Here is a 144,179-nt window from a genome sequence, read left to right as displayed (position 1 = left end):
ACTACGGCTTGTACAACAGGGCAATTTATAATCTGGATTTTATGGTAAACATCTAACACTGAAGTATCCTACTGATGTTTTATTCCATACATACGGTGCATTCATAAAGCATTCAGACCACCTGTACATTTTCCACTTTTCTTTTGTTGCAGCCTGATGTTACTGTCATTTAAGTTCATTTTTTCCCTCATTAATCTGCACTCTACCCAATCATGACAAAGTGAAAACAAAATTTTAGGAATTTGATGAAAATTGAATAAATTTAAAAAAGTGTAATAACACAGTGACATACTGTAAGTATTCAGGACCTTTGCAAAAACATTTAAATTAAGCTCAGGTGCCTCCCATTTCTCTTGATCGTTGCTGAGATGTTTCTACACCTTGATTTTATTCCACCTGTGATAGATTAAGTTGATTGGACATGGGTTAGAAAGGCACACACCTCTCTTTAGAACCTCACAGCTGACAATACATATCAGAGCAAAAACCAAGCCATGAGGTCAAAGGAAGGTTCATAAGAGCACAGTGGCCTCCATGATTCTCAAATAGAGGATTCCTGGCACTGCCAGAACTCTTTCTAGAGCTGGTCATCCAGCCAAACAGAGCAATCGGGGGGGGGGGCCTCAGTAAGAGAGGTGACCAAGACACTAACAGTCACTGACTGAGCTCCAGAGATCCTGTGTGGAGATGGGACAAAGTTCCAGTTCCACTGATCTGAGGTTAGTGCCAGAGTGGCTGACGGAAGCCTCTCCTCAGTGCAAAACATATATCTGTTTGTTTGTTTGTTTGTTTGTTTTTAATGGCAAAAAAAAAAAATCTGTTTTCACTTTGTCATTATGGGGTGCTGAGTGTAGATAAATGGGATAAATTGATTATAGAAAATAAATTGTAGCTTCAGGCTGCAACAAAACAAACATGAAAAAATGATGAGGATCTCAATAACTTATACATGCACTGTATATTTTAACTTTTAAAAGTAATAATCTGCAAGTAGCAAGCAATGCAGTACAAAGATTTAAGTCTTGCCCCTGACATAGCACATAGCTTCTAGTTTAAAATTATGTGATGGCCACTCATCAGTCAAGGGTGCAGGAAGTTGTTCATCCATCTATCAAGGCCATATTTTTTAACGCCATATCTCAAGAAAGCTTAATGGATTTCCTTCAAATTTGCACAAATGTGCACCCTGACTCAAGGATGAACAGATTCAATTCTGGGCTCATGGTCAAAGTTCAATGTCACTGGGTGTCATGTTCATAGGAATGTGCAAAGGAATATTGCTGCCGCTAACAGTGGTTCAGATTTTTCTAATTGTAAACTAAACCAAACCTCCATAACCCCAGAGAATCAAGAACCACTGACATCATCTCTCTCTAACTCTGGGAATAGATACGGGTCATAAAGAAATCATTCTTGTAAGATTGTACTCACATATGTTTTAATAGCTTGAACTATTCAAAAAATCCATCTCTGGTGGTGCCTACAAACCCAGGTTTACAAATGGCTCAGTTACTCAGATTTGTGCCTGTTTTTAAGTGGCTTAAAGAACAGATGTTTAATTTTTTGACAAGATAATTTTGCTTGTTACAAACGCAGGAACAAAAAGCACAAGTTTTAAACATCACTTTAATGTCAGACATTTTTCAAATTCTTAAAAGATTATTGAGGGCCTCAAATGTATGTATCAGTGCCAATGACATTAAAGCTTAGTTTAGCTATTCTCAAACAGCAAAGCTCAGACACCCTCAAAGTGTCTTTAACAGTGACAAGAGCTCAAAGAAAAGGCATTGCTATCTCCATTAGCTTCCTCAGGTGCACATTTAGAAGTAGGACTGAGTTTCAGATAGTATTGATCCTTGTCAAACCAACAAATTGCCAGGCTCAAACATAGGATCTATTTCACAGCTGTTGTCTCTAAAAGCTGGCTCAGTCGATAACAGTTTAGTGGTTCCAAGATAGTCATTAGAGGGTGAAAACAGTCAGAACATCATGTGATGAAGCGATGGTACAATGAACTCATCGAGTTGATTATTATTGTTGAAAAAAACCACAAGCTTACAAATTCTATATCAGAACATTCAATTTTGCCTTGCCTTTTTAAGTATTTAAGTTTACTTTTATCATTTAATAATAATTTTGTGTCAGTGTTCCTGGATTAGACAGAAAAATAACAAGTCTCAAAAGAAATTGTTCAAACTTGTACAAATCTGGGCCAAAAACATGAAAGTGAAGGCGTGTTGTTCCCACAGCAGCTTTTAAGTAGGCTACCCTGATTTTTCTTGCAGCATCTGTTCTGGTTGTTTTTCAGATGAATTACTTATCAATTCCCAAAAAGCCAAAGTGAGACTTCCTGGCACATCACTGAAACAGCACATTACAAAATGAGTGCAGCGATGCCAGTTCAGGGAGTTTGAAAAAAGAGTCAACCCAAACCATTCTGACACAAAATGCATAATCCCCAGACTGATGAAATTCCTTTGATCTTTAGCTTTAATATCTCTTAGATCTCAGTTATGCAGTAGTAGTAGGACATTTCTTTTTAGTGGCACTGATTCATAGAGTGATTCTTTTAAAGCCATCAGGAATAACTTTTCTGAGTCTGTGACAGCCTCAGACTGTGCAATCCTCGTCTGTTATTTCATTTTATACAGTCTGCTAGTTTAAAACAAATCTATTTCCCAAAAGTTTGTAATAAAACAAACTATACCCACAACTATTTTTTTTCATTCCAGATAATTTTTGTGGCATCCAACTTCAGGACCCATTTCCTCATCATTTTACAGCAGCCTGAGCAGGGAGAGCTTCACCTGGGAGACGGATAGCTGGAGGCTGTAATCTAGTCAGAAGGAGGAAATGACTCTTTTTATAGACATGCTCAGGGCTGATTTCATTGCATGTATTTCCTTATGTATTGCTCTTGTCATTCCTCTGCAACCCATGGTTCATATTTTGAATTTATGTTTTGTTTTTTAGAATTGGTTGTGTACACTAATATAGCAAATTTAAACAATCATATTTCAACCAGTATTCAATTAACTTTTGTCTGAATCTTGAAATAAGCACATTATGACAGCTCAAAATCCACTGAGGGTAAGATGTAGATTTTGAATCTAAAAATCTGAACATGAGGAAATTTGTAAATATGACTCGGAATCAGTGTTAATTTTGGCAGTGATTTTTAATTTTAGTCTTGGTTTTAGTCTTGAAATGAAATGCATTTTAGTTTAAGTCAAATTTTAGTCATTTCTATCCTTTACAGATTTAGTCTAGTTTTAGTTGATGAAAACTCAACACATTTCGTTCTAGTTTTAGTCCATAAAAAGTCCTCACATTTTAGTCTTTAATTTTAGTCCAAGCATTTATTCTCTTGCCTAAATCTGGTATCAAATCATGGTAGTGTGTTCTATACACTCTGTCAAACCTAGGGTCCCTGCTTTCTACAGCTGAGAGTCAGAATAGCTACAGCTGCATTGTTTTTTGACAGATTTACCCACAGTGGAGAAATATCATGGATTTTCAATGTCCGACGAAAACTACATAACATCATTGTCTAGTTTTAGTTATCTGGACAAAAACTAAATTTAGTTTTAGTCAGTTTTAGTCATCACAGATCTATTTTTGTTAGTTTTAGTCTAGTTTTTGTCATGGAAAAAAAGGCTTTCGGCGAATAGTTTTAGTCAATGAAATTAACACTGCTTGGAATAAGCATTTAACTGGAAACCCATTTTGTACATACAGGCTGAATTCATCACGAGAGGTACAAAATAAGCACTTGCAAAACTGTGTCTGAAGCTTCTTCAGATATGTCTCTGGTTTTTGACATGCATTCATCCAGCTATGGTAGCTGATTTAAGCCAAAAAAGCACAAAGAATTCTGCAGTTAGGTTGGGTCTAGACCACTTTATATTCTCATCACAAACAAACTGCACAAGAGTCACAAGAGTCTGAACTGAACCGTGTTCAGACTGCCCTTTTCAAGTTGTCTCAATATGGTTCAATGGTCCACACCATTGACAACTTTCACACCTACTTTCCCCTTCTACAAGATGATTTTGTGAGGGGTCAGGCTGCAGATTGTAGATCTGAGATGCCTCCAGTCCTCTTACAGACCATTACTGTGATACACTGCTTCTGTCATAACGTGCTGTTAAAAACATTTCAGACTTTTTTCCCTTTTTTTAAATTCAACATTATTTATGAGTCTGGCTGTTACAGACACAACTAAATTTCATAAATAAAACAGAAGTCTAATCTGGGATCAAATAACAATTTTAAAAGTAGTTATTCAAACAGTGGCTTGCTTTAGCTGTTAGCTTATGCTAAAGCTAAGATGCTAAGCTAGCTTTACTGTCATCATTACTACACAAGCCATTGTAGCTATGTTAGCTTTAGCAATTTGATCTTTAGCAAACATAGCTAAAGCTAATATGACTATATTTGCTACACAGGCAATGTGAGTAGCTATGCCAGTTAATGTAGCTTTGTTAGCCTTAGTCTGAGATCTGCAAATGTAGCCAGACTGTCCTGGACAGGCCCAGACAAAAATCTTAAGACTAAAGCAGTTAGCATAACTAAAGCTGATGTAACTATGTTAGCTACACTGCTAATGTAAGACAAGATGTCTGTGTAGGTTCTTATTCATTCAGGTTATTGCTATCTAATTTTTTGTCAGAAGAATGATGAAGAATTGGATAGTTATGTTGCCCACCTGTCTACCTTGGTAGCTAGAAGGGCAACTGGATTTTTCCTGATCTCTCAAAGTGTGGTGATGTGCTGTGGCAAGACACACGTTGAGCTGATGTTATCTTCTCAGAAGGAAGGTTTATTCTTCATATATCTCATGACATACTTCAGGTATCAATAACAGACTGTCAACCAATGGCCTTCAATATCAGTCCTCTTTTACAAAACATGGCCATAACATGAATTAGGAAAATAAAGCTCTTTTAACATTAAATTCAACAAGACAAAACCTGAAAACGTGAAATGTCATTTTAATATAAACTGTATTATTGTTCTTTCATTCTGTTGTTTTATCATTTGCACAAAGTAATTGCATTTATTCATTAAACAAACACATTTATCTGTACCTTTTTTAACAACAGGCTCATAAGAAAAAGGTGCAAGGCTTCTTTAAAAGCACTTTCACTCACTCAAGCTTTCCGTAGCTTTATTCACAAAATCACTACATAGAGATATTTCTGGTCATGGCCTTAAACCATAAAAACGTGTCTGCTACAAACACTGACCAGAAAATAACCATGCATAAGAAAATCTTCTTAAAAGTCTAAGTGAATTAAGTTTAACAGAAAGTTCTGTAGTTTCTACAGTAGTGTATTGCATTCACTTGAAAATAAAAAATCCTCCATAACTATCTTATAAAAACAGGAAATTCAAAAATAAACAAATTCCTGTTTTTATGAGATAGTATCTCGTAACTCTCTGCATTAACATAGCTACATAGCTTACAAAGCCCCAGTTGGGCTAAAGCTAACAAAGCAACATTAGTTACATTATCGTATTCTTGTTGTTAAAGATGATATTGCTACTTAAGTTGCCGACATAGCTAAATGTAGTTTATTTTCTTTAGCGACTTGCCTAAGCTCACATTGCTAAAGCTAACATTGCTAAAATGGCTTGCTTAGTAATGATGACTACACAGCTAGTGAAGCTATATTAGTTTTAGCTAAAAATGAAGCTAAAGCGAATCACTGTTTGAGTAGTAACTACTTCAAAAACAGTTATTTAATCCCAGATTAGACTGGATCCCTGATTAGATTGCAATGTGGCTATTTCATGAATGTAACTGCCAGACTTTTGTTTATGAAGAAGAAGAAATAACAATAGAAACATTTTTTAAATATGTCTAAAATGCTGTAGGGGCAAATTACGTCACTGTTCTGACAGGGGAGGCGCCTCACAGTAGTGGCCTGTAAGAGGGGGCGTCTGAGACCTGCAGCCAAACTACTCTTGGTATGTTGATATGTTTATACAATATTGAGTGTGAAATTACCATCACATGAACCGCCAGTGAACCCTGACACCAGATTAAGCTGAAAAATGGAGTGATTTAGGACCATGAGGCGCACACTGCTGAGTCCCTGTAGAGGAGCGCATGGACGGGAGAGGAGTATATTGTTGGAGCGTCGTCTCCTCGCGCTGATCCCGGTGATGCTGCCGCTCAAGTGTTGCATGCTGGAGATCCCGGACACTTGTGAGGGAGCTCTGGCCTGGTAGGATGAAGACTCCATGTGTGCTAGAAAACGAGTTGAAATGAAGATGAAGATCAGAGTGGTAAGAAACCTGCTGAAAACATGAGTGTTGTGTTCCTCAGTGTGAGTGAGGTTTGCAGTGTTTTCTGAAGTAACAGGCTGTGTCATTATGTAGTCTGCCATGACCTAGTTGCACTTTTGTGTATTTGATTTTCATATTTTATTTGAGCTTTAGCTGATTTAGGCTATTCCAGTCAGGCGATGACTTACAGGTGTCAGAAGATAATTTTTCTGTAGCAGTGGGAAATAATCATGGAACATGTTTGAATTTATCAGCCTTGTACTATTTTTATGCTTCCACATTTTCCACATTTTGCCCTGGTAATGTTGAGCACAGTTGAATGGCACAGCTGACATTTTATTTGCAGTCTTCCATGAGGACAGAGCAGCTGCTCTTTCTGCAAAAAAACCCAACCTATAAATGTGACATTTAATTAGCAGGGATTTCTTTAACCAGAACTGTGCCTTATTTTGTGTGCTCCTTTGTTTTTGTTATGCTTCTCTGAACTTGTGCTTCTCACTTGTCTTTCCAGTGCCAAGGCGTTAGTGGCATCATCATAATCACCATGGTTACCAGTTTTATGTTGGTGTATAACAGCAGCTCTGGGGACAGATTAGCATCCTCGTCAGCACTGCCGTTGTCGTCCCAGCGTTCAGATGGACCTCCTCCATCCAGACGGCCACAGAGCCCCCCGATATCAACACTGGAGGGATACACAGGTGTCATGGATCATAAGGTAAATGTGCACCATCTGTGCTTCCACAGACAATCTGTCTCTCTCAGAAGAGTAAGTTTTTGATAATTCAGTGCACACATCCAGCCTTTTGGTTGTTAAATTCAAGTGAGATTTTTTTTTCCTGTAAGATTCTGGACTCTTCTTCATCCTTTAGATACCTGCACATCTTTTTAAAACATTTGTAAGAAAACTGCAGGAAAAAAATCAAAGTAGCATCAAAAAATCTGGCTCTGTGTGCTGGTTTTCACAGCATTTGACACAATAAATGTCCTGAAACATGGCCGTGTTACATCTCAAATGTGAAAGGAAACCTTGCAGTTTTGTACATATAGAACGACACCTAATCAGTATTCTGCTCTCATCCTGGCAATGCAGTGAAACTAGCATGTAAATGTAGAGTCCAGGTGTGCACTTAAAATGGATTTTTGAAGCTTCAGGTGCTGTCCTAGTTTCATAAAAATCTAAAATATCCTTCTCTGCACGTTTTATCCGTGTCCTAAGCCATCCTCTCAGCTGAATATAATGTCCAAGTGTCTAACATTGACAGCAAATTCCCCTTACATGGTCACTGAGACTACAACTAAAAAACAAATCACACTTTTATATCCCTAAAATTTCAAATATCAAACTTAAAAGCAGGAATTGCAGCGAGGGTATCCTTTCTATCTCCCCTCTGTTTATCCCATTTCATGATTCACAATTAATGCGTATACTATGAAATATTTAGGGACAAAAGCACTTAAAACTAGACGCATTCCTTCTAGAAAAGCTACTTAAAATGTCATTGCTGTAATCTTGTGGTCTAATAAGCTCCACACTTGATGTGTTTTTAATAGCTGAGGCATTTTATTCAGACCTGTCAGAGTGTTAGAAGCAGCTCATTCAGATACAAAGATCATCAAGACGGTGTCATGTCTTTTCTCAGTGAGGGAGCAGAGTCGGTTGTTTCCCAGGATGCACTGGGCAGGAGGGGATTTGAAGTGAAAAAAAATAGCTGTTACAGTCAGCATGCAGTGATTAATGATCAGTGACATAAGAGTGTAAGTCTGGTGAGAGGTTTGATCCAGCTATGGCATTCTTGATTTGTTTCAGTTTCTTGACGTGCCAGGTTTTTAAGTTTAGGCCTCCTTGGAGATGTTGTAACATCACATCGCTTTCAAGTAAATGAAAAAGAAACATTGATCTACGGGGAAATGAAAGACGACTGCTTTGAATCTGTTTTTTTTTTTTTTTTTTTTTTTTTAGCCACCTAAATATTCACTCTTCTTTCCTGGCCGGCCACCTCTTCCTGGCTGACGGCTGATTCGTGATGTATCCACACTGCGAAATCTTCAAACTGCTTAGTGTCAAACCCCCCTCCTTCTCTCACAGGGGGCTGCTGCTGCTCCAACACCCTCACACAGAGCCGAGGGAATGACTAACCAGAGGAAACCTGCTGTTGGATCAGGCGGAGTTGGTGGATGTGTCTGTTACTGCTCCCTTTAGGGTCATATGAGGTCTGCTGCTGCTGCTGCTGCTGCTGCTGGAGGGAATTTTTGCTCTTTCATAGACATATGCAGGACATCCCACACAAATGCCTAGACACAATTTAAAGTTTAATGCTCCCATCAGGAATGTGAGGGGCGCTCAGTTTAATGTGTCAGCTTGACCCTGTTTTATGGCTCACATTAGCTTATGTGCATATCTTGTTTGCAAATACTGACGCTGAGGTGGGTGGTGGTTTGTGGCTGGTTAAACTCATAAATGTCTCACCCATGAGGTCTCAATACAGCCACCATTAGGCATTTAGCCCTTAGACCTTATTGGTAATTTTAAGGCCGGGCATCTGAGTTATCCTTCAGTCTTTTAGTGCTGCGTAGAACAGCAAAAATGTTGAAATCATAGACTAAAATATAAGCCATGAATGGATTCTCATGATGTCACTTTTATTTCTGAAAGGGGGGTTAAGGTCAGAGCTTTGTGCAGGCCAGTCAAGTTCTTCCACAGTAAACTCGTTAAACCATGTCCTCATAGTCCTTGCTTTGTGCGTGGGGCACAGTCATATTGGAATAGAAAAAGGCCTTCCCCAAACTGTTGCCACAAAGTTGGAAGCATAGCATTGCCCAAAATATCTTTATATACTGAAGCGTTAAGATTGCTGTTCACTGGAGTTAAGGGGCCTAGCCCAAACCCTGTAAAACAGCTCATTACCATTATCCCTCTTCTGCCAAACTTCACAGTTGGCACAGTGCAGTCAGGCAGGTAATGTTCTCCAAGCATCTGCCAAATCCAAACTCTCCTATCTAACTGCCAAACAGACAAGCATGATATCATCACTCCACAAAACATGTTTCCACTGTTCCACTGGCCAGTGCTGGTGTGCTTTATAACACTCCTTTAAAAGCTTGGCATTGGACTTGGCGATGTGAGGATTGCATGCAGCTGCTTGGCCATGGAAACCAGTTCTATGAAGCACCCGTCGCACAGTTTGTGTGCTTACATTAATTTTGGTGACTTTTATGCACCATGCACCTTCAGCAGTCTTTGACCCCACTTTTATGTGGTGTTCTACGTGGCTGAATAGCTGTTGTTCCTTAACGCTTCCACTTTCTAATAATGTCACATACGGTTGACTGTCGAATATCACACATCATGAAATTTCATGAACATCTTGTTGTAAAGTGGCATTCATCATAGTACCACGCCTGAGGTCACTGAGCTCCTCAGAACGATCCATTTAGTATAACAAATGTTTGCAAATGGAGACTGCATGGCTAGGTGCTTGATTTTATACACCTGTGGCAACTGTCTGAATGCAACACCTGAATTCAATAATTAACAGGTGTGGCCAAATACTTTTGTCTATATTATGCCGATATGAAAAGCCAGTGAGTTTTATTATGTTGATAAGTTATAGAGGCTGAAATTGTTTTTCATACCAGACTGTACAATATTTGTTTCAGCTTTTGAGATTGTCATCGGCCTGCATTGTTTTCTCTTACTTTTTCGAGCCTGCCTTATAAGGAAACTTTAGGATCTGTAGTTTTTTTCCACTTCTCCATTGGCTTCAGTTTCCACTGTTAGAGATTGTTTCTTGGTTGAAATCCCTAACATTTCAAACTCAAAGATCAGGCTTCTTATGCACAGTTGTACTCATAATTATTCATACCCTTGTTAATTTTTGTGATTTTTTATTTTTGTGAATAAAGGAATGCATTTTGTCAAGTTTGTTTATGAGTTATATGTGACCAACAAGTGAAAGAATAACAACAATACACAATTCAAGAAATTCTTCATTTCAGGGGTATTTTATTAATGATTAAAAAAATGCCATGTTCAAAATTATTCATACCCTAGGTTTACTGAGTCCCATGTCTTTCATTAATAGTCAATAGCATAGCCTTTTTTTTATGACTGCTTCAAGACAATTCTTTCGCATGTCCACAAGCTTCCTGCACGTCTCCTGTGGGATGCTGCCCACTCGTCCTTGGCAAAAGCCTTGAGCTGGGTCAGGTTGGTCAGTTTCCTAGCCATCACTCTGGTCTTAAGGTCTCGCCACAAGTTCTTGATCGGATTGAGGTCAGGACTCTGACTTGGCCATTCTAGGACGTTGACATCATTGTCCTTGAAGCATTGCTTTTCTACCTTGACGGTATGTTTTCGATCATTGTCCTGCTGGTACTTCTAGTTGGGGCTGTGCTGGAGTTTCTCGGCGGATTCCTTCACATTTTCATTGAGGATCCTGATGTATCCTCCTTTCTCGTAATTCCTTGGACCTTGACAAGGTTCCCTGTGTCAATGGAAGAGAAGCATCCCTATAGCATGATGTTCTCACCACCATGCTTGATGGTGGGCACAGTGTTCTTTGGCGGGTATGCTTCTCCTTTCTTCTTCCAGATGTATTTAGCATCCATATGGCCAAATAACTGCAACTTTGTCTCGTCAGACCACAGGATGGTTGACCAAAAGCTGGGATCTTTCTTCAGATTACCTCTAGCAAAGGCCAGGTGAGCCTCCAGATGTTTTTTCCTGAGCAGCAGCGTCTTCCGAGGCCTGGGTCCATGGAGACCACCTCTGTGTAAGACCCGCTCAATGGTGGACCGTGACACCTTCAACCATGCCTGGTCAAGCGTTTCCATTAGGGCCTTGGTAATGGTCCGGGGATTGTTGTTGAGCTCTCTGCAGATTTTCAAACAAATTTGGGGGAACACCTTAAAATTCCTGCCAAGCCCACTTAGGTTTTTAACAGTGTTGAACCTCTTGTACTAGTTGATGATGCTCTGGATGGTCGCTACAGGGACTTCATACTGCTTTGTAGATAGATAGATAGATAGATATTGTCATTGTATTGTAAAAATGCAATGAAATTACATTTGGTAGTCTCCTGTGTAGCAGTAAACACAGTCGTCCAAGTGGTGGTTAGCAATCCGCAGCCTTACGTCATCCATCCTGCTGGCAAGGGCATCTGGGAAAAGATGCTCAGTACGACAGGTTTGTGTGGGGCCACTCTTAGCCTAGCCTGCAGCCTGGCTTGTTTCGCCTTCTCACACAATGCCACCTCTGCCTCCTCCCCACCGGCTGTAGGTGTTGTTGTGCTCCATGTCCTCCTCCTGTCAGTCTCCGAGCGTCCCGTTCTCCAGATAATCTCCTTCGGGAAAGATATAAACTTTGTGGGCACACTGTCATTTCTGGTGTAAGTGTAGGGCTTTGTTTTGCTGCTAGTGATGGAGTGCCGGACCGCTGTGTTCATACGCGCCGCTACCTCAGTAGGTAGCATTCAGTGGTCTCCTGTTGATCAGGCAGTGTTCTGTGGCAGTTACTGGCAGGTGTTGTTAGCTTTTAAGCTAGCCAGTTGTAGTTGAGACTGACGTCTTCTTTTCACCTTTTTGTTTTTTTTTTTTAATTTCCCATTCTTTCTTTCAAAGGTGTCCTGGACCATCCATCTTCTTTGTTTTCACAGGTTTCAACATATGTTGTCAACGTAATTGTGACAAAAAATACTACAAGTCCAAGATAGAACTTGAGCGCATCTTTCCTGCTGCCAACTGGTCTGGTTGCCCGGCAACAAACATGGTAATGGTCTTGTAACCCTTTCTTACACTGTGGGCATTCACAATACGTTGACGTAGGTCCTCACTGAGCTCCTTCTTATGTTGGCCATGATGATTAGAAACTGAAAATGACCAGAACACATTTCCCCTTTTTTTATTCCTCTGGAAAGTTGCTATTTTTTGTCATTGTTTAACATTTGGTCAACAAAAAGGGTATTTATTCCACTGGAACATCTTGAAAAAATACAAACAATGGGCACTAGAACATTTGTTGAGATATTGTCAGGGGTATGAATAATTCTGAACATGAGCAAAAAAAGAACTTTTGGCCATAACTATTATTTTGCAAATGAAGTTTAGCAAACTCATGTGGATTTGTGCATAGCAACAAGTAGACAAAAGGTACACATGAAGTACCAACATAATACTTTTCACAAATGAAGAATCTAAAAAAGAATGTTTTTTCCATGGGGTATGAATAATTTTGAGGATGACTGTATAAAAAATTTAGAGCATGCTGGATATTTTGAGCAGCTGCTGTTCATTCGGTTTCTCTCTGTATGCCTCTTGAAATTTCTTCATGTTTCTGTGAGAAGTACTCCTCTAGTGTGTATTTCTCTTTTGGACAAGCCATAGTAATTAGAGCTACATTCTTTCAAAATCCACACACCCACATTGAGTCAGAACACCTCAACATACATCAGATCTATTCCTCTGCACTCTGTCTCATCTTCCGTCTCTGATGTTTTGCTGATTTAAGTGATGCTGACCTTTTGAAGAACCGTCAGTAGAATGATTCTACATTGGCCTTTATACATAAGGCATATGTGAGAGCATGCATGTGGATTGTGTACCTATGAAGATTTATGATATACCTGCTTATTATAGGCAATAACTTCCTGTGCTCTGATGGCTGCTTACGCAGTCAGCCTCTGAAAAATAGGCCTCATATAACACATGAAAATGAATTCTCATACATATGCCAGACATTTTCTAACAGACAATTGATTCTGCTTTATATTCCTGGGGGATGTACAGCATTTGATATTATTGACTTATCAGGATATGCCCCTCTTCTATTCAAAGAGGGTGAAATCCAGTGTAAGGTAGAAGCCTCGTTTTTTCTTGGCAGGTAAATAAACCATACTCATAGTATTTACCACAGATCGCATGAAATATTTCTTTCTGAACAGAAGTTACCTTGCCTATCAATGACTTTGCCATCATAGAAATGCTATCTCCACCTCACTTTTAATCATTGAAGTTACAGGCTGAGAGGTGAAGCTGAACTGGGCCTTAAGCTCCTTGGCAAACAGCTACAGCTTCCCAGCTGTCAGGAAATAACCAACCCCTTATTATACAAATGTATACAGAACTCTTTAGCTACTTTCACACTGCCTCTCTTTTCCGTGTCTGTTATGCCTTTGTTCCGCAATGCCGTTCTATATGAAAGCGTCTGTTTCGCAATGGAAGGTCGATCTCGTCCCACCTCTGATCTGGATCGAGAGGTAGTATCAGAGCCGTAACTGACTTTCCGCAACGAGAGTGAAAGGACGTCACAGCATTCTGCAACGGCGAGTGTGCGCTGCTGTCTCCATAAACAGGAGATTTAAAAACCAGCGCGGTTTAATCAAGCAGCATTTCATCTGAGAAAACAACAGGGGGATAAAACAAAAAGATAATGTGGATTAACTGGACAGACTGCGGGGTTAGAGAGCTGATCACACTCAGGAGAGGAGAGAGCAGACACATCTCTGCTCACAGCAGCGTCGGAAAAGTTCCATGATGTGTTCAAGTGAGCTCAATACTCGGAAGTTTCCGACCTCCAACATAAATATGTGCGCTGTGACGCTGCCTAAAGTTGGACCTCCAACTCAGAAACATGAAGGAAAAAGTCTTTTGGATCTAATCGATCAAAATGAATGTTCATGTTATTTTCCCCGTATTTCATTTAGAAAATACAAAGTTTTGAACAGCAGCAGCAACAGCAGCACTTAGCTTCACATTAGCACTGTTAGCTAAGCTAACCCGTTAGCACATTAGCTGCTTACTTCATTTTCCAACACTGCTATTTTCTCCCTGGTATTAACATGTGATTAGGACACATTCAGAGAAAAAATACATCTTTTAGGCTCTCCAGACCAATATTTGCAACGCATTTGTGTCTTTCTTATGACAAGATTATGATCAAGTACAATGTGCTGCTAACAAGACTAAGTCTTCTGCCCCTCTGCTCTTCATCTGGGCTTGACATGATGATAGAAAAAATAGAAAAACATGCTCGCCCTCATTCCCTGAAATTGAGAGCAGAGCAAGTTCAGGATCATGATTTGAATGTATGTCACACGGAGGAGCTTAATGAGGTGTCAACTGTCTGGAGGATGTCTGTATAATTAATTTGTGTCAAAGAAAAGAAAGCAATGCCAATCATTAAACCCCCACTACACAACGTAGTCCTTCTCTGCTCTCAGTCAAGCTATAATCTTTTTCTCTACATTTCAGAGTGTTAAACAAAGAGCTTACCCTGCAGATGGCTATGTTTGATGTTGAAGGATACAGTTGGGGATATTTAATGGTGGTAAACCATGCTGCAAATATCCCACCATTATGATGTTGCAGTTACATGAAATCACATTCATTAACCTGTTGGTGACAGCTTCTATCTTTAAAATCCTTGTATCCACAGATACCAATGGCAGAAGGGCCTTTTTCATTCTTCACTAATGACTCTCCTCTGACCCCTAAATATCTCAGCCTGGTGGAGGCTATTTTCTCTGGGCTTGTGCTCTCCACCGGTCTTAAACTGAAGGGAGCAGAGGGCAGAGGCTGCTGGATTGGAGGCACAGTGGACTCTCTGGAGCAATATTAAAAGCTGACTGATGGGGCTTGCTCTGAAACCAATTATGATGCTGGGTTCTCCTGGGAACTTTAGAAAGGATCATACTGGTCAGTGTGGAGTCAGTGTGTGGGCTGCAGTTGACTGAGACTGGAACCAGAGCATGTTGGTACTGACTACTGCTTCTGCTGCTACTCTGAAAGCTACAACGTTGTTTGTAGTTTTAAAAACATCAGCTGTGAGCCTCAATATTTTACTATTAAATACAAAAACAGTGGCACTGTTTTAAAATTACAAATGTTTTGTACAATTTAGACAGTTTACCTGCAGTATCTGATATAATCATTCACCTCCTACAAACCAGCCTAATGGACAGATGAAGTTTTTTAAAATCTGTACTTTTAAATCTATCATTTAAACAACAGCTCTCTTTCATAGCATTTGTTTGAGTGTCTTACTACAGGACATGTCCCTTTTGTATTCACAGAAGCTCTGTGCTGCTACACCAGGCCTGAATGACTGGCAGTTGTGACGGGGCCCCTGTCTATTTATATTGCTGATTAAGGTTGCTCGACTATGGAAAATATCAAAATCATCATTATTTTGATTGACATTGAGATTACAATGATAAACTTGATTACTCTTTTATTCTACAACATCTGCAAAGCATGCATTTATCCAACTTAAACACCCTTAGCACTTTGAAAAACAAGCTTTAAATGAACATAAATGAGTGAAAAAAACAAATATTTAAAAAAAATGTCATGTTATGGTAACATGGTACAGTATATGAGAAATGAAGACTTGGAAAAAAGTGTTATTGGCCCTTGCAATTTAAATATTTAAATATGTGCAACAAAGGAGCATGAATGCTTCCTAAAAGTCTTCTGGCCTGGCTGGATTCTGCTCCTTACATCTATGTAAATCTTTTCAGGGGGTGATTGGCCAAGTGGCTCCAATGTTACTCATATTCCCCATCAAGTGTGTTGCTGCAGTCTGGCAATGTCTTCATACTGTTTCTTTGTTTTTCTCCTCACATCTGATTTAAAAGTCGCTTGAGCTTCCAAAATCTCAAAAACTTTGTCCCTTGGTTCTCCTTTGCCACATGTGGCATCCACCATTTTCGCGCTGTTAGATCAAGCCAGCAATGGAGTGCAAAGGATACCCTTCGCTCTGCTCCACTAATAATAATTAACACTTCAATATTTGCCCTCGTTTGAAACTGTGCCCATGTGGCTAGATGGCTCAGTGGTTTACCTCTCTTACATTGTTACAAGAAATTGGGGGTTTAAATCCCAGTCAGGGCAAAATGAGTATCCAGTGTGGGTTCTTGGGCAAGGTTCTTAATGCCAGAAACTCAGTCAGCATTTTTTCTGGCACTTCCATTTCCTGGTTTAAATGAGCCTTGGAAATTAGGAGAACTTTTGTTTTTCGTTTTTTTCGTTTTTGACCATTACATTACCACTACCTTTACCACTGACATCATTTTATTAAAGCATTGTATAGAGCAAATATGCCTATTATCATACTGCAAAACACAGTAGATGACTATATAGGCTTAAATTTTAACATGAGGGCTTTTATTTAGAAATGTTCACCTTTCTAAACGGGCCACATGATTTCCTCTACCTCAAGAATATCATTAAAGCAAGTAACCAAAACAGCGGAATTTGAAAAAACAAACAAACAAACAAAAAAAAACAATAATTGGACCCTTCTTAAAAATGTTATTTGTTTTTCTATTTTTGTGACCGAAATCAAAAAAGAACAGAATGGCTCATTTTTCTGTTTTTTTTTTTTTTCATTTCCAGTCAAAAATGAAAAAAAAACAACAACAAGAAAATGACTTTTTTTCTGTATTCTCCCCATTTTCTAAAAAAAAAAAAAAAAAAAAAAAAGAACAGAATAGCAAGAGTCTCTCCCAATTTCTGAGCCTGTTTCAACCAGGATAAGGAACTACCAGAAAATACACTGACTGAGGCCTCTTTCACACGCAGACGAATTCAGGAGTATATGCAAAGTTTTTTGTCATATTGGCATTTAATCCACATGGAAACAGTATTTTGGGAGGCTGTAAACACTAATTTTTGAAACAGGATCCCAGAGTGAACAAATCTGTAACCGTTTCGTCTCCGTGTGGACAGACGAATGAGTCTTCTTGAAACAATTACGTCACACATAACATAGCCCACTTATGTTATTTGGCCCATTTTCACCTTAAACTTGCCAAATCAAGTGGATAAACTATTACTGTCTGCTATATACTGTACAGCCTAGCTTCTCCATGACACTTCTATTGCCAAGTAACTTAGGCTAACTCATTAAATACTGAAATATTCCTTCAACTACAGTGATTTCTACATTTTAGTTTGGGTTATTTTGTTAGTTGTAGTTAATGACAACTTTGGAGACCTCTTGTAAGACCTCAATTCAGTGTGAGTCTTTCTTAGATTTTAAGGGGATGGGGGTACTGCTGATAGAAGCCTACTTTCCTCCAGGTTGTTTGCTGCATCATCCAGTCCACCCACCCTCCAGTCAAAAGCTGATCACATTCAGTCTGCCATGCCAAAGCAGTAGCTTTATTGGTGAGAGCCTTGAACATCAGCCCAGAGTTGACAGCTAATCAGGCTGAACTTTTGAGGACATGATAGACACCTCTGAGTCTTCTGTGTGTGGATGGTCTAACCACCATCTGGGGCATACAACGACTACATGAGCAGTGCACAGGAAGGGAAGTGCATGGCAATGTCAGTGCTAAAGGAAAGTACTAGTTGGCTAAACCTGGCCAGCTTGTCAGATAAGGAGAATGAGGGTGTTTTAGACATTCTTGTTCTCCTCACAACAAAGGAGGGTGCAGCTCTGGAAGATTCAGGCTGTGACTTCACAGCTACACGGACAAACGCCTGCCAAAACTGTCTCCAGGGTTTGTTCCCCGCCATTCCCATGCAAGAATGGCCCATTGCCAAAACACAAGTCTCCAGTGTAGTGCTACACAAAGCTTTAGCCATTGCCACTTGGCAAAAATAAAAATGTAATCAGTATTTTTTGTAAAAAGTTAGTTGCATCAATTACTGGGAATCTTGCAGAAAATTTGAATAAATACATGTTCAGTCTGTGATTCAAATCTCCTTTTCTAACACAAGCTTAGTGGCAGTGGACACACATGAGTTTTCAGAAAATGTTAACCTTATCTCTGTGTGTCTTGTTTCTCTTTGTAGGTCATACAGAATCATCAGTATTCATTTTAGACAGCTTCATTGCAATGTAAGCTCCCCATAAAAGCTGTACTTCAGCATTCACTGGAACTTAAATATCTATAAGTAAGGGGCACTGTGACCTAAAGCTGCATCTTAAAACAATCTATATGGACACAATCTTGAGACACAATGTTATCAGAAAAAAATCTTTGGCCTTAGTAAAAGGGAACTACTGGGAAAGTAGCCAACTCTCAGTCAGGGATTGTTTTCTCAGAAGTCTTAAAGCAGGTACTCAGTTTTAGAGGGTTATCTCTAGGCTTAAAGCTATGAGATAAGACAGCATTACTCAATGCAACCAAGCCGATGAAGGGTATAAGGTGAATGAACACTCCAGGTAGGAAAAATATTCTTTTTAAACATCCCCCTATTATAGGAGAGTGAGTAAGGATTAAATAAAGAAAAATGTTATCTCCATCAGCCCGGATGTCACAGGTTTTATAAGAATTTTCCAGAGGCGATGAAGTGTCTTAAATAATTTGGCTACTGTGAAGAGAAAATCTATAAAATGTATGCCTCTGGGCTCAGGAACAGATGAAGAATGATACAATTTCCTTTCCCATTTTTATGTAACCTTTCAATACCTCTTTTAAAAAGTTATGTTTACTGCAGAATTGCCTTTGGTAAGTTTCAGACTGTGGAGGAAACTTGGTTGGGTTAGGAAATATTATCTGCAGGTGCAATATGCATGGCATGAATATGGCTTTCCTACACTGTAAAAAAAATCCCGTTAAATTTACGGTAAAACGCTGGCAGCTGTGGTTACCAGAGATTTACTGTAAAAATTACGGTGAGAATGTATGAGAAAAAACGGTGTTTTCATTCTACAACTGTAAATATTACAGTTCAAACCTGTTTTTTTTAACTGTAAATTTCTGTTAAAAAAATACAATATTGTAACCGTTTATACAAGGATTTTCTGTAAAAATAACAGTTATACTGTAACCATATTTACGGTAATTTGCTGTACAACTTACTGTAATTTGATGTAGAAATTACAGAACTATCACAACATTTTCTACAGGGATTGGCTGTAAAAATAACGATAATGAAACAAACCTGTTTACGGTAAATTACTTTAAAAACACCAGAAATCCTGTAAATCTAAATACAATCTATCTCAGTAATAAAAACAGTAGACCCGTATAATGTTTAACGGTATTTTATTATAACTACTTAAATTTTACAGTAAATTACTGGCAGCTGTGGTTACCAGAAATTTACCGTAAAAAATACAGTACAAAACATGAGAAATTACAGCTGATGTTTGCAGATTTTACGATAGTAGCAAAATACTGCCCAACTTTAAATTTTACAGTAAATTACTGGCAGCTGTGGTTACCAGAAATTTACAAAAAAATACAGGACAAAACATGAGAAATTACAGCTGATGTTTGCAGATTTTACAGTAGTAGCTTAATACTGCCTTACTTTAAATTTTACGGTAAATTACCAGCAGCTGTGGTTGCCAGAAATTTACTGTAAAAAATACAGTACAAAACATGTGACATTTCAGTTAATTTGCTAGATTTTTGCAGTAGTGCCCTAATACTCCTACTTTTAACAAAAGATTCAAGCTCTCTGATAAACAATAAGAAACTCTGCAGTTATATGTTTGCAATAAAAAACCTTTCAACACATCTGATAAATTGTCCGTATACTCACAAAGCAGTTTAGATCTTGGAAGAAAAAAGCTTGTGTCCATATGTATGACAGGTAGTCCTTGGTGTAATGCATGAAGATGAAACAAAGTCACTTGCCCCTAAATGATTCAAGAGTAAATGAGTCCAGTCTTGACTGAAGAAGGCCTTCCACTTGGGAAGCTTCACGTGGCCAAGAAACTTCATCTTCTTGAAGACTCAAGCACAGTTCATCAGGTGTTCTACTTTGGACTGGCTCCATCCTCTCTGCAGGAAGTACATATACAAAGCAAAGTTAGAGTGATTCAGTGCTTCAGTTTAATGCCTACATAGATGTAAATTTGAGAAAACTAGGCTCTAATAAGCCATGCTTACAATCAGCACAACAGAATAAAATAAACAGTGTGTACAGTACATACAGATCATTTCTATAATAGAATATGGTGAAGAAACGCAAATGTACCCACAAGTGCCAGCTATTAAGTCAGCAATCACCTAACAACAGCCAATTACTTTTTCCGTTATTGATTATAATGAGACAGTTATGACATATTAATTGCAATTTGCTTTTCCTTTATAGTTTAGAGCTGTGGTGCCCAGGCTTGTATCCACTGAGCTCCCCCCTCCTTCACATATCCAAGAAGATATGGACCCACACAAAAAAGTGACATAGCTATTGCTGTAAAAACTAAACATAAATTTGAATTGATGTCATTATTTAAAGCAGTTTTAATTTTGGCAGATATTTTTAATTTTAGTCTTCGTTTTAGTCTTTAAGTGAAATGAATTTTAGTTTCAGTCACATTTTAGTCATTTCTGTCCATTTAGTTTTAGTCCATAAAAAGTCCTCATATTTTAGGTTTTACTTTTAGTCCAAGCATTTATTGTCTTGCTTAAATCTGGTACCAAGTCATAGTGGGATGTTCTCTGCACCCTGCCAAACCTGGGGTCCCTGCTTTCTACAGCTGAGAGACAGAAGAGCTACAGCTGCATTGTTTTTGACAGAATTACCCACAGTGGAGAGATATCATGGATTTTGAATGTCCGACGAAAACTACATTACATTCTAGTCAAAAACTAAAATTAGTTTTTGTCAGTTTTAGTCATCACAGATCTATTTTTGTTAGTCTTAGTCTAGTTTTTGTCATGGAAAACAAAGCTGTCGATGAACATTTTTAGTCATAGTTTAAGTCGACAAAATTAACACTGATTTAAAGCTACACACAATAGCCCAAACCACAAGTGTTAGCAAAAGACCTTGTATGAACCATTCATAAGGGTTATATTGTGATTTTATGTAGTTGAACCACAAGATAAATATTTGCAAACTATGCTCTTTATATATATATTTACTTGTAAGACCACCCAAATAAATATAGAATTTGCTTTTACATGTAAATATAATATATAATTTTATATATAATTTCTATATAATTTCCCTTCGGGGATGAATAAAGTTATTATTGTATTGTATTAGGGTAAGCCTACCCATTAAGCCCAGGCACCATTTAAGCCCACTTGGGACTTTGAAGTCAATTAAAAAAAAAAAAAAAAAAAAAAAAAAAAGAGGGGCCTGTCTTATGCTATACATTATTTTGTCCAATCACACAATTTCTTAATAATATGTCAGTTTTTGTTTGACACCAATCACATTTGTAGATATTGAAAAAGGCCTGCCTACATTTGTGCAGTCTCAAGGAGGCTCAGATAAAGTTGCCTCAAAACTTTGGTGTTTTGGGACCCCTCAGAAAGAAACTCTTTTCAACTATTTTCAGCCACTGACTTGTTAAGTACATTCATGTTATGTAATTTGAGAGATTATTGATTTGTTTTTTTGTGTATAAACAAGTAGTTTTTTTGTAATTTCTTACTATTTAGTTTTATGTGAAAAGATGAGTCATGCTAGCTAGCGTAGCGAGCTAATCACTAGTCAATACATGTAGCCCTACTGATAGATACACTGCTTAATGATTAAAAATGATAAGTACACAAACTAAGTGTTTTCTGATTCATTTTACATAAATCTTACATAAAACTTTGAACAAGAATTCCTTGATGATTCAGAAAGTTTGGCAGAAGAGGAATAACTGTGATGGCAAGTTTTACAGCATATTTAGGCTACAGGCATTTCTTTAAACATTTGTTTAATTTTGGTGAGAACATATTACCTTCATTTCCCTGGTAGTCACTGTAGTACCATTTAAGCCCAGTGTGTTCCATTTAAGCCCACCTCATGTGTTTCAATAGAAAAAAATGAAATTTTGAGGTTTGATAGCTTTTCGCTCTAATCCTGTGTTGGATGTTGTTATACCTCACCAACTTCCTTAACACGAGTACATCACAGATCACACACTGCCCAGAAGAATTGTTATGTCAGTTAATTTTGCATAATTATTTGTTTATAGTGAGAAAAATGCCAACAAAAAAGAGGAATTACTACAACTGTCCTAAAATCATCATTGTTACAGCCAGACATTAAATCCAAGTTCAGTAAGATATTGTTGATGCACTGTAATGTCATTTAATACTTTTAAAAACAAACACATTTTTTTATTTTGTCAATATTGAATCAAATTTTGTCAATATTAAATAAAATGTTCAATGAAATGTTAAATACTGAAGCCAATGAAAATGATTTTTAAGCCTACTTAGTCATGTTTGTGGTGGTCCATTGTTACAAGCCAAACATTAAAGCCAAGTTCAAAAAATAAATTGTGTTTAACATGTATAACATGTTACTGAATTAATATATGTTTACTACTTGAAAAATGTAATCATTTTTTAAATTTCTGTCAATAAACGTGGTTGTGGGCTTATTTGGAACACACGTGGGCTTAAATGGTACTTAGGTACCAATTAAGGCCATGCCAGACTTTTGACTTTATTCATAACATTTCTTTAATTTGTTCTTTAAAATATGCATAAGTAAATAAATATACCTTCAAATGAGGGATTAATCCTTCATTCTAAACCATCTTAGTATCTATGAAAAATACGTGAACTTAGATTTTGGTGGGCCTAATGGGTACACTTACCCTAAATGCTTTGGGGTACAAAAGGATTTTGCTGTAACAAAGATGATGGGTGCTGAATTTTAAATCAATCATAATGAAAACATATGACTCACACAGAAAACTGTATTGGCCCCCATATGGTGTGATCATCAGAACACTGAGAACAAGCTGGACAAAGCAGTGGCATGGCGGTATTCTGGGTATTTCTACATGACCAGATTAATGCAGTGCTTGGTGTAAACTACATAAAATAAACATAAAATGGCTTCATGTTGCTTAAAGAAAGATTAATCTAAAGAATTTATTGAGGTATGTACAAATGCTGTGCAAGGCTTACCATTATTAATCCTTGATAACTGGCGTCTTTTTAGAAGAGTGGAATACCGGAGACAGTATAAAGTAATGGAGTCCTAGTCACTACTAGCAGAAGAAACAGGACCTTAAAAAAGAGTAAGGAAAAATAGAAAGACAAGGTAAATCACCAAATCATGTCAACTTAGAAGTTTTGAACACTTATGTATGCACTGATTGCAAAGTACTATCCAATTTTTGAATTCACTCAAAAAAGGAGTGGACCCAATCTCTTCTTGTCCCGTGAGCTGAATGTCTTGTCAGATCCCTTGTGTTTTGTGGCAGAAGCTACAGCAGACACAAAAATGCAGACATACATGTAGAGTGATCCAGCTGTCAAGCAGTTATCAGATGGGTGTTGCTGTGTTTATATGTTCTTCTAAAATCAACACTAAGCTGTGACTGGTGCTACCCCCTCCACTTAGAGTGTGTGTTGATCCCACAGCTCTGTATGTCATCTCGCTCGCCCTTGCGCTTTTTCTGCTCACAACAGTTTTGGTTTATAAACAATGCTGCACATATATTTATTTTTTTGTTTTTTAAATTTGAACATTTGGATACTATCAAACCTAAAAATCTGAACCAGAATCTTTATTGTCATTGTACACAAGTACAACGAAATTTTGCACAGTTCCATTCAGTGCAATTATTATTACCTCTGCCAAGGAGGTTATGTGATCGGCAGGGTTTGTTAGTTTGTTTGTTGGCAACATAGCCCAAAAAGTTATGGATAGATTCTGAGAAATTTCCAGGAAATGTCAGAAATGGCAAAAGGAAGAACTGATTTGATTTTGGGACTGATCCAGATCATCGTCTGGATCTAGGAATTTTAAAGGACTCTTCACTATTGGGAGATAGGGCTAATGGCGGAGGTCTGCACTCTCTGAGTGCTTCTCTAGTTTATTATTGCAACTGCTCTGGGATATGTGCTGTTTTTCAGTCTGTTAGTTTTGGCTCTTATTGTTCTGAACCGTCTTCCTCAGGATAGCAGTTGTTACAGGTAACGTTAACACAGTTATAAAAATAACTGATATTGTATCATATGATGCACACGGCTGGAAGGAAATAAAACATTTTGCCAGCATTACACTATACCATATAACTACCTCTAAAGAGGAAAAATTATTACCTCTGTAGGAACTCCTGAGTGGATCCCAATGCTGGTCAATGCATAGCATGAGCTGCCTTGAAGCCTAGCAAGAGGCTCCTGGGAGGATGATAAAAGTAGAAAAGAATTACAAGCAAATCATCCATTACCATCCAAATGAGTCTTTAAAGTGTTTCTGAGATCCACTTACTACAAAAAACAATACATGGGGCAGGCTTTCCACTGGTACCCCATCTGGCAAGAATGTTTCAACAAGGCAAAAGAGGTTGTCTTCTTTTTTGTCGAAACAGGAGAGAAGGGGAAACTCCATACCCTTTATGTCCTCTGAGCAGCCCTCCAACTGTCCTCTCTGAATCTTGAGCTTTGTGGCATCCTGCAAAACTGCAAAAATCAAGTGAGCTATTAAATCTTTAGTGCCATGACACTGACGTGCACATATCCCCATTGTGCATTTAGGAGGTGCTGGAGTCAACAGGTAGTGCCCAGGACCACCACAGTCCACCACCACACTATCCCCCTTATTCCTGGGGCCGCTACTGTAAATGTGAATATGGGCGAAACCGCCGGTGCCAAAACAGAAGTAGGCTACATTAAATACATGTATTCTAGTACAGCAGCTAACTATAGACGCTAACAAAGAACCACAGTTGTTTCAATAGGAATTCTTCTGGAATTTGTAAATATTTATATTTTTGTTATCACATGTTCACATTGTTTGTATTATAAGCTGTAGATAAGTAAATAAGGTGGATACCACATTATTCCTGGGGGTCTACTGTAGCTATGAATGGAAGTGGAACTTCCAGTACAGTAACAATAATAGCAAAAACATGATTTTTCCAAAGGCTTACTAAAGTGATTTAGTGTCAACAGTGGTTGTTCTGAAATAAATAAATATTTGCTGTAATAAATACTGCTTCATTTTTGTTAAATCAATGAGCTGAAATTTTTTAATCATATTTTCTGTAATGCTCAGTACCTGTTGCTATGTTCATGGTACTAATATTATGACAAAGTTAAATATGTCTCTCACAACATGCTGTCCACTGTCTAAGTGCATTGGGGATGTGATTCTTTTAGTATTAATTTATCATTAAATCTTAATACAAAACTTGACATTTACCAAACTGAAGAGCTGGCAACTTGAGTCATGGATAATTTTATAAATATAATTCCCATATTTAAGAGGGATTAGTTTGTAAAATGAGAATTTCAGCAACTCCACAAACTAGAAATGTATCTTTTTATACTGATATAAAGCTAATAAAGTTAGCTAAATATGTCCGTGTAGGTTATCTAAAGTAATGTCATCAATTTGAACTCTCCAGTAGAGGCTAGAGAAATAATAATAATATTATCCCGTTTGAGGTTAAGCAGTCTAAGTTTATGTAGTTTGGTATTAAAATTGCTTTAATAGTCACGTTTAGCATCTCGTTTCTATGCAAAGTCCCATTTAGATAGAACGGAGCGGATGTTGCGCCCATATTCATGGAGGGGTAGGAATAAGCTGGAAAGCCTGCCTCAGGGGACTCTGAACACGGATATGAATATGACTCTGAACACAGATATGAATATGACTCTGAACACAGATATGAATGTGACTCTGAAGGGGAAAAATCCTTCACCTTAGGTCGCTCTGAAGCATCAGTGCTGCGGCGGGACTCTCACTTTTTGGCTAGGGGACATCACGGTCCTCACGGTCACTCCCACCTCATCTGGAAAACTCCGTCCTTTTTCTTTCCCTCTTCCCAGTGTTCCCAGCACCCAATCGCCCATTTTTTGTGCATTTTTCAAAAGTCTGAAGTGGGCGGGGTTAGCTCTGAGCTTGGGGTTCACTTATGGTCCCCAACACAGCAAGTGTTAAACGTTCTCCACGCTAAAATGACAGCAAACAATACAAATCAAACAGCAATGTTGGCTGGTCTAGAATTGAAACAAAAAGCCTCCTGACCCATTTAACTTCTACCTATAAACACGTGGTGTTACTGAATGAAAAGAACTCAAGAAATATTTGACACTACGACAAAAGAAGTTTTACATACCTTACCAATAGCTCCGGGTGACGTCGAATTAATACACGCTAATGTCCTGCTTTGTATTCCATCTTCGTTTGCAGCCCGTTCTGCGAGCAGACAGCAACTTTATGAAATATTTCCGCGCACACGAGACCACAGAAGACAGGGAAACGCTGTAGTTTACCAGGCAGCCGTTGGCGGTTTGATTTTCCAACGAACCACATACGCATGCGTATAAGGTCCTTCTTTCCCCGCGCCTGCGCGAAACCGTATTCGCGCATGGCAATTGACTGCAACCACAGTGCGCAAACGCATTTCGAGAAAGCAGCACTGTTTGTGTACATGGAGGGAGGTGACTGAAAACTGTTCACTCTGTAGCTCGTTTCCAAATTGTTCCATTTTTAAACACCCAAATCGCTGTTCTAGTACAGACGGAATAGAAAACGTTCCTGTGTAGACAGGGCTGAATGGCGACGGGAAACAGTTTTTCAAAATTATTTTTATATATTTATTTTTTATATTGATACAACTTTATTGAACAGATTCCAATAGTTAATCCAGCATTGGCACATGAAACAAAACGTATTTACTAGACATAAATAACCCCACATACAGGTAAAGAGAAGTTTAGATTAAATTACATAAGGTATGAGAAGTAAATTAAAATTTCAGAAACTAAACCATGGTTTCATATTGTTATTTTGTAAGAGTTTTTTTTCCCTTAGAAATCAATTTGATAGACTATATGTACAGTTCCCATTCATTTTTAAAACTGATTATGGAGGGTTTCTTGTCATTCTATTTGCATTCATGTTTAAGTTATTTAACCAGTAAAAATAACTATTGTATTCATATAATGTATATACTATATATTCAACTGTACTATATACATATTATATGTACAGTATGTATCTCTCTCTCTCTCTCTCTCTTTATGTATATATAAAATAGTTCTTTCCAATTACCTTGTTATATTTCCTATCGGTAATATGTGTAATCCAATTTCAGTTCTGGAAGATTGACTGAAACATTAAAGTACATCAATGTATTTTGTGTTAGATGCATTAAAGGAAGTGGAATGGCTTTACAAATGCAATGGCATTCTTTGTGAGAGCAATTAACATCATTCTTTTCCAATAAATCAGTTAAACTAAAATAATTGACCACTTTCATCCATCAAATTAAGAACAAACAAAATGATTTTTGGTACCATTCTTGTTTCAATAAGGTTTTCATATTAACTGTAACTGTCCGTTTATTTCACAAGGCAGCATCATGTGGTGTAGCACTGAGAAACAAATGTGAACATAACAACAAATTGGTGCTTGTTCACAGGTTTTGCAGGTTGACCGGTTTTTACTGTATTTTCTACAGAACTTTTCTGATCATGCAGTATTTTTAACCTCTTGTCCCCGCTAAAATTACGGTATGTGATTGCAATTTTTTTCACAGATTTTTACTGTGAATTTAAATGTACATGAGAGAAAAGTCTGTAATTTTAACAAAATACTACTGTAATTTTTATAGTAATTGCCCGTCTTGAAGATTACAGTATTTTTCCTTTATTTTCACAATCTTCTTTCGTTTAAACGGTACAATTTTGTAATTATTACGTACTTTAATTGTAAAAATTTATGTTTCATACCGTTGCTTGATTTACAGCAATTCTGTGTATTTTATACAGTAATATATGTTTATTTGTTTTACGGTCTTTTACTGTTGCTATTTGACAGTCTTTTGCCGTATTTTCTACGGACATTTTTTACAGTGTATAACTCAGTTTGCAGATTAGAAATATGATGGAGAAACTATATGGCAGCACAGCAGAACAGCTTTTGGCCTTTCTTTTGAGAAATCCATCAGTGAAACCAAAGTGTTTATTCACTGTTCTGTTAATACAGTGTATGGAGTGTGTTTTTAATGAACAGAGTCTTCCATTCAAATCAAGGAGAAAGCCAAAGAGGTTGGTGTGCTGAGCCTAGCTCTACTCTCTACCTGACTTGGGAATGCTATGGGCTTCCAACCTTAAGGGAGGGATGGGGAGTGGTTCTTTGTTATGTGGGTAAGCTTGGGGGATTGACCTCACAATCATGATCTAGCACATGCAATTTACAATGTTTGTGCCACACCAAAAACGAATCAGCACTATTAGAGGACAGTAGCCATGGGCAGAGTTTAGTTGTACTGTGAGTCGGTATTAATGGCTGCCTCTAGTGTAGCAATCAGCTCGGATGTAATTGTAGCATAGCAGCAGTTTCATCAGAACTGAACCGCATGTCTTTATGGAATAAGAAGTGAAGGACAGCACTGAAAGCTTTTCATGACAGAAAATGTGTTTTCACTCCTCTGCCAACCTACTTTGGTATGAGTTTGTGATGGTTACTCAGGGTTGTAGTTAACCCGCAATTTCCACACAGGACGACTGTGCTGAAGTGCTGTGGGTTTGCTCCGACCGAAGGCGAGCAACCTCGCCCACTGCAAGCGTGTCTAAAGTGCTGCGCCACGGCATGCAGCCTTGATCAGCGAGCAGAGATCACGGGAGACCTCCGACTTCACGCAGGAATAGTATGTCAACAGCGTACGATTTTACCTTTTAGGTTTATTTTATCATCCTTTCCGGTATAAGTACATGACATTATTGCTTCCACCATTGGGTGAGTACATTTGGAAGTTAAAAGGTCAATGCATTCTGTGGTTTTATGTAAAATTCTTTGGCTAAATGTCCTCTAAAGTTAACTTTTCCTAGTCAATGGCGCCTTTGTGACCCGCTGACCTCTCAGTGACCCTCTGCTCTCACTGCAGGATGAGACATAATGCTGATATAGTAATGATTTGCAATCGGTAGTCCGTGCATTGTGTTGTATTTTTAAAGAACCAGATATTCTACGCTTGTGACTTCCTGTTTGGAGCTTTCTCGTTGATGGGAATTGACACGGCTTTGGCAGCAGCCAGCGCTGAAAATAGACTTGCAGTGTATCTCAAATGAAGTGGAGCAGAATGGCGCCTTTGGGACGCACCGCTGCCGGACTGAAGTGCCAGCTTTGGAACTGCTCTGATAGACTAGAGAGGGAGCGATTCGTCAGTAGATCGTGGCGTGGTCATTGTATGTGGAAATTGGAGGTGAGTCTGTTGGCTGCTGGTGGAGCGATTAGCTCAGATATAGCCACAGCGGCAGTTTAATCAGACCTTGACCACAACAAGAGCAGAGAGCCACATTGAAAGCTTTTTCTGTTAGCAAAGAAGATGTTTTTGCATGTCTCCTGACAGGCTTCAGCATTTCTTTTTTTCCACTAACAAGCTGTGTCGTTCAAGCACTTTGGCAGCGCTAGCATGTAGAGCTCAGGTTAGCATTGGAGCTGTGCATGCATGTTACCTCATTTTTTCTGTCATCCTGATTAGCTGGTCATAAATGTGATGTAACATTCATCTAATCATCTTCTGAGAATATTTGTAATAATGATAAGTCCTGCCCTTCCAAAAGGCTTTGTGTGGGAGTTTTTTCTGGAAGAATGTGAACCATATCCCATGCAATGGATATATGAAACAGTCTCTCTGGCATGTCATATGAACAGTTACATGGAAACACTAAAAAAGTTGCACCTCTCGCAGTGGCTCCATTATGAGAGTCACTGTAACAGGACACTGTAGACATAAAACTAAGAATATCTCTGTTTTTGAAAATGATTGGAAATATCAAAGGTTATGTAAAATCTTAGATTGTCATTTGTTAAATCAATAAACATTTCAGCACTAAAATTCTACATATTGTGGCTGTAACAGATAATTTGACCATGGCGCTTTTCAATCTCAGAGGCATCACATCAGCTCACTTAATTCCCTCCTCAGGTTGAACCTTTTCTCCTTTATAGCCCATTTATCAGGGAAAGTGTATTGCTTTCCATGTTATGCATTATTAATAAAGGCAGACAAGCCTTTGTCTGCCTGCTGAAGTGCAGACTAAATGTGTGTGGGAGTTGGCAAGTGTTGAAGGATCAAGGATATCTTTATGTATACTAACTGTATCACAAATAAAAGGACTGCTCTGATATTACAGAGCAAATTAGGAAATGGTTTTTAATATGCAGTACTTTGTACTCATTAATCTCTTTGTCTTTTCAACAGTCTATCTTTGAGATGCCTGCCATCTGAAATATTATCCGACCTGAACCCTCTAAATGTGGTCTACAGATAGTTATTTTCCAACATCATCAAGCTGTAGCTTTAGCATCACTGTCAAGGACACTTGTCATTTCATGGACACTTCAGAGTATCCTGTTTAACTCCTTCTCTGACTTTTGAAGTGATTAAAAATTGATGGTGGTTGCTGTAAAGACGGGGCTGAGAGGAGACTGAACTTCATCTGTTGCTTTTAGAAGAAGCTTGAAGGACTTTGTGTTTCTTTTCCTCTGCAAACACATGGTAGGTGTGCTTGTGCAGCGAAGGGTGTAATTTGCTCAAGTCTTCCCCTTATAGAAGGAGGGATCTGCGGACAGAGTGCAAACACACCAGTAGGTAGTGTTTGATTTGGGAAGTGTCTTTAGGTATTGAAAAAACTGTGTTCCTGAGTGACAAGAGTGTGTATGGAGGGGATTACAGCTGGGATGAATCTCGACACTTTTTTTGGCAGTTGCAGTGTTCTACAGGGAAACGTGATTGCGTTACATATCATGGTTCACATCAATCTCTGCAAAAAGGTTTAAAGATGTAAAAAATTCCAGATATACACACAAGCACAGAAGCAGCTCTACACGTACACACGAGGGCAGTCCTTCAGTGTGGGGTCACAGAGATAGCAAGAGAGTAATATAAACGTAGTGATGGGAGAAGCACAGCCTCTGGCACTGGTAATATCACCTGCATGTCAGCGCGCACAAAGTCATACAGACAAACACACACATCTGCACCCCAGAACGTGATGGAGCGTGAAGCTCAGAGCACAGTTCAGAATGCCAATGCAGCTCTCTATTAAGGCTGGGAATAATTCATGTGAAGAGTTGCTGGGGTTTTGCTGTCGGACTATTCAATCCAAGCTCACCTTTTCCTGCTCTGAAAACCTGCTGGGAACAACAACATGAATACCTGATGGGGAAAAAGTGAAAACCAGTGCAACAGCCCGGTAATACATTCTTCCTTTTTGAAAGCTTCTGTACGTCTGTGATATAAAACCTGGGTTTTATATATAGGGGGCATGTCTGACCACAGCTGTATAGCTTCTTGTATGAAAAAGAACACGACTCAAAGGCTCTGTGGGCCTGAATAGATTTATAGATTTATGCTTGGTTTCCATTGACATCTAAGAAAGAACAGCTCCCTTTTAAAAAATGAGGATCTACAGAACAGGCTGTTATCAGACAGTTTAATAGTCATCTACATTATAATATATGGGCACCCCCCTTGGCATTTGCTTCACTCTGATTTCCCATGATAACAGGTTGATTTCAGTTGTTTTCTCAAGCTTGTCACTTATTTTCCTTGTTATCTTGTAATAACAGCAGTTTCCCTGTACAACAGATCAATTTATCTAATTTTCTTTGAATAGCAATCTTAAGTTGAGCCTGTTTCTCTGTTTGTTTGTGCTTTTGCAACTCTGAAGATAACAAGAATTGGCTCTACAAAACCTATGCATTAAAGGGATATTTCAGTATTTTTGAAGATGGGCCGTATGAGGTACATAGCAGTAGAAGTGGCATTAGCCTCCAGTGATTTCAGTGAGTATTGCTCCCTGGTTGTATCCGCAATGAAGCTAGACTATACAGCATAACGGATGGGTACAGTTTCTCTGCAGAATTTATTGTGTTTTTGGCAAAAATGTGCCATAAAACAAAGTTGGCTTTCTGGGTATAAAGTAAAAAGCTTCAAAATGTTTTGGGCAGAGCGTGCATTTGAGCTAACATTGTTTTGTGGCCCATTTTTACCAAAAACTCACAAAACTCCAAACTGTACCCATCTGTTACACTGTATAGGTTCCTGGCTGGTACAACCAGCAAGTTCTTCTTAAAGGAGCACAGCTCACTGAAATTACTGGAGGCTAATACCACTACTACTGCTATGTACCCCATATGACTCAACTTCAAAAATTCTGAAATAACCTTTTAAAAAGCTTTCAGTTAAACACTTTCTGATTCATTTTTTAAAAATGCCTTATAAAACCTGGGGATCTTTCTTTGTCTTAGCTGATGAATCTACATGTTCTTCTCCTGACTTAGCTCAAGTTTTCAGGGTAATAGTGTTTCCATGCTAAGGCCAACGGTATGATGTTTTTGGGTCGTTCAACAGCAAGTCCAGGCCATTATTGTGAACATGAATCTAAAGAATACTTTGAAGAATCTTCTTCAAACTTTGCACCAATGTCCTCTCGGACTCAAGGATGATCTGATTATATTTTGGAGTTTATAGGTTAAGGTTATTGGGCCTCATTTTTATCCCTTGCATGTAAACTTGCACTGTTTGGAAAAAGTATTCATTTGACTAACCATTACACTATTATTACACTGTATTTAAACACACATACTTTAATATGGAGTTGCCCCCCTTGTGAACTCCCATTTACTTCTATCTTAAAGTTTTATAAATGGAAAAAGTTGTTCAATAGAGATGGTTTCATAGCAATCTTGATTTTCCACAGACAATAGCCCGTCTTGGATATTTTCTGAATGAAACCCTAAAAATATCTGACTGTTAAAAGTTTTTTTTCTCTCTCTAGCATCTGAAGATGCACTGCAGAACATGTGCCTTGGTGACCAGCTCCGGCCAGCTAACAAGAAGCAGGAGAGGAGAAGAAATTGACAGCTCAGAGTGTGTAATCCGTATGAATGACGCCCCAAACATAGGCTATCAGCTGGACGTCGGTCGACGCACAAGCCTGCGTGTCATAGCTCACTCCAGCATGCAGAGGGTACTACAGAACCGACAGCAGCTGTTCAATGTGAGCCAAGACACGGTGTTCATCTTCTGGGGACCCAGCAGTTGCATGAGACGAGACGGAAAAGGACATGTGTACAACAGCCTCAGGCTTTTAAAACAGCTGCTGCCCAATCTTAAAATCTACATCATATCCAGGGTCAAAATGCTGAAGTTTGATGAACTTTTTAAAAAGGAAACAGGGATTGATAGGTAAGTTTTCACAGACTCTGTGCTTTTTTTGTGAGGGTTGTTGTACACTAGCCTGAGACAAAAACTCAAAAAGAGAACACAGAAAGGCCTCCAGCTTTTTCCTCTAGTTCTCAAAGGAATAGAGTCTGAACACTAGCAGTGTAATTTACAGGATTTTGCTGTGAAGAATTTGATTCTGCTAAAATAACAACTGTTCCTCCACTACAAGGATCAAGGAAATTATTGAGAAGGATTTTACTTTTGCTGAAGTGGTTAAAAGGCTAAAATTTAAAAACATACATCTGTGGTATTTGGATTCTACTAGAAGCATTACATTGCTGCTGTGATTTCCATGGATATTTCTTGCAAATAATAATCAGGCTGATCAAATGGAAATTTACATTTGGACGAGACAACTAATCTGACACTAGAAAATATAGGAAATTTTACAATTAAATTCAAACAGGCTGATTTTATTGCTGATAGAGTAGTACCCTTAGTAGCTGACATAAAATGCAGGTGCATTTCAGAAACTTCCATGTATTCCAGATTCATCCAATTCAAAGTGAAATATTTCATTTCAATTACAGTTCACATCTAAAAAAATCATAATCCACCATCTCAAAACATTTGAATAAAAAATTATGATTATTTATGCTCTCAGTACTTGGTTGGAGCCCCTTTTGCACAAATTACTGCATCTATGTGACTTGGCATGGAGCCGATCTGTAACGTGTGGTTTAGAGAATTAGACGTAATGTCCTTTAATAAACTCAGCTCAAACTTCACTTGAACAAAACAGGGCAAAGATAAACAATCACTTCGTAAAGAACTGCCCAACCAGGGAAAGGCAGAAGGTGGGTCAGAGCCAGAAGATCCAGCAGGAGGAGAACACACTCACTGTACCTGAGCAGAGCTGTGACACACAAGCAGTCCAGGAGCTGAGCAGACAGAATCCAATCCACAGAGGCAAAAACTCAAGGACAGGGACAGAGGGCTTAGGTGTTTTTCCAGGGCAGAGACGAGGTTCAGAGGTCAGAGACAGGCAGGGTTGGTACCAGGTAGTCAGTCCTATGGAGAGTGCTGGAAAGTCTTGCATGAGGGCTAAGAACAATCTGGCAGAGTCTGAATGAGCATAGGAGGCTTAAAACTTGCGACTGAGCATGAGAGGCAGCTGAGAGCACAGGTGAGTAGAGTTGGCTTGCGAGGTGGGCGTGGCTGGCTGGCAGAGTGGGGCAGAGGCAGTGTGAGTGGAAAAGTACTGAAAGAAGCAGGTGAGCAGACGAGTGAAACTGTGACACGATCAGTCCGTGGCACTGCTGGGGTGTTATGAAGCCCAGGCTGCTCTGATATCAGCCTTCAGCTTGTCTTTACTGTTGAGTCTGGTGTCTCTCATCTTTCATCCATCCATTTTCTATGCTGCTTATCCCGTTCAGGGTTGCCAGGGGTGGGAGCCTATCCCAGCTGTGATTGGGCAAGAGGCAGGGTACACCCTGGACTAGTCATCAGTCAATCACAGTCAAGACTGACATATTGAGATAAACAACCAGGCATGCTCACATGCACACCTATATCACATTTAGAGTCACCAAATAACTTAACAAGCATGTTTGTTAGCCAGGAACCTTCTTGCTGTGAGTCTTTCTCTTGACAGTACTCCAGAGAGTCTCTATAGGGTTCAGTTCAGGTCAGTTACCTGGCCAGTCAAGCACCATAAAACAGTGGTCAGCAAACCAGTTTCTAGTAGTTTTGACTTTACTCTGCACAGGTGCCAAGTCCTGCTGGAAAAGGAAATCAGTATCTCCATAAAGCTTCTCAGCAGATGGAAGCATGAAATGCTGTAAAATCTCATGGTAGATGCCTGACAGCGTTGACTCAGGACTTGATAAAGCACAGTGGACCAACAGCAGCAAATGACATGGCCCCTCAAACCATCACCAACTGTGAAACCTGGAAACACTGGACTTAAAGAACCTTGGATTCTGTGCCGCTCTGATTTTTCTCCTGACTCTGGTACCTTAAATTTCCAAATGAAATCAAAAATTTAGTTTCATCTGAAAACAGGCCCGGGCGAGAAGTCTTATGACATCTGTGGTTCAGGAGCGGCTCCACACTAGGAACACAACACTTGTAGTCTATTTCCTGGACCCATCTGTGTGTGGTGACTCTTGATCCACTGACTCCAGCCTCAGTTCACTCCTTGTGAAGTTCCCCTGAGATCTTGAATCTGCTTTGTTTGACAATCCTCTGAAAGCTGAGCTCATCCCTGTTGGTTGTGCACCTTTTTTTAATCACACTTTTCCCTTCCAGTCAACTTTCCATGAATCTGCTTTGAAACAGCCCTTGAGAACAGCCTGTTCTTTGAGCAGCGACCTTCTGTGGCTTACCCTCCTTGTGAAGGTGACAATAACTGTCCTCTGGACATTTGTCAAGTCAGCAGTTTTTCCCATGATTGTGGTTGTGTGTACTGTTGTGTGAGAATGAAGACTTGGGAAACCTTTTCAAATTAGAATTCTCCACAATATTTCAAAATTTCGGGAGAGTGGATTTTTGATTTTCAAGAGCTGTAAGCCCATCGAGATTAAAACAAATTATTGAAATGTTTCACTTTGTATGGGATGAATCTTGACTATATATTTAACTTTCTTAATCTTGGGAGAAAATAACTGGAAACAAAACAGAACTAAAAAAACAGATGATGGGTTATGTAGCTGATTTATGTCTTTGATTAACCAGTGTGGTAGAGTAACTGAATGTTGAGTCCTAACAAAGCCATGTGAAAATATTCTCTTACACCTTCTCTGAGATGTGATGCAGACAACAGGGTGTTTTAGTTACATTTTAAGGATGCTTGGTTTTGAAAAAAAAAAAAAAAAAAGGAGAAAACATTTCATGAATGCAAATCAAATTGGCATACAAAAGCAGCTGAGACACCCCACATACCATGCAAATTTCTCTTTTCACACTTGGGATGAAAAGAACACATCACAGCTTCATGTCTCTTTTTAAATGTGCTGCTTGTACCTGAGCTGCAGAAAAATGGCTGGTTGAATAGGAGCGCACTAAATGAAATCACCAAAGGATAATAAGACATTTTGTCCACGTCAGTCCAGCCATTCATAAACTCATTTGCATGTGAGCAGTTAGCCCACAGGAGGATAAAAGGACACAGCATCTGAAAGGAAAATCCAATCACTTCAGCCTTCATGTAGCAGACTAAATGTGACTCGTTTATATTTCTTTTTCATTGTGTACAAAGCAAAGAGAAAAGAGACTTTCAATCTGTCTGTATTTATTTTAAGGATGATCACGTAGAATATAGAATTATGCATTCACATTACTAAATTGGTCTTATTTGATCAGGTAGTCTCCTGGAAGGCATCAGAACTAGCCAATATAGATGCACTATGTGAATGTTGATTAACCAATAAAGGTGATCTTCTCCTTTCTTTCAGGAGGAGTTCAAACTCCTGGCTGAGTACAGGGTGGTTTACCATGATCATCGCCCTGGAGCTGTGTGATCAGATCAACGTGTACGGCATGGTGCCTCCTGATTACTGCAGGTAGAGATACACTCATTATATCCATGAATTTAGATTATTAAAAATGCTCTATATTAAAAATAAGCTATAAATAATCATTGTATTCAAGTAAAAGTACAGTTACCCTAATTATAATGAGCACAAGTAAAAGTACTGTTCCATAAATCTGTTCAAGTAAAAGTAAAAATATCTCATTTAAAGTTACTTTAAGTACTGAGTAGCCACTGAGTGATTTTTACTCATTGGCAAAAACAGCAAGAGAATAGATCTCCAACCAGGTTGCTCAGGGAAAGTCACACCTCTATAATAAAGTAAAACGCACAGCAAAATTGAAACTGTTAACTAAACTCATACATAGTTAAATTTAATTGCATGTTGTTAAACTACACTTTTGAAAGTGTTAATTATTTTACAGTATGACAGAACTGTAACAGCTCTTGAACCTCTGTGGTGACGTTGGTTTCCTCTGGCATGAACAAAGCAGACAGCCAACCTCATAGCAAGGCAGTGTATACTGATGAAGAATTGCACTATGTGTCCACTAGGAACACTGAAAGTCACAAACTGGGACTCTAAGTCAGTGGATAACTTCACTCATGGTGCAAATGTGTCACATCAAAAACAACAACAATCCACCAGAAACATGACCAAAAGAAACTCAAAGCAGCGATCATTATACAAAATTTAACATCCAAACACATCTCAACACAAACAAACACTCAGCCCAAGGGCATGATGATAAACACATCCCAGCAGATTAGAAATTGCAGTGGGCGGAGCTTAGACATATTGACTCAGCCGGGGTGTCAAACTAAAGGCCCAGGGGCCAAAGCAAGCCTGTGATACAGTTATACCTGGCCTGCAAGATCATATCAGATTTTTATTATAACGGGCCCACCAGTATGAGGTCTGCAAATTTCCTCCAGTATAAAAATGTAAACTTAACCTCCATGATTTAAAATATCCTCATTAAGCAATAAAATTTGAAACGTACACAATAAAAATAATACCATAAAAAGCCAGGAATGTGGGAAAAAAGAAATTTTGTGTTTTTATTTAATATTTTCAAGTTTGCATCTCAAAATTACTTATGAGTTTGACTTTTTATTTTATTTTTTATCTTTTCAATTAATAATTCATACTTTTATTTCATACTTGAACTTTTAGATTAAATGTTTAAAATTTGAAGTCATATTTTGAGATTCTAAACTCATTGAATTTATCTGACATTTGACTCCTAATTTTGATTTTCAGTCCCCTATTTTGACCTTTTGGACTCACAATTTAAAATTTAGCTCATATTTTGAACTTTGAAACTCATGATTTTCTCTCATATTTGCCTTTTAAAAACATTTGGACTTTTTAATTTTATATTTGAATTTTTCAATTCAAGTTTTTAATTTGAGTCATATTTTGATATTCTAAACTCATCTAAATTTATCTCACATTTGACCTTTTCAACTCATAACTTTGATTTTGAATCTCAAATTTTGACATTTTAGACTCACAATTTAACATTTTAACTCAGATTTTGACCTTTAAAACTCATGATTTTAAATATTCTCATATTGAGCTAAAATAATCATGATTTCAACTTTCTCTAATATATTTGCCTTTTAAAGACCTTATTTTGACTTTTAAGTTCATGTTTTGACCTTCGGAACTAATAGATTTGATATTTGTATTTATTTTATTTGATATTTAAGTTTTATTTTTTCCCTCATAATTCATCACTGGTGAAGAAGAGGTTGACAGTGAAAAATTAATATTGGATTTATCCATAATTAAACCCCAAATGCATTGATTCAAAAAGATTTAAAAGAAAGACTTCTCTTTTTCTTACATGAAATACCAACACATTTACTCCCGTGGGGAAACAACAGGAGCAGCAAACAGAAGCATGTGATTTAACTCACTGTGACATCCTGTTTTACATTGTTAATTCTTACACATTCGAAGTTCTTCTCTCAGGACGTTCAAGGTTTTCACTTCTCGTTTGATCATAGAGTACATGACATAGATGTTATACTCTCTGGTTTTGCTGTTCTACTGTAAAATTTTCTGTGCAGCATTGACAACATGGATGTACTCTACATATCTTAGCTGGGAAATTTTTTAACGTCTTCCCCTTGTAATGCCTTTGTAATATTTACTTCAAGCAGTGACCTCCTCAAGAATCCTTCAGTTCTTGCATTCAGGCTGATGATTGATAAATGATGAATGATTTTTCAGGGATTAAAACAACTTTTCACATCAAAATGTGCGATAAAAAATAACAAACCTTACTAAAAAAGATTATCGTATGATTACAGCTGCTAAATATAAATAATAACGATGATTTGTTTTCTCAAATGAATCTACAAGGACACAAAGGACAGTCTGACACATTTGGATATTCATGGAGAAAAGCTGTGCATGTTGAAGTGACTCTCATGGCTGAGTCTTCTGCTCTGTGGGAATCTGAGTATCAGAGGAATAACATGTCATATAATGAACACATCTGTGAGCCCACAGTCTTCTGATCATTGTGTTTTCCTTTATTCTTATCTCCATTTTCTTCCCCACTGTGCCTTGCTTCTTTTCCCCTCTCCCCCACCACCCTCGTCTCATAATTATCCCCTCTCTATCTCCAAATCCCTCCCTCTCGCTTTGACTTTCATGCCTTTTTACTCCTCTCTCCTCTCTGCTCCCGTGTAGATCCTCCTCTCATCCCTCTGTGCCGTATCATTACTATGAGCCTTCAGGGCCCAACGAGTGCTCCATGTACCTCTCCCATGAGAGGAACCAACGAGGAAGCCACCACCGTTTCATCACGGAGAAGACAGTATTTGCAAACTGGGCTCGAACCCTCAACATCTGCTTCTATCAGCCCGACTGGAAGCCTGCTGCCGTCATCGCTGCCGTGAATAGCTCGTCCTCTCCTGTTCCTGCTGGATCCTGAGATTCACTCCTGAGACGTACAACCCAGAAGTACAGAATATGAGCGTGGACAGTTTCCAGCGTGCAGATTCTCGCTCTGGCTGACATGAACGTATGAGACAGCAGTAAGACAGAACAAGCCTCTGTTGTGGCTCTTAGCCGGCCGCCTAAGCTGCTTGGCAGAATGGGATCATTGCATAAAAGCAGCACAAAGCCTCAGTGATGTTTTGGAAGTGTAACCGTAATAGGATGAATTTTTTACTGGAATCAAAGCCACAGTCGCTGGCTCAAGTGTGTTTTTTTTTAAGCTATGTAGAGCTGCTTTAATAACACTTGAGCTTTGAGGGACGAGACCCTGACATGAGACAGCGCACCTCTGCAATAAATGCAGACTGATTCATTGTGTTTGCAGAGAATACAGAGGTTATGTCTATTTTAATCAGACTGTATATAATGTACCCCAGCCTCCACCCACTGTACAGAGATGAAGCCAAAATAGCCCTGATTGAATTAATACCTGCAAAAAATAAACAGATGTCATTATCACCCCGCAAAAAATTAACATTTATTCATGCCTAAACTCCAAAATACAAAAATTTGTGGGGTTAAACAATTTAGTTACAAGTAAAAAAAATACACAATCATAAATCTAAAACCTTCAATATTGTTGGTGTTGTTGGAGTCTTTGAAATGGATCACATGATGGATCTTGGTTATTAGTATCTGTTCATTTCTGGCATGGTCATCAGCTGTTTGCTGTTGTTTCACTTTTTCAAATCCAGGTGGCAGTGTACGATATGAGTTTAGATGTTTGATTCTATGACATGCTTCAACCATTTCTCAGCCTTAAAGTTTGCAGCTAATGTTAGCAGTGCAGCTAAAGAGTCCGAAGTGACAAACTTGTTCCTGCATCAGCTTACAGAAAGGTGCAGAAAATGACAAAAGCAGATTTGCTGTTCTCTGACTGACTTCTAGGGATGAGGGAAAAAATCAATATAGCATAGTATTGTGATATTTTGCAAAGCGATATTGCATCGATTCATGTCCACTAAGCATTGATTTTTTTTTTCAAACTAATTGCTAATATGCAGGGGTTTAACCATTGTAAAAATATTGCTCATAGATGGGAAATTATACTTCAAAAATATATTTAAAATGCATAAATATTTGTAAAAAATGATGCAGCATTTGTTCCTTTGCTAGCCAGTTAAGGGGGGGCTATGTAGTATTCTTTCTGTGGCCCCATAATCTCTAGCCACGCCCCTGCTAATATGAACTGAAGTCTATGATACTGAAAAATGAAATCAATTGCTTTTTGTGTCCACTCGATGCTGTGACGCCCTTTGTCCAGTGAGGTCGGCCGGGGTGACGTCACAGAGCAGGAGAAAGTTAGTACAACAAATATGGCAGCATCAGTTTTTCTTTCGTTGACTTCAAAGCTAGAAAATAATCAGAAGGAATTATAATTTGATTACAAATCAAATATCAGGGTTTTTTATGTGTCTTTTATAGTTTAACCCATGTACCATCTGTTAACATGGAGGAGGTAGTGCTTATGACTCTTAATGTGTTGGCTTCACTTTAGGGGAGGGGTTTCGCTGTCCACTCTTTCTATGGTCTATGACTTGTATGATCAGAGAAGAATTTAATATTTTTCAGACAGAAACAAACTGAACATAGATTTTAAAAGAGGGTTGTGACATTTTCAGAAAACTTACCCTACTTTTTACCTGTTAGATTGATTTTTTCTCTTTACAACAATCAAAATTGTACAACAAGGACACCACAGAGCAATAAATTATATGTTACTGTTACACAAACATACAGTTAACATCAGTGAAATCAAGAATAATCTAAGGAAAGAAAAAGACAGTTTTAAGAGTTTCTTACTTGTATACGTGTACATACAGTATGTTGCTGGTGTATTCACTGTGGTCTATTCTTTGAAAGAATCTCATAAAGTCAAAAAGATCTGTTCTCTTTAAATTAACAACAAACCAAATGTTCAAACTTAAATGCAGTATTATTTTGCTGTAAACCACTTCCTCTAAATGAAATAATGTTATTTTCATTATCAAACATTATATTTATTTAAAATTCTTTTTTGGGGACTTAAGGTTTGTGTTTGTGTTGATTTTGGTGCTCAAAGCTTCTCTTTGCTGTTTTTGCTCCACGTGTTTTAATAGTGTTTTCTGATGAACTATTTCATCATGCTTCCTTTGGTCACGTAAACTTCGCCATGAAAAAAATATCAAAAGGCTATTTTGGAAGTGTCGCCTCATCTGACACTAACCCTGCAGCAACACTAACTACAATAATTACACCTGTAAAATTACAGTATATACTATTTTATCAGTGAAAAATTTAACATTTAATTGTGTGAAACACAAAATACCGATATCAATATCAAATTAAAATCCGTTGACTTACATTAATCATAATAATTTTTCAGTGCTGGTTTTGTTGGAGTAAATAAGAACACTTCATGTGCAGCGATGACTTAAAGAGCAGCTGAAGCAGAGCATATGGTTGAATACTGCTGCTGTATAATGTAGAACAGATCGAGTCAGAATTTTAATTTCAGGACAAATTTTATGATGTAAAAGAGGAAAAAATATATTTGGAGACAGCATGGCTGACCCTCACCAAGGGTAATTAAGGAACAAATTTAGAAAGTTAAGTTTTATGGTCATGAATCAGGTCCTTTAGAGTTTTTGCATTAGTTTAATTAACATTATCTCAGTGTACTGCTGTTAAAATGTGGTGTAACTGTTAAATAACAGGGTTGTTATCCCTTAAATCAATAGGTTTAGATCTGAAATGTTTGCTTACTTTTAAAAGTAAGATTTTGTTGTATTTTTGTGATTCCTGACATGATTGAAGCCATCTCAAGATTAAATGGGCATATTAGTTAAATATTTTCCTCTCTTGCTATTGAACAGATGGCCCTTCAGAAAAAAGCCCATGTGTCTGATAGGCCTACTCCAGGCCATGATTTGTCCTCTTATTGAAGCCAAATGCAATTAAAGCCAGAACCAGCCCTGAAAGGCATTCTCAGCCAGTCAGCTGCAGTATTACCGATACAAATGATTACATCAAAGTGTCCCGAGCGGCCTCTTCAATCCTGACCCACAGGCTTCAGTCTCAGCTCTCCAGCATACAGACGAGAGCTGGTTGTTAGCAAGGGATTAGACTGTGCTATCCGACCATATCTCCGGGCTGATGAAAGCAGCAAGACTTCTGAATAAAAGAGGTGCCGTCCTGCACAAAAAAGAAACCGACTGCTGCCTGTTCCCTGTGTTCATTCTGATTTTACTGCCAGCGTTTGCACTCAGGTTGAATGTTAATGTTGGATTGCTCTCAGGTGCTCTGAGGAAAGCCAGAGCGGTGCTGGGTGTCACGCTAAGTGCACTGGCTGCTCCTGAGATCTGCGCTGTGTGCTCTGCAAACCAATTACTGCTGCTTCAGGTGGAAAGGTGGGATTTTAAAGGCTTCAAAGGACAAGCTGGCTGCAAATGAGCCTGCTGTGGCTGTTTAAAACAAGCCAGAAGGGACATCATGATTCTCATCGACCTTGGAAACCCAAGGACAGAAACAATGATACTGATATGCTTGGAGCCAAAACTGTGCTACGTGATGATGGGCAAAATTGTGCTCTACAGGCTGAGGATACGTGATTAGAATACCTTAATTTGTGTGATTTTAAGTTGACAATTACAGTGTCTCTACCAAGGTTGTTATAGTTAACTAAAACTAATTAAGTAACTAAAACTAAAATTCAAAAATCATTTTAGTTAACTGAAACCAATAAAAACTAAGCTTTACCAAAAAATGAAAACTAACTAAAACTGTATAGTGCACTTACAACACTAACAAAAATTTTTTAAAAATGGAAACAAAATATCCTTAGTTTTAGTCTTTGACACAACCATACTGACTGATACTGACACCCAAGTCTGGGGAGTGTAAAATTAAGACTTCGCATAGTGGTAGTTTTATGTCTGGAGTTGTATTCAAACATCATCATTAAGTAAATAAAATGATAAGTGAAGAGTAGCCTGTTTTAATATGTTTTTAAAAATGTATGACTCTCACTTAAACCTGACATCTATCCATAAACAAACTAAAACTAATAAAAACAAAACTAAAAAGAAGCATTTTTTGCAAAATAGAAACTCAACTAAACTAACAAACCAGCAGTCAAAACTAATAAAAACTAAACTGAAATTGAACACAGAAAGTGAAACCAAAATAAAAATAAAAACTAATGAAAAATCCAAAACTATTATAACCTTGGTCTCTACACAGTGTGGCTGTCTGTGTTACTGAGCTTCATTCAGCTGTGTAGCCCAAAGTTGATGCTCTTCTTTCTCTGAAGTGTTTCCGACAAAACAAGGTATTTTGTATGGTCTGATGTTTCTCCTACAACTCTTCTCTCATGACAAAACCTACCATTGTGCCTTGACTTAGAGTGTCCCTGAGCGGGTGGCTCATCTCTTTCCCCCCACATGGTGGAAGGAATAACAGCTGACATATTTCAGATGTCTTTGCTATCTATTTGATAATGTTTACATATGAAATAGTATACCTTTAAAACAGGTGACAAATACCTTATCAATACTTTTATATCTTTATGGCAACACCAGACTAGTTTCAGAAGCTGGCTAGCCCAGGGAATAGCTTCACTTTGCTAAAGACTGAATGTTTATGGCAAATAAACTTGTTAAATGCTCTACATTTATCCTTTATTATTAAAAAAGTATTATTTGACATTTAAAACTTTTGTGATATTACAGCCAGGGTTGGCTCTAGACAATTATATGGACTTCGCTTAACTTAGACCTATGGTCATTGGCTTACCTAACTTTTACTCTTGGACCACTTCAAATATATGTCAGTATCTGAGAGTCTTAGCCTAATCCTAACCCTCTGGGGTTCAGGTCTCCAATCCTAATCCCAACCCTTGTGGAATTGCGACAATTTGGTAGTGATTAGGTGGTATTTTAGCAAGTAATTGCTTAAAATAAAGTCATCATTTTCTAAGTTGCTTGATAAATCCTGGGTAATTCCTTTATTTTGGCCCTCTAAATTGAAGTTAAGTCCTTCTTTTACACTCAAAAAAGAAAAAAAATGTTAGTCAAAAATCTTGTGCTACAGTAATGTAATGATTTTAAAGTTGAACCAACTTAAAAGATATACTTAACATTAACTAGATATTTAAGTAGGCCTAAATTAATTTCTTTATGTTAGACCAACTCAAAAAAGATGTGTTACATCAACATATAGCATGTTGACCTCAATTAGATATTTTATGGAAACTTTTTCCTCGTAAAATGTTTAATTATGTTAAAAGCAAAAATTTTAATTAAACCCAGAACATAGTTCAAAGACCAAACTGTAATTCCCAAATGCATCAAAATACATTCTAAAGTCACTCCACCTGTAAAATAAAAACAGAGTCAGAGCTGCAATGAATATAACACTAAAAACCTGAAATCACATGAAAAGAAATAAATGATATATCATTTCAAAAGATGTTGTTATTCATTACTTGTGGAAGCAAACTTTACAGAAAGATAAACCCCCCAAATTCTGCCTCCAAAAGAAAGTTTCCTTGTTTGATTCCAGTGTGAGAGAAGCTTGCTCTTGATATAGCAGAGTGAAGTTGTAGAAGCTTCAGGAGAAGGCTTCAAGCCATGCTGCAACATTTAGATGTGGAGGTACAAGTGCCTGACCCTCGATGCTCAGCATCCCAAGAGCTGCTTGGAGCAAATCACCTGAAAAAATAATCATATTCCTTACTTAACACACAGACAAATATACAGATTATCGATACATGGCCTACAAGAAGTTTCAATTATTGCAAAGCTCTTCAACATATTAAAATCAAAGTATGCTTACCTCAGACCTTTAATCTTGGACAGTCAGGAGGCCTCGGTGTCAACAACTGATGACAGTGACTATGACAAAGATGGAGAAAAACATAGCAATCAAAATTTACAGGTCACTGCTCTGAGCTTTACTGCTGGGGGTAAATGAATAATAAAAAAAATCTAAAACTTCAACATACTGTAATTCAAAGTTAATCTGAAGAATTTAAATGAAATGTGTAACGTGAATGGCAGTACATAGCTTTTAACTTCATTGAATTAGTTTTTCTATTTTAGAGGATAATAAAAACCATCTGAAACATAAGCTACCTTTAGTCCGCTGTGCTCTGAGGAGCCTCAGACAGAGGTGAGATGATGGCAGGGAGATCCTTCTCTCTAATGAACTGCAGGCCAGATTTGGTTTCCACCGTGGTTCTTGCTGGATGATTTCAGCGAGACTGTTTAACCTCTGGTAGGATAGGCAAGCCTTCTAGCACAGCTAGCTCTTCATGATAACATGTACCTAAGAGAGTGATAAAATATTGTACAGTAAGTTTTTAAGATTTTACTCCATCTATCAGCTATGATCCTTCTTCTGTGGCTGTACTATTAAAAGAGTTACAACAACAGAATTGAATATATATTTTTTACAAACCAGCTCGTTCAGCAGGGTGTAGCAGGGCAAACAAACTGAGCTTAATTTCACTAACTAAACAGTTCAACAATCATTGAGGTAAAAAATGTGATATTACAGGAAAATTAAAACATTGATAAATACAGACACAAAACATTAAATGACTTTTGAATGTTTTACCTTAAAATCATGTTTATTTGATTCCTGTTCCATCAGCTGAGTCTCTTACTGCTTATGTCCTACTGGGCACCTGCAGCTTAATGATACAAATACAGACCGAGAACAGTTTAGGACTTTTATTTCTATGTTTTCAGTCACTTGATGTATAAATGATATCAAACATCTATCACTAGTTACTCATTTCACAGACAGGACCCCTTCACTTACAACAGAGCTCACCTGCTATCAAACTAACTTGTTTTTGCCAACTGAGATGAAATATCAGTGACATTACATGTTCATGCTGAGGAATTTAACACCAGCTGAATTGAAAAGTGTTAATAACTGGGTCAAACGGAGTCTTACGTTGAGACTGACAGTATTATTTTACTGTTGCCTGAGAAATCAATCAATATATAATTGGAGTCAGGTGATAGTCAGCAGCTTTTTAGGTCAAACTCAACTGTTTTCGGATTACCAGCTTCATTTGAACGGGCTTTTACGTCTAAAATAACGGGCTCCACAAAGTGTTTTCAAAGTGGAAACAGTTTTTAAAGACATGCAGAGTTCAAGTAGTTTCATGTAAGTTGATGCAAGGCTAGCCTAAAAAATTCCAAAATCAAAGTTTCATTGTGTCTCAAAAAAAACGTACAAAAAACACATACAAATGCACTCAGGAAAAAATATTCATATTTAGAGCAGTCTCTTACCTCTTTCACCTGAAGGATAGTCAGAAAGTCCGCCAAAATGTGAAGATCATAGACAAAGGTGACCTACAATAGAGCAGCTGTGTGCCTGTGCAGCTGTCATCAATTCAAACGTCTTCTTCTTTGACAGAGATGGGTTTCTGTTCAGCACTACTGCCACCAACTGGTTTTTAGAAGTATTGCAGCCCTCTTTGAGGTAACTTAAATGCTTTATGTCAACCAAACACAAATATAGTTTAAAAGGAACAAGTGACAGATTTACATTGACTTTAATAAAAAATAATATTCAAATCTAACAAAGCATATATTTTAAGTTACCTGAAAATAACAAATATTATTAAGGTGAACAATTCCTCTAGTTCATTTTTTTTTGGATAGGGTTACTTCATTTATTTATTTTCATTCCATATTTTTTTTTGGGGGGGGGGGGGCAGTAATGAACATGGACATATAAATGTGCCACGTTGTAGCCATAGACTAATTTTCATCTGTCATCCCTGGCAGTTTGATGGTATACATATAAAAGATAAAAGTTTACATCAAGCATGTACATAATGAGAACAAAAATTTCAGACCAAACAATATAAATAGTAAAATATTATACAAAGACCCACATAAACAATACAGAAGGTGGCTAAATGTCTATGCTCATGACTGACCAAAAATAAAGTGACCATTTTAGTTAAAGTCCATCAGGTGTTAAAGTGCAAAAGGCTAATGGTAAAGTGCTATAGGCTAAAGGGCTGATGTATTGCTCATGATTACAAATGTGGATGTGTGTCGTCAGGGGCTAGGGTAATATACCAGAGAACTGCAACAATATTACAAGGAATTACTTGATTATTAATACATTATTACTAGGTAAATACATCTTTGATATTATTATATCTTTGAGTTATTACTTGGTAAAATGCCAATTTATTACTAAATAGGTAATTTATGGAAATAATAATATTAGTAATAATAATATTGACAAATTACTAGATAATTAATACGTGTTACTATAAAGTTACTAGGTGATTAGGTTCCACTAAAATAAAGTGCTATCAATTTTTTTTTTTCATTTTTCATCAAAACACTACATAATGGCAATAATAAGCCTGATCTTAATACACTTGCACCTTCTCAAAAATGTACCTACTTGGTAATACTATGCTGACAGCAAGCCCTGTGAATGGTCCGCCAGGTAACACCAGACAACTGTGTCTGAGTAATATGTACAGACATACTGTGTATACTCTAGAATTGTAAAATGACTACAGATTGCAATGCAAATGGCTAAATCTATCAGCTAGAATAAAAAAATATCAGATATGCATTTCACCCATGTCTTTTTCAGTGGCCAACTGATTCACTATCTCCTTTAATGTCACCTCTCTTTCTTGACACATGTAGCTGCTACTCAGTATCTATTTAACCTTACAAAGCAGATGGACTGGCTAGTCGCCATGCCTCTCACAAGCAAATCCATCTTGCAAAGCTGCGATCTACAAGGTTTGTGCAAGGTCTGAAAACTTACCTGACTAATCAGTGTGGTTTGAGGAGAATGAAGCGGTAGCTTTGGTTGGAGTTCAGTTATACTTGCAGCTGATAGGAATAGCTGCAGTCAGTGTAGCAATTAGCTCAGAAGTATGGTGACAACTGTATTAGAAATAAAGCACTTCTCTCTGTGAAATAAAGAGCAAAGAACTGCACTGAAAGCCTTTCATGAAGATATTTCTGTTTTTGAGCCAACCTGCTATGGCATGAGTTTGTAAGAGTGAGGGGGGTTATGTTAGTTGTTGTGTGAGACTGCTGTAGCCACAGGAGAGGTTTTATGAGAACTGGACAGCATTTCTCAATTAAGAAGATTTCTCAATTTCTCAATTGAGAGCAAAGCGCCTCAGAGCTTTTCATGATGGAACAGATGTTTTCACTCTTCTCCTGACCTGCTTCGACATGAGGTTGTGATCGTTACCGGTGGGTTGTACTTTGAGCTGGTGCATACAGTGACTGCTTCCACTGTAGTAATTAGCTTGGCTCTTGCTGTAGTGGAAGTTTAATCAGAACTGGATCATGTTTCTTCATTTTAACAAGAGTGAAGAGCCAGACTGAAAGCTTCTCTTGTCAGAGATGTGTTTGCACGTCTCCCAGCTGGCTTCAGCATGAATTTGGCCACTGACAAGCTCTGCCCCTGACAAACTACAGCAGCGCTAGCTTTAGGTTAGTGCTGGAGCTGTGCATGTCTACTACTTCATTTTGTCTTGTTGCTCTGATTGGCCCATAATGAATGTGATGAAGAGATCATTCCTCCAATCACCTTCCAGGCATTTCTTTTGGAAAGTCCTGCCTCTCTGAAATGCTTTTTATGAGAGATTTCCTAGATAAATGTAAAATATATCCATGTTTTAAATTCTGAAACACTCCTTTGGTGTGTCAGGTTAATACTTCTAAGCTCTAACCCTAACATAATATTCTCGTTTTCAGTTGCCATGGTTTCCTGTACCCAAACAGGTGTGGGACCAGGCATAGAAATAGTACTGTCAAGTAGTGCTTGGGTGGAGTATTATAGAGCACCGTGGACACACCAACACACATGATGTGGTGTATGTGGCACTCACAATGGTGTAGACCACTGTGGTATAACTATGACAGATTTGATACAGAAGTATAAACCTGGTTTAAGATATTTGATGTAGTTTTTATGACCTTAAAAAGATGTATAACAAAACAATTTATGAAGAAAATCTATAACACTGTAAATGCAAAGACATCTATGACAGCCCAGCTCAGCACAGCCTAAACTAGATTTTAATAAGATTTTAATCCCACCTCTGACAAGGCACACAGACAATTTAGGATTCTGGGGTGACATCTGACATATTTCTAGGGTGCCCTAGGCCACACCTGGCCTGGATCTGCCCTTGATTACAGCAGACTAAAGAAATTCTGCACTTTACCGAAAAAAGCAGGGCACAGCATCATGAAGCTTCACACAGTGCTGAATTCTTTTATACACTATTGGACTGAACTGTTGAAGCCTTATACTGAACAGAAAATACACTTGATAACTGCTGCTGAAAACAAGTTCTCGACAGTTTTGGGTTTAATGGTTCTCAAGCATCCTCAGGAAAACAAACAAAACCCTGCAATAAACAACATTTCTTATGGAGAATAAGCCTTGGCCTCATTCCCATGTTCTCCATTTCCATTAGCAGTGTCACAGTCTCATACTGGAGACATTTCTAGACGTATTTGTCTGTGACACCTCTGTAAATATAGCAGCAGGATAAACTCACACTTTTATCTCACACTCGCGCTGTAACCACGCACCAGCTGTGGATAAGCAGAGCATCTCAGTCTGTCGGCTTACAGATCTTTGCTGCTCATCATGACAGGCTTCAAAGTCAAATTTGAGCTTTGACAGCGAGCTGCCACAAAACACAGCAACCTATGATGTGTTTTTAGAGACAGATTTCATCATTCAGATTTCCCTGATTCACAACAAAAGACAGATTTATCACCCAAGTCCCTTTTAACTGCCAGAATCAAATAAATTAATTGCTTTAGCAGAGTCTTTTGAAATGCAGACTGCTGTTTTTATGTGTCTGCACTGACACCTGGTGGCAGGTTGAGTTACTGCATCTGTGTGTCCTGGCTCCATGACCTGAAATCACCGCTCCCTGCCATTGATTCAACTTATTTCCACCTCTAATCAGGATTATGTTTTCTCAGTTGAATGCCATTTTTAGCTGTAGTTTTTCTTTGGTTACTGAACATGACTGTGGAACATTAGTCTCAATACTCATAATAGCATCTGTCATAAGGCCCAAATATTTGAATATTTGTCAAAGGCTTTAATAATTGAACATTTTTGTAAGTTTTCATCTCTCAACAAAGGAGAAGGAAAAACAGATTTGATTCTTTACCTCTGGCAAAGATATCATTGTTTGCAACAAGCTGCTCAGATTTGCTCTGTCTGCACAACTGTCAGAAATGTTTTTACTTTTCATCAATAACTTTAGGTAGGACTGCACCTCGTCACCATGGCAACAGGGTATTGTACTGTGTTTCTATGGTGCTCCTCACTTAGTATGGCTGTATGTGTCATGCTGGATCAGCATGTTTGTTTTTCACTGAGGGTCATGATGTTCTCTGTGATCACTGAACCAGAGAGTCCTGCTGACTGCATGAGAGAAACAGTCATCTTGCACACCACACCATACTGAGTCAACTAACAGCCATTAATACACGGCTAACGCACTGTTTTTTTACTTTTACAACAATAATAGAGGAATTCTCAATTATCTTGAACTTTATCAACCTGATTATTTACACCATTACCAACTATTTTCTTTTTTTTGTGCTTAATATTTGAAAATGATTTTAGTCAGAATAGTTAATGTCATTTGTGGGCACACACTGAATGGTAAAGAGATTTTTATTAATTAGAAGGGTGCAAGCTCTGCACCCTTCTAATTAATTGCAGACATAGCTTATATAACTACCTGCCAACGTGCTGTAGCTGTTTGTTAGGAGGCATATGACCTGCTTCAGCTCCCCCTCATTGTTACGTTCAACTGAGGAAAGTTTGAGACAGCACTTTCAACATGCTGCTGATTGGCTTCAAATCTCCTTTTCAGTGACTGACAGAAGGAGGTACAGAATGAGTAAAGCAAATGCAGAAAGCAGGAAAACAAGCAGAAAAACAATGAATAAGATGGATTTTTGGCTTATTTTCTTGAATATGTCCATAATGTCACTAGAGATGGTAATGAATAAGCGGTAATAGCCATATTTGATAGAAAACTCAACATTTTGATATTATAATACAAACTGAGATAATAATAATATGGACAGAACCAATGGTGGTAATTATAGCAGAAGCTAAACTGCTCTCTGGTCTTCTTAGAAATTTCTTTTCTCATCTTTTTTAAAAGTGTATATTAAACTTAGTGTAGGAGAGTTTAAGTATTTTTGTTTAATTCTTTTTTTTGTAGTTTAAAAATGTGAATATTCTACTTGTCTGTGACCCTGAACAGGATAAGCAGTGTAGAAAATGGATGAATAGAATATTCCATCCGGCCTTGTTTGTTGCTAAGCTCTCTCAATTTTGACTTGTTAACCTGAATCTCTATTGATATTGTCGTGTGGCTGAAGCCACAACTCAATTGGACAGGCCGACGGATGCACAAACCGATGATGGATGGATGATTGATGATGGATGGCTGGATAGCTGGATGGATAGATGGATGAATGATAGATGGATGGATGACAGGGGGATGGAAGGATGGGGAATGCATGAATGGATGGAAGGGTGGATGGATGGATGAATTAATGGATGAATGGTCAGATGGAAGGATGGATAAGTTAATGGACAGAGGAACTGATGACCAATGGATGGTAGGATGGATGTATTGAAGTTGGCTGGATGGATGGGCAGACAGATTGATGGAAAGAAGGATGTTTTGATGGATGGATGGATGGATGGATGGATGGACTGATAGATGGATGAATGGACAGATGGATGGATTAATAAACTGATGGGTGGATGGATGGATGGATGATGGATGGAGGGATGGATGGATGGACTGATAGATGGATGAATGGACAGATGGATGGATTAATAAACTGATGGATGGATGGGTGGACTGACAGATGGAGGGATTGAAAGATGGAGGATGGATGGATCAATGGATGGATGGATGGATAGATGGATGATGGATGGATGATGGATGGATGGATGGATGGATGGATGGATGGACTGATAGATGGTAGAATAGACAGATGGAGGGATGATAAAACTGATGGATAGATGGAGGGATGAATTAATGGATGGAGGGGCTGATAGACCGATGCATTTAATTTAGGATGGGTGGACGGAGTGACTGATGGATGAATGGATGAATGGACAGCTGATGGATGAAAGGATGAATAGATAAATATATGGAAACCTGGAATTATGAGAATCCAGAGTCAGTCAGACACACATTCATACAGATAGGCCACCCACAGACAGACAATCACAAACTAACAGGGATTTGTGGACTGTCAGGCTGGCTCAATCTATGAATCAAGAGATCAGTGACTGAAAGGCTCCTTAGAATTGGACCTGTGACCCAAAATTGTACATTGATATAGCCCCCAGGCATGTGCTGCAGCCACTACTCACTTTGGCAAATGCATGGATGGATGAATGCATGGTTCAGTGTAAAGACACTATTTTTCTTTCAGCACCTGTCAGAAACAGTCAGCCACCCACATATTCACAACCACCAACACACGCAGGTTTTGATTGGCTATCAGGCTGAGTAGATGACTGCATCGCGGGATCAATGATTCAACAGCTCCCTAAATTTGGAGCTCTCCATTGACACTGCTTCTGACTCCTTTAAGGAGCTGGGAGCTGGCTGGTTTGACAGACAGATGGACAGATGGGAGGTAGATGGTTACGCAAGCAGGATTCATGCCATTTTCACTGCATATAATTTTACCACACTATGAGCCACCCATGTATTGTATCAGCATGCCCATAGGGATCTATACCAAACCGTTGCTCAGTATGAACTTCATACTTCATACTGTGAAGACATATTAGGGTCCTTTGAGGGCCCTCAGTCTTGCTGTCAGGCCAAGAGATTCCCCCTAGCAATTTCTGGGAAGATTTCAACAAAAATTTATCATGAAATTTCATTCACTCTCTGCCCTTTCTTTAAATTCATAATACACATTTTAATCATTGAAAGTTAAAGTTATCACCTAATGATTATATTTTGAAGCCACCTGCAGACTGAGGCCCCGGGCAAGTTCTCACTTTTTCCTGATGCGAAGACTTTTCAAGTTTCCTCAAAATCTGTTCATAAGTGTTTGTCATCTTAAAAAACAATAGTGGTTTGCTCCTTTCCTTCTTAAATTGTTGGCTGGAGGTGTAGTAATTCACTTGGTGCCAATCATTGTGATCTTTTAGGATCAAATGTCTCAACCCATAAGAAACTAAGTGTGGAAATTTAAGGTGATGGTAGAACAGACTGCCACCTGTAATCAGACCTCTGCAAGCAGTTGTCTGTTTTTTTTTTTGTTTTTTTTTTGACAGGTTTCAAAGCTGTGTTAGCTCTGACTATGCTCCATCATAAATATCCAAAATGAGGCAAATCTTTGGGTCAGGGTGACAGATGGAGACATGATGGGAGGGACAAGAAGAGCAGAGTAAAGAGGGGTACTTTTGTTATGTCTGAATCTTGTCTCAGGAGTGTTTTTGTGATTAGCTGGAGGAAGCGACAGTGCTGCCGGCAGAGAGCCTGCATTATGGGTTATTTTCCCATCTCGATAAACTCATGTCTCCAACGAAACCCCACTGAGGCTGTCAGTCTATTACAGTGGCCCCATTTGATGCTGCTGACAAAAGAACGTGATCGCACTCCCATGCCTTTGCTTGCCTGGCGTTGTTGCAAGCACTGAGTTACCGGTCATTACAGCACATAACACACTGTGTGACACCACACTTAGGTGTAATGTCACCTTGAGGGAAAAATTCATCCTGAGTCACCTTGTCAGATCAGAAGGGGTGATTTAGCAACAAGAGGAAGCTGAGGAGAAACTCTCATTATCATAGTGAGAGGACAGGATAGTCTGTTCAGGCACATCTTTAACAAAATTTCACACTTTTAACAAGAAAATTAATTCAGCCTTTTGTCCCCAACTTTCTGAACTACATAAGCTGCTGTCTGGAATTTATGAGAAAGATTCCATTTGGCAAGTTGCAGTTTCAGCTGCTAGAAAATATCCTTCAAGACATTTGTATGTAATTTGGCATGAACTGAACTGATTAAATTAATATCTATTTATTTGAAAGGGAAAATGCAATTTAACATAATAATGATAAGAAAATAATACGCAGTATGAACTGATGTTCTGCACACTCGTTATACCATCTGTTAATTCACTCTTGTCCCTAGTCTGGGCTGGATGGTGATGCAGTGGTTAATACTGTCGCCTCACAGCAAGAAGGTTCCTGTTCTGAATCCCAGTTGGACTGGAGTTTGCATGTTCTCCTGGTGCATGTGCAGATTTTCTCTGGGTACTCCAGCATCCTCCCACAAACCATAGACATTTTTTCTTACAATTTGGCTAACTGGTGATTCTAAATAGTTTGTATGTGTAAGTGTGCCTAGGTGGGCCTTAACATGTACAGTATAATAAACTGTTCACTTACATTAGAGCCACATGACAAAATACAGTAAATACAAATACCATAACAAATATAACAACGTTATAAGCTGTGTACACCAAATAAAATATAAATGTAAAACTGAACTCTTTTAAAACGAATCCAATTCTTGTTCCTGTTTACAGAAGCACTTTAAGCTTCTGTGAGGCACTTTGTCCATTTAGATGCCCCCTGTGGACAAAACAGTTTCTCTCTATGTGTCTTATTTTGTCCTGCACACGTTTGAGTAGTGTTTTTTTTTTTTTTAAATAAATCACATTTTCAATATTAAATGTATTGAGAATCATTGTTATAGAAAATAGAAAGCAGGCTGTTTCAAATGCCACTGTCTTGGAAACTAGCTAAAGTTAGCCCTTAAGCATTGCCCTATGCTTTGATAATAAAGACTTGCTTTGCCAAAAATACTTAAACCTGTCCACATTTCTGTAAACTTTAGTCCTAACGGTGGTGTGAGGAGAAGGATTTGTTTCTACTGTAGATTTAGCAGTATGTCAACATCAATAAGCCTGACTGTTATGATTTTGGCTGTTTAAAATTGTGTCCCTGTGCTATACTATAAGGGCCCACAAGACAAAAACCTGCAGGTTAAATTGACATCTGTTATTCTGTGGTTGTCAGGTGGTGTAGATATGCCATTTTGAAGAGATGGAGTATTAATTGCCCATTGCTAAGAAGCCATGTAGTGTTTAATGTTTGCATGTTAGCCTCCATTGGCCCAAGCTTGTCATTTTTCTCCAGGCTGGTCACATAATTGAAAGTAATGAATTTACAATGTATGTGTCATGTTAGGGTCACACAGGCCAACCAATACTATCGTGTAATGTAGAAAAAATGTAAATGTGACTGCACTTTACTCTTTGTATTTGTTTGCTCAGTTGTGGTAGTGTGTGCCAGTTTGCCATCATCCAGATCTGCCCCAGACCTATGCCCCAACTCTCCAGGTATCACCCCAGTTGTGCCCCTACCTGACACATGCGGTTGCCCCAAGTGTTTGGACCAGCCCATGCAGCTGTATCAAGCAGCTGAATCTTCCCTCCCCGCTCTCCTGAGCATGTCAGCATTATACACATCTTGCCATGATACCCAAAAAGCACCAATGAGAAGATGTCACAAACGAGTTCAGCTAGCCATCAGTCAATGTCCAGGCCTCATAAAACCCAAGGACTGCCAGACTCTGACTTTCGTCTGCATGCTCAGATACCGGGAACACCCCACCCATCTCAGCCTCGCGCTCAGTGGACTGATTGATCGTACTGCCAAGGTAGGTGAACTGCCCAACAACTTCCACTTGGATGGCAACGTAACTAAAAGACTGGATCTTTGTTTTGGGTCAGGAGACATGCATTCCCAACGCTTCAGCCTCCTCACTTAGCACATTAAGAGCCCCCACAAGGATATCTACTGTCTCCACCAGTATCACAGCATCATCAAATAGCACTCCACAGTTCACTGCCCGCTGTTACCTGCCCCATTATCCAGTCAATACAGGTACTGAAGAGCATAGGGGCTAAGACACACCCCTGCCTCACCCAAAAATTAAACTGGGAAGAAGTCAGAGATGGAGCCCCATACTTCACAGCACTCTTTGTACAAGAATATAGGGCAGACATCAGCTTGATGTGGGAACGTGGGATCTCATGTGGAGAGAGTGGAAGAAAATTACAGTGATACGGAAATTTGACAAGACAACAGCTGAACATGGATTTAGAGAGGCATAGGATTGGAAATAAATCAGTAATTTGTTCAACTCTTTGTTGATAAAACACTAAAATTAGTGCTGTCAATTAATTAAAAAAATTAATGAAATTAATCATATCACTATGCTGTGATTAATCATTATTAATCACAGCGTTTCTTTAGTTTTAGTAATTTTTAGACGTTTTAAACATTCTTATTATCAAGTGTTTATTTTCATTATTTTAACTTTATGTATAGCACTTTGAAAGCCCTTTTTACTACAAAATGTATTTTTATTATTATTATTGTTATAATTATCTTCACATTAACATTTAAAATAGGCTACTGCCATTTACTTGTGTTTTTGGTTGAGATAAATTAGTAAAAGTATGGTGTTTAAATGAAGGCATATCAAACAAACTAGAGTTTTTAAACTTATTTGTGGTTTGTAAATCAGAGTGTCTTAATTCACTAAGCAATAATATTTATAACTGCAAACAAGCCCAGCAGACAAACACATCAGGTACAAAATAACTTTTGCTGTAAAGTGAATGATCCGCTGTGCCGTTACCCCGAGGGAGCTGTGTTTGCTATCTGATGTCCAGTGGTCTCTCGTTAGTGTAATAAATGTAGCTCAAGCCAGCTGCTCCACTTTAGTTCCCTTTAAAGTCATTCGAGGCAACCTGGATGATGTCTTGAAGCCTCTTGTCGTCGATAATGTCGATGGTCTGTAGTCTCTGGTGACCCATTAGCGATCGCGTTAATTATCTTAGATGTTGTCATTCTGGGGACAAATCCAGGTCTGCTGGTCTGAGCCGTTGTAGCTTGGCGTTATGGCTTGATCCCGTGTTGTTGTTAGCGTCTTTGCTAACATTGGCAAAGATGCGTTTTGCCCAGAGGTGGTACTTCAGACTCGTTGTGCTTCAGTGTAAAGACAGTTCATCGCCACAGTAAGAACACACAACTTTTGTTTCATCCAGACTTCCATTAGGCAGCTTTTTAAATTGAAATTGGCCGTGAAGCAGACCTGGGTCTGTCTCCTCACCCATCACTGCTGGCTGTGTTTGACCCGACTTTAACCTTTTCACCCCAGGGACATAAACATCCACGCAGGCTACAGGAGGAAGTTGTGGTCAAACTTAGTCATATGATTAAATTGCGTTATTAGTTTTTTAACACGTTAAGCTTTCCAGATTTCATTATTAGAATGTTAAGGAAATCAATCCAACTGTAACATTAATTTATATTCATTTGAGAAAACAACTGTAATTCAAAGTTTTTATATTATACAAAAGCAATTATGGTTATTAATGTAGTAAAATCACACACTAATACAGCAGCAGAGTGTGAAAGAGACAAAAGGAACAAACTGACAGCAACAGAGTACACCTTCAGGAATCATATTACATGGATTAAGCTCAGCATCCGTCCAAATCCTTGGCCTTTTAATAATGGCGGTAATTATAGTTGTTGATGAAGTGATATCTGCTTTAAGCTGGTGTATGACCCCTGGGTCATCTGACTCAGTCGCCTGGCACCACGGTTGATGTTTAGAGAGTGTTGGGTGAAGTTATTTCAGGCACTTTGCTGCAGTCAGACAACAGAATCAATCAATACTCTGACCTCACAGTCTACGAACATGATAAGCATATTAGGCTGTATCTCTTGGGAACTGAAGGAACAAAACTATGTGAAAAAAAAATTCTACAGCTTTCTGTCTAAAAACTGGTTGTGACCAAGGAAGGGTAGGGTCTGTGGGTGAGTTTGTTTCCTCATCAATCTTGTCTCACAGTCATCATGTACAAGTTCAAACGTCCTCCTTACTCAGACAAAACATCCCTCGAGCAGAGCAGCTTTCCTTCATAGTCGCTGGTATCCCTTAAGAGTGTCTGAAAAGTAATTCTTCAACAGATTGTTCTGTTTTTTTTTTTTTGTTTGTTTTTTTTTCTCAGAGAAGCTTCACAATTAAATTGAGTTTGTGACACAAATGAAACCTCAACCAAACATCATTTGAGAAGAGGTTTGGAGTAAATAGTCCCCGCTGGAGATGGTCTGGTCCAAAGTGAGCTGAAAGAACAAGAAGCTCAGAAGAAAAACTGAAGATTAATTTGTGAAGGCAAAATATGACAGCATTAACAATCAAATTAGAGCAGAAGAGTGTTATAATCAACCTCATTTTCATTAGTAATGAATTATAGAGGAAAAAACTTTAACAGCTGATAACTGACTTTGAGATCAAAATGGTAATAGAAGCACATGGTGGTTATTATAAAAGGAGAGTAAATGGAGGTAGGACTCAAAAAGCTTCTGCTTCTTCCTACTCCTTTTCAGACAATGAACTGCTTTATTTTTTGGTTGTTATGGCATTATGGATTTGTACACTATTAAAATGAACTCTGTATTGTTGTTTTATTCTTATTCTGTTTGTCCGAAATAAATAAATAAATAAAATAGTGTTTTTTTAAGGGAAATATATGAGACAGGGGCTGCACAGCGGCACAGGGGTTGGTGATTTTACCTCACAGCAAGAAGGTCCCTGGTTCGCTTCCCGTTCAGGGCCTTTCTGTGCAGAGTTTGCATGTTCTTCCCGCATGCGTGGGTTCTCTCCAGGTACTCCGGCTTCCTCCCACCACCAAAAACATGCTCATTAGGTTTATTGGTGACTCTAAAATTGGCTGTAGGTGTGAATGTGAGTGTGCCTGGTTGTTTGTGTCTATATGTCAGCCCTGCGATTGGCTGGGGACCTGTCCAGGGTGTTCCCCGACTCTCGCCTAGTGACAGCTGGGATAGGCTCCAGCTCCCCCCACAACCCCCAATGGGATAAGCGGTATAGAAAATGGATGGATATATGAGACAGAAAGTCCCAATCATGGCTTGTAAAGGTCAAAATATGAGATAAAATTTAAGACTGGATTTGGCCTAAGACTGGAGTTTGACACCCCATGTAACAGATAGAAAATTGCTCCTATGGATTTGTTTGCTCTTTCTGCTTGGCCTTTTGGTGTACTGAACTTGGACTGTAATGAATGACCTGCCTGTTTGAACACCCCATCTGGTCTGCGCCTGAATCCTATCCTTGTGCAGTTCATTGTGTCAGCTAAACCCAGCTCTGTATGGTATGGCTCTGAAAGTAGTCACTCACTCAGTCAGTCGCTCAGTCAGTCAGACACAGACAGACCCGTTTTTAGGGGTTACCTCAGCACACAGCCAAAAATAGAAAATGGACATTATTTTACTAGTAAAACAACAGTAATTACAGTGTTTTTCTTCTGTAATTTTGCCATTTTAACCCATATTTATACAGTATTTCAGTGGTTTGAAATGTGTAATGTATTTCCTTCAACGTTTAAAAACCCTGAAATACACACAAACCCATGTAAAACTAAAATTAGAAAATGTAATTTGACGACAGAAAATGACCTTGTTTTTCACAGTGTATATTTTGTTTGGTTTATGGACAGACTGACATCCTGTGAATGCAATGCAGAAAGAAGCAGCAGAATAATCGAACACAAAAGGAGACAGGGTGAAGTAAAATATTGATAGTTATACATGCAGGTGAGCGTTTATGGAGACTTTCAAAATAAAAGACAGTCACCTTCACATCAGCAGGGTCGCGTAATTCAGTGATATGATGCGTAATTCTGCAAATGTTTAGCAGCAAGAAGGAGAGAGCAAACGCGCAGAGTTTTACAGGATGGAGTAAACATGAATGTGCAGCCTGGGAAGTGTGTTTGAGTTTGAGACCTGCAGACTGCTGAAGCTCTGCTGCCTCCTGACTCACTCCAGCGGAGCGCAGACGAACCAGTTGCACACATCTCCTCGACGGGTGAAACGAAGACATCTGCTTAGAGGGAATATAAAATAAATGGAAAAAATGTGTTTATACTTCCGTGCGAGCTGACAGGACGTGAGTTTGTTCAGATGATCATCAAAGACAAAGAGCGGAGAGGTCCTTAAGTCATGGAGCAGTGTGAACGACAGCAGCAAACCTGAGGTAAGAAACTACGCTCAAGCTCTTTCTGAAGTTATTGTTTGATAAAACGGACGATATTTCTTGTAATTCCCAAGCATCTTCAAATGTATATTATTAAAATGTCGGATTTTACCTTTTGATCACTTCAAACGTTTATTTTGGGTGAAAAACGTCAGGTATTGCATATTTTACCACGTAAGGTATGCGCATAAATCCACCCAAAACTGCACGTGCTTCCCGCTGTATGGGCTATTTCCTTGTGTGAACTATATGGCAGAAAAGTTGTTTTAAACTCATGAGAGTATTCTGTTCGATTTGGTTGCTATAACAGAATCAAATCTCTCCTCTTTCAAAAGTCTTTTGCCTCTGCATTTGGTGCCAAATGTTCTGGTTCAAATAATGAATTGTACATATCCATCTCTCCCTCCAGAGTTTAACTCCATCATGTCCGCCAATGGGAGCTCAGATACAGACTGCAGGTCAGAGATCAGACCTAGCAACACAACCTGCAGTCACAGGGAGCTCTCTGTCACCACCTCTGTCATCTCCATGACAGTGGGCATCTTATCCAACAGCCTCGCCCTCTTCATCCTTGTCAAATCCTACAAACGCATCCAGATTAAGTCTAAGGCCTCCTTTCTGCTGTTTGCAAGCAGCCTGGTGGTCACAGACCTGCTGGGTCACCTCATCAACGGCTCCCTGGTGCTGTTTGTGTATGGCTCTCACAAGAAATGGGAGATATTTGACCCTCACCGCATCATGTGCAGCATCTTTGGAGCATGCATGGTGTTCTTTGGCTTGAGCCCCTTGTTTCTTGGAAGTGCAATGGCGGTGGAGCGCTGCATTGGAGTCACCAGGCCCATCTTCCACTCCACAGCGCTAGCTTCCCATCACATGAAAATGCTGTTGGGACTCACCTGGCTGCTGGCTGCGCTGGTGGCTGTGCTGCCTGTGGCTCTATGGAGGCCCTATAAGGTTCAGAGTTCCAGAAGCTGGTGCTTCTTCCATATGGAGGAGCCCAAAGACTGGCTAGATGTGCTCCTGCCTCTGCTGTTCTCCATGCTGGGACTTTTGGCTCTGCTTCTCTCGATTGTGTGCAACTCTCTGACTAGTTGTGCTCTGCTGCAGGCCAGACTGAGGCGCAAACATCACTGCAGGGGCCCATCCTACCACATCGAGATGATCTGCCAGCTGCTGGCTATCATGTTGGTGTCCTGTGTGTGCTGGGGCCCTTTACTGGTGAGATTAGTCTTGAGTAGGCTGTAAGTGCTTTTGAAAAATGCATGCTAATGTAGAGGGGGCTGACAGAAGTTCTTATAAATCTAGTTTTTATTAATTTGCTCCAATTTGTTTTAATCCACTTACAAGAAATGTACCGGAATCATTTTTATTCAACCCAACACAGGGTATGCATAATATGATTAAAAGATTTTCATATTATATTGACTTATCTACAAAGTGAAACTGCATAATTCTGTTTTTACTGATTTAAAAAGCTCATATTTTGCAAGTAGCTTGTATTGCACAGCTGTTGTTTTCCAATAGGATCAATGCCAGATCTACACATCTATTCAGTCTAACAGAATGACTAGCAGCAGTCCTATCATTTTCATGCTGATAGCACAGTGTAGCTTCTTGTGCAAGGTCATAGACTATATTAAAATGGAAAGAGCAAGAGCCACCCGGGAGTAAAGCTAAAATATTTAGAGCTTCCCCTATTGACTGCCTGTATATAGACCTTTTACCTCTGATGTTAAACTAGAATGGCTGTCTGAGGCGGCAGACTCACGCCTAAGCAGCGCCACCAAGGAACTCACGCTCCCATTGATTACTATGGTGTTCAAAATTTCAAAGTCTGAGAAAAACCGAACGGGTGCGCGGAACATCACCAAAATCTAATCGATTCTTCCCCAATATTCCCTGAAAGTTTGGTGAAGATCTGACTTTCCGTCCTCGAGTTATCTTGTACACATAGAAACAAAGAAACAAACAAAGATATGGAACCCTTTACATAACCCCTGCCGATTTCATCAGCGTGGGTAACAATCTGTTCTTCCAGTCCCATGTCAGGGCCTGCCTGAACCGAAAAAATCACGTTACTCACTGGATGCAAGTGCTAAGTAAATACTTCTGTTCAAAAATTCCCTGTGGTAATCTGTGTAGTGCACATTATGTACAAAGAAAGTAAGAAAGCTTGAAATGTCAGGATTAGATGCCTGCAAAAAAATGTTACAGAAGCACTGACTGGACCAAAGCAAATGGTAACAGATGTAAATATGGATGGCACACTGTCATTTGGGTGAAATAAATCCTTGAGAATGAATGGCGGTAGATTAGCAAACAGTATTCACTGTGTATAAAAGCCATTATATTGTGTTTTGTGATCTAAATAATTAAAACACAGGACTATTTTATCCTCAGTTGACAAATGCACGTGAAAGATAAGCTGTGTTATCCTGCAAAGTGTGTGAATTTGCCAGAGTCATCTCTGTTATCAGGCTGATCTATCTTGGAAAGCTCCAATCTGAAACGTTTGTGCCAAATAGAAAACAGTCCTGACTTATCAGCGTCATTTGAGGAGAACTAGGTAGTAACATTTCTTTATAAGAGAGAGAAAAATAGTCACGCTGAAAGCTTTTCATGACGAAAAAGATATATTTGCTTTCTCCTGACCTGCTTCAGCATGTGTCTGTGATCGTTTAGGTTGGAATTAAATTGTACTGTAAGCCAATCTATAAAATGGCTAGCTGTAGAAAATAGAGATAGACCGATATGTTTTTTTCTGGGCCAATACTGATACCGTTTATTAGTAGTCAAGGAAGCCGATAACCGATATTTGGAGCCGATATTCATTTGCAGTAAAAGTGAAAATATTGGCGTCAAAATTTTGAATAATACAAACTCCAACACTTGACTTCGTTCAAGAGACTATTCATCCCTGAACACCATGCAGCTCATGTAGGCTTTATGATGCAGTTACATTATGTCTTAAATCTTGAACAGCAATATTGTGCTCCTCTCTACAAGAAACTATCAAAGACAGCTTCAGGACACACTTCATCAATACGTCACTTTCTGCTGCTTGGGATCTCTCAATCAACACAGAAAAAGGTAAAGTAAAATAACTTGGTAGTTAATCAGCCATCATTGCCCTCTCACACAAATACACTTCTTACTATTATCACTGATTATTTCCCTATCAATATTATCAGCAACCTTGTTTCAAGTGATTAAACTGTTAAAAACACTAAATAGCCTACAGCATCTTCACTTTAATAATTAGTGTTTATCACAGGAAAAGACAGGGGGTGGTATGCAATGGATATGTAAAGCAGTCTGTCTGAGGTGTCAGGTTAGAGCTCTGTGGTTTTTGGGCAAAACTGAAGGGGAGTGAACTGATCAGTTATGAGCCTGGTGTTGTGTTCCTATGGACTTTTAGCCATCGGTCGCTCTGTATTCTGCTGTTTTCAGGCTTAGATCCAACATGGTTTAACATGGTTGAAATACACATAAGATATGATTTAAGACGTGTTTGGTCACAGATGGGGATGCTTGTCTAGTTTGACAGAGATTCTGATGAACACTCATAAATCTGTTTATTTTTTAAAATGTGACAGTGCCAATAGTTAATCAGAAACGTCATAATTTTTATGAGTAACTCACTGGTCATTGGATGTGGGCTCTCAGTAATTGCTAAATTGTATGGTTGTCATATTTTACGGTTTTAAAAACCCATTAATTCCCAGCATTCATTTTGGTGCAATGTTTTACTCAGAAAGAGGCAGGGCCAGCGTCTTTGCTATTACCAATTACTGTTTGAAATGATACCCTGTTTACTGGAGACTTTACACTTAGTTAGATGTTGGAAACCAAAAAGTGTCCCGAAAGCTTCTTTGTAGCCCATTCATGTGGACAGCAATGTCGTCATTGAGACCTTTGTCAACCTTAAGTTCACTGCCTGTGTTCAAAGAAACACCTCTTTCATTCAGCTTTCAAGTTTCTCTGGATGTGAGCACTCTCAAGATGAATCACTGCATTTGATAGAGGCACTGACCAGGCCAATGCTATTTTGTTACTTTCTTTTACTTTTATTACGTGTATTTGGGAGACAAAATTCACCAGCAGCTCTTTCACTGCCACTGTAGTGAGTGACACATAGGTCATAGGCCCAGCCTCCTCCATTTTAACAGATGGGACATGGGTCAAACTAACAGTTAAAATAAGCATCAGTCCAAACCATTCTCAAATTCAGGATTTGTGCTGAGTTATGGTGATTCAGATCCAGTTTTTTCATTTTGTTTTGTTTTGTTTTGTTTTGTTTTGTTTTTTGTTTTGTTTTTTGTTTTAGTTTGTCACTTGATGGAAAAAGGAGTGGCTGTAACATGAGTGACAGCTCCATTGTGACTGCTTGCAGCATTCTCAACAGAAATAGCAGAGAAGAGGTGGACAGGCAAGAGGAAAAATTACAAAAACTTCCAATCTAGTCATTGAACTTTTCAGCTTCAAACTGGCACAAGAATCAGCTCTGCTGTGGACTGGTACAGATCTGAGGGATCTTTGGCATTTTAACTGTGGGTGAAATATGTGCTACTGTTAGCAGAAAGGTCATGGCATCATTTCTGCATTGCTCCAATCTGTGCATGTCTTAGCTGTAAATGGTGTAACCGGCACATTGCTTGTATTCTGGAGGAATTTGGCTTCATTTTTAACAGCATAAGGAGATGGAGGCAGTGTCCATATTTATAATATCAGTGTTATCAGCCAGATGACACAGTCATCTTCTGTTTTTGTCATCAGTTATTCTTGATGCCCTATAATTCCTGATCCATCACATATAATACTAATGATGAAACTTGGGCATTTCTATTCACTACCATGTACAGTTTAAGTATTTTATAGCTTTTTTACTAGCGTTTCTGTCTTGGATTTTGTTGTGAGAACAAAGTGGCAGACTGTCAGAGATGTGGAAATTGGTATTGAAATCATCAGACCCTGGCGGCTCCTTTCATCTGTGAAGTGTAAAGATTAAACTAACCAATCCTTTTACTGTTGTTTTTCATTTTCAGTCAGTGCCTTCTTCTCAGTCATCATAAGGTTCTTATCAATTTATGTATGGCATCAAGACTGAAATACCTCAGCAGTTACCTGTCTGACCTTTCCTCTAAATTCCTTCAAGTTTGCAGCATGACTTTGATCTCTGGAGCACTCCTACACACCGCTAAAGTCCTTCAAAATACCATCCTCCTCCTGGCAGCGCAGTCATTTTCCTCTGTTTTGCTCATCAACATCCTCTCTGTAACACATTCTTCTTCATAGCCACAATTGTTGCTCTAATAATACATCATCATTGTCAGCTCAGTACACTCCTGCTCCAACATAGGCTAAATCCTGATCAGTTTTCTTGCATACAGTGCCTATGAAAAGTATTCACCCTCTTTTTTCAACAAAAAAATACAACTACTTTGATGTCAAAATGAAGACAGATTTCTACAAAGTAATGTGTCACATGTTGAATTTGATCAGCCACCTTAAAGGGGGCAAATAATATTTATGCAATCACCTATACTCGTTACATATATATTCATTAAATTGACATTAATCGTTTTTTACATTGACAACAAAGGGGTTTTCTTTTAATTTTTTTAGTAAAAACAACTGTATTGAACATGACTGGTTTACAAAATCAAACATCTAAGGAGTGGATAGTTTTCATAGGCACTGTAAATGAAGAATATCCTGGGGAACAGAAAAGAATATGAAGCTGGTTTATGATAGCAGTCAGAGGAAGAGTAGTGAGCATAAGGAAAGGGAATTATTCATTGGGATATTTCATATGCTCTCCTTACATCTTTAAGTGTGAGTTTAAAATGTTAATTCCATTATTATTTCATACCACACTTCTGGTTCAATATGAGATCTGTTTAGTAATATCATTTAAAAAATATTAGAGGGCTATTTTTACAAAGGGCTCACATAAATGTATGCTCTTATTCTTCTTCTTGTTCTTTATTGTTTTTATTAGTATTATTTAAATAACACTTGAAAACCATAGAAATTTTAAGGATATGGACCCTTCATTGATTTTTTTTTAGACACCTTTGAGTCCACAAGATGTCATCTTTTATGGTTAGTTGTGCATTTTAAGAGCTTTTTGTTTACATATTTTCATTTGCTACGTGCACAATGATGCAACAGTTGCACACTGGTAGCAGAATATAAACATCACTATCCCTGTCCACTTTTAGTAACTTTTCCTCAATATTTTCTTTGTTTTCTTATTTTCTTCATGGATCCACATGTTGGCTAGTCCCAACAAGCAGAAATGTTACTACAGGGTTGGCAGGTAAAGTCAGGGTGAACAGTATGTCTGTCTTTTCAGAAGTATTGAGTATGTGCAAAACCATCCATAACATCTCTTTAAAATGTCTGATTAGTTGAAAAACATTTTTTTCTGCTTTCATTATTCCATGCAGATCCGTGTCATCATCCTGACCACCAGAGCTAAAGACGAGCCAACCTCCTTCAGCCTCCTCATGGTGGTGCGTATGGCCACATGGAACCAGATCCTGGACCCCTGGGTCTACATCCTCCTGAGGAAGGCTGTTCTGAGGAAACTCTTCATGTTGTTTCATGGCTGCATGGGTTCAAGATCTCACAACCTGAACAGTTGGCAACGCACCGTCCTCCGCAGCTCATTGGAGACAAGCAACCTAGCTGCTGGTCCATCCTGTGGCCTCAGTAGATTACCCCCACCAGACACTGCGATCAAATCCATTACCTGAACCCCACAGCACTCTGAACAACTAAGACCTGTTTAACGGAACATAAAGCAGGTGTAGGGAGGTTGAGCTCTGTTTGAAAACATACAAGACACTTTTCATCTCTCCCTTAAACTTGTGTGATAATCACAGTAAGCTAACAGGAAGTACAGTGGTCTATGGCCGTGGTTCATATCTGGTGGGCTGCCGTTTTCAGTGGCTGGTGAAAGTTAGCATGAAAAAAGAAAAGTAGAAAAAAAATCTTGGAGGTGGTGAGTGTTGAGGCCTGACTAGCTCAGAACCACTGATCTATGGTGTGATGTGGATTAATTTCTTAGCTGCAGCCTCGTCTTGTGACTCAGTTACTCTTTACAGTATCAGTCTGAAAAGTTCACTGCACTCAGAGCATATGGCAGCAACAGTTATGTATAACCATACTTTTTCTCCAGCAGTTACAGTCTCTGCTTAATAGTGCTGCAGTTTCTGTTTCCTCTTGTCTGTGCTCTAAACTTCATTGTACTTTTTTACATTGAATGAATGTGTTTTATACTTTTTGTCATATTTTTTTCATGCTGTATTTGGCAGTGGCCTTGGTAAGAAATGCATAAAAGTGTCTTTGGCTTCACATGTGAATACATGAATAATACGATGATGGATTCATGATGGAATTTAATCCAGTATAGACTACAGTTTAAGTCTGAATATTAATGTGAACAGGTGTTAGTTGAGACCACAAAAATGATTATTTAAGTTATTAGAGCTTTATTCAGTCCAAATGAATGTTTTAGCTTCAATAGTGTTTCAAGATTATTGCTGTAAATTTAATGTTTGCACAAGTACTGTTAAATCAATTCCTCTTCATTAAATCCCTTCAGCACATTTGGGAAAGGGGATACATGGCGGTGCAGTGGTTAGCACTGTCGCCTGACAGCAAGAAGGTTCCTGATTTAAATCTCTGTCAGACAAGATCTTTCTTTCCATGCTCTCCTGTGAAAACAAGGGCTCCAGGTACTCCAGCTTCCTCCCACAATCCAAAGGCATACTCATTAGGTTAACAGGTGACTCTAGATTGCCTGTAAGTTAAGAGTAGAAAGTGACTGCTTGTTTAGTGTCTGTATGTCAGCCCTGTTATTGACAGGCAACCAGTCCAAGGTGTAACCTGCCTCTCACCCTGTCACAGCTGAAGGTTGGCTCCAGCCATGAATGGGACAAAGCAAATAAATTCTTACAAAGAAGATGGTCCATTTTCAGGGATCAGGTTATTTTTTATGGTAGGAGGGACTTTTTAAAAAGGGCTTTCAATTTTTTTCTGACAGCAGGAACTGGGCAGCAGGTTCATTATGGACTTCTCATTTCTCATTTTTAATAGACTGTAGTGCTTTGATTTGTATCATTTGTATTAATTATGATTTGAAAAATAGAAAATGTTTCCTGCTGTGATGATATGATGTAATATAATGGTACAATTCAGTTTTTTCCCCAAACTATGGCTTGGGGGCCGAATGTGGCCCATGGTCCTTTTTTTAAGATAGAATTTTTGGCTGTTTTTAGCCTTTAATGATGATGAGGACAGTGGATAGAGACAGAAACAGGGATGAGAGAGTGGGGGAGAGACATGTGGGAAAGTAGCCACAGGCCAGACTTGAACCTGGGCCACCTGCATACATTAGGTGCACCTTAACCACTAGGCTATTTGCACCCTGCCCGAGGTCCATTTTTGATCAGCCTGTAGCAAATTCTGTATATGAAATTGTACTTACTTCTAAAATTCAGCACAAAGCAGTGCTTCCATCTCATTTCTGCAAACAAACATTAAGCCAAGAAGATTAGTTGTGTGTTTTTCATGACTAAATAGAGACAACACTGTAAATGGCAAACATATTGGCAACCAAATTAATAAAGACATCTTGATTTATCATTATTATGCTCTGATGGGTTACAGTTGTAAATAGAAGAGGCAATGACAGACAAGGGGCCCTTGACACCAGATTGGTAACCCTAAACCTTTAAAATGATTGGCTGTTTGCCTTGTCACCCATTAAGTAGCCATTTAACCCTACCCAGTCACTGAGCATTTCTTAACCTATATTAGACTGGTTTTACTAACTCTAATATCTTGAAGGTGAAGGATCTGAAAGTTGACCCGCCATCATTATAAATTTGTGTGTGGCCTTTATTGGATAAAGTTTGGACACTCCTGGTATGAATCAATGTAAATCACAGATCTCATTGTTTCTCTGTAGGTTTTATTTCATTTACATTTTTGTTTGGGTGCACAATATTGGATTTTTGTAGATAGTCAGATATTTACAAATTAATTGTAGTTGATACCAATATTGATATTGACATTTAAATGTAGTTTAAACCTAGAACAGGAATGGAAAATTAATTGAAATTTTGATTGAATCACACCTTCTGCACTTTTCAAACCGTATTTCTTTAACCTGAAATGTGACAAAATACCAGTTTGACACTTTTTTCAGCAGAGATGTTATGCCCTACACAATGAAATAATTTAAGTATCAATTTTGAGAATTGTTCACAAAAACTCCTACTTTCATAAAAATCCCTTCCATACAACAATTCCTATTGAATTTGCGATGAGTCAAAATGATAACAATTAGATATTTTTCAAAGTTGTTCAGCTCTAGTTTGAGCCATTGAATACTGTCTTGGTTAAAATATAGAATGATTTATTGCCTGTTTGGTGAAAAATACACAGGATGAGGAACTTAAAAAATAATCACATGAAATCGCAATTGTACTGCAAATAAGATTATTTTCCCAAATCCTTTAGCCCTAACCTAAAACTAACCTAAAGTTCAAGGGGGTACAAATTAAGAAATTTCAGTCCTTAAACCACATGTAAAAATGTAGGGAATGAGGATGACTTCAGCTGACGTTGGTCTTTCAGTCCTGTCTAAAACTCCACTAACTTATTTGTTCATATAGCCAGTATTTACAGCTCATATAGGCATGTTGTTATAGCCAAAATATCAGTTAAGAGGATACTTTATTGATCCGCTGAAGGGACATTCTGGTTGTAGATACAAGCAAAACGGTTAATATCTGCTAATATCAATAATTGGACTTTTTAAACTAATATCTGCTGATACCGATATCATGCCCATAATATTTTGCATCCCTAATTTTTGGCACACCTCCAACCCCTTTTTGTCATGATCTGTGCTCTAATAATGTGATGTGAGTTAAAATGCAATGATTTATCTACTGCCTGAGAAGAGAAAATCAGAAAGATATAATAGTAGAAAAAAAATCTTGTTTTCAATATTCAAGTCTGCTTAAAGACAGAGTAAGGGTGGTGAATTGTTTATTGGATATTTTATTACACTTGTTGTGATTGTGACATAAACTTGTTTGAATCATGTCCTATATTCTTTGAATTATTATCTTAACACCCTTTCAGGAATTATCTTTTGATTTTCCATACTATGTTTTCAGACACCTTTCCACGACGCCAAGGGTTTCCTTTTTTCATGGTCAACAGGGGTTCTTGGGTTCTTGTACAGCTTGTTGTTGTAGTTTTTGAAATAATCTGTAGGTGGCAGCATGGCACAGAAACCTCCCTGGCTGACGACAAACGAAGAAGAAGCAAAATTCCGTATGGCATGTGACGTAATCCCTTCCTCATAGCCTCCATCTTTCAGCGCCGCATGCCTCTGTTGATATTTGAGCAGGTTTGGGATGTTTATTGTTGTTTTGTGTACTGTGTGAGGTGTTTGTGAGTTGTGTGGTTGTTGTTGTTTGTTCGGAGCAGAGCTGTTGGACTGATTGGAGCTGTGCCACGCTGTGTGTTTCAGCGTGGAGGCCCCGTGTTGTGTTTTCATGTCTGCAGCTGCTAACCTCTTACACAGCAGACTGTCTGCTGACAAGCTGGAACCAGTCTGGGTTATTATTGCACCAGCCACAGCGGGATATCCTCCTCCTTACTCTTAAATGTGTTTTATTTGTGTGTAAATGCTGTTAAAACGGGCTTTAGCATCGTGTAAGGCCACTCTCTCTCTCTGCTGCTTATTCATTGTTTTCTTATGATGTCGAAAAGAAAAGCAGCAGCATGCTAGCTAGCTGTTTACCTTGAGAAGTATTTTATTAAGTGTCTCTAACGTCTAAAATTTCTCACACTGCAGGTGACAACATGAATCAAGAAAAACTGGCAAAACTGCAAGCCCAGGTTCGGATAGGAGGAAAGGTGAGCGGACACTAGAGGAGTTGTGTGTTACTATGAGTTAAAGCGTGTACAGTAAGAGGAGATGATGCTGTCAGAGAAAATTAATATTTATGGTGTGTTTAAAATACACATATCTAACAGCTATGCAAACCTAATCAAAAATACATCTTATCATAAAATAACTGTAAGCAAGGGGTGTGATGAGATTCTCAGCTAAATATTGTTAAAACCGAGATTTAATTTAAGACCAGAAAATACAGTTTTTTATTCGATTAAAAGTCGCAAAATATTTAACACTGTGGGTCCATTTTATACGCACTTACTAGTAATAATCTTGAAATGAATATCACGGCTTTTATGCTGTCTTGTCTCTTCATGACTGATAAGTAGTTAGAAAAAAAAAAACAGAACCCCCCCTTTATTTTGAAAGTGCTTTAAAATCTGAAAACAAAAACCAGCATTATTTTATTTACTCTGTCTCTTTTTCTCCCTGTTTGGGACAGCATCCCTTCATACACAAAATATTTTTGTATTTGTAACATTCAGAGGTAGGAAAAGTGCATGATTATTGTGGAGAAGTAAAGTGGAGTTACTCTGGTTTAAGCTGACTTAAGTAGGAGTAAAATAAATTGCTTCAAAATGTACTAAAAAAGTATATATACCCACTACTCAACACTACTCAATTAGAGTAATTTGAGTACATTTAATTAGTTAATTTCTACCCTTAGTAACATGTTTGCTATGATCTACAGAAATATTTTTTTCATGTTTTTGAAACTTTGAAGCAAGCAGAGTTCTGTAATGGAGTTTGTTTTGCTAAGTTTGCAGCTGCAGTGTACAACAGGTAATAACGTTACTGACTTTAAGTTTCTGACTGGTGTCACGCTCAAACATCAGCTGTTGCAGCATAAACACAGATATGGTGAGAAAAATTGAAGCAGGGTTTGAATTAAAGTGACAACTAATTCCACGGTACAATCAGTCTCTGGATAAGTCTGCAAAATAAAATTGTATTTTTAAAGGCTTTAATATCTTCCAGTCTGTACATCTGATCTTCATAACACAGTACACAAAGCACACTAATTAAGCCTTGTAATCTTTTCATGGAGACTTTGCACAGGGATTAAGTAGTGGTGCATTTGTTTTACACAATAATAATACATTTCCTATTATGTGTAGTCTGGACTGACATGAGAAGATTCAAACACATTAAAGATCAGCTGAGAGCTGATCTATTGCTGCAAAACAAACCATTTTTAAATATGTGTATTTTTGGGCATATTATGCCTTTATTTATAGAGGATGACAGTAGATAGAGTTAAAAGAGGGGGGCTGAGACATGCAGGAAAAGAGCCACAGGCCAGACCTAAATTTGGGCCAGCTGTGTATATTCCGTGCTAGCTAATTGCTAGGCCGTCTGAACCCAAACACAGATAGTTTTAAAGTGGCAGAGGCAACGTCCATTTCCAGTTCAAAATCAGACTCTTTCATGATGGCCACTGCTCTATGTCTGTGTGGTTTTTTACGCATCTAGATATTTTAATCTCACAACATCTTGTGGCACTAGATCTCATCACACATCTACTGTTGGCTGTTTTTACTGGCATTACTTAAAACTCAAGTTCAAGAATATATTATCAGCATTTCAAAGGAATTGCCCTCACATTTGGTCTTAAAGTGTTGTGTAAGGTTTTAATATTTGAGATATCTCAAATCTGTCCTGTAAATGTTGCTGAAATATTTTTGCTGTAAAGACATTTGGTTGGAGGTTTTTTTTTTGGCTGCAATTTTTGATATATAAATTCAAGAATTGGCCCAATTCTGGCTACCAAGGACTTCCAGTTTTGTTACTGTGGTATTGAAATGGAATCCCTACGGTTTCATTTTTACACTGTGTCAATCTCCGATGTTAACTTGAAAAATGTACATTACACGAATAAGAAGATAGCTCATACTCAGTTATGGAAGGGCAAAGTATGTATTATATGTGTTTGTTGTTTTTCTGATTCATTTTCATTGCAACAATAGCATAATTATTACAGCTGAAGTTGTTTACTAACTGAAACATTTAAGCCATGATCTGACCCCCCTACACAATATTTAAGCCAATGCACCAGTTTAATAACCTTGCAAAGCAGATGGATACGCCTGTTTCCTTGTTTTTCACTGGCCAATCCATCTTGAAAAGCTCCCATCTGAACAGTTTTGGCCCGGTTAAAAAGTGACAGGACCAATCAGCGTCTAGGGGCAGTACTCCCAGGCGCAGCAGAGTCATGACGTAAACAAGTAGCAGCAAGAGCTGGTGCAGTTATGGAGGAAGAGCTTAGTGTGGATGCTGCTAAAGCGCCAGTTTTATCAGAACTTGACGACATTTCTTCGTTAAAAGAAGAACAAAGAACAACAGTGAGTTGTTTTCTTTTCAAAAACGACAAAGATCAAGTACTTACATGTCTATAGTCGCTGTGTTTTGTGTTTTTCCTCAGCAGCTGTGCACGCGCAGTTCGATAGTGGCTACATCATGTGTTTTGTTGCTCTGATTCGCCCGTAGAGATGTGACAGACAGAACGCTCACCCAATCACACTCCGAGTTTTTTTTTCAGAGCCTCTACCTTTTCTCAAACGTTTCCTATTGAAGCTTTCCCAGATGGATGCATGAAACAAATCCATCTGGCATGTCAGGTTACCAGTTTAATTAGTCTGTAGAAATAATGGAAACATAATTACCCATGCCGATGAAATCGGCAGGGGGTTATGTAAAGGGTTCCGTATTTTTGTTTGTTTGTTTGTTTGTTTGTATGTGTACAAGATAACTCGAGAACAGAAAGTTGGATCTTCACCAAACTTTCTGGGAATATTGGGATAGTGACAGGGAAGAATCGATTAGATTTGGGTAATGATCCGCACACCCATTCGGTTTTTCTCGGACTTCAAAATTTTGAACACCATAGTTATCAATGGGAGTGCAAGTTCCTCTGTGGCACTGCTTAGGCGTGGGTCTGCCGCCTCAGACGGCCATTCAAGTTTAGGATTAATAAAGGGTGATATCTACTCAGTTCGAATCCCCTATTTAAGCTCGTGCAGTGAATCTCTCTTCAAGAAACAGAGACATCAAGACCCAGTGTGTTCATCAAATACAGGTGTATTTAAAAAAAAAAGCAAAAAGTCACACTATCTTTATTGCTTGGCCACAGAACTACCAGACTTTCTAAAATGTGTTTCAACAGACTGTAACAGATCAGAGATGTGTTTCTTTTATGCATTTATTGATTATAGAGGCTTGCTGAAAAATCTTCAAGCATCTTTAGTCTTTTTCTTTTTATCCCTATGCTGTCACTCTTGTGAATCACAGCCAGCCTAAAATGCTCTTTCTGTTTATTATTTTATTTATTTACTTTTTTGGTCTGTAACTTTATTAGGGATCTGCACGCAGAAAGAAGAAGGTTGTACACAGAACCGCAACCGCTGATGACAAAAAACTTCAGAGTTCACTAAAGAAGCTGGCTGTCAACAATATTGCTGGAATTGAAGAGGTAAATTGGTATGGATCATCTGAGTAAAAGCACCCTGAGTGTTATTTTGTCCGTTTGTTAGTGTGGTTGTGCTAGACTGTCATTGTGAGCACAATGCATTTTGGAGCCAGTGTGTCAATTCAACCACTAAACACTGCTTACATGTAAATACTCTTTATAAATAGTACATTACTTTGCAGGTTAATGATGCTAATTTAGCTACAAAGGTAAAAATAGGGTGCTCTTCTTTTGTCAGGTGAACATGATCAAGGATGATGGAACTGTAATCCACTTTAACAACCCCAAAGTTCAGGCCTCTCTGTCCGCCAACACTTTCGCCATCACAGGCCATGCTGAGACCAAGCAGCTGACAGAGATGCTTCCTGGCATCCTCAGCCAGCTTGGAGCAGACAGTCTCAGCAGCCTGCGCAAACTGGCTGAACAGTTCCCTCGGCAAGGTGAGTGCACCTGAATGTAGTAGAGCTCTGACACTATAACTGAGGAGTTCTCAGTTTACAACATATTGTCTGCCACAGTGGATTAATATCACATAATTTGAAGCTTCCTTAAGAAAATTTACAAAAAAGATTAGAGGAAACTGAATGTAAATTTAAATTAAACTGCTTAAAAATCTCACTTTTGCATGCAGCAGCTGCACTTTTGTTTACAAGCATGACTTAATTTCTCAAGAGAATAAAGAGGCAGCTGCATATTGGAAAGTCTTAATTCTAGTTCTGTTGGGTGTAGTGTCAATATTTTTACCTGTAGTTAAGGTCAGCCACTCCTGACTGTGGAGGTGTCTGTAACTGGCATGTTATCTGGGCACATTTTATTACCAAGGAGAGATAACATTTTATCACATTCCTTTGTTGTTTATCTTTCAGAATGATTAAAGAGCTATATATTTACATATGTGTCATGACTGGTGTAGCTTGAGTAGATTGTGCTGCTTTCTTCTTACTATTAAGCAGGGATCTCTTTGGTCCTGATCTTTAAATATCTTATGCAAGATACTGTAGACTGTTCACATAGTATCCAGCCTGTTATCAGATTCTCTTGTATTGTGTGCCTGTGTTAACACTGTGGGATGTTCAGCTTGTAACTTGTACTTCCAGAAGACAGTCTTCCAGTGATTCAATAGGGAAACATGGCAGATATATAATGTAACAATCAGAAATTTTATTCCTCAAAAAGTTGTTCCAGTTCCTGTTCCACACTGTTTCTCCCAATCCAGCTTGGCTAAATACCCTTTTTTCCCAGAGTGTATGCCCAACAGGTGCCCACATGGCAGTAACTACAATGAGCTTTGCTTTACAAATAGCAGGATCAGTCTGTAAAACAATAAATCACAGTAGGACAGGGACCTATTCTGAACTGCCAGATGAACACAAATGATACCAATATAATGAAACAAAGGAACAAATATGAAAAATATGACCGAATGCAAAGACTAAAGCATACTTTTTTGAGTGACAGAAAAACTAGGACTTTCATTTTACAAGTACCTTGGCCCCGTTTATGCTAAAATATCCCTCACTGTCTCTTACTGTTTTGATGTAGCTCATATACTGTAAGAAAGCTTACTGTGGTGGAATGGGGTGAAACCTCTATGCATATGTGCATTAATTATTCAATTTACGGTAACTCAAACAATGTAAGAAAGCTCACTGTGGTAAAATGCTTCACCTTAAATGCACATTTTCACTAATATATGTAAACGGTCTTAAATTACCTTATCTACCCCTTGAAAATCTGCCCACATCCTTGCATATTTTATACTTCTGATGATCTTTAGTTAGCAATTTTGTATCCTTTGTACATCTTGCAGCCATACTATCAATGCACACGGACTTGTATATACTAGTAAAAATTCATGCTAAAGTGTGTGCATATCTTAATTTCTAATTAATTAATTAATTGATTGATTTCATTTTTAATCGATTTATATTTGATGTTTCATTGCCGAACATTGAGAGCAAAGCTAACCAAAGCCAGATCCCTCATTGTGTCAGCATACTTGGCCACTAAAGCTGATTCTATCTACAACATTGTTCAGATGGTTCTGTGTCCCCTGGGTACCCTGGAAGCTTCTTAATTATGTAAAATATTAGATAGTTCTTAACCATGGTTGTATTTCAGGCCGTATTATTAGAGGGCTTCACTTGATGAAGAGTTGATTCATGGTGGAGTCAGATAAAAGGAATAAATATTGCCATAGATTTTAAATCTCAGTTTGTTGACTGTAAGAAAAGTATAGCTCTGGCAAGTATCTCAAGTAGCAGATTAAAAATCTATATTTTCCTGACAATAGCATCACATAGTGACATATCCCAGACACATTGCTCCTTTCTCCTTATGGACTCATACTGTATGCTTGCTCATCAAAGAAAAGGGCATGTATGTATTACTTTTAACAAATCATCTTCTTTTGATGTCTCAGGCCTTTCTCTTACTTTCAGCAACAATCCCATCACTTTATATTGTAACATAGAAGTTAATTCCTGTCACGTCATAGAAATGTGGTTGAATTCTTAAGAAGGGGGAAAATAATGTCTAAAAATGTAAATCCTTTTAGTAGTTATTTAAATGTGACCAGAACAACAGTATTTGTTTGGTGCTATTTTCAATGGAGGATTAATATTTGGTGCTATAGTTAGTATTAACAGCAGGGCAGAGTGTGTGGATGGACACAACATACAATTTCCATGTTTGTGATAATAAAACCTATCACAAAGAAAAAACAGGAATTATGTATTTTTTATGTCATGAATGGACAAAGCAGATCTGAGAAGCAGAGGCATACATTTTTTATGAGGCCTGGACCTCCTCGAAAACAGTTGTTGTTAGATAGAGTATCTTTTGCTCTTTTATTGTTATTTGGTGTTTTTTTTGCTTTTATACATTTAAGAAGTTTCTTAATTGGCTTCCATTTCTTAATATTTAATCATTTAAATGTGCATTTCATTCTAGCTCTCGACAGCAAGGCTCCAAAGGCAGAGGACATCGAGGAAGAGGACGATGATGTTCCAGGTATGAACAGTTGGATACATAAAAGCCAGACTGTATCTTGCTCATTCTTTTTATATTTCAAGCAACAATTTCTAAGGTTTTAATCATTTTATGAGATTATTAAATCCGGCATTAGGTCTATTCTATTGTTAAATGGAGAGGGATATTGTAAAAAGAGGTTGTCTTGCACTACTCTTAAATAAACATGCATGAGAGCGCTGATGTTGGTTTGGAGAGTAGTAGAGTGAAATAGAGTAAATATAGAAATGATCCATATCTGTCCTGTTCCCTTGAATAATTCACAATATTTTTTTTTGTTATTGTACAGATCTGGTGGAGAACTTTGATGAAGCATCGAAGAATGAAGCAAACTGACACACATGAAGTTCACATGCACACAGACTGGACTGCAATGGCACAAGACAACCTCCTCCAGTGTTTTTAAGTCTAGTGATCGAGACATTTCAAACACTATCCACTCAAAAAGAGACTTTTCTATTTTATCCTGATGGCCCCTGGATGTCTGAGTCAGACTGACTTGTGCACTTAAAAAAATTAAAAATACTCCCCTCTGATAAACGGTAAAACCCCTACACCACATTGTCAGTCATGTTCAGGATAACTGTGGTCATTAAATCTAGTCTTAATTTTTTTTGTTTATGAAACAAAATAAAGGTGATGAACATTTTTAGATGGTGCTGTGGTCATTGAGGAGATACTGGAAACATGGATGGGGGTTTCACTTTGCGGTTTTAAGTGCCAAAGCATCTTTTAATCACTGAGGCTGGCTTGCTGGAACCTTAGACATGTGCTACAGTGTGACAGGTTGCCCATGCATGCAGGTTTTTCATGTGTGGCATCACATCTCTGTGGTGTTGGCCTGTGTACTGTCCTGCAGTCTGTTAAGACAGCAAACCAGGAAGGGACGTTTCTGCACACCTCTTGAGTTTCTTCAAAGAGCTGCAGAGAGACACAAGGGAGGAGGAGGAGGGGGAGATCGGAGAAGGGGGCTGGAGAGGCGAAATCATCCCATCCTCCTCTTGTGAGCCAGGCACTGCTGCTTGGATCAGTTTCCTTCTGCACTCAGATGTAACTGGATAAAATGCTCAAGTTCTTCTCCACGCGGGATGACGAGAATGAAAGCCTTTTGGGAGCAATAACTGAGGGTAAGAATGTCATTGGGGTGGAGATGCTTTACTACCTCTTGCATTGCTTGTGTGTTACAGGATGATGATGCTGCGCGTCTGTTTGTCACTGAAAACCGCTGATACAGCATTTAGCCCCGCGCATTGCCCGTTTATCTATGAAGCGTGTGAGTGTGATGCGCACATGTAAAGACGAGCTGCGCACATTTTTCCACAGACTGTAAACATCTCATCGGTGAAGTGTCCTGTTCGCTCTGATGTAACTGGATGCGGTCAGAGTGTCGCATTGCTGCCGGCCTGTCGGTGCCTTCAAGCAGATTAAACATTTGCACGTGTGTTGTATGCGTCATCGTCCCGGGAAGCGATCGCTCCTGTCAGACGGATCAGTGCTGATTTTTGGACAGCTTTTCTCTGCTGCCTGCAGCAGGAATCACACGGCCCGCCTTTTATTTTTATGCTTCCTCTAATGGAGCTGCAATGCAGTTTTAGCTTTGATAAGTATTAGGATTAGGAATTGGCCATCTATTACGAACGAGACTTTGCACTGAATTTTCTTGTGTATTTTGAGCCAAACCTCATGCTCACTGCAGCAAAACAATACCAGCTCACCAGTCCGGGTTGCCGTCTCTACTGTAGGATTTTTAGTGCTTGTTTCTCACATAACTATAGATGAATCACAGGGGGTACAGCTTCGCGAAACAGCTAGCTGGGCACATTAACTCGCTTTGTAGCGCGCGCTGGTAATTCAGTGATGGTGATTACGTAACCATCATTCAGAGGGGAGGGGTGTTAAAACAGAAACTGGCTATCTATAAAGTGTGATGTTCTGCTCTATGAGCCGTCTCATGCTAAAAATTTGTCTGCTTTGAGGTTTTCAAATTAGACTGCATGTTGGTACCACTTGGAATTGACTCCAAATAGAGAAAACAATTAGCACTTGCTTTTACTGTATAGTATCACTGTGAATGAACACAACTGGTTAATAAACTGAAGAGGTTAAAAATACTCAGTAGTGTTGATTTTTACTCTTTTGTTAAAACAAATCAACTCCTCACAGCAGAATGGTCAGTGATAATTTGACTCTCATAGTTTTGTATTGAACACTTTCTCCAAGTTTCTATAATTCTCATGGGTTCAAAGTTCTTTACTGGTTTTAGTTTTTACCTCTCAGTGTTATTTTCTAGCTCATTAAAAGTTGCGTCACTCCTACACAAGGCCGCCCATTGGGGGGGTAGTAAAAGGAAGAGCCTTCTGGTGCCCAGCCAAATGGTGGGCCCATGGAGGTCAGCAAAATCATAATCGGTTAACTTGAAGTTTGATTGAAGTTGCTACCACAATTTATACACCAGTTAGCTCACAGCTAACCACCTTTAGCATGTTTACAATTTAGAGTCTTAAAATTAATATTAGTGAACTGAGGCTGTTAGAGTGTCTGTTTTGCAGTGTACAAACTCTTTCATTAGGCTATGTATTGTCATGTGTGGGGTCTCTCACATTTTCAAAATTGGTAAAAATAAATCAAAAATCTTTCATTGTGTGCCAGGCTTCACTCATGTTGATATTTCAAAATAAGAACACTGGCTTTACCATGAAATTAAATCTGTTCTTGAGATCTTAATTGAATGACCAGAAAGTAGCTTGTCAGTGAAAATCAGCATTGATTTCCCAAATACACAAGATACTTAATTCAAGAAAATGAAATAAAATCAAATGTATAAATACATGTCCTCTTGGGCTTCCGTAGTCAACATAGAGCCAGTTAAACACAGAGTCCTATTGACCAGCTTTCTTGCAAACCAGATTTATGTGCTACCAACAGCTGTTGAAACAACTATTGGTTTTACATTAATTCTGTCCCCACATTCAGTACCTGCTCCTCTCTTCTTTACTCTTCTGAGATCACACCTCTCAAGGGCACCTGAGAGCTAACACTGCCCTCAGTGATGATGGAGAGCCATGAGTTATGTTCAGGATCATTTAATCAATGATCATGATACTAAAAGACCACTTAGCACATGTGAACACAGCCTCCCCAACTAATGAGTCATTATTAATGAGTATGCATGCACTCTGTGTGGAACAGATGAAGGAGACAATCCGTCTCTCCGGGACACCAAGCCACACTGGCTGAACCGACCCTGCCTGCTGGTGCTCAAAGATGGAGACGTGGCCAAACCAGGGCTGGGATGTGGACAGCAGTCCCCTTCAAAGACTCCGTCAGATGCATCAGTGAGAAGAAGCAGCTTTGGGCCATGCAATCAGAAACCATCAGATCATCCTGCCAAGACTGCTTCTCCCTCCCAGCTGGAGGAAGGCAGCTGCACTGTGACCTCCATCTCCACATGGGGTGAAAGCTGTTTTGGGGAGTCTTCCAGCCCCCTGGTGCTGAGCCCGGCTGAGGCCGCATGGCCAGAGGAAGAAGAGGAGGAGGAGGGGAGAAAACCAAAGGCTCTCCCGTCAAAGGAGGACTCTGTGATTGAGGAGAAGGAGCTGGAAGAGAGCAGGCTGGAGCAGCAGGAGCAGTCAAGCAGTCCTTCAGAGGCGACGGCAGCACCCTCTGCTCTCTCACAGGAGGAGACACAAGGCAGGAGGTCCAAGATGCTTAAACCGAACGGAGGAGATGAGACAGGGAGCAAGAGTGGTGATGAAGGGGCAACAGCAGACTGTGCAGCCTCTCCTGTGGATCCTGACAACGAATCTCAGCTGAGCCCTGTAGGTATTCTGTCCAAAGATCGAGGCTCCATGCTGGGGGAGGTGGCTCCTGTGTGGATCCCTGATGCTCAGGCACAGGTCTGCATGAAGTGTGGGGTCAAGTTTACGTTTACCAAGAGGAGGCACCACTGCCGCGCATGTGGGAAGGTAAGGAAAATAAAGTTTATTTGTTCAACTTTATTAAAAAGGAGGAGTTTTAGCTGTTTGTGAAACCGACTGATGGTGATATTTATCTCTTTATAAGCTAAGATAGCAAGTGTGATCATCACCATGAAGATAGACTCTTTCTATGTCTACTTCAATTAGTTAACATTGACACCAAGGACAAGTCTCTCACAGACACCTTTGTATCTGACATGAGAAATCTGTGCATTTGTTTGTTTTTAGGTTTTCTGTGCAGTTTGCTCCAACCTGAAGTTCAGACTCTCACATCTGGATGGAAAGGAGGGACGAGTTTGTGTTTCCTGTCATTCAACTCTTGTCAAATGTGAGCTCTTATTTTATTTTTTACCAGTTTTAATTTATTTTTACTAAATAAAAATTGATGTTTGTGTCTGACCTATTTCCTCAGATACACCTCCAAGGGGGAAAAGGAGGGTATGGTTTGCAGATGAAATCCTTCCCAGTCAACAGTCAGAGTCTGCTCCAACCACACCCACCAGAGGGCCGACGTTTTCCCCTCTGATGAGACGGGCGCTGGGTGGGCCAATTAGAAGTCCTACAGCTTCACCACAGCTTAGGAGACCCTTAAGACCACGTGGGACAAATATCAATGTAGGATCAACTCAGAAATTAAGTCTATGTGTTGTGTTTGTATATCTGTGACATCCACCCCCACTCCTCTGTCTTCATCCTCCAGGAGGCCTGTGGTCCATACGGCTGGGGCACCACAGCTTTAGTGAGCAGCTCTGTCAACCTCATCCCCCTAAACGGCCTGCCGCCAATCCTCACCTCCACAGGAGTTAAAGGAGGTAAGACAGAATCATTGCAATCCAAGCGCAGACCTCAAAGACTGGGCCAAAGTACTCTCTTGATACTCAGCCCTTGTTAGTGCAGATGGCGGTGTTTTTCTCACCTTGTAATGTACTTTGCTGATGCAGGACAGGAGGAATTTTAAAGAAAATCAGGAAGCCCAAGATCAAGGTGAAACTGTAATCTCTGATGTTGAGGAGTGGAAAATTTAGTGATGACAAAGGAAAAAGGAACTGGGGCTGTAAATGATGCTGCAGCAGCAATTAGACAATAATGCTGAACAACATAAATGAATACAAGTAGCCTTGCCTTATGAATGAAATATAAGTCCATGGTTCCTGCTGTAGGATGTGCTGTTTGTTACACTGGCAGCATCTTACCTATTAGGCATGGTACATGCTTCTAGATTTATGTTAACATCATATAAATTAACTTATTCAGCACTTTAAAGGAATCATATACTAGATAGACACAGATATACTTGTTTATTTCTTGATGTATTTATGTGCATATCTTATGAACCCATAGAGTTATGCTGGGACTGCAAGGGAATTGTTTGAAATAAAATATTAAATATATTTAAGAATTAATGAAAGCCATTTACCAAGTATGTGACTATTGTAAGTAAGTCATATAGGAAGAGGTACATGAAAATCTTTCTTACATTTCACTTCTTGCAACTTTAAAGTCATGTCCATTCATCAGTGCAATTACTGCACATAATATGTCCTTTCTGGCTAAATGGGATTTTGAAAATAACACCAGTGAAGAAGTGACTTGTCCTTGCGCCTTATTAGGATCAGACCTTAGAAATTGTAATTAATCCTGTTTTTTTTCTCATAAGATTACACTGTGGAGGAGCAGCCCTCTGAGATGTTGCTCATTCAGGAGCTGGAGAGCGGCAGGCCAAAGCCCCTGGTGTTTGTCCTTAACGCCAATCTTCTGGCTATGGTCAAGCTGGTCAATTGTAAGTGTCTTTTGTATTTAAATCTTGCAGGGCATGATGCATAGCAAATGAGTATAACATTGCAACCTTTAGCAAAAGAAGAGGAGATACGTTGAAATTTATCCATATAAAAAAGAAGCTAATGATCCACTTTATCATTTTCTTGATTTTATAGCTCATACATCAACTCCCATAGACTGCTTGATTTTCTTTTATTAATTCATATTCTCTTAAAAAAATAACTACAATGAATTATATTTTTATATATTTTATAACAGACATTATTGCTCTGTAAATCTACTGTTCTTGCTCTTTTTTGGGAAAAATATTTGAGAGCAAGAAGGAGACTTACCTTGAACTCTGTGCCCTCCTCTTTCAAAGTGTTGCCCTCTAGTTTTAAAGTTATTAGACAAAACACAATGTATCAGTCCACATGGATAGAGACTTTTCAAAACAGCCTTTTAAACCTGAAGTCAGTGTTTCTTCACAGGTAGATCTACCTGTTAGCCAATAGACAGAACAAGAACCATTATTCACTTCCCTGCTCAGTTCTCTTTTTTTAATCTAAGATTTAAACATCATCACATATCAGCAGCGTAACTTTATCAGTAATGTCAGTTGTCAGGTCATGATTGATTATTGTATACTCCTTAATCTTATTAGACCAAGGAAAAGTTCTCTGTAAAGACACTAAAGCTCTTTCCCCAAAGACTTTTTGACTTCATTTTCAAAAGAAACAAACTTCAAATGCATTTTAGAAATGACATTTTAGAATGATGTTTTGCTCCTACCTTAAGAGGCCTTATGGGCCAGCAACATCGAACCACTGAGCAAAATCAACCTCACTGAGTCGTCCTTAAAGCTAAAGGTGTTCTGCTTACCTGTTGTTCTTTTCCGACATCTTAATCTGCTTATTTGTCTGTACTGTGTGCCAATCATAATTCAGTGCCATTAAAAGCACACATAAAGATGATCCTATTACAAGAGCTGTAGGCTTAAACTACTAACCCTGTATGGCAGGGGTCATCAACTATTTGTACAAGGGCTAGCTTGTTCCTAAAAAGGCATTTTGGGGGCCAAACTTTCAAATAAACTTAAGAAATTTTAAAAATGGTCTAACATATGTTTGTTTAAATATATTTATTTTTTCGAATGTGCATAATTTTATAGGCTCTAACAGTGAGGTCAGGCCTTGTATTGCAGCCAGCAGTGAGGGGGAAATTGAGGCATTTTGGCTGAATATATGTGGCTGTGGTCCATTGTGGCAGTATTTTTTTTTTTTTTTAATCAATGGACGGATAAATATGTGTTTAACATGTAATTTTGCTAGCAGCAGCTGACTGATGGATTTCTGAAAAAGGGATGAAACACAAAGTTGTTCTTGATTAAACTGTTTCATTCTCAGTTTGTCTTGGAGTTGTTGTTAATAGCTGTAGGGAGTTTATAAAAATATATCCAAAATACCGCGGCATAGTTTTTCTCTACACATGTTCTGAATTTGATCATGTTTTGGGGGCTGAATAGGGCCCCCAGACCGCCAGTTGATGATGACTGCTGTATGGCAACATGAGTTCTACCCCTTGAAACTGAAACTTTTCATATAGTTTTCGTTAGCTTTTCACTTGAGATAAGTTAAATATTGTCAAATTGAACACACTTTTTTTTAAAACTTTGAATCATGTTAAACCTGCACTATACAGTAGTTGTTTGCTGTCTTGTGTCAAATAACTTAAAATCGCTCCTTCTTCGCAGTCCTGATACAGTAGTTGTTTGCCTGTGGCAGATGTAATAAATCCTTGGTGGAAGAAGAATTGATTTCAGATGAAACAGATTGATTTTTTTTCCTGGGCTTATACAGTAAATTATCTGTCTGTGTACTGTAACCATGGGCGTAGCACAGGGGGAGAAAAGGGTATTGATTACCCAGGCCCACAGTAGGGAGGGGCCTTTGAGAAACCTGCAATAAAAAGTCAATTTTTATTTATTTTTTTCTTAGCAGTTAGTGTCATTATTGAATCAAAAGCAACTAAATGAATTGGTCAACAGGCTGAAATTTGTATCAAATACAGAGAAATAAAATACTGGGGCCCCCTGCTCCTCCCTCAAAAAGTCCAAATGGTATAGTCCAGTGCTGCAAAATAATGCAAGTAAATTAAATTTAACCACTGTAAAACTATTGCTCATAAATCTGGAAAAATATGGTAAAAAGAAATACATTTAAATGCATAAATATTTGTGAAAATGATGCAAAATTTGTTGGCTGGGTAGCCAGTTAAGGGGCCCTGTGTTATATTCTTTCTCGGGCCCATAATCACTAGCTACGTCCCTGACTGTAACCATTTCATTATTTTGTGTGATATTGGATGCATTTCAAGTGGTGGTATAAGAAGACATGTGACCTAAATTTCCATATCTATGGACATTAATAAAGCTGCCAAGACCCTTTTAAGTCTAACAAAAGACTGAAATCTACAGCACAGACATCCCATGCTCAGTAGCAACAAGAACAGTCCCAAAACTAAAAGTCCCTGTTCTTCTGAATCGGGTGTACCGCACTAAACCAAAGAAAACTGGACCGCTTGGTGGAAACACGGCTTGTATTTCCAGCTAGATGCACTCTAAACATAGATAAGAATATCAAGGGGTACACCACCACAGTAACTCCATGGAAAGAGACCACTACAAGTGATTTAAGTTGGAACTTCAAAAGCTGAATGGCTTCTGCATCCCAAAGGATAACACAGTGGTTGTTTAACAGATGTTAACAGGAAGTGCTGGTGCGTGACAACAAAGGGGATGCATGCTGTGGGCCAGGTGGAGGTGGTGGTGCTGCTACAATGTTTACCTGAAGAGAAAAGCTTCCCCAAAGACATTTTCAGCCACTTCATCCAGCTGTACAGGGACACCCTCACAGGTCAGAGACATTACCTTCAGTTATAAGGTAGTAAGGATCTGTTTCCATGACGTTAACTTTCCTTGGGGAAAACACTTTGTTTGTTATGATCTTTGAAAACTAGGACTGTCATTTTCTTCTGTTCTTCTACAGGAAAAGTTGTGAAACACCTGTCGCTGTCCTTGCTTGGAAGCAGTTTCCTGGGCAGTCAGGAGCATGCAGGTTTCCTGTACGTTCGCTCAACTCTGCAGTCCCTCCAGGGTCTACCTCTGCCAAACCAGCCCTACCTCTTTGGCCTGCTGGTTCACAGGGCAGAGGTGGCCTGGGCCAAAGCCTTTCCTTTACGTCTTATGCTGAGATTGGGTGCTGAATATAGATGTAAGCCAAGCCCTATAAATTCTGTATCTACATTGTTACTGGTTTCCTCCTCAGTTACTGTGATTCTTCGTTTTGTCTCCAGTTTACCCATGTCCCCTGTACAGTGTGCGCTTTAGGAAGCCCTTGTTTGGTGAAATAGGCCACACCATCATGAGACTGCTAGTGGTGAGTCTGACAGTTATGAAATCTTATTTCACAGCATTGTAAGGAAGTGTCTTGCAATAACTGTGATCACACTTCACATATGTTGCAATAATGTTCTTCCCATCCTGTTTCAGGACTTTAGAAATTACCGTTACAGCCTGCCAATGGTGCCGGGGCTCACTGTGGATCTGGAGGCTCAGAGGACTTGCATAAAGATACCAACCACTGGGTATAATGAGGTTAGCCCTCTAATACTAAGAGAAAAGCAATTCACCTTTATCACTTTCTTTATGGCCTAACCAAATGATATTTCCTTTACAACTTTAGAACTGAGCCTGTATTCAGCTCTCTTACAGAGCCAAGTTGGCAGCAGTGCTGGCTAGCTAGCTAGCATTAGCTTAAAAACTAAAGTCCACTAAAAGTGGAGAGCCACTGAAACAACAATCCAAAAAAGTTAATCACATTTTTCATTTGCTTATTATGCTAAAAAAGGGTATTTTTAGCTTGCTACAGTAGCAAAATAGACTACTTAAGTTAATGAAATCACTGAATGTATTAAGATGCCTGCACTTATTTGTCTGGTGAGTGTGCTAACTTAACATTTGTAAAAGTAAATAATAATAAAAAAATCTAGCCAATACCACAAAAACCAACAATTCCAAATCTAAGTTTATATTATGAAATTATTTGCCTTCTGCTAATACTATCACAAGAAAATTCTAAGTGGATTTTTTTTTAGCTAGCTAACTGGCTAGTTAGCTTGCTAAATTATTCGTCAGCCAATGTTGTGCATACAGACTTTAATTTCTAAGACACAAATATTGATAAGAGCAAGAAATAAATAATAAGGCTAAATGAACAAAGCAAAATTAATACAAACGACGTAGCAAAGTTCCCTGTTTTAGCGCTGGATGCTTGCTAGCCCATATAGAGTAAAGTAAGGGGAAGCAGTAGGAAGCTAACTTTCCTCAGTAGCCTTAATGTGTGTTCAAGGTCCCAAACGTCTGTTAGTATACTTTATTGTATACCTTACCTTTACCTTAACCTCACCTTAAATCATTGATTGCCAATGTAGGAAACAATGATTTGAGATATGCGTTAATATAGCGTTGGCTGCTCTGAGGTTGTCAAAATTGGATTTGCTCATATTATTTTAATAAATACTTATTAAATACTTTATACAAAGTTTTTTGTCATAAAAACATATGTGGACCTATTTTCTTAAGGTTTTAGCAAGTAAAACAATTGAAATGATGTTGATTTTTCTCATAGATAAAGTTATTTGCATATTTTGTTGGCATGTAGGGTGCTAAGGTTTCATCACAGGGCCTGATGAGAGCGGCCAGAGTCAATCTCAACACGTCAACACATGTGTCGTTCAACAGCCGAGGTCATATATGTTGTTTGGGCATTTTTACAGAGCATGACCTGGGTTGAGTCAATCCTCCTACCCACCTGATAGCCCCTCAAACTTTCCTAAATGTGCACAGTACTATATATCACTGTTTTCAGTTGGGTCTGGGGGGTCGCAGCTTGTCTGTAATACAAGAATGGGGGCCGAACCACTGCCTTTAATATACTACAGTAAAGGATGAATTATATTTTTCTGTACGTCAAAGCAGTACACAGCAGCACTAAGTTTGACAGGGCAGTGTTGTCCTATTTCACACACTGCCAATGCTTAAACCCCCTCTTATTTCTTCCCTTTTTAATGGCAAATTGTGAACAGACTTCAAGCAATTGTCATAGAAGTTTGACAGCTATTTTCACATTCTATTCAATTAATTTAACATAATTTGTTTAAACATTATTCCCTCAAGAAAATGACTTATTTTCACAGTTTTTATGCTGAAAACAAGCAAAAATCACATACAACAAATAATTGTCTGGTGAAAACTATTAGCTCTAAAACTAGTTTCTATTTAGTTGCTTTAATAATGTTCATTTTTCCTCCTCTACCTACAACTCTTATACCAGCTTATGAGGGCTTTGAATAAGTCCAATGAGCATGTGCTGGCCATCGGGGCATGCTTCAATGAGACTGCAGACTCCCACCTCATCTGTGTGCAAGGAGACGATGGCCAGTACCAGACCCAAGCCATCAGCATCCACAATCAGCCACGCAAAGGTGGGTCATAATTCTACCATCGAGGAGAAAATATAACAGAATGCATACTTAAAGAAGAGGAAGGTCTTTATTGAATTAAAAGGTCCTATAGGTTTCCTTTAACACTCTGATTGAAAGGTTTTATAGAATGTCATTTGAAGGCTATATTTCAAACACTATTCAAATGCACTAAGCAATTCTGACAATATGAATATTTTAAGCCCTTATCCATTTTAATGCTAGGTTTTATTTAAAATATTTTCCTATGCTAAGCTTTTTTATCAGAAGATTTTGTGTTTGTGCACATTTCAACCACTGCAACCTAATGAAGAGCCTGGTGCACAAATCATGAACTTGTTTTTGTACTCCCAAAGGCTTTAGTTGAATTTTGCACAATGGAATAAGCATTTCGTGTTGTCAGGGTTGTCTTTCAATTATGCATTTACGACCATACAAATTTAATCTTGGATTTGGGCATTCAAAGTCAATTTAATACAAGCTACAGAACTGAAGAGTAGTAAAGATTCAACTTGCATGTTGGGTCAAACACATCAGTTTTTTATAATGCACCACTAGATGGCACCACATGATGTTTTTAGTGAACCCTGAAAGCTGCAAAATTTGCCTCTAAAATTGGTTTCTTTTTCCCTATTTATCACAGTGACTGGATCATGCTTTTTTATATTCAGTAGTGCACTCAAAGCATCTGCAGGATACCTCGCCAAGTCCAGTATTGTTGAAGGTAGGACGCCCACTCAGAGAGGAGGCAGATTCCCCTTGACTCTTCCTGCCATCTTGCAGGGAACTCATTGTTTACTTTAAGTAGTGCATGTAAACCTGGCTGCTTCAGAACTGGTTTATTCAGAACATGTTGATCTTTGTATGTGTGTGTCTGTGTACATTTTAAAAGATTGTTTGTGTAGGTGTGTGTACATGTTGATGCATGTAAGTGTATGTGTGTGTTTCTCTGTTGGTGTCTGTGTGTGTATGCTGGTGTGTGTGTGTTTCTCCTGTATTGCTGAACCCTCTTTTCAGATGGGCTCATGGTTCAGATCACCGTGGAAACCATGGCGGAGCTCCGGCGGTCACTGCGGGAGATGAAAGACTACACTGTCACCTGTGGGCGGCTTGACCAATCAGACAGCCAGGAGCTTGTTTGTGTGCAGTGGATGGAGGAGAAATGCACTGTGAACAAGGGGTGAGAGTGTCCGTCCACCTGTTGGAAGTAAACATGGCTGCTTTGGCAGAGGCACAAAGAGAACAATACAACAGAAAATAAATCTTTGAACAGGCTGCAGGGTGGTGCAGTGGGTGGTGTTGTTACTTCACAAAGAGACTACTACTTACTTCTGGCTCAGACGGGACAGGGCCTTTCTGTGTGGAGTCTGCACATTTCTCCCAAGTTTTTCCACAGAACAAAATCAAACATGTTAAGTTAATTGATGACTAAATTGCCCGTAGGCGTGAGTGTGAGAGTGGATTTTTGTCCCTGTATACCCAGCCTCTCACTCAGTGACAGGGTCAGTGTGACCCGAAATGGGGCAAGGGGCACAGTTAATGGATAGATGAAAGTCGTTGAATATTCATAAAAAGATAGACAACACCAAAATATGGAAGAGTTGATTGCTTCCAAACACTGAAATCAATCTCAAAATGAAACATTGTACAAGCTGCATGATAATCAATGCGTTATTTGTGGTCCATGTGCATTACATGAGCATGTGTGTTTTTGCCCCCCAGAGTTATAAGCCCCATTGATGGTAAATCAATGGAGTCCATCAGTAGTATAAAGATGTTTCAGAAGTCTGAGTACAAAGAAAATGGAAAGATCATCCGCTGGACAGAAGTACGTCTTCATATCTCTGTAAAATATCAGCTCAAGTTCACCTGAGTATTCTTCCTCCGTTTACATGTTTGGGCATGTTTTTCCAGGTGTTCTTCCTGCAGAAGGGGAATCACCCCAAAGGAGGAGTCACCGACTCTGCAGAGTACAACCGATTAACAGAGCGGATCGCCCGGGCATTTTGCTTGGCACTGTGTCCACATCTTAAACTGCTAAAAGAGGATGGGATGGCGAAGCTGGGGCTGCGTGTGGCTTTTGAATCTCAAGAGGTCAGAAAGGGGGTTGGTAATAATGATCTGATTCACATCATAGTTTCCTGGAATAGACGATGCAAACATCAGATGTCAAGCACCAGCATCACAAACTGCCTTAAGCTTTGCAGTGTATAAAGTAATTTAGGCTGTCAAAGTGTCTAATTTCAGTACTGTGCATAACTTTTAGGCATGTTTGGGCCAAAAAACTGAAGCTGCATTAAGGTGAAGATGTGGTGAGTAAGCTGCCTGAGAGCACCGTTGGAGGATTTACAATCCAGGCCATTCTCTGGATGTGCTTACATTTTACCAGGGGCATGGGAAAATAATCAGTTGAAAAAAATAAAAAAGTCTACACCTTGGGTTGGCGTACGGGGTGGATGATGCAAATAAGCACACTAAGGTACTAGGCTGTGGATGTTTCAGGTGCCTGAAAAACACCAGTGATCCCTGGGTGTAAGAACTGTTGAACTTGATTGGCTGCTGAGTTACAGACAAATACCAACATGTGTCATCCTCTCTCCAGTCCCAGGTTGTGGCACATCATGCCCCTTAATGAATCCTTAGCCCCTCTACAAGACTTAAAAATTATGCACATGACTATATGTAAAATTTCTTCACAATTTTATTCTTAGACAAGACAACTGACTAAAACAAAAAAAAAGTGAGCCAAGAGAGCAGATCTCTTATGTAATGCTACTTTTTTCTTGCCCAAGTTGTTGAAAACTGCTTGAAAAATTGGACTCATAAAAGATTATTTAAAGGCTGGATGTAGTGTCTACCTTTGCATTCAGTATTATGTTGGTCTTTTGCCAGTAATGGGCATGAAATGTGACCCAAATTATGCACAAAGTTTACAAACTAGCTCCTGGGTGTGACTCCATTAAGCATTAATTGTGGTTTGTTTTATTATTCCAGGTGGGATTTGTGGCTGGCAGCAATGGACAGCCCCTTCCAGCTCAGTACCTCAACGCCCTGGATAGCGTGCTAATCCCTGTCATACACAGCAGGGGGCGCAAGAGAGGTGACGAGCCCATAGTCATGGAGCTCATCTTTTACATCCTGGAGAACATCACTTAGAGTGCTAAACTTCCAATATTATCTCTTTAACCCTGACCACAACTCTGTCTTTAGCACTTCTCATCAGTGCTGCCATCAGTTTCAGGGCAATAAAAGCATCAAAGGGCGAACCAGACCACATCCAAGGTCTGCATCCATCTCAGCCACTCACTAATAGAGCACTGACTCTTAGTGGTTTTCTGATCTCACGCTGCCACGCAGCAGACAATCTGGGTTTCGCATGCCACCTAGGACACAACATCAGATAAGGGTCCTGCACTGTACAGTAGTAGCAACTTTGTAGCTTCATATCATTCATTGTGCAATACAAATCCCCATAAACAGATAACCTTTAAAAAGGGTGCTGAATTCAGCCCCACAACCTTAATGCAAAGAGGAAAGAGAGTAACTTGAAGTCCTGTACGTAGTAGATCTGTAGCAGTTTGATGCACACTGAATGAATGCTTAAAGAATGTTTTCATACTGGATCTATTTTAAATGATTGCTCATGAAATGTTATGTCAGCCTGGAATTAAACATGCAACAATGAATGATGACTAACGGCCTGTTTATCCTGAAAACTCATGACATTTAACTTTACCTTTGTTTAACCAGGTATTTCCTTGAGATTAAAATCTCATTTTCAAAGGAGATTTAGCCGAGATGGCGCACCAAGTTACATTTACAAGAAGGTAAAAAAAAATACACGACTTAAAAACAAGAGGGACAAAAAATTAAATTAAACCAGCTAAATAAGGCAATCACACTTTCAGTCCATTACATCTCTGAGTATGTACGCTGCTGTTATATTGCCAATTTACACTTCTATATATTTATAACAAAGAATATATAGTGGGTTGTGTTAGTCGTTCAACAACTACATTTGTAAGCTACTTTGCAGAGATTTGCAGAACACATACTATACATCAATTCTGAAATTTAGAGATCAAAAACATGGGAATTCTCTTAAACTTTTCAAGCAATGAGTCGTACATTAGGAATGATGGACGGTGAAACCCATTTATTCACAGAACCTAGTCAGATATTTGGTAATAAAAAACACTTTCATATATATTTCATATATATTTCATAACACCTCTGTAGAATAAATTATGAGCCATTCTTCTTTTAAAGTATTTATCACAGATAATCTTTGATGACACATGCCCATGCATGCAAAAGGCTCTTCATGTCGACATGTTTTGATGTGCCTGTGGAGATCTCATACACGCATCACTTTGCATTGAAGAAATTCCAAAACTGATGGAAATGCTTGCAGGAATATTTTTTTTAACTGTTCATCCCACTAGGATTTAGTGAGAATAAGAGCTGTCGAGATGAATCACATTAATCGCGATTAATTAAGTTCCACAATTAATACACATTTTTCAAATTGCATTTTTTGTCCTTTTCAGCAAACTTGGGTTAAGCTGTCAGGGTCTCCCTGCAGCCACAGTGACGTAAAATCAGTCCACCACTGCTCCTTAGTGTCTCATTTCACTTCAAAAACACTCACAGCACAGAGGAGGATTTAAAAGTCATCTGTGTTATCAAACATTTACCTTTTTACTGCCTCTTTATCCCCTTTTCAATCTGTAATAAGTTCCTTTTCCCATTGCTGAGCTCTTGTCTAGCAGGCTTGCATTCCAACCAGGAAGACAATTATCCTTAGTTCAGTTATTCTAGAAAAATCCAACTTGACACCAAGACCATGTATGCAAAATTGTGACATTTCAAAATGTATAAAAAAAGATCCAATAATTGTCAATAACTGCAGCAATCAAAGTTAATTTTTAGTTAAAATGTTTCTAGTCTGCCAGCCCTAGTAAGAATATTCTTCCCTTTGTGTTTGGAGAACATCTTGTATTGCTTCTTAACCTTTTAAAAGCCTTGTCACTACTCCTTACCGCATCTCCCTATAGAAGCTATTTTAAGAGCTAAGATGAACTGTGAATTACTTATTTTTTACCAGGATCTAGATTTAAATTCAACAGGAAATTTCTAGATAAAGTTACAGTTCAAAGAATCTCTTAGAATGTCATCTCTTGAAGCAACTTTGTGAAAATGATACCTAGAGCAAAGAAAAAAAGACTGGAAGGAGAGAGTGGGGACAACAGTCAGAGTAGTTGCAGGCTGGGAATCAAACCAAGAACCAGCAGGCCTCTATTTGCACCTGTTCCATCAACTGAGCAAAAGCAGTGGCAAAATAAATTTCACTTTAGATTAATTCAAACACCTACATCGCACAAGAAATAACAATAATAATGGAAATGTCAAAATGTCATGGGTTCATGCTTTGATTGCTGCAGATTAAAGTCCATATATAATATGAAGTCTGTTTACCAACCTGCTTTGCTGAATATAAAACTTGAATTCTATACACTCGATAGTTTTCTGTTCAAACTTGATTTACTTGTGATTAAAATGTTTTATTAATCTCATTAATCTTAGCTCTCTATGGTAATACACCTGTCACTATTAACAGCTCTTTTTCAAATAGAAACCTCTCCTGCCATTCATGTCTGCTCTAGTGAGGATTATGACCAAACAGTTGTTACTGTAATTCTCCATCAGGCATTCCCTTTGAGTATTTACTGACTGAAAGGATGTAAAGAAGAACTATCGACAGTAAACTCATGAAAATGTCAGCTCACTTCTGACCCTGATGAACCGGGGGGGGTGGGCAAGTCTTGTGGGCGTAGATCCGGTCTGCAGGATTCGTTCTTTCTGCCTCTTACGATGAATCTTTAACAAAGCAGAATGGGGCTCTTGTTTACCTCCTACTTGCTCCACATACTTTGGATGACAAAGACATGAGGCACAAGCAATGTCAATACTTTCCCTCTTTTGTTGCAACACAGCACAATGTCAGCCTTCCTTCGAAAACCTGCCAACTAGAACTGTCAAGGCTTAAAGCATCTTACTCACACAGTAAGCCCTTACATAGAACAGAAAATACAGACACGCAGAATGTACAAGATAATTTAAAAATGGAATTTATTGGCATTTTAATTTTTTAAATACAAGTGAACAAAATTTAGAAATCTAAAGCATACCAATACAATTAGTTGTTTGCTGTAAAACTATTTACAAAAAGTATTTTCAAGTTGGATAGAAACTGTACAGTCATCTGTCCACAGTGGAGTCATGGGGACACAGGGCTCTGGTAAGTGTATACTGAACTAGGCGTTTGCGTGCAACATCAGTGAAGATTACATTTAGGGCAAAACATCTTCTCTTCATACATTGTATTCTGTAGAGGGTTTCCCAACTCCAAGAAACTAAAAAACTAACCAAGCAAATGTGCGACTCCCGACTGTGGAAATCACTGACCACGTCATTTCCCCATGTTTTGCATATAAAACTAAAAAACAGGAAAAGAAACACAGCCAAAATAATCTTTGGAATGCGGAGCACATTTATCAGCTTCACTGGGTCATACTTTTTGGGTGTTTCCTTCCAGATTTCCTAGGCCTTCTTCATCTTGCCAGCGTGAGCGCTGCCATTCTCGTGGCGAGCTGAGCCGTTGGTCGTGCCGTTTGTGGCTCCGCGGTTGTTGCCGCTCTCGTGGTGTTTGCCGTTGGTGTAGACAGCTGTGCCGTTCTGGCAAGGCTTAATATCTTGCTTGGGCAGCCGTTTTCCCTTCACGTAAGCCTGGACCCAGAAGTTGGAGAAGAGCAAGAAGAAGAAGGTGCCGTAAATCCAGACGAGGTGGATGATGATGGGGAACTGGTAGTCGCAGCTGTCCATGAAGTAATACTGAGTAGCATGGAGGGAAACCAGGACAAACTGGATCTGGTGGGAATGAATCAAGATTCAGTCAACACGTACTGTATGTAGAGGAATCTTTCTGCTTTTGTAACACAGCCATTTACACTGCCAAATGCATCAGCACACAAGAATGAATCTAAATACCAATAATAAAGCTTACAATGTGTCCTGATTTCTAAACAATTTAAATAAAGGGGCACATGGAGTACACATACCAGCTGAATGGCTGTCATGTATTTCTTCCACCACAAAAACTTCTGGAAGCGTGGTCCAGCAGCGGCAAGGCCGTAGTAGAAGTACATGATGATGTGGACGGTGGAGTTCACCATGGCGTGGAAAGATCCCATTCCACCTGAGGAGGGCATCACAGCATGGAGCAGAGTCAAACAGTGAAGCCAAAGGAAATCAGACCGTGCGACTAAAATAATCAATGGGTCGCAAAGTTCTCACTCTAAGTTAGGGTGAATATTTCTCATGGCTAGACTGAATTTAGTGCCAGAAAAATAGTCTGGCCAAGCTTTCCTGAAGGACTGTTTAAAGCCACATTATGTAAGAACCTCTATTTTTAGAAACTTGGAATCCCTACAGTTTCAGAGTGCAATTCACTCTCTCACCAAAAACTAAAAGCCAGTCTAAGTTTTGCTCCTGTCTGCCCTTTTCTTTGCCAATCTATTTTTCTATTATTAGACTTTCTTGTTAATGTCCTCACTGATCTCTTACTCCCCCCTTCACTGACGTCAGTGAAGAACAATCCACACTAAGTCAGTAACTTGCTGAAGTTTGTATTCTGCTAGGGAGCTTTGCTACAACCCTGGTAATGCATTCAACCCAAGTAACATAGAGCAACAACATGTGTTCACAGTGTGGAATTTGGGAATGAAAAGGCAGATTATCCCTGTTATATTGCAGGATCAAAATGTTATAAAGGCAGTTTTTCTCAGTTAAAATAGTTGCATTTTGTTGTTTAATAAACAAAAAAGCAAAAACTAAATAAAGAGCATATGGTTTGCATCCTCAGTTACTAACATAAAAGCCCCAACCTGCTATTTTCCCTCAGTTTCTCATTTTCATCTCTTTGTGGAGTTATGATGTAGGTTTACTCACCAGGAGCATAGCCAACTCCCCACCACCAGGTCCAGGGCATGAAGGAGTGGTGGAAGATATGCAGGAATGTGATCTGGCCATGCTTTTTTCTCAGTACAAAGAAGATCTGGGAGAGAAAGGGGACATTGTTTACTTAAAGCCAAAGGAGTAACCACAATTGAACACGAAGAACACTGTAAAAAACGGAACTTACAGTGTCCATGAGCTCGATAATCTTTGAGAACCAGAACAGCCAGGCCACTTGGACCATCTGGTGAGGAGAAAAAAAAAACTTTACCTCGGAAAAATTTCAATCAGTCAAATAATTTTATTCATAAGAATCAGGAACTGTGTGAGTCAGGGAGGCTTACTCGTAGTGCCTGAGGACTGTCAGATGTATCCACTGCATCACATCTCCAGGTATATGTTGTGACCCATCCAGACATCAAGAACTAGAGAACCAGATTTTTTTTTTAATCTTTATAGTGCTAAATAATTTAAGTATGAATCATAAAGTGAGTAACAAAACGACTGTGATCATTTGATAAATTAAACTAAACCTACATGAACACATCTAAAGCCCAGTTTAGACCAAAGATTCCTGATAGAGCATTCAATAACATCGCCGGCGACAGATGCAGCAGTGTGAACTGAGCCATTGCAGCTCGTATCAGGCTGGCTGATGGTGCTGCATGTGATTCAGTTTGTCAAATCACTGATGGCTGTTTTTTTGCCAGCAGGTGAAAAGTAAATTTGTTTTGAAAGGTTATAAATACCAACTAATATTTGCTAAAAGCAGAATATTTACTTTGATAAAACTGTGGTATCAATTTTGAAAATGATTAAATCAATCCTTTTTAAGTAAACCTTTCCCCCATTAGCTCTAAACATCAGCTTTATTAACTAATACGAGAAATTCAAGGCTGTAGTAGCTAAATTTGTGAAAAAAGGGTAATTTCCACTTAGGTCTGAGCTAGAAAAGCACTCTTGGGTTTACATGCGCTGTAAAAACGCAACACCACACTATGATGGTAATAAGAAACATGATGACCTTTATCAAAGGTCATCATCCAGGAACCAAGCAGCCTAATGTCACTCATTATCATGATGAAAGAGATACTGACAGAGGTCATATCAAAAAATAAACTGCCAAACTGTGAGAGAGCGGTGTGCTATCTGCTACACGTCAGTGGACGTGCAGTACTGTCCTTGAAAATAGCTCTATCTCACAACAACTTGAAAAGTAAAATCACATCAAATTGAGTGTCTGTGAGAGTCATTGCAATGGGAACATTACATCGTCTCCCACAGTGGCAGCAGTGGGAACTGGTCCAGTATCAGAATGCTGCAGAGCAGCCTCAGAACGGTTGCAGGTTTCAACTCGTCTCGTTGTGAATCTTTGGTCTGAAATGGCTGAAGTGTGCAGAAAATTAAATGCATCCCTAATTAAAACTACAAAAGACAGGTTCTTACTTCATAGACAATAAATATTGACAGAGCCACTAGCAGAAAGTTGTAGACTATCATGGCCTCCTTAAGCTGAAAGGGCTTGCGTTTGGCCATTATGGAGGGTCCCAGGTACAGTACAAAGAAAAGGTAGCACAGCAATATTGCAGTCATGGGAATAGGACTCTGCATCAGTGGATAACCCTTCAACCGAGGATCTGCCAAATAAAAACAAGGAACCAAATTAGATCATAAAATATTAATCAGTAATCTTTATATTTAACAGGTTGTTTAACATACCAAGTCCTGCCAAGAGGTAGTCATAGATATCCATGGCGTGGGAGCCAAAAGCTTTAATCTCCTGGAGCACATTTGCCATCTTTTATTGTTGTAAGCCAATTATCTGGAAAAAAGAGAAAGTTACAGTTAGTTTGACATCTTAAAGACTGACACGGCAGCAAACCTTTCACCAATCCCATGACAGCCATTCAAAGAGTTAAATATCACTCAAGTCAAGAAAACAAGACTTTGGCCAGTTTATATTTTGCAAAAAATATAACAAAAAGCACCATCTGTTTTTTTTTCCATTTCCTACAGAGCCATATGGTTTAGAAAATAAGTTAAAGTTTCCTAGTAAGTGATGTTCCCCTAAACAAAAATAATACGTTTTCCCTCAAGAACAGATGATGTAAAAACTAGTCAAAAAGCACAGATGTCTCATTCTTGGCAAGAATTTATTTATGTCTGAGTCTCTGGTAACTTAACAAGTAGGAGCAACAAGGATATTTCCTTATTCAGCAGGACTGAAATGCAATTACCATGAGAGAGCAGCTCATCCCTGCCCAAACAAACACTCCCAACAAACGTCCCAGTATGCTTCACCTCAGCTCCAACCCCTCATCAGGCATAGCCTGATATCAGACAGGAGGTGCTCCGGCAAGCTGCAAGGGCATCCCTCATCTGACAGAAAAACAGTACTCCACTTTTAAGACAAAATACCTGAAATGCTCTCCTGAACAAAATCTTATGCCCCCCCTAAAGTAGAGGCTAATCCTTAAACTAAAACCACAAAGACATTGGTGTTTCAATATTTTTTTTAGGCAAACACAAAATGTGTGGTTATTGTGTTTTTGGAAAACTGCCACTGCAAACTATAAGCTATTAGTTCCTCTACAAATAAGGTGTGAAACCTTTATCAGTGAAGTGCTGCAACTTGTACACAGGAATGTTGCTATGGTTTTCAGACCTGCTTTTTTCTGTTGACAAAGGCCTTTCATATCAAGTGTAAACTGTAAACTGTATTGACAAAGCAGAGGACATGCAGGGCGTGGTCTCTAACAACATTGGACCCAAAGGCAGCCATTGTTTGCTTTACGATCTACAATGCTGCAAGTTTTCACCGCCTGAGGACTAAAGAACGGCCCTCCTTAAGCCAATATAATTAAAAGCTAATAATTTCAGACAGAGTACAGGGAGTGGAGCTCTCTCAGGTGCTGCACACACATTTTCAGTCCACAACAAGGATGTCCTCACCACTCACTGCAAGCTGAATTTTAGTTTGAAAGATGCCAACCTGGTTCCTGTACCACTTTTTAAAACATGGTTAAAACAGAAAGTTGCAATGGACTCTGGAAAATAAAAAACAGGACCCTTTTCTCAAGACTATTTCCAGTCTGCAACAGAATCCCTGAAAACGTAGTTTAAGAATGAACACCACAATATCTGACATAACTAAAATGTCCTTAATACAAAGAAAAACTCTTGATACCAAAATGCAGCCCACAGTCAACAAAAACTGATCGTCTCATGTTAATTCCTTTTTTGATTTGCTTTTATATTCAGGAAAAATGCATTTAGCATTCATTGCCTTAAAGTTCAAACAGATCTCGAGGAACAGGCTGACAGTGAGAACTGATTTTATCTCACAAAGCGGATATTCCTCCCGTCTTTGTAGTCAGATCACCCCTGCAGCTTGCTCAGCTCTCACCGCTTCAATTGTTAACCACAAGGCCGTGTTAACACTCTGTATCATCTCTGCTCGATCTCCTTGTTACACTTCCAGGTGATCAAGTTCAAGTTATGACAGCTGCACTCGGCAGCACTGACTACCTTCCTCCTGCCGATACGGTGGACAAAAAAAAAGCAATAAACTGGAGTTTTGTCTTCTTGCAGGCCTCAGTGTTATCACCCAGTGAGCAAATGGTGGTGTTGTTTGACAGATCAGACACAAGACATTTCAAAAAACTCTTACGCAAAAAGCTGTGGTTGTTTTTGAACCGCTGATGAGGCATTTGGGCAGGCGCCTCACATTTCAACAAGAGTATCATCATGTCTGTGGTGAAGAGTCTCTCTTGTTCTGAGGAAAAATGCTGAAGAGTTAAATGGATCAGATGATCATCTGATCAGGTTAGAGGTAACATCTGGGTTATTGTTACACAGTGACCTTGTATTGTGTGGTGGCAGATTGACCACATCATGTGGCTTGAATTTAGTTTACAATAGAAATTCAAAGTGCAAACTGTCAATTATTTTGGCAAGGCAAAGATTGTAGTTTGATCTAGGTTTGCAACATTATTTGATAGTATTTGTTGAAACCAAGAGAGCCACCTTTCTAAGGTTGATGTTGAAAATGCAGTGATATTGCATAAGCTAATTATTGACAAATCCATTTTAATCATAAGACCTCTAAAATCACGCAGCTTCCAAACTTCTGCATGAACATTTATGTGACTCACTTAGGAGTGTTATTTTTGAGTGTAATAATAAAAGTGATAGAGTCAGAGGGACAGTCTTATGATTATGACATTAGTTGAAAAAAAGATACATTTGTTTAACCACAGTCCCAGATTAAAGCAGAAGTCCAGAGAAAAGGAAACTGAATTACAGCTCAAACTATGTTTGAGGTCTCATCACCAGAGACCTCAAGCATATTGTCACCGTTTTTGTATTCCCACACAATTTGGAGCAGCAGTATAAGCTAATCTTTGTTTATTAACTTTAGCAATACTAATAGTAATTCCACAAGAGGACAAGAACTTCCTCATAACTGTGTGAGGGGTCCATACGCCTCTGCTGCCCTATTATGAAGCTGTACACACCAGGCCTACCATTGACAATGACGTGTGTCTCCTCAAAAGAGAATTGCTCTTGATTTACAGCCCTCATATACATCTTGTCTAACATTTCTACTAAAACACACCATTTCCACTGCTGCTCAGGAAACCTTGACGAGGTGGTGGCTGCTTTTTATCTTCCAGGATAAAAAAAAAAAAAGTGGAAAGGGAGGGGGAACATTTCCTCAGAGAGCCGTGTCAATGAATCATAGGGATGGAAAAAAGGGAGCTCACACTCACGAGGCAAAAGTTAATGATGAACAAACCAAAGCAAATGAGTCAAAAAGAAAGATCTAAAAAGCCAGGGTTAGTAAAAAACTTTGGATACTTCATAAAAAAGGGCAGCATAAGATCCTCAAACACCAAAAGAGCAGAAACTTTCCCTGAGGAGAAACCACAAAGCTGTGGCCGACTCCACACAAGTTAGTTCACCTTCTACGCAACACTGAGCAACTTACCTTGTCAAGACTAGAACTTCCCCTTTAAATCATCAAAAACGGCTTCCTCTTTCGCAGTTTGGCAAAGCCTCTCCGTGAACTATAAGGGCAGGCGGGCAGGCTGTGCAGCAGCAAACAGAGAAGACAGCAGAGCAGAGGCAGAGAGAGAAGGAGAGAGAAAGAGAGAGATGGGGAATGAGAAAGTAAACTGACAAAGTGTGACTGGTACAGAAGTCTTCCAAATCCCCGCCCTCCCTGACTCACACAGCGGATGAATAACTAGCTCACAGAAGGAGAGGGAGGGAGAGAGAGCGAGCAAGAGAGGGAGAGAGCAAGCGATGTGTGTGAGCGAGTGTCAGAGTCAGAGTACGACTGGGGTGAGAGAGCGACATGGCCCCTATTTAAACCCACGATGCAAAACTCCTGAAAGTGAAAAGCGCGACTTGCTACCTTGTGACCGCCGCCCTTACTTCTACAAGTCGCAGTTTCCCCCCTTTTTTTTAACTCTCCTGGCCACACCCTCAACCCACTGAAACACACGACTGTGGAGTCGCCTTGTAAGTTTTCTCCTGGGGGTGGGCTGATAATATTATTCACAAGGAGTGGGCGAGAAATCAGTGGACACTCTGTTGTCATGAAGGGGGCCATTGTTACACATGCACTGGCTCTCGACCCAGCCAACACCCAGTAAGCAAAACTGGCTTCCATTTCTCTCTGTTTGCTGAGAGACGATCAATATCACAGCTGAAATTCCTGAAACAAGTCAGGAGAAGTTTACTTTCACCCAAGTTTTCCCTATTGTCTATAAAAGCTTCTCATCTAGGTCCAATCTATCCCACTGTAGATAAATCCCTTCTCCAAATCTAAACATAAAACCTAAGTTTACTGACAGGCACACAAGCATAGCAAACATTTGTAGCTCGCAAGGCAAAAATCTAATTCATCTGAGCTGGGAAGCATCAATAAAAGTCATAAAGCTTGATGTTTACTTAAGGTTGGAGAATAAACCTACCAGTGGAAAAACAATGGTTGCAATGAAGACATGACTCACTTGATTATATTCTAAGGAGGTTTCACGTCACTTGATAGGCAATCACTTACTCGGATCTTGCTGACACATGCAGAGTTTCTATCAAAACAATCTAATGGCAATAACAGTAGGCATTACAATTTCAGCTAATGAATAATTTCAGTCCAAGGTGAGAGGAAAATGGTAGCTACAGAGGGGAATGCCAGGGGAAACCCTGTAGGACCCATTCCTAATTGGTCATAATTTCCATATTTGTGACCAGGACTAGGACTAGGAGCAGCTTTTCGTTAAGTTCAAGGCACAGATTTAAGACAGTAATTATACACAGCCTCAGATGGCTTCTAAAGCATTTACTTATACATAGTTGAACATAAATGTTCAAATCACAACTGGCAGCTTTGACGGATGACATCAGGCTAAAAACCCTCCTCTGTTGCTCTGTATCTGATTGACTGGGCTGGTTTTACCTGTCGCTCTGTCCCTGGGGATGGCAGTAGCAGCACTAAAGTGGTTTTAAGCCCTTCCCCCGAATACCAAAACACACCTGACAACAAATAGATCATCACAGTCTACTATACAGTCGCTGACAGAGCCATCTCAAATATGGTAGTCATCTCGTCCTGTGAAACCAACACTCCTTTTTTACCTTGAAAAAAAAAAACCAGCAACAAGACAAAAGACGTGCAAATTACAAGACGGCTGGTGGTACGGTATATTCCTGAAATGAGATCGTCATTGCAACTGTAATAAAAGGCAAGCATGACTGAACGCTGACAAAATAAGTCACTTATGGAAGCCCAGCTCAAGTTTAAGTTGCATCTTACTACCATTTAAGTTTTACCATATTAAATCAAAATAAAACCAAAGTAAATGTATTGAATCAATTCGGACATACACTACAATAAGGCTTTTATTTACAGTCTTATAACTAGGGGAAGCAAATAAGACCAAACGGGAGAGATGCATTGATTTTGATAATCAGGGAAAATACTAATCAATTTTTCTTAATTCTTCAAAAATTTCACAGTAACATCTTAGAAACTGCATGTTGCTGATCTTTCTTAAACATTTTCATTAAGATCTGACAATGAAAATTAACTGATAAAAAGGCTGGCCACGCACTAGAAAAATTTTTTCCAAATCTTAAATTATGTGAAAAACATGGGAGAACATGGACATAAGGTCAAATTCAAATGGTTTTTCATCATATAATCCTGAGTGCACACACTAGACGACTCAGCCAGGCTGTGAGTCCACTCAGACCACACACCTGCCAACGATCTCTCGTGGTCACGTGACTTCAGAAGAAAAACAAACATGGACATCAGTTCAAGGTCTGGGATTTCAAATGATATATCTGCGCATCCTTACTAAATGGGGAAATTTAGAGTAAAATTATAGTCATTATTGTTGCAAAGCATAACGTATTGATTTTGAGATCAGATTTTTCTTCAAACTATCCACTAAAACCTGCCTTAGATTTTCTGTCTGCTTGCTCTCAAACCTTAACTTGCTCGCTCATATTCACTGCATTGTGAACACAAACAGATTTTAAAGGAAAGTTTGAAAAAAAAAAAATTCAGAGCTCAAAATCAATAGGTCATGCTGTCAAAATGTTCAAATGCGCTCGAGTTGACTTGATATAAAACTACATACTCATAGCTTTCTATGGTAAGTGGCATAACAGAAATTCTTTGAGTTAGTGGAGGATGAATCAGACTCACTAGACTTCCTTGTACCAAATGATGACTGAACTTCTTACAAATAAACTTGCATGGTAAAAATTTTATAAATTCTCCAGACTCAACATTGTCTGTGATTTCCAGGGCATTGTGCCAAACTAAATGAACCTCTCCACTGTTAACAATAAATCTATTAATGAAACAACTCCACCTTGAAATGCAATGCATGACAGCAATATCTAATGTCATAAAAAGATTATTAAACGTTTGCACAGTTCTGCTTAAAATCTAATATCCATACCTGTTTTGATACACGATAACAAAAATAATGTTTTTTTTTAATTACCTAAAAATGCAGGCAAACCTGCCAGTGTATTTGTGCAATATAGGTAGCACTCATTCTCCATTTGGATGCTGCTTTTGGGTAAAAATATGGCTGAAATTCTTCTTTGCTTTAAGGCTTCTGTACTTTACGACGCTATAAATCATTAAAATAACAAACTTTCTTGTTTAAAAAACACATTGTATAAGATTGTCATAACAAGCAATTGCATCCTTTTCTTTTAACTGAACTTTGGAGCCGGTTCGTCCATTATAGAGTTGCTCTACATGCAACCAAAAAACCAAAATAAGAGAATATAGAGACACTCATTTTTTGATGTCATTCCCACTTCCGATCTCCAAGGTAACTGGAACACAGCATTAGTTCTATTTCCATTTAGCAATATGACTAACATCTGCCTAGCTTATATCTGAGGTATTTAGCGTAGGCTTTTTTTCTGTACTCTTGACTTAAAACAAGTAATCATAAAGTCCAGACAGGCAGCAGTCAGCTTGAAGACCAAGTTAATGCCAAGTTAAAGCAGATACTATCAGCTAAATGGATTCCAGTCACATGTCCGAAAAAACAAAACACACAAGAAAGAACACACATTCCAATCAAGCCAACGGGATGAAAAACTCAGCAAAGAGTAAACAAAGGTATTTGTCAGTTCCTGTCCCCTGGGGATGCCTCAGTCACCTAAAGCCTTAGGTCACCACAGTCAAGATACACCTGACGGAGCTGTGTCTTCTGATTAACAGAGATTAAAATGAACATTTAAACACGAGCTTGTCTAATGCAACACTAGGACACCTTTATCCAACAAACTTGTTCTGCCACTCTTCACCTCAAGATACTTTTAGGAGGAAAGAAACTTAATTAAACTTGATCAAGAAAACATGCTCTCACAATGTGTAGGTATGCTCCATGACAACTGCATCTGTCAAATGGTAGACGCACTAAAAGGATCACTCTCCCTGCCTTAAATTATGAGGATAAAGTTTAACAGAGCTTATTCAAGGTGGTCCAATCAGAAACTTTTATACAACCTGCTCGAACCCATGAGAACCTTCAAACATCTGGCTCTGAAAAAATGAGCTACACATAATATTGGAATATGTTCAATGCTTTGATACCACCAAAACCTGTAATTTAATGATGATTCAACAGTATTGAAGAGTACCAAAGCTTTGAAAAAACAAACAAACAAAAAAACAAATGTCATAGTTTGGCTGACCGTGCAGCAAGCAAAATAAAGAGACAAGCATTGGTCCATTAAGAATCGAGGGTCTGTTTTGAGTTTGAATGGTTGTGATTCGCTCACTAAAAGTTTAACTTAGATCCCTTGATATTCAGCACCACAATTCTAGTTGGTTAACCTAATTCTTAATATCTTCTATGAATTTAGGCCCATAACCCTTGTCAAATCCTCTGCCTAAGGAGTAACACAGCCACCCACCACTAGTGGCCACTGTAGCTCCAGTTAATGGCAGGGATATTATCAACACAATATTAGCAGATATGAGTATGTCTTCCATTATACAGCTGATATATCAATTATACATGTCATTAGAATAAATCATTTATATAATCTATGATTGTGCCATCAGGTATAGTTTATTGTCTAGTGTGTCCACTTTCCCACTCCTACCAGCTCCACTTGAAACAGCCTCTTTGCACTGGAGACACTTGGTGTTTTTTTAAATATAGAAGGTGGTATCATTATTAGTTTTAGCAAAATGAGTGGAAAAATCAGCATATCTGATATTGGCCAAAATCCAATATCATGCATCCCTATGCCATAACCCTCTTTAATTTGACGTAAACAATGATGAACTGATTGCACTAATGGCATATCAGAGGAACAGTGTGGTTTAGCACCGTTTTAAACCAGAAAATCAGTATTAAGTTAGATGTAGGGCAGGCTTTGCCAACTTAAGGTAACATAACTAAAGCAGTGTGCAACAATATTCAGCACAGGAAAGTGGAGGTTAACCTGGAAAGAAGATTAAAGGCCTGCATTTCTAGCACTGCTAACTAGGGATACACAATATTATTGGCATGATATTAGCATTGGCATTAAAACATTTCTGCCAATATTTTCAAAAACATACCAGCAGTAGATACCGGCCTATAACGTTGTTATTATTGGCCTCATGCACAAATAAGTTTGTTGAGTTTTAGGCTGGACCAACAGACCTATGTCACCTTAAGTATTTTTGTTTCTTAGGACTAAAGTTTGTTTCTTTTTTTTCAATCTTGTGGATTTTATAGACTTATGTTTTAGCTCTTTAACTTTATTTTGATGATCAGTTTTGATATTATTAAAGACAAAAATAATTTGTAAATATTAGGGGTGTGACCAGACACTTGGCTTGCTAGACGAGGTGAGATTTTACACTTTTTTATAAACTTTTTTTTAACTTTGATATCAGAATTGATGACTAGCAAAGTTGTCTATGCAAGAGAAATTCATAAAATGCAAAGATTGCAGGTCCATTATGAAAAGTTTTTATCATCAATCTCTTGCACTTAATACCATTGCTTACATATAGTTTTTCCTGTCTTGCCATGACTCATAAAGCTCTTTGTAAGCTGTATTCAAATAACCAATTTCATGCGTTTTTCCTGATGCTGCTGTGTTCCTGTTTTAAATAAACTGTGCTTAATTTTGACCAAATTCTGGGAGTTTTCTCGACTTAAGACTTAATCAGGTGGATGAAACTCACAGATAAATTGTGTTTAATCAGATATCATAATTCACCTTGGTGATCAGTTATGAGTAAAGACTAAATACTTTAAATGAGTCCATAGATTACATTCTGTGAAGACTGAAGACACGGTCTAAATTGCTCTAAAATCGGCCCCAATTCTGATCCAAAATATTGTCTGTGTAGTTGTGCAAACATTCTGCAGAAGTTTGCTTCGATAATTTTGTCAATAACAAAAAGTAAACAATATTGTGTGCCAGGAACGTCTTTAATTTTCATATTATCAATACAGGTATCATCAATATAACAGGATTCTCCTTTAGTATCGTAACAAAGCTTTATCAATTATTGTCTGTCTCTGCTTACAAAGAGTAGGTGCCTGATGATTAATAGCATGCTGAAGAGACAGACTTATTTATTTTTTTTTACATCTTCTATAGCAAATATTCACAGTGTGTGATTTATTTGACTGTTGAAAAACAGAAGGATGTCACATCTGCCTTGCCTACTTTACAGTTTGTAATGGAGTATTTCTGTAGTGTAATCATAAAAAAATGTAAACAAGAGCTTTCAGTTTTGATAAACTTAATGGAGGGGTGAGTCATGGCAGAATCAACTTCCTTGTATCAAATGGGTATAAACTGGTAAGCTGTTTAGTAAAATATTTTATACAGGCTCAAAAGCAGTCATCAGTTAGAAATAGTACTGAAACTGTCAGACTCAAACACTTTCTATTTGCCTTGTCTTAAGTTTACGTAATCCCAAAATGAACACAAGATTGGTCGTATGATAAATCAAAACACAAACCATGCGGCCGAGCATGAATACTCCTTTTATTTAAAGCAATTTGAGGGAGGAAAAAAAAACTTTACAACCGCTTTTAAAAAGGCAGTGGTAACTGTTACTACCCCCTCCAGCGCAGGAATGTAGCAGAACTAGCCTCAGGACTGACATGTTTACACCATCTTTCCCTCATTGTGTTTGGGTGAGGGTGGGTGTGAAGGTGGAGGTGGGGGAGCAGTATCACCCCTACCTGCACTCAAACACTGGCCTCATTCTCACAACGCCCCTCCCTCTTTCTGTCACCTCTGCAGGTCTCATAAACCAACGACTCAGATTTCTGGAACTTTCCACAGACAACAATGGAGGTTTGCGTCCTCATGAATGAGCTCAAACTGCGGCAGAATGCCAAGAAACACCTGCAGCTCGACAGGTGCAGGGAGTGTGAGACAAAGTTGATATGCATGTTGGCATCTTTTTATACTTGGTTTATATGCAGAATATGATTTGCAACCTTTGAACCTCTCATTCAATTTCAAAATATTATTTCCTCTTTTATTGTTAGTTTGGTTTGAGTTCTGCACAGTAGGCTTGGTCAATGTCCCAATCAGTCATGATTAAATTGTCAAAACATGAAGCCCTTTCAGCATTTAAGTCAAACAGTGAGGACGGTTCAGGAAAGAAAAACAACCTTAACAGAAATATCACATCATCTGTTTCTTTCACAAGAAATTATCACAGGGCAAAAGTCTTTATCTGTATCACTTTTGAAAATAATATAATCTCTGTTTTTTTTAATAAAGTTTCAAAAGGAACAAAGTTATAAAAGATCTTCATTTAAACTTTTAACTCCAAGCTGCTGCCAGTTAGAGACAGAACAGCAGCAGGGTTCGGTATCATTTTTATTTTTTCTGATACTGATGATAAATTGATACTTTATAAATGCCGCCTGTACACCTAAATGGTGCCTGAATCAATAGTTTTAGAGGAAGAAACAGTGTTTTGAAAGTTAGTGGGTGAATTAAAGCTTGACTTAAAGGAATCATGGTGTTCATGTGTTTCTTTTAATGACAACTTACAATAAAACAAGTCTATAGATGGCCCAGTCTGGTTCCCTTGTTTCCTTTTACAACTGCCTGTTTATGCTGTCTACATACATGATGAAATCTGTTTGACTTTATCTTCAAATGTTTTCTCTCTTCACTATTACTATTCAAACACATGCATGCATCCATCTCCTCCTGTTGTCTTTTTGCCTGTGTGATCTTTTGTCAACACTCCTACATTTATAAAGGTTGAAGAGTTTCTCACGTGGACGAGGTTTATTCAAGAGCGTAAATAACGATCACAAGTAACACCAATGGTGTCAGGGCTATGAGAAACAAGCATGCGAGAAATAAAGAGACAAAAAGGATTGTCCACCAGTTTTTATAATCTTGGATGAATGAATTTGAAAATGATAAAATGATCGTCAGGTGACCCGCAGACTGGCCACACAGTCGTACTCTGTATAGGAGCCAAGCTGATCCCTACACACCTGTGAGGGACTGTGCGTATTTCCGCTTGCTGTGTGAGAAGATCTAGAGGGAGTTGGTGCGGACATGAGCCCAACAGTCGCTAATTTTAACCACATTTCCCACCGGTGTGTCAGTGTGATATACAGTGGATTGCAGTATTTTATGCATTAAAAGTCTCGCAAGACTTTTTGCGAGAATTCAATAAATTACGCACAATTGCTGCAATCTAAATGTAGATGTTAAACAAGCGGGACATTGGTTCATACACAGCTATAGAGGATAAACTAGTTGCTTTAGACAACTCTCCAATGATACTGAGTTAAAGCATCACAGCACACATGTGACCGCAGCTCTGACACGGGGAGCAGGAGGCAGGGCTCTCAGCTCAGTGAGCTTGCTCAGCTCTGGTTATAAAGTCAGACGGAACAAGCAGAAAACCAGGACACAGAAATTACATGTATTAGTGTAAACTAGATGAATAACATAGGGCTATTTAGTTTGTTTAATAAAGAATCTTGGTAGAGACCTGCTCTATAAGAAAGGTAATCCTTAAATGGCTTCTGCTGTGATCGGGCGCTATGTAGAAAATACAATTAAATGAAAAACTTGACCTTCAAGGGGGCGGGGGGTGCCGTTGGGGGGGCAGGGCGGCCCCCTAATATAATGGTAGGGGAAACACTGTAAAGAAGGAGGCTTTAGCAGAACCCCAACACTGGTATTACGCCAGGAACAAACAATCATTTTCACATTTTCATGCCTTTCATTTTGAGTGGCAGAGGGTCGCTTTGAGTTGGGGTACTAAAATGATGCATCGAAATCTGTGTTGTATTTTGGTCAGATATGTTGGTGCTAGTACCAACATGGTACTGGATTCAATACTAAACTCTGTGAATCATTCAAACTTAGAGGTCCATTAATACTGGTGTTTCTTCAGTTGATTTTGCCCATTATAAAGAAAAGTAGAGCAGTGAAGGTGACCCTGTGCATTTTTTGATATTACCCAATTTTGGGTGCCTAGGTGTGTTTTTCTGTTGTTGTTGCATTGAAACAGCTTTTACTATCATTTAGTTTTTACTAGTAAGATATCAAAGTTTGAATATCAGACCACAGGACTGTATTGTGATTTTTTTAAGATTGTCCTTTTTGAGATGCATCTGTGCTCTGAGCTTGGGCTGGGCCGAGGGTCGGGAACTCGCGGCTCCGGAGCCACATGTGGCTCTTTGCTTAGCGTGGATGCTGCTAAAGCGTAAGTTTTATCAGAACTTGACAACAATTCTTCGTTAAAAGAAGAACAAAGAGTTGTTTTCTTTTCAAAAATGACACAAGTCAAGTACTTACATGTCTATAGTCACCATGTTTCGCATTATTCCTCGTAGCTGTGCATGCGCAGCTCGATAGCTGCTACGTCACGTGTTTTGTTGCTCTTATTGGCCCGTAGAGATGTGACAGAACATTCGTCCAATCACATTCTGAGTTTTTTTTCAAAGCCTCTGCCTTTTCTCAAACGTTTCCTATTGAAGCTTTGCCAGATGGATGTGTGAAACAAATCCATCTGGCAAATCCATAGGTGAACAATTGGCTTCTACAATATCCTGCATTAACTCTGTCTGACAGCAGGTGTAAGGAGTGTGTTTTGATGTATAAAGAAGTAATGATAATAATTATATCAGTATCATTAAGGTTAAAAATAAATAATTACTGTTTGATAATAGCACTTATACATAAAAATAAAAAATATGTACACAGTTGTTTCTATTGTAGTTCCAAATCCATAGATGCATCAAAATGAAAATTATGATTAAAATGCAAAGTAAGAATAAAATAACAACTAAGTGGAAGGTTATCAGTGTGAAAACATATCAGTGAATGGCCACGTACCTTTGCTCAATCAGTTATGTTGATAGACAAAGACTTAGGCTAATTGACTGCGCCACCTTCATTGGAAGGTTCAAATGTGTTTTGCGGCTCTTCAAGGATTTTCTGGAAGGGGGTTCCTAAAAAAATAGCTCTTTCAACCAAAAAGGTTCCTAACCCCGGGGCTGGGCAATACGGAGCAATAATCATATAGATTTTAGAATCAAAATCGTAATGATATTTAGTCATATTCAGTCTGTCCGACTCGAGTTTGAAGCCCTCGAGGGGTGAGTAGGTCTTCAAGTTGTGACTTCAGCTGTGTGCCTTGCGCACAGACACACCTCTCTCTCTCTGTGACTCTCTGGTGTGGTGAGGTAAAATAACTCGAAGTAAGGATGAGTTTTCTTGACGGTGCAACATTATGCCGCACTGTACTGCCCCGTGTTGAGCTACGTGATGTTTGCCGATGTTTCGTGCAGCTGCTTTGACATGTTGTTATTGTTTAGGAGGGGTGAGTGTTTGTGAAGTGAGGCACAAGTTGTACCCCGCTTTAGTGATCCCCCGGAACATATTCCCAGTGATACGTTTCTCTTTCTAAAAAAAACAAAAAACAAAAAACAGCATTTCAGTCAAATTCATTCAATTTCCGCGATTTCAGCATTAAATTGTAAATTCTGTTTTTTTATTGGCCAATTCCGCAATTTCATTAACGTGGAAATCATAGGGCTCTACTTAATATCCTGGTATTTCTGGCTAAAAACCAAGTATAAATGCATCACATTAAGATAAATGAGGGTCAACATTACACTTCGTGTAGTCACTAGCCTCATAGTGAAAAAAATCTAAATTAATTGGTTAATTTGTGCGAAGGTACCTAGTCCAGTTGTAATGTTTTTTCACCTCATAGACTCACTAGCAGCCAACAGTCCCTCAAAGGGTTTACTCATCTGTTAACAGATCAAATGCTCTCACAGATAGTTTTGTTTCTTGCACACTCCAGGGTGTGTCTCTGTGTACCTCATGCGAGAACATGCTTAAACTCATCAGCAAAACAACCTCAGACTTGATAAATAGGGTAAGTGTAAAACAGACCTGACAGACAGGTCTCAGATTATGTAAGACTTAACCATGACTGGAATGACACACTCCATGCCTGTCAGGAATGCCTGAGATGCTACTATGACAGGAACTTCCACTTCACAATTTAAGTAAACTTTATGCATTTCATAACTGTCAAAAATGACTAAATGTTACAGTGGAAATCTTCCGATAAGATGCAAGTAGTTACGAAACAAAAGCTGGTTGCACCAAAGGTTCCTACGTTTTTAATCATGGAAACATTTTTAATAACTCGTTTGTAATCATGACCTTTGGTCTAAATTCTAAAAAGCTGATACAGCACTCAATCAAAAGAACAAATCAACTGATAATTGACCGTATTGTTCAAGAAATTGTTTCATATCTTCAAAGATGTCAAACAGAAGTTAAATCTGTACATCATGCATGTTTTCCTGTGGAATGGGAAATAATAACAAGCTAAACTTGCAAATCTCATTACGCCACCAAACAGTCATGACTAACTGCCTTAATATGAAGCCACCGCTCCAGACATTTTGGTTAAAATAAACGAATAGTGATCATATCAGTAAAAGAAGAACAACATTAAAGTATACACTGGCTGGAAAAAACAAACAAAACAAAACAAAAACCCACTTAAACACTTATTCTTGAATGATGTTATTGCAACGGAGTTCAATTTTGAGTGGCGCCAAACTACACTAGTTAATATCTACCCAACAGTTATAACTAAACATTTCTATTAGAGCCACTAAAAAGTACATTTAAAGAGTAGAAATTGCACCAAAGCCCATGCAAAAAATCTACTACAGCACTGGATCATGTGAAGTAAACCATGTTGACTCTCTGGTCACACCCAAATCAATGTCATCCCAACTTCTGCTTTTAACAAGAGAAAGTCAGTTAAAATTTCTCATTTCCTTTTCTTGACTCACTTTCCTGTCAACCAAAAGTCTTTCATTTGGGATGAAGAATGGTTTTAAAGTTTAACTGGACAACATTTGTACTTCATAAAAATTAAACTGACAAACAAAAATTGTAATAGTTAACAGTATCCCTAACTGATCCCCTGAATTGTCATTTACTACTTTTACACCAATGAAATGCAGATTATCAGGTATAGCAGCTTCTCCACCCATTGAAAGAAAAACATTACTGTTGAAGGCAAAATATTCAAACAGTGTCCTCAAAGATCAGTGAGCGAGTAATCTGGTCAAAGAAAGCTGGAAAGTTCAAACTGTGTATGCACCTGAAACTGTTTAAACAGTAACTCCTTACAGCATTTGGAGTGTTAAGTCTGCATACTTGTTGGTGTCACTTAAATCTGCCGCAGTCTTTGTGGGTGATTCCAGTGCATTAGCCTACAAAATATAATCAGAGCTGTCTGAGGTACATGTAAACACACAGACATTATTGATAAACTGGCCCAACTATACAAAACTAATATGGTTTCAGAACTAACAGTGAAATCTAAAGTCAATAGTGACGGTTTTACAGTTTGCCAGAGGCTGAGTAGAGCAAGCTGAAATGTTTGAAACCTTATTTGAACACCCTGGGGAATGCTGATAAAATCCTAGTAAAAACTCAGGATCTAAGACGAGTCCTCACAGGGTGAATTGCTCTTTGTGTTTCAGTGCACTAAGATGTTACATGCCGTTTTGACAGGGAACCCCCTACATGTGAACAACATTCTGCCTGGGAGAATGAAGTAAGGGAAAAGTGTGACTTAGATACTCCAATACTAAAGCAAATAACTTGACTCTATCTGCCCAGTGACTAACACAAGAGGACTGTGGTGACTGTGAGTACAGCTGAGGCATAAACACCCAAACCTCAGTCTGCAACAGTTTGAGTCCATGATGTTTCCACTGGTTTGGCCTTGTGCTTTCAGAATATCTGCTACAGCCTTAAATAAAAAGAAAGTTGTTAAAAATGTAGGAGCGTTATCGTTACAATGCTGCCGCAGTGTTTGCATCTCTATCAGCAATACATCTGGGCAGCTGGCCTTGAAGCTCTTTGTCTCAGTCCTGTAGTCGTTAGTAACGGTAAATGTTTACATGTCCACACAGAGTAAATGGACCTTGATGCTCCATGCACGGCTATCATGTGATAGGAAAGCATAAATGAGGGCTGCTAGGAAGAGGGTGCGGCATCATCACTTCTTTGTACAGTTACTGATGTGACATAAAGTAAACTAGAGCACAAAACGCATTTCCATGTTATCTGAATCATAATTAGCCATCATGTAACAATGTCAGTAAAAACTAGGGGTAGACCGATTATTAGCCTGGCTGATTATTGATGTCAGATTATCTATATCAGCATTTAATTTACCAATAATAGGCCAAAATATATTAATTCAAAAATGTGCTTCTTTGGCTCTACTGCAAGATGAGTCTCCTCTTGTTTTGTTTTTAATCTCTACAGTCTCACCAAATTGCCTGCCCACAGTACTTTCTGGCAGGAATGATGTCACACATCTACCAGCCAATCAATACAGAGGCCTGGGTGGCACTGACATGCTAGTGTATAGCATCACTTCCTGTTTTCCTGCAGCTTCTCTGCAGTTCCGCTCATGTTGACAGAGCAAGACCTAAATTGCTTACTTTCCTAAATTTCTCACATGCAGTTTTAGTTTGGCCACATAAGTACATTGGGATTGTCATAACAAATGCATATCGAGTCCAAATAATGGTTTAATGCACTTCTAATAATCAGTATCAGGACTGACAAATATCAGTGAACCCTTAGTAAAACCCTACAATTCTAGTTTCTGCTCTCTACTATGGTGATTAAGACATGACATTAATGGGACTAATGCTGTTACATACAGTAATGGAGGCAAGTAACAACTGGAGAAGTAAATAGCAAGAAAAACAAAATATTGTTTATAATGTGTTTGGTATTCAAAATCAGCACTAAAAAATTGAAATTAACTCAGTCATTATCTGCTATGGCATATCTAGCTGCAGCTTCTCTGCATATGTCAGCAAACTTTATTTAAGGCATTCCCATTGATAACTTTGCTTTATTTTCGCAAAACTCATTGGCAAATACTTTAGCTTCACTTTTGATCAACGTTGTCGAAATTTAACGCGCCCTGTTCTGATTCACAGCCCACCTAAATCATGTAGGCAAAACTCTATATATTTATGAGTTAACCTTAGTACCTCTGTGTCTCTAAAATGTGTAAAATCTGCTATAATCAGCCACAAGTCAACTACCTGTCAGTGAGCTCTCTGTCCGCAGCACAGGATCATCATTAGAGGAGCGTGTCGAGGGGGCGATAGCATCAATGCACTAACAACTGGGGTAATAAGTATGCAAATCGGAATCCACAAACACGTTTTCACCAAATACACATTTGAGCTCTACACCGGATACGAGGATGAGGGTGACAGATGACTTACTGACGAAGAAAAAAAGACAACAAACGTATTAAAACAACACAAACAAACAAATAAAATCGGTTTTAAAACTGCGTAAGAGATGCTAAAGTTGAAAAGGCAAACAGCCAATCACGCCACCTGAAGTTAATATGAAGGCGCGTAAATGGATACGCGCGCGAGCCCCTCACAGCTTCCCCACCTGAACGGTAATAAAGCTTCTGAGTTAACATTTAAGTCAGTGTATGATTAAACTGTCTAACAAACAGACAAACTAACCTGAGGTGGCCGTTGAAAGCAGGCTGATAACGTCGCTGAACTCGTGTATGAAGTTGTCGCCCTGCTTCCTCTTCCTCTCCGCTTAAATCTTTCTGCTGTTGTGACCCAGCCCTTCTCTGCAACTGGGAAAAGGTGGAGTCACCTCTTCACACTTGGTCGCCTAGTATGGACGTAATCATGGGGGCATGCTTTGTATCAAAACATTTAAATCAGACAGGGTAGCTCAATCCGTAAAAACTGACACCTGATGCTCACTCAGACTAATGTAGATTATGTGGCTACCTCGTATGGTTTGGACTAGACTCTGGTATGCTCTAGTCTTTCTTGTGAAAGTGATACAACATAGCCTCAAATGATGTTTTTGTAAGTATAAAGAAAGACAGTAGATAATATGAACAAAATATTTTGCCTGAATACTTGATATCTTCATATCTCAACATTAGTCATAGCATCATTCATTCATAGCAGCAGCCCAAAGCGCTTCACAACCAACAGGCATGCATAGTTTAAAAGCGGTATCACTGACAAAAAAACTGTTATCGTTCTGCTATATTAATTCTGCAAATCATTAAAATGACAGTTCTGATTTCTGTTTGAGATAAATTATCTGCTTGCTCATAGCTATGTCAAACTCTACCATCATCACCAGAATAGAAGATGTTTTTACTGCGCTATATAAACCATACCTCTGCCCAGCTATGTGGCTGCGTGTTTAACACGTTTCAAACATAACAAAAAAGATCTGATAAGGGTATCTTAAAGTAACACCTGTAGCTTATGAAATGAGTGTTATAACATTGAGCTTGTCTAGTTGTAGATCCAGATGCTGATTGGTGACCCCCACCCATAAAGAGAGACAACACAAAGAAGAGAGAGAGGGAGGATGATGTGTATTTTGCCTGCAGCAATGTGTGAGACATCTGACCTGCCGGTGTGATCATAAAGGATCTATATGTAAGGAGGTAAAGAGTCCACCTGCTCCCTCTAAGTGCTCTCTCTTTCGGTTACCTTTACCTGAGGCCCACAGGGGAACTTTTGAGTCATGGAGGATGAACCTCCTCTCACACTGTCAAGAATCTGTGACAAGTTTCCGTGCAGGTGTAAGACATTTAAGTATTTTATTAAAGGTAAAATCAGACAAAGGCTAAATTTTTATGGTACATACTCTGTAGACATTTGATCATGTTCGAATATAAAAATCAGTGCTGTCAGCATTAATATATTATTATGAATAGTTAAGGCCAGTAATTCGTGCAACATCTCCATGCAGCCACAGTGATGTGCATAAATGCACTACTGCTCCTTACCGTCTCATTTCACTTTAATAAAAACTCACAGACTATTCAGTGAACTAGTCAAAAATAATCTAATCCTTGTAATATCAAACATTTCATTTTGTGCTGTTCCCTTGTTTCCTTTTCAGTCCATAAGAAGTTTCTTTAGCCATGGTCAAGTCCAAATCATAATCCTCAATCTGCCCAAAGGTCTTATTTTCTTTGAAGTAAAAACAGGTCCGTATCCAAACAGAAAGCCAACTACCCCTAGTTTAAGACAGCACAAAAGCAAAATAGTGGAATTAAAAATGCAGCAAAGAGTTAGATTGATTATTATGAATTGTCAATTTCAATCACAATTGAAATTATTTGTCAGCCCTAATAAAATACACAGTTACCTTTATTTATTGAAATTTTTTCCTAAATGAAAACGAATTTTAGCATAACATTAAATGTTTAAAATGAAGTCATACTAACCACTTTCCCCAAACCAACAGGTTCATGAGTTTGTTCTGAAGAATTTGTCCTTCCGGTTTAAGGGCTCCAAGCGACAGGCCACATGGTTTAGGTGAGTAATGACAGAGTACTACACTGGGTGACGATGAAGGTGACAAAAGGCCCGACTGGTTCCACTTCCTCTTGTGCCACATTTCCTGGTGATGACATTAACAGTGAGAGCAAAACTAGAGCAGAGGGCAGCAGCAGGGCTAATCTGTCAAACAGTGATTCACCCATTGTTTGACAATGTGTGAGTCGATTCTGTTGAAAAACCTGAGTGGGGTTGTGAATGGACAACTAAATCAGGAAGAATCCTGCTGACAGAGTGCTTTAAGTTAGCTCACCGTCGTAGTTATCCTGGTACCCTATGGAAGCTCTCCCCTTAAATGATTTAGTAAGAAACCTCTTTGGTGAATTTGTTTAGTCTTAACAATATTTAATCAGTATTTACACTGTAACATAGACCTCAAGTGGCAACATTTTGTTTGTGTTGTCTCATAATTCCAGTGACTAAGAAACATGAAGCTTTGCTTTTGATTTTAAAGAGGAAATTCTCCTAGTGTTCTGAGAAAAACAGTAAACCTACTTCCCCAGCTGATATCTTAATGATAATGCTGAAAATATAAAGTATGATAAAACAGCTTTAATAATAACAGTCAGTGTGACCTCTAGTGGACATTTTGAATCACTGCAGGCAGCTGAGTTTATATTTTCTTTTCCCATAATGAAGTTTGTTCGAGTATAAAATTAATATGAAAACAGGGTGCCAATTAGCTGAATGGTAAGGTCAAGCATACCATGTGTATAGTCTTCAAAGCAACAGCAGAGTTTGAGTCTGGGTGCTTTTCTGTATGCCATTCCCCATTCTCTCCTTCCCATTTCTTACTCCATCCACAGTTCTGTCTCTGAAATAAAAGCACAGAGAGCCCCAAAAAATGATCTTTGAAAATGATGATGATGATGATGATGATACACAGAAATCTCTGGTCATTTAAAATTTATTCATAAAAAGACTGTTACATTTTTAAAATCATAATAATGATGATATATTTTTTCTTAATCGCAAGTAAATCCCAGAACATCTATAGCCAAGCAACTAATCTCCTTTGTTTGCGTTTTGAAATTCCACCTGAAAAAAGGGAGTTCTGGTAGAACAAAGACATTACTTGACAATGAAAAAAAGAACTTGGCATGGATTGATATAGAATAAGGGAACTATAAAAAAATGAGCTGTTTAATAACACAAGGTGCAGATGACTTTTGACTTGTCCACTGAGCTGTCTGTAAGGCTTTTTTAATTGAAATGAGACATTCAAAGGAGAAGTGGTTGTCTATATTTTACATCACTGTGGCTTCAGGGAGATGTTGTAGTGTGCTGAAAGGGAAAATAAAGCATTTGATAAATGTGATTTAGAAAAGGTATCCACTAACCATTGACCTTAATCACATCACCATTAGTATTATGCATGTAATAAATACTAGGGATAGACAGTATTAGATTTAAACATGTATTGACCCCAACATATTTTATTTTTTATAGGAAATAACAACAAGAGTGTCCCTGCCCTTAGAGTTGCCCAGTTACTTTAATTGTGTCTGAAACATTACATTAAATAACAGATGTATTGTAATCTTTTTTTAAGTAAAGACATTCAGCACTGAAAAGTAATTTCTCTGAATTATAGGTACTTTATAGTGAAAGTCAAACCAAGCGTCATGTGCCTTTTTTAAAGCTGCAAACAGCGCTGTATCAACCTACAGACAGTGATCTCTCTAGAACGCTGAATGTGGTTCTTTTTTATTTAGTTTATATATTAATTTCAAATGTATTCTCATAATTAAACTACAGGTTTGCAAAGCGGTTTATTAAGGCAATCCTGACAAAAGCTCAAAACAACAAAGCTGTATTTCAAACCAACAAGTTCATAACTTAGATCCATCTTCAAGATTAGGTCCTGCCTAAAACTCCACCAACTTATTTTTACATTCTGAAGATGTTCAAGGATGCCTATGAGGGGCCCACAGAGGTCAGGAAAATCATGGTATATTATAAAGTTACTCTGTTATGAACATATTATATCTCTAACATGAATAATAACCACTCCTTTCAAAGCAACAAAAAATGAATTTATTTATTTATGCTGAAGCACAATATAACTTTTTCAAAAACCCATTTTCTTTAAACAGAATTACCTTTTTTGTAAATGTTAACAGTGTGGATGGGTACATTGAACTAAACCATTTGGAAAGTAACGTCAGACTTCATCTAAGCCATGATGTGCACATACGTCAGGATGCCAGATATTAAAGAAGAGGAACCGAAATAACTTTAAGGGAAAAATAAGTAAATAATTGGAAAATAAAGGCAAAATGGGTTAAAAATTGTAAAATTTGCAGAAATAAGTAGTAAGAAGGAGCAAAAGAGAGGCAAAAGTAAGTTTAAAGATGCAAAAAGGGGTGGCTTAAGTAGTGAAAAGTGGTTAGAAAGTAGCAAAAATTGGTTATATGTGGCAAAAATGGGTTTATATGGAAACAACTAGGCAAAAACAGTGATGTCAAGGGGGTAAAAAAGTAGCACAAAAAATAATTAAAACATCAGGACCCAATAATAGCTTTGCACACTTTTCAGCTCCAAAACTAAGTAACTGTTAGCCAGGATGCTAACACCAATGCTACTGATCCAACGCACATGCATTGATATTAATAATATATCACAACTGGAGAGGACCTATACTGGATTTTTTAGAGGCAAAGTCAGCTCTGTGGGCAGGCCTGCCAATACATACAGCAGATAAGAATAATCTGTATCTGCCAATACTGGTAATTTACTTCATAGGCTAATATTTGCCAGTAACAGTGGGCATCTACTAAGTATGCCAATGTGTGCACACACTTTGCCTGAAAATATCATGAAAATGAAAAAAATTACCATCTCCAAATAAAAATTAGTTGCATGTAAATATTTCACTATAATGCATTTAAGACAGATAAGTCCACCAAACACATGTCAGATCTTTATAGATTTAAAAAACCAACGACAAATCTATTGCTCACTTGACATTTTTATTCCCATAAATGGTAAAAAAAAAATAGTGAGTTAGTGATGGGGTTTGGTTTGGAACCTTATGGCAAAGATCAGAGAAAAAATAATATACAGTTTCTTTTCGCTTCTTTCGCTTTCTTCTTAAATAAATGTAGTTTGACAAGAATTCTCAGGAGAAGCCTGAAAATGAAGAACAATATTTAACTTCGGTTATCATGGCTATAGTTTAATTGTTGTAGATTCCGATGCTAAGGCTTAGATATATACTGATATGTATGTATACAGCTTCACTGTTCAAATCAAGTGTGATTTTACTGCAGGAAAGCGTAGTAGTAGTTTAACATCGGTTTGCATGTATTTACTAAATTAAACTGTAAGTCATTCCCTGTCCTACAGTTGCATCACTCCCATACTAGAGGCAGTGACATAACAAAGAGTCTAGACATCTCCTTACAGGTTGACTGACATTACACAGACAACCTCTTCATTTTTGTGACACCCATTCACCTTCAAGACAAAGGGAACAGTCAGGGCAGCTATCATAAAACACTCAGCCCCAAAGGCATCAGGAAATAGACTGTTTCACTCAAACATACCTTGTTTGGTTATCATTTGGGAGTGAATGTTTTATTTTTGTTACATACTTTAGCTGCACTTTGTCTATTTAAGGATAGGCTTTGGGTTCAATAACAATTACTTTAAAAAGGTCAAGAATTTAAATGATATGTTATTGAGCAGACATAAAAAAGACGGGCACTGGCTGCCAAACATCCAGAAATATTTGTGGGATCATGCTGCTCCCTCTGTTCCATATGTGGCTTAAGAAGAGGGGTGGTTTTCTCAGGACCTTTACCAGAGGGCTGGGCTTTGCTGGGACAAGTGGGCTGGCTGCTCTTTGAGGGGGAAAAGGGATAAGAGGGAGGACGATGTGGGGGTTTGGAAAGGCCTTTTGCAGTCCTTCTACTCTTCCAGTTTATAGGTTCTCCATACACACACCCACATTCAGGCAGCACAGTAGACAAAGTCAGGATGTGACATCATCCACAGGAAGAAAAGCCAAACAACTTTTTCTCTCTTTACTGTTGTGTGTGCTGTAGAGTGGAGCTGGAGGAGTCTCTCGGTCTGAAAGCGGCCTGAAAAGAAGGACAGAATCCAGAGGAGCCGAAGAGCAGCTGGAGCTCTCTATGAGGAGTTTAAAGGGAAGGCGTCCTGCAAATGAATCCTCACTGAACTTCCCCCAACTTTCCAGCACATACCAGACTGAGCGCTGTAAGATTTCAGCCAGGTACAGTCTCCTTAAATCCAGCTTTTCATTCTGATTCCTCTCAGTTTTCTTTTCACGTCACTCAGATTCCTTATTTTGTTTCTGTTTTTTGGCTGTTCTTTTTCCCCATATCCACGTCCATTCCTCTTTCACTTTTGTCAGCATGGAGAGTTAGAAGCAAATTCCATAACAACCATGAAAATATGCCAACGTGCGTGATCCAACATGCTTCCCTCTGAGGTTAAGGCATGCAGGGAGACGTAAAGTGATGCAAATTAAAGCCACTGTGTCCCACACTCTGTCACTTTTTGTACAGACAAGCTCTGTGTTTGGTAACTAGGAGTGTCTATGTTGAATGTTTATCTAAAACTGTGTCCCTTAGCCTAGTACGGAGCGTAACACTGTCGCTGAATCTTCCCTCAGAAGCCCTTTTGTTTTGGGACACTTTCAGAGCTGTCTCATGACCACGTATTCACGGTACCCCAGTGGTGAGTTTGGAGCTGAGGTCAGTCTGACTATGAAAGCAAATGGAAAAAGAAAGTACTCTTCTTCTCACATATCACATGATTTTAAATCACCACAGATTCCTCTTATTAATTATGGTCAACAAACCAAGCAAAATTATGCTCAAATATGTTCAAGAAGTGAGTTTCTGTTGAGCTGTACAGTGAACAAAACTTGATAAACAGACACTATTATCAGTGTTTGGTCTATAATTTGAGAACGAATGATAATGTACAATCAAAAACTTCTGCTTATTTGAGCTGCAGAGAAACAACCACAGGAAGTGTAGCGACCGGCAGTCAAAAAAGGGACACAAATGCGGATATAGTATCATGTTGCAACCACAGTCACTTAAATGTGACTGCAGTGTCATATCTGTGGAAGCAGAATCTGCAACTGTCTCCTGTTAATATGGAGGAAACACAGCCGGATCAGGTTTACAAATAGAACACATTATCACATTTCACAACCAAGCTTTTATTTTGATCAAACTTCAGCCTTTTCAGTTTTAAACTGGAATGCTAACATTTATTATGACTAAATGGTTATTTAACTGTTAATTGAGGTCAGACTTCTGATCCATGACAATATTATCTACTGGATGGTAAGTTGTCAACAGATAATTTATTTCCATGACTCATTTTCAGAGGAGGAGCTCAACGTCAGCTGGATGTTTTTACCACTTGTCATGCTTAGTACTTGAAAACCAATTTTAGACTTTTGTTTTCATGACATAATCTCTTTCTTTGTTTCTTTGTTTCTTTGTTTCTTTCTTTCTTTCTTTCTTTCTTTCTTTCTTTCTTTCTTTCTTTCTTTCCATCAGCACCTGTACAAGCTTTGGTTTCTTTTTGTGGGTAATATCTATAGGTCTGGATGATAATCATAATGTCATGTCTGGGCAAATTGGTGGGAAAAGTACACAACTATTGCAAGTAAAAGTATAGATAGTTAATTTAAAGTTTACTTCAAGTACTGAGTAGCTACCAAGGAGTTGTATGATAAAATCTTTTTTTTTCCTTACTGGAAAGAAGAACAATGTAATATATCTCCATCAGGGTTGTTCAAGTAAGTCAAACCTCTATAATAAAGTAAAATGCACCGAAAAATTACAGTGTTGATTAAACTCATACAGAGTTAAATTGAATACTTTAAAAAAGTTTAACTGCACTTTTGAAAGTGTTTAATATTTTACAACATGACAGAGCTGCAGTAATTCTTGAAAATCTGTGGCAAGGTTGGTCTTCTCTGCAAGGCAATGCATTCTGACGAAGAAGAAGCACGTCTTCTTTCAGGAGCACCGAAAGTCTCAGGTGACAACTCTAACTCAGTTGATAACTTCACAAAGTATCTCGCATCACAAACAACAACAATCTCTGCAGCAGGTATTGCTGTATAAGAGGCAATATCCAAAAACATCTCAACTATCTAACCAAGAGCATGATGGGGAACTCCACCTACACATCCCACCAGATTTTAAATGGCAGGGAGCAGAGGTTAGATCAGTTTACTCTTTACAGAGTTGAACTAACACTGAGTAGATCAGCGTTGTTAAATAACTCCAACAATGAAGACCATTTCACTTAGAATAGAGTTAAAACATCAGTGTCCTGGGATGTGATGTGGATCATTCTCTCTATGTGCTACTGTGTAGTCAACAGAGGTGGAAAAAGTACATGATTATTGTACTCAAGTAAACTGCAGCTACTCTGGTTAAAACTTACTTAAGTAAAAGTACTGATTTCAAAATGTGCCCAAAAAAGTACAATTACAGTAATTTGAGTAAACATAATTTGTTACTTTCCACCCCTGCTCAGTATTTTCTCAAATTTCTTGATCTTTAATGAGTAAAAGCACACTACTCCTTTCTGAGTTATAATGAACTCTAGGAGCCTGAAAACATTTTTTAAATCACTGTTTGACACTGAAGATCAGGAGTAGCCAATAACGTTTTAACTCACACACTGTATTGAGAAGCTTTTTAGTGTACTTATGCTTTTTTGAGTAGTTAGTAAATGACTAAAAAGTAAATTATCACATAAGAACTGCACTTTACTGTTTTACACAGCTTCTGTTACTGAGTAAATAATAGGAGGAAAACAGGGACTAGACATTTCTGTCAACTGTGTGAACCTGGAGGGTTGTTTGACTTATGACAGTACAGCGTGAGAGAATGACTTCACATTTTAATGCAAACATTAACCTCTGCATTTTACTTTATTGTAAAAGGGTGTCTCTAATTAAAAAAATCTGGTTGGAGATTCATACTTTCTTGTTGTTTTCGCCTTCATATGGTGGAAGAATCATATTTCACTTAAGATAAACTGTTCAGTATTTTGAATGAACTTTATCTGAATTACTCTTTCCTTCTACTCAAGTCAATTTATTGATAAGTAATTCTTCTTTGACTTTAAGTGAATTTCAACCAAAGTATCTGTATATGTTTGAACAACATTCCTGCACTCTTTCCTAAATAAGGTAGTTTTGGATCTCAAAGCAGCAGGGACAATATTGGCACAAGTGGAAAGATCTAACCCAGTAGGGAGGTAAAGTCTCTGTGCAGTGTTTGCTTTGGCCTACAAGAGGACTTTTCATGATGTGTAGAAATGTTTGGCATTGATGTGTTTTGTGTGCAAGGGACTCTTTCAAGTATTTGGCAGTGATATGTTTGGTTTTACCTTCAGATTTGTCTGTTGTATGTTATTTTGGTCACTCTGGTTTAAAGCTTTGGATTAACTATAGAGGAATAAACCTCTGACTTCTCTTGTTTTTCTCCAGAGACATTGCTCCATCTGAACACAAGAGCAGCCTACAATCTTTACATGACAGACGCTGACCCCTGTGACCAGAGCTCTGAGTTAAAACCATCTCTCAGGAAGGCCACACTTTATCAGTCTCAAACCAGTTAAGATTCTGGAGAGGTTTATCCTCCCCTTATCCGAGGGGAAACCACGGAGTCAATGGCGCTGTGTCTTGGACAAGTGTTTAGCAAAGACAAAACATTCAGGCCGAGGAAACGCTTCGAACCGGGTACCCAGCGCTTTGAACTATACAAAAAGGCGCAGGCCTCGCTCAAGTCCGGCCTGGACCTGAGGAAGGTGGTTCAGCTGCCAGAGGGAGAGAACCTCAATGACTGGATTGCTGTTCATGTGGTGGATTTCTTTAACAGGATCAACTTGATATATGGCACAATAAGCGAGTTCTGCTCGGAGCGCTCATGTCCCATCATGTCAGGGGGGCTGAGGTACGAGTACAGGTGGCAGGACGGAGAAGACTACAAAAAGCCCACCAAGCTGCCAGCAATCAAATACATGAACCTACTGATGGATTGGATAGAGTCTCTCATCAATGATGAGGACATCTTCCCCACCAGAGTAGGTGTGTGTCAACAAATAGCCGTTACTGAGCGTGTGACCTAATGCATGATGGATTCCTGAGTTTATGCTGTGTAACAGCCTCTCATTAACATGTCACATGGGATGATTAAGTTCAAGCAGGGGTTAATTAAAGAATGGGGCTGACATTTAGAAGTGATTGGATGGGATGATTGTGGTGCTATTTTGTCTGAGCTCCAGATCTGATAATCAACATTCATTAGGAATAAATAATTTTATGCATAATCCAGGAGTTTGCTCAGAGATAAATACTAGATCCTAACTGCCATTCTGTTTAAACCAATGAGTAGCCTAGTAGAGTTTTTTTCTGAGTATGAAAATCCACAACCTGCAGGTTTAAGCATGAACATTTAGAGTTACAAAGGTTTTTTTTCATTTGGTAGCCTGCAGTTTATCCTCTTTTTTTACCTCAAAGTTTGCAGAAATAAATATAAGGACAGAAAAAAAGATGAGGGCCTTTATCATTAGAGGCCAAAAATGTCTAGTGTAGCTTTTCCCCTTTTAGAGGCCTCAATTACCGCTTAACATTTCTTCCATAACTTCCAACTGTGAATGTCTGTAACCCTCCTCTCTTTCTTCACACCAGGCGTACCTTTCCCCAAGAATTTCCAGCAAGTATGCAAGAAGATCCTGAGCCGCCTCTTTAGGGTGTTTGTGCATGTTTACATCCATCACTTTGACAGCATCTGCAGCATGGGGGCTGAAGCACACATCAATACCTGCTACAAACACTACTACTACTTCATCTCAGAGTTCAACCTCATTGACCACTCAGAACTGGAGCCACTGGTGAGACAGTAGAGTGATCGTCCAATGTTTGAGTATGAGGGAAGAAAGCAGACAACAGGATCACATGGATGTTTTGTACTGGAAGAGTTGTCTATGTTGCTCTTATTACTGTTGGCAGACATCCTGCCATCTCTGACCTTGTAAACCATGCAGGCCAGATAGTATTTTATTTTTTAGCAAATCAGCATTCATTTTCTCTTATAAGTTCACATTAGAGAAGCAATGATGCCAATGAAAAGTTGTTAAAATGGTGCACTTATATAATGAAGTTTGCTTTTTCCAACAGTAACACTTCCATCACATATCATAAAATGGAGATTGGTGCTCACAGTGCCAATAAAAGGCGTCATTCATTATCATTATGTAACCACAGAGAGCATTTCCCCCCACATATTAAAACAGGGATGACATGTTTATGTCATCATGATATTAAAAATAAATATAAATAGACCTTTATATTTTACTGTCAAATCTGAAGTACCTCAGGCTTCTGTCTTGTTTGCACAGTGACATTGATCTGTAAACTGAAAGTGTGGCTTGCAGAGCAAACATTCCTGCCCTCATACATATTTTTGTGTTAAACATGACCTTTGTTTTCTTTTCCGACAGAAAGAGATGACGGAGAAGATATGCAATTAAACAAAACCACATGGACAAAGGAGTTTACATGGTGATGTAATCTGAGCCCCGTGAGAAATCAGCAGCTTCAAAACGCTCAGAGCAAAGAACGTGACCACATAAACTTGTATGAGTGATTTTTTTTGCTGAACTTGAAATGTCCATTATCAAATTTCCTATGAAGAGACAGACTTTTTTTTCCATACGATAACTGTGGTGCTTAATGCCATCATTTTATGACTGTGTACTGGTTTATAATATACTAAGTCCCCTGTACCCATGGTTCTTTTTCCTGTTGCATATGCATGATATTCAATATGCATTGTAGCATTTTATTTTGTCATAAGGAGTTTGTTTTTCATGTGATGTCAATCTTTAATTGTAACAATGAAGAGTGTTTAAAGAGACGTTTACTTTTTTTCCCATTACACCTCAAAAATACATCCAAATACACCGTATCACAGCTTTATTTTTGTGATCAAAATGAACAGCGAATTTAATATTTGCTGATAATGTTCAGTCTGCTACACCAACTGAGTTTATGCCAAAACCAATGCAGAAAGAAGTATACAGTGCATTCAGAAAGTATTTAGACCCCTTTCACTTTTTCATTGTTTTGTTTCATCCTAAAGCTACAGTGGAAAAAAATATATGTTTATTCTCATTAATCTACACTCAGTACCCCATCATGACAAAGTGTAAACAGAATTTACAGAATCTTTGCAAATGTATTAAAAAGCTGAAATATCACAATGCCACAAGTATTCAGACCCTTTGCAACGCCACTTAAAATTTCACTCATGTTTCCCCCATTTCTCTTGATGTTTGCTAAGATGTTTCTCCACCTTAATTGGAGTCCACTTGTGTTACTTAAAATAAATTGACTGGACATGATTTGGTAAAGCACATACCTCTCTATAGAAGACCTAACAGCTTACATTGCATATCAGAGCAAAGACCAAACCATGAGGTCAAAGGAACTGCCTGCAGAGCTCAGAGACAGGTTTGCTGCAAGGTGCAGATCTGCAGGGAGGTCCGCAAAATTCTGCTGCACTGAAGGTTTCCAAGAGCACCAAGTCCTCCTCCATAATTCCCAGATGGAAGAAGTTTGGCACAACCAGGACTCTTCCAAGAACTGGTCAACCCACCAAAATTAGAAATCAGGAGAGGTCAGGTAGTCACTGTGACTGAACACCAGGTGTGTGGAGATGGGATAAAGTTTCAGAAGGACAACCATCACTGCAGCCCTCCACCAGTCTGGGCTTTTTTTTTTTTTTTTTTTTTTGTAGAATGGCTAGTTGGAAACCTCAAAACCCAAGAAGCCTGCTTGGATTTTGCAAATAACTCCCAATGAAAGCCAAGCATCTCAGTGTTTTAGTTTTGTTTAAAAACTTTTAGAATTCTGTTTTTAGTTTCATGATGGGGTACTGAGTTTATATTAATGAAGTAAAAAAAGACTTTATTTCGACTGTAGCATCAGACTGCATCATAAAATTGAAAAAAGTGCCAGAGGTCTGAGTACTATCTGAATGCCATTTATATTTCATTTGGATAAAGGCTAACAGGAATAAATACTGGATTGTTAAAATAATAATGATGACATAATGAAGGCATGTTGCATAGCTGACCGGCCAAGCCTTTTAAACTCATGTGTATAAAGGTCACAATCATCCACTAAAAAGTCCCAATTACGTGGACTGGGGTGTGGCATGGAATCCATCTGAGTGACGTAGAAGTGGCAGCTGTGTTCTCGGCCAATAGGAGAAAGAGGTATGTTAAAGGGGGCGGGTGGAACGACTGTTTATGTGTTTTCCCGCCCTGTGCGTCACTGTCTGTCTGAAAGATGGAGTACAGCTAGGAGAGGATGCTTACATCAGCTGTCAGAGGCTTTGACAGAAGGGCTTTGGCTGGTTTGGACACCGAGTCCAGGTTAGAAATGGGTTTTCGTATATGTATCGTCGTTTAGGAGAACTTGCCTGTTCTCGTCCTTTTGGTAGCGAATGAAAGTAAAAAGGTAGGAAAGGCTAATGTTAGCCAACTGTTTTGCTAGCTAGCTGAGCTGGGGCTAACGATTATTTGTAAAGTCAGTCATACCTGAGCGATTTCAAATGAGTTAGTAAAGGTGTAGGTAAGGTTTTATGTACAGTTTCACCGTCGCAAATGTGTCTGGTTTTTACTTAAACGCCAATGCCAAGTGACGACGTGGATATTATTAGCTGCACTACTGACTGTCTTACATACAGCCTATGGTAAGTACGCTCCTACTGCATATATTTAACCCCAAGACGGCTCAGTCTGGAAAAAAAAAATATGTTGAAACGGTGAATACTTACTGTCACTTTAGGCTGGTATCACACCAGATATTTTGTGAAAGCTACTGCCCCTGTTAGATTTCTTTCCTTAGCATTAGGCTAGGCTAAAGCTCACATAACATAACAGACTGGACTGGAATCCCCTCAGGGTCTATTCAGACACCGAAACCAGATGGAAACAAATTTTGACAGCAGAGTGTAAAGAGGAAACAACTTGTGCGATTACTTCTGCTTTTGTGTTTTTTAGATAGCGTGAACTTTCTGACTCGTATCTACTTTGGACCGTTTTTTATTTAGTGATTTTACACCTTTGTCGATACAGTTTATTCCAGACTTATGAATCATTTGTGATGCCCTCTCAGTGTGCAGGTATGGTGAGGCACAGCATGATGACTGAGCTACATGCCTTCCAGCACTCTTTCCAGGTGAGATCTAAGTTGTTTCAACACGCACAACTTCCTGAAACATGATGTGTGAGATGCAAACAGAGAGTATTTTACAGACTGCTGAGCTTATCTTTGCATAAACATAGACATTTCCTCACTCTCTACATGAGTCAGACACTTTTACTGGTTGTGCAAATCTTTCCGGTAATATTCAAAGGGAGATAAGACCTGACATGTTGGTTCCTGTACTCTTATCAGGCCACTGTTTGGCACTATGCCAGGGTATAAAGTCAGCTAAGCTGTTGTAGCACAACAATGAAATAACTGCATTGCAGTTAGAAACTGATAAATAAAATACACTGTTATTAGTTTCAAGCTTTTGAACACTGATACAAAGTGGAAGAATTGTGTGTTCCTTCTTGTGCTTTCTCCACCACCTGACCCCCTCGCTCTTTCCCTCCCCCCTCCTATGCTGCCTTCTCTCTGTTACAGGATAACTCCCTGGCTCTGGGCCAGGTGGGGCAGAACTGTGGGGGAATTCAGGAGAACAGGATCGCTTTAGAGCAGAGACAACAGCACCTTTCCCCAGGCCCAGCAGGTACAACAGCTCTGAATTTTATGGTCCAGATGAAAACAGTAACATGCTGAAAATGTTGCACTGTTTAAAAAAATGATTGGATTTATTTATTACTTTAACAGAAACTGAGAAGAGTCGTCCTGTGAACATCCCAGATGCAGCCAAAAGGAAGAAGAAGAAAAGAACCAGAGCAACAGACAGCTCCACAGGCACTTTTCATGGTAGTAAAGATAGGAGTATTGGGAGACCTACTGTACTGACTATGGATAAAAAGAAGGTTTTGATCTTTTTAAAACCTGCTACAGTCTCATGTCTCATATTTTCTTCAGATCTCTACAAACTGACAGATGAGGTGCTTGGTCAGGGGGCCTATGCAAAAGTTCAAGGGTGCACCAGTCTCCAGAATGGCCAGGAGTACGCTGTGAAGGTCTGTTGAAACACTTTGATGTTGACTGATTAAATAAGTATTTTTAAATACGTTTGTTATTGATATTCTTCTTTGCTTGGTAGTTTATTGTTGGGGTGTAAAATATTTACATTCACACAGCATTTTTTTTGAGAATGTACACATTTCTGTGCATAAAGGAGCCCCTTTGCACAGAGAACTGTCATTGTGTTAAAAAAAAACAAAAACAAAACAAAAACAGGAATTTTGTCTTTTTATATATCTAAATGTTGGGTAAGTCTTCTCCCTTCCTAGAAGAGAAGATATATTTCATTGATCCCTCAAAGGGAAATTTTACTTTTAGGGTTTTGTAAAATATATTGTCTTCCTTTTTTAAAAAAAAGAGCGAGTGCTCAACTAACATTAAAATATTTGAGCTAAATTAAGAGAAGTTATTTTAAAAAACTGAATGAACAATTATGAATCTAAAGCAAGAAACTCTTAGTACCATGAAACTCAAACATTAATCAAATAATCCTTAAGAGTTGTTGTTTGTTTGTTTTTACAAAGATCATTGAAAAGAGTGCAGGGCACAGCCGGAGCAGAGTGTTCAGAGAAGTGGAGACTCTTTACCAGTGTCAAGGAAACAGGTGAGCTCTATTGTGTCAAACATTTTCATTTAAAAAAAAAAGTCTGAAACATATTCTGATAATTGGGAAATACCTTGATCCAGGAACATTTTGGAATTGATCCAGTTCTTTGAAGACAGCTCCTGCTTTTATTTGGTGTTTGAAAAGCTGCGTGGAGGTAAATATGTAGGCATATCTAACATTATTTCCCTTAACTTATCAAATCACCTAATTTAAAAAACACACTTATTACTCCTCCTTCAGGCTCCATTCTTACACACATTCAGAACCGAAAACACTTTGATGAGCTGGAGGCCAGTAAGGTCGTCCGAGACATTGCACAGGCTCTTGACTTCCTCCACACTAAAGGTAAGTCAGCCTCCACCCATCCCAACAAAAAAGTAGATTTTTAAAATATTCCGTAAAGGTGACTGTGCTTTTCTGCAGGCATTGCCCACAGAGACCTTAAGTTAGAGAACATCCTTTGCGAGTACACTGATCAGGTAAGTGACTTTTAGAGGACATAAGCTTCAAGAAGAGTCTCCATGAATTGCCTTTGCACTATAAAGAAGATATTCCTCCATCTTTCTCTCAGGTGTCTCCAGTTAAGATCTGTGATTTTGACTTGGGGAGTGGAGTGAAGCTCAGCAGCGCCTGTACGCCCATTACAACTCCGGAGCTCACCACACCGGTACCAGTTTGGTTATAAATTCACAGCAAATGCACAAAAACCACATCAATCTAGCAGGTAACCTGACTCTTGAAATGTGTTTTTACCCTCCTCAGTGTGGCTCTGCGGAGTACATGGCTCCTGAAGTTGTGGAGGTGTTCACTGATGAGGCCTCCTTCTACGACAAACGCTGTGACCTGTGGAGCCTCGGGGTCATCCTCTACATCCTGCTGAGCGGCAGCCCCCCTTTTATAGGCCACTGTGGCACTGACTGTGGGTGGGACAGAGGGGAGACCTGCAGAACCTGTCAGGTATCTTTATAATATCTTTAAACATTTATCAATTTTTGGTACTTTTCTGTTTGGTGGAAAGACAAATGACAATACATTTTAACAGAAGTTGTGTTGGATGAGTATTTTGAGTTAAAATTTAAAAAAGGTCATGATTCCATCTCTTACATCTATTTTAGATTGCTGAAAAAGCGAACACATTTCTCTTCCTCACAGATGAAAATATTCAGTTTTCCTATCAAAAAGCTGAATTTACGTTTTCTTGATTTTAAATGTGAACACATGACATTTTGGCAACATTCTGCCTTAATCGTGTAATCCTACTGTTCTTGAACACATCATATATAACCATGTGCTGGCTTTTTAAGTTAGTTTGACTTCTATTCTGCCGATTTCAACACAAGATAAATATTTGTAACTTATTTTATTTAATTTATATAATGGGAGCTGCTCCATAGTTTGTGAGCGCTTTTATGGACTTTCTGCGTAGAACATGAGCAGCTAAAGACAGAGTATATGCTGCTCCTACAGTCTGAGTTTGTTTGGGTGTTTTTTCACCAAGATGTAAGTGGAGTCTCTAATTGAGTCTCACCAGTTCTGTGACCTAATATTATTTTATTTTATCACTGGTGCAAACAACAGATTTCCACCAAGTCATGGAAAGCATAACTGTACATCCTGCTTCTGTTCAGTTATGAAATCCCAGCATGCCTTGCGTCTCAGACAGCAGCAGAGCAGGCTATAAAGGAATGTTAGAAATGTCTGTTTAAACAGACTTCAGAGACAATTATCACAAGAGCAGACAAAAGAATGCCTGAAGCACCCACCCCCCTCACCCCCCTAGTGTAACGTCCCCCTGATCTCCCATATTATGTTGAGACTGTCATGATGTCACTTTTGTGGTGCTTCACATACAACATTGCAGCAAAGAAGACAAGGAACTTCAAAATATGTGTTTTCATTGTATTCACATGGTATTATTATTAACATGATTATGTAGCAACTACAAAGACTGTTTAGCTACTGAGGACAGCCTTATAGCTTAACAGTAATCTTATTCGACATGCCTCCTGGTTAAGTTTATCTTGATTGTATACATGACGCTATTTGGACAAAAATATTCTATGGCTGTCCCACTTAACTTGGATTTGATAGGTCTGTTACACTGGACATGCGTTGTTTTCCTCTGTTGTCACAAGTTGGGCAAGTTGTAACTTCACCAGTTTAAATGTTCAATGTTTTGTGTCAGGAGGCACTGTAGGAGCAGTGTCCAGTCACCAGCAGAATACTTCCATTATTTTTCGTGAATGTGCTTTATGTGTTAACATTCACACATCCTAATGCCAGTTTCCTGCTCTGTCCTCAGAGTCACCTGTTTGAGAGTATCCAGCAGGGCAAGTATGAGTTTCCTGAGAAGGACTGGAGCCACATCACAGAGGGAGCCAAGGACCTGATATCCAAGCTGCTGGTTCGAGATGCAACCCTGCGCCTCAGTGCTGCTCAGGTTCTCAAGCACCCTTGGGTGCAGGGGGTGGGTATCGATACATCCGTGTCTCCAAAATAGCTTCTCGATATTTCTTTTGGCGACAGAGATTGATAAAAACCTTCTTTGTCCAAATAATCAGGTGTATTTCCTATTTTTAATTTCCTTTTCTTACAGAATGCTCCAGAGAGAGGGCTTCCAACTCCTCGAGTTCTGCAGAGGTATGACCGCCACATTAGGAAACCCTGTCTCTTGCTTTTTGATGTTTATTAGGTGCGATGATTCCCACACACAGACTGTTTCGTTTATATCTGTATACACATATAAATTATCTTCAGAGTTCATAAACTACTCGAAAATCTTTCCTTGCGCTGTACCCGGCGCCTATTCGTTTCATCAGTATGCTGTGCTGGTGCTCAGAGAGAGGCATCTGCTGTGATGTCCTAGCTGGTAAATGTGAGCCTTTCAATGCTGTAGTTTCAATCACCACGTTCAGCTGCTTGCTGCTAGTTGTATTCTGCAACTTCTTAGTTTTAAATTGCTCTAATACACTACATTATTAATAATTAGCCAGACAAAATAAGCCAAAAGATGAACCACCTGTTGTGACATTGGAATTGTCAAAGCAGCACAGACAGGCAGAGAGAAACACAGGGATGGGACAGTACATACCAGCGTGTGTTTTAAGAGAAGAGAGGTGTAGACAGATGCAGGTGTGTGTTTATTATAAAAGTGAAGGTGAACAAATTAATGTCGTTATCACTAAAATAAGTGAATGAGTAAAGCACATTCAAGTTAGTGTATCACCAAACCCACTCTAATTAGACTAATGTATTTCTTGACATACATACATAAAAGACATCCCATTGTTGACAATGCTAATGACTTACTGTAACCCTTTGGGAAACACTGTGTTGAATATGTTGTTACATTTTAAAAATGCTCTTAACAGAAAATGATTTTGCAAATGAGTAAGAAGATGCAAGAAGCCCAGAATTTTGTCATTCAAAGGTGGGAATGGCACATTTGTATCTTAAATCTTGCTCTGCCATCTCTGTTGTTCCAGGAACAGCAGCACCAAAGACCTGTCTCAGTTTGCAGCAGAAGCCATCGCCTTAAACCGGCAGCTCTCCCAGCATGATGAGCAACAGGAGGATGTCGGTGCCATTGTTTGCTCCATGAGGCTTTCACCTCCTTCCAACTCTCGGCTGGCCCGCAGACGAGCACAGTCCAATGCTCTGCGCTCCCAGGATTTTGCACCTGCGTCAGACAACCTCGCTGCCTGAGGAACCAGTACAAATCCCCTTGTCATGACTGGTTTGAGCCTCTGCCTGATCCTTTGTTTCTATTTTTGTTTTTAAAGGGAACCGTTCAGGATCAGCCTCACTGTATCACAAGTGACTAGCTGCTCTTGGTGTTAAAACTCTTCCATGGCCAGTTTTCTTTAACCTCACAGAGTTTAACCACTAAGGGCCAGTTAATTCATGGCTAGATACTTTTAAATGAATTTTGAAAAAGTTAAAATCTTGAGGTTCTTTTAGTACTTATTTTATGCTGCCTGAGTTTTTCAAAGAGAACAATTTCATTTTAGAAGCGCTTCAGTTTTTTTTAGTAAATCTTCTCAGATTAATTTATTTTCTATTGAGTAGTGCTTAAATTTGCAGCAAGCCAAACAACTCTTAATGCCAAGTATTTATCAGTACATATCATTGTGAGCATGGCATTACATACTGTAGGTTCAGCCTCAGTTTTGCAGCTGTTGCTGGCCTAATGCAATATCATCTATTTATAAAACAGATTTTATTTTTCTTGTCTGACTGTGAATTTGTTAATATATCGAAATGCTCCTTTTAACTTCTCAGTCACTGGAGAAAGATGAAGAGCTGTATCATATATATTTTTCCCTTTTCTAAGCACATCAGTGTTAGCAGTTTGATGTAAATGGATAAATGTTGTTTAAAGATTAAATAATGAGCTACATTTTAAAGTTAGGATGCGATCTGCAGAGAAGATGTGGCACTTCTTTTCTCACAACTCTGTTCCTCACACTGCTTCTGCGCCTCTCCCTACCCTCCATCAGTGTTTCTGAGTGCAGCTATATGTAGGACTGATTTCTGTTCAGAAGTGTATTCCAAAGATGATTTAGTTATTATTTTTTCTCAAGTATTTCTGACCAAACAAAGTATTTTATTTGGTTTGGAAAGTCCTTTAGTTTTAAACTTTAGTCTTCATACAGTTCTTTCTTCTCCCCTCCCTCTTTAGGGCTAACAGATCGAGGGGTTCATGGGAAAATAACATATGAAACATGCTTTAGCGTCAGAGTGAAACATAAACAAGCTAAAAGAAGAGTGCTCCCTCCTGTTTGATCACAGAGCTGAGAACAACAAACCCAGACAGAGTTTGACTTCACTCTTTATGCTTATACTCTATTTGCATGTATATGAAGCAACCACAAGATACCTGTGCTCTACAGAAAGAATAAGCACTCAGCAAAGAAGTCCCTAAACACAGTTAAATCTCATTCGCCACCACAGATGTACTCACATACTTCTAGGTTGAGGTGGGCTTTAAAAACTATTTAATCTCAGCCCAGCTGTTCTGTTGTAATTGTACCCAGGCAAGTTAAGATCATACATTTTTATAGTTTCTAACAATATACATCAGATTTGTCAACATTTTCTTAAATTCCACCATTTTGCAAAGCACAGTATTCTTCACTGATGGCTTCACTGCTCAGCACTTCCCCAACGATTACTGGTAATATTGCATGGGAATGCAAAATATTAGCATGATATTGGTGTTGGAAGATATTAGCTTAAAAAGCTAAATGACTGTATAGGCAGACCTGAAAATTTCTGCCGTTATTGACAGCTGTTGTATCGGCCATACATACTGGCAGTATTGATCATATATTGGTCTTTAATATCGGCAGAATATACCAATGTACCATCAGGTACAGGTGATTGCCTAGAGCAGTGGTTCTCAATTTGGGGATCCAGACACTGAGAGAGGGTCGCAACATCCTTTCCAAAAGAGTATAATTTACAGTGATTTCAAATTGTGTATTTTATAAAAATATATGCATGAAATTAGTTAAATGTAAAATATAAACCTTGTCATTTGGTGAGATTTATGCTAAAGTCAAATGAATGTTGCAAAAAAATCTTAAAATTGCAAGTCTGCACATGACTGTGCATGGCTGTGTTCAACTCTGTTTCAACCACCTTCACGTACAGAGGGGGTCCCCGGTCCCTGGCCCCTTTATTTTGTGAGTTGGCGACCAACAAGTTTGAGAACCCCTGTCCTAGAGCACTACAGAGGGAGGCCCACTGTGAGCCCTTAAAATTCAGAATAAAGCCCCCAAAGCAAAACGACTACTAAACAGTCTACTTCTCTGCTCTCTCACCTTCACCTGACTCAGCCACTCTGTGCAGAAGAGACAACTGGTGTTTTTACACCAAAAAGGTGTGTATATACTGGCATTGGTATTGGCTAAAATGAGTTTGGAAATATCCAAATCCAGTAACATGCATTCCTTGTATTTCAGCAATTAGTCCATATCTGTAAGCTTTTAGAGAATGTGCAGATATACAGACAACACGAGTATGGGGACTGAACATGGAGCATAAATTAATCTGTATGTAACAACATATTTTTGAGTATTTTTGATCTCTGCTATTCTGATGTCTAAAGTGTTCCATCTTATAATTTTATGCAGAGTGTTAACTTTCTCTATTTAACTGAAGTCTGTCTCAAACTCAGAAAGCGCTGGAAGGTGTTAGGTTGGTAGAGAGGAACCTTTGATCAAAATACTTTTTATTTATTTCTCATTATTTAACCTTAACACAAGCTACCTGTAGCACTGATGTACTTTAAATTAAGTCAATTACTTGGTTTGTCTGAAATGGAAAGCATTTTATTGTAAAAGATGTCTTTGGTTCAGAAATGTGAATTCAGCACCTACAGTTAAATCCATCTTTAAGGGTTTTTAATCTTTTATCCTCATGAGAGTCCAACTTTATCTCAGGCTCTTTGTTTGCACATTTTGTACTGATATGAAATGCAACACCATCCAAAAAATGGCTCAGTTTCTTCAAGTCATCATCAGAGTGTTTGTTGTGTGAATGACTGGAAATATAAGGATTTCTTTTATGGTTGTATGTTGAAAGGCATTGAAAGAGGGATTGTGACTTGGTGCTACACTTGAGATGGAGGATTCTGGTTTCGAAGGGATTTATTTTTGTACGATAATGGTTGCTGTAATTTTTGCATTTTTAGTTATGAATGTTTCTGTAGAAGAAAAATGGACTGTAGGTTCTCTCTTCAGTTTAAGTTGCTTATTTGCTTTAGATCCTTGTTTTTTTTAACAGAAATATTTTTACTTTTTTATTTGTTGCATTCATTAATGATCCTGTCAATGTGAGTGGTAGCACTGATGGCAGTCTATCACTTTTATTTCCCCTGACCCTGTTAACTTAATGTCTTACCTGTGAAATTACCCACCCCTGATTTCACATAGTTGCCATGGACACCCCATCCCTATAGCAACTAAGGTCCGTCATGATGCACTGGCAGGGATTGGATCTGCTTGCAGTGAATAAACACATTAGGAAGCAACCACTTGCTATGTTAAAGCCCTTCAGCTCCCATTATGAATGATCAAAGGATGTGTTTGTCTCCAAACCCATCAACCTGTAATGGCATCAGATGAGATACTGTAATTGGTGTGCAATTATGGAGTCCCACTGAAATTAGTCAAAGCTCTTATGGGGTCTTATGAGTGAAGCTCTGAATGAAGAGCATATTTTCAGTGGTCTGCTGTGTTGTCAATAAAAAATATCCTCATCATAACTCCTGTGTAGTCTTTTTCACATCATTTAGACTGCTCTCTCCATCCTTTTAGTGAGTTATCTCTTTTAGCAGTCATTGTTATAATAATGTACAAAGATAAATGGGTTTCATTTCTATTAGACTGTGGTTCAGTGCTGAAGCTCGGTGCATTGACTTTAGCACTGGGTGATTGGACAGGAAGGTGTTATTAATCTGAACACACTGATGAGATAACATCTCTGAGAGAAGCTGTGTCCTTGAGACTTATTTGAAAACTGGAGGATTATGCTTGTCTAACATCTAATTACTGATTATCTGAATATTTTAAAGATCAATAAAAGACTCAGAAAGAAGGAACCAATTTGCTTTTATCTTTGTTTGAAAGAAATAAGTCAATATCAAAGAACATGCTGCGCTGTTTATTTCAGTATATCATGTATTCCATTATAAGACAGAATCATTATCTCTTAATGTACAAAACTATATGCAAGAACTGTAAATGCTCTCAGGCTTTAGTGAGGGGATTTTGGTTTGCGTAGAGTTTGGTACCGCAGAAGCGATACTACTTATCTCCTTTCTGTCCTTTCCATAGGTGAGTTTTGCTTAAATCCAAATTCAAAAAAGTTGGGGCACCAGGTAAAATGTAAATAAAACAGAATACAATGGTTTACACATCTAGAAAGAACATAATACATCAGATGTTGAAACAGACTTGTTCCCATTTCTTGGAAAATAGCTCATTTTGAATTTCATGGCCGCAACATATCTCAAAAAAATAGGTACGGGGCAACAAAAGGCTGGAAAAGTAAGTGGTACTAAAAAAGAACAACTAGAGGAGCATTTTGCAACTAATTAGGTTAATTGGCAACAGGTCAGTAACATGACTGAGTTAAAAGGAGCATTTTGGTGAGGTAGAGTTTCTCAGAAGTAAAGATGGGCAGAGGTTAGCCAATCTGCCAAAAACTTCTCCCAAAAATTTCAGAACAATTCCAGAAAAATGTTCCTCATCTAACATTGCACAGATTCTGTACTGGAAATCATTGCATAGCCTTAGGAACACTACCAGAAATTGTCTGTCAACACAATTCGCTGTACCATCCACAAATGCAAGTCAAAGATTTATCATGCAAAGAAGAACCCAATCTAATTTGAAATGGACTGAGGCAATATGGAAAACTGTTCTGTGGTCAGATGAATCAAAATATGAAATTCTTTTTGGAAACCTCAGATGTGACCTGCAAACTCAAAAGGAGAGGGACCATCCAGCTTGTCATCAGCGCACAGTTCTAAAGCCTGCATCGCTCATGTTATTGGGGTACATTTGTGCCTATGGTGTGGGCAGCTTACATATGTGTCTCAATGCTGGAAAAGTTTACAGTGGTTTGAGAGCAGCACGTGCCCCCATCCAGGCAACGTCTAGATCAGGAAAAGCCTTGCATATCTCAGCAAGACAATGCTAAACCATCTATCACAACAACCTGGCTTCACAATAGAAGAGTCAGGGTGCTGAACTGGCTTGCCTGCAATCCAGACCTTTCACCAATAGAAAACATTTGGCACATCATTAAAAAAAAATCTGGCAAGGAAGGATGACTGCTGAGCAGCCAGAATCCAACACTAGACAAGACTAAGACTGCATTCTTCTCCTCAGTTGTTTACAGAATGTTTTTAAAAGAAGAGGGGGTGCTACACAGTGGTAAACAAGGCCCTGTCTCTACATTTATTTGAGATGTGTCGTTGCCATCAAATTCAAAATGAGCTCATATTTTTTTATATTTTGACATTGTAAGTGTCTCAGTTTCACCATCTGATATGCTGGTTATGTTCTATTCCGGATAAAATATGAGTGTATGAGAATTTGCAAACATTGCATTCTATTTTTATTTACATTTTACCCCAACTTCGGCAGCGTTGTGGGGAATATGTTATAACAAATGCACAGCTCTTTATTTCTTCTTAATTTTTTCCCAATTGTTGGATGAATAAAGTTTAATCCTTTCTTATCCTTTCTTCGTTCGCAATTTTCTTCGTTTTTCTGTTAAGTGTATTTATATTTGAGCACCTTTTTTCAGCGCTCACTAGCGCCCCTAGCGGTCGAGCTACATTGATTAACCCATGTGAACAAGAGGAGAGAGGCAGCAGTTCACTGTCACCTGCAGCAGGGAAGCAGACCAAAGCTCCGTGACACTGAAACTCCACGATGGACGGACGAAAGACGACTACACTACAAATTCTATCACGGGTCTGATCTAAGGTAAGTATTAATGGGGTGAAATTCTGTCGCTGTTTGGTATTTTCTGGTCTTTTTCTGCCGTAGAGATGATGTTTCGTGTTTTAAAGTAGCGTATGGCTCGATAAAATAACAGTAATATTACCGGAAATGTCAGGACTTTAAATGGTATTGTCATCTGAATCAAATCTTTGTACTTCCTCTTCCGTTTTCTATCTTTATAAACTTAAATCTCTTACTTTAAGCAGAAATTCCCAGTGTTGCAGGATGAACGAAATAAGTGATACAAATTTCATGCTTGCTGTTGTTAGCTTTTGGAAACATTCATTGCTAAATAAAATATATAGAAAATAATAGTATGGATTTTTAGCTCACAATTTGTTTCTTCATTTTAAAGTCTGGAAAATTTCTTCGAAACCTTTTCTTTCCTCCACAACCACTACACCTTTAATCCTTTTTTTAAAATAAAAAACTAGTGCAGTGAGGGATCCATAACTGTTTTCTCTATTTTTGACAGATTTCTCTCTGAGACATGGTGCTACATGAAAAAACCTCTAGACCATCTGCTCCCAAGAAGGTCCCCCATCAGCCCGCCAAGCCGGGTCACCCAAGCCTGCCCTCGCCAGCCCTCTGCTGTGCCTGCGGCCTCTGCATCATGCTGGCTGGCATCAACATCACCCTGGTGGGAGCTTTTGCCTTCGGCACCTTCCTCCCCACCGCCAACCCTCCCATCATCATCGGTCCTCTCCTCTTACTGATTGCACTCGCCTTCTTCACAGCCTGCTGTGTGGCCAGCAGGAGGCCCACCACCCACACAGGGGCCCCTAAGGTGAAAGGAGCAGAGAAATGGGGGCTGATGCAGATGGGGACGGCAGCGTTTGAGATGGAGACAAGTGAGCATACGCTGCAGGACACTACTGCTGTTCAGCTCAGCCCCACCAACTCACCCACCTCCTCACATAAATCCTGCTCCAGCCATGTGGGAGACTCTGCTCCGCCTGGGTGTCAGGATGGAGCTGCGCTGCTACACCTATCAGAGGTGTCTGATATGGATGTCACTGGAGATGACCCCACTTCCACACAGATTGCTACTTCCTCTACATAACATGGAAAATCTCTCTCATTCTGCCTTTATTTATTTGCTGTTTTTGGTCTAAAATGCATCTCAAACCTCTCTGGTTGCAGCTTTGTTGGCATGTTTTGTTGTTGAATCTTTCTCAGTCCCAGTATGATGTACGCTATTCAGTCAAAACATAAACACTAACAGAAGATGATTCCTTAATCCAAGTGCCTGTTTGTATACTGCTTGTTGTATAAAAATCCAGTTTAGGCAGATTATCCTGCATTCATGTCCTGTGGATCCTCTTTGGTGGGTGCCTGTCACCTTATATATGGGGGGAAAAGAGATGAGTGTGTCCAGCCGAGCCTCTCTGAGTCATGAAAACTGTTCCAGCATAAGCCTGCTAAATCTCAAACACACTTATTCACACACTTTGACAGAGCTGTTATCATGTGTTTTAAAATGCTTGCAGCAGAGAGTGTGTCAAGATGAAAATTAATGAA

General features: G+C 38.7%; 8 protein-coding genes and 1 long non-coding RNA gene across 14 annotated transcripts; 7 read left to right on the top strand and 2 right to left on the bottom strand.

Annotated features, from left to right (window-relative positions):
• The first annotated feature begins 6,279 nt into the window (after window positions 1–6,279).
• st6galnac5b (ST6 (alpha-N-acetyl-neuraminyl-2,3-beta-galactosyl-1,3)-N-acetylgalactosaminide alpha-2,6-sialyltransferase 5b) lies at window positions 6,280–39,832 on the top strand. The gene is made up of 5 exons (XM_041791983.1): window positions 6,280–6,294; window positions 6,806–7,009; window positions 32,961–33,370; window positions 36,805–36,912; window positions 39,589–39,832. Exons 1-5 carry the CDS (start codon window positions 6,280–6,282, stop codon window positions 39,830–39,832), a joined length of 981 nt encoding a protein of 326 aa, XP_041647917.1.
• Window positions 39,833–45,443: 5,611 nt separating this feature from the next.
• On the bottom strand, window positions 45,444–46,150 carry LOC121511700. The gene is made up of 3 exons (XR_005992064.1): window positions 46,011–46,150; window positions 45,712–45,770; window positions 45,444–45,587 (listed from the first exon to the last, which is right to left on the bottom strand). It is a non-coding gene; the product is annotated as an uncharacterized LOC121511700 (long non-coding RNA).
• A 14,762-nt stretch (window positions 46,151–60,912) lies between these two features.
• On the top strand, window positions 60,913–67,821 carry ptgfr (prostaglandin F receptor (FP)). Its single transcript, XM_041792230.1, has 3 exons — window positions 60,913–61,060; window positions 61,470–62,278; window positions 67,513–67,821. Exons 2-3 carry the CDS (start codon window positions 61,484–61,486, stop codon window positions 67,819–67,821), a joined length of 1,104 nt encoding a protein of 367 aa, XP_041648164.1. The 5' UTR covers window positions 60,913–61,060; window positions 61,470–61,483.
• Window positions 67,822–71,397: 3,576 nt separating this feature from the next.
• On the top strand, window positions 71,398–79,195 carry btf3l4 (basic transcription factor 3-like 4). Its single transcript, XM_041791696.1, has 6 exons — window positions 71,398–71,495; window positions 71,946–72,007; window positions 75,403–75,516; window positions 75,752–75,953; window positions 78,466–78,525; window positions 78,833–79,195. The coding sequence occupies exons 2-6, from the start codon at window positions 71,954–71,956 to the stop codon at window positions 78,877–78,879; spliced, it is 477 nt and encodes a 158-aa protein (XP_041647630.1). The 5' UTR covers window positions 71,398–71,495; window positions 71,946–71,953; the 3' UTR covers window positions 78,880–79,195.
• Window positions 79,196–79,327: 132 nt separating this feature from the next.
• Window positions 79,328–93,505, top strand: zfyve9b (zinc finger, FYVE domain containing 9b). Of its 2 annotated transcripts, XM_041791695.1 has the most exons (16): window positions 79,328–79,670; window positions 81,733–82,508; window positions 82,749–82,848; window positions 82,933–83,135; window positions 83,221–83,332; window positions 84,178–84,300; window positions 87,038–87,193; window positions 87,326–87,550; window positions 87,633–87,715; window positions 87,829–87,933; window positions 89,672–89,822; window positions 90,463–90,543; window positions 90,837–90,999; window positions 91,542–91,647; window positions 91,734–91,913; window positions 92,814–93,505. In XM_041791695.1, the coding sequence occupies exons 1-16, from the start codon at window positions 79,607–79,609 to the stop codon at window positions 92,973–92,975; spliced, it is 2,790 nt and encodes a 929-aa protein (XP_041647629.1). In that variant the 5' UTR covers window positions 79,328–79,606; the 3' UTR covers window positions 92,976–93,505. The 2 variants fall into 2 exon arrangements, 1 of the variants encoding a protein (XP_041647629.1); XR_005992108.1 differs by lacking the exons at window positions 91,734–91,913; window positions 92,814–93,505 and having other exon boundaries at window positions 90,712–90,999; window positions 91,542–91,644.
• A 2,429-nt stretch (window positions 93,506–95,934) lies between these two features.
• elovl1b (ELOVL fatty acid elongase 1b) lies at window positions 95,935–117,578 on the bottom strand. Of its 4 annotated transcripts, none has more exons than XM_041791492.1 (10): window positions 117,443–117,572; window positions 102,826–102,925; window positions 101,506–101,623; window positions 99,555–99,657; window positions 99,282–99,472; window positions 98,180–98,260; window positions 98,023–98,079; window positions 97,830–97,935; window positions 96,941–97,077; window positions 95,935–96,749 (listed from the first exon to the last, which is right to left on the bottom strand). In XM_041791492.1, exons 4-10 carry the CDS (start codon window positions 99,631–99,633, stop codon window positions 96,423–96,425), a joined length of 978 nt encoding a protein of 325 aa, XP_041647426.1. In that variant the 5' UTR covers window positions 99,634–99,657; window positions 101,506–101,623; window positions 102,826–102,925; window positions 117,443–117,572; the 3' UTR covers window positions 95,935–96,422. The 4 variants fall into 4 exon arrangements, with proteins under 4 accessions (XP_041647426.1, XP_041647425.1, XP_041647424.1 ...); XM_041791491.1 differs by having other exon boundaries at window positions 101,506–101,610; XM_041791490.1 differs by lacking the exon at window positions 101,506–101,623.
• Window positions 117,006–129,862, top strand: mob3c (MOB kinase activator 3C). Of its 2 annotated transcripts, XM_041791494.1 has the most exons (7): window positions 117,006–117,372; window positions 118,254–118,404; window positions 119,214–119,284; window positions 123,355–123,542; window positions 126,801–127,400; window positions 128,004–128,206; window positions 128,816–129,862. In XM_041791494.1, the coding sequence occupies exons 5-7, from the start codon at window positions 126,983–126,985 to the stop codon at window positions 128,843–128,845; spliced, it is 651 nt and encodes a 216-aa protein (XP_041647428.1). In that variant the 5' UTR covers window positions 117,006–117,372; window positions 118,254–118,404; window positions 119,214–119,284; window positions 123,355–123,542; window positions 126,801–126,982; the 3' UTR covers window positions 128,846–129,862. The 2 variants fall into 2 exon arrangements, with proteins under 2 accessions (XP_041647428.1, XP_041647429.1); XM_041791495.1 differs by lacking the exons at window positions 117,006–117,372; window positions 118,254–118,404; window positions 119,214–119,284 and adding an exon at window positions 123,178–123,236.
• Window positions 129,863–130,688: 826 nt separating this feature from the next.
• On the top strand, window positions 130,689–140,407 carry mknk1 (MAPK interacting serine/threonine kinase 1). The gene is given in 15 exon segments (XM_041791346.1): window positions 130,689–130,731; window positions 130,734–130,753; window positions 131,499–131,561; window positions 132,015–132,120; window positions 132,222–132,320; window positions 132,429–132,526; window positions 133,055–133,134; window positions 133,218–133,291; window positions 133,378–133,482; window positions 133,561–133,616; window positions 133,709–133,804; window positions 133,900–134,094; window positions 135,440–135,604; window positions 135,734–135,777; window positions 136,623–140,407. Coding segments are annotated over 15 exon segments (1,464 nt in total). The 3' UTR covers window positions 136,843–140,407.
• Window positions 140,408–142,539: 2,132 nt separating this feature from the next.
• Window positions 142,540–144,179, top strand: LOC121512727 (transmembrane protein 275-like). The gene is made up of 2 exons (XM_041792141.1): window positions 142,540–142,640; window positions 143,134–144,179. The coding sequence occupies exon 2, from the start codon at window positions 143,149–143,151 to the stop codon at window positions 143,719–143,721; it is 573 nt and encodes a 190-aa protein (XP_041648075.1). The 5' UTR covers window positions 142,540–142,640; window positions 143,134–143,148; the 3' UTR covers window positions 143,722–144,179.

Source organism: Cheilinus undulatus, linkage group 7, assembly GCF_018320785.1.
Source record: "Cheilinus undulatus linkage group 7, ASM1832078v1, whole genome shotgun sequence".
Classification (NCBI taxonomy): domain Eukaryota; kingdom Metazoa; phylum Chordata; class Actinopteri; order Labriformes; family Labridae; genus Cheilinus; species Cheilinus undulatus.
This window is presented reverse-complemented; position numbering and strand designations above follow the sequence as displayed.

Coding starts and splice junctions, on each gene's coding strand:
- st6galnac5b (XM_041791983.1), top strand. Junction 7,010..32,960: donor CAGGTGTCATGGATCATAAG/GTAAATGTGCAC, acceptor TTCTCTCTCTAG/CATCTGAAGATGCACTGCAG. Junction 36,913..39,588: donor GTGCCTCCTGATTACTGCAG/GTAGAGATACAC, acceptor GCTCCCGTGTAG/ATCCTCCTCTCATCCCTCTG.
- ptgfr (XM_041792230.1), top strand. CDS start 61,484: ATGTCCGCCAATGGGAGCTCAGATACAGACTGCAGGTCAGAGATCAGA. Junction 62,279..67,512: donor TGTGCTGGGGCCCTTTACTG/GTGAGATTAGTC, acceptor TATTCCATGCAG/ATCCGTGTCATCATCCTGAC.
- btf3l4 (XM_041791696.1), top strand. CDS start 71,954: ATGAATCAAGAAAAACTGGCAAAACTGCAAGCCCAGGTTCGGATAGGA. Junction 75,954..78,465: donor TGAACAGTTCCCTCGGCAAG/GTGAGTGCACCT, acceptor ATTTCATTCTAG/CTCTCGACAGCAAGGCTCCA. Junction 78,526..78,832: donor AGAGGACGATGATGTTCCAG/GTATGAACAGTT, acceptor GTTATTGTACAG/ATCTGGTGGAGAACTTTGAT.
- zfyve9b (XM_041791695.1), top strand. CDS start 79,607: ATGCTCAAGTTCTTCTCCACGCGGGATGACGAGAATGAAAGCCTTTTG. Junction 87,551..87,632: donor ATTGGGTGCTGAATATAGAT/GTAAGCCAAGCC, acceptor TTTTGTCTCCAG/TTTACCCATGTCCCCTGTAC. Junction 91,648..91,733: donor AGATCATCCGCTGGACAGAA/GTACGTCTTCAT, acceptor ATGTTTTTCCAG/GTGTTCTTCCTGCAGAAGGG.
- elovl1b (XM_041791493.1), bottom strand. CDS start 99,633: ATGGCAAATGTGCTCCAGGAGATTAAAGCTTTTGGCTCCCACGCCATG. Junction 97,078..97,829: donor GGGAGTTGGCTATGCTCCTG/GTGAGTAAACCT, acceptor TGCCCTCCTCAG/GTGGAATGGGATCTTTCCAC. Junction 96,750..96,940: donor ACATGACAGCCATTCAGCTG/GTATGTGTACTC, acceptor CATTCCCACCAG/ATCCAGTTTGTCCTGGTTTC.
- mob3c (XM_041791494.1), top strand. CDS start 126,983: ATGGCGCTGTGTCTTGGACAAGTGTTTAGCAAAGACAAAACATTCAGG. Junction 127,401..128,003: donor CATCTTCCCCACCAGAGTAG/GTGTGTGTCAAC, acceptor TCTTCACACCAG/GCGTACCTTTCCCCAAGAAT. Junction 128,207..128,815: donor ACTCAGAACTGGAGCCACTG/GTGAGACAGTAG, acceptor CTTTTCCGACAG/AAAGAGATGACGGAGAAGAT.
- LOC121512727 (XM_041792141.1), top strand. CDS start 143,149: ATGGTGCTACATGAAAAAACCTCTAGACCATCTGCTCCCAAGAAGGTC.